This window comes from Solanum dulcamara, chromosome 11 (genome assembly GCF_947179165.1).
Source record: "Solanum dulcamara chromosome 11, daSolDulc1.2, whole genome shotgun sequence".
NCBI lineage: Eukaryota > Viridiplantae > Streptophyta > Magnoliopsida > Solanales > Solanaceae > Solanum > Solanum dulcamara.
The window spans coordinates 14,493,573-14,637,751 of NC_077247.1; the positions used below are offsets into that span (position 1 = coordinate 14,493,573).

At 37.0% G+C, this 144,179-nt stretch overlaps 1 long non-coding RNA gene and 1 pseudogene across 2 annotated transcripts; both read left to right on the forward strand.

The window, feature by feature from the left end:
* The first annotated feature begins 15,649 nt into the window (after positions 1-15,649).
* Positions 15,650-15,768, forward strand: LOC129875325 (5S ribosomal RNA; annotated as a pseudogene).
* Positions 15,769-22,905: 7,137 nt separating this feature from the next.
* On the forward strand, positions 22,906-111,263 carry LOC129875296 (uncharacterized). Of its 2 annotated transcripts, XR_008763135.1 has the most exons (5): positions 22,906-23,185; positions 23,669-23,839; positions 46,325-46,387; positions 50,647-50,710; positions 111,056-111,263. It is a non-coding gene; the product is annotated as an uncharacterized LOC129875296 (long non-coding RNA). The 2 variants fall into 2 exon arrangements; XR_008763136.1 differs by lacking the exon at positions 46,325-46,387.
* Positions 111,264-144,179: the final 32,916 nt, after the last annotated feature.

The following is a 144,179-nucleotide window of genomic DNA, read 5'->3' on the forward strand; positions in this document are numbered from 1 at the left end:
CTTGGGTTCTCATGCAAAACATGAGACAAACTCTCACCCTCTTTGGTTGCCCCTTCCTACAGATTAGTGTGGTTCTCCATTGCACTTCCTTCCAATACTCCATCAACTTCTAAGCCAGAAGAAGTAGTATTATAATAAGGGTGTTACTTGGGGAGTGGGAGCATTGAGTCAATACCTGGGGGTCTTAATTCTTTGCTAGTTTCACATCCTTTAGCTGTCACTACACCTGTGCAGTTGTTATGGGGGGATTAGGACTTGAGGAGCTTAGGGTCAATACCTGGTCCTAAAAGAGTGGTGTTGTCCTGCATTGTTGATTGCTTCCTAATGGGAGCTTGTACTTTGGTACTTTGTTTTCCTGCAACCTGGTTAGTTGGTTGATCTTGTGTAATAGGATCAACATAGTTATTTGGCTGAACATTAAAGTTAGGAGACTTACCTGGTAGTATGTGGTTGAGTTGTGGTTGTTCATTTCTGCCTTTCTCTCTAGGTGCTGAAGGTTTAGCCTCATTGGTCAGCTGCAATTTGCTTGGCCCCTTGGTGTGTTTCTTGTTTTGAGTTTACCACATTTCTTTATTTTTTCTTGTATTAATAAACTGTGGTTGTGCTTGGTTACTGGATGTATAGATATTGTTCTTCTTCTGTACCTTAGTATTTTGTGTTTCCTGTTGTTCCTTGGTCTCCCTGCCCTCATATGCTTTGTTTTTCCTAGCAGCTTCAAGTTCTTTTCTTCTTTTTTGCTCTTTATCTCTCTTCTGGATAGTACAAGCATGTATTATATGGCCCTGATGTTTGCAGTAAGTGCAACACTCAGGGACATTTTCATAATGGATGGCTTGCCATCTCCCAATTGTAGCAACTTATTTGTCATGGCCCATCCACACATGTGATGGCCTTTCCTTTATAAGATCAACTTGTATCCTTACCTTAGCTATACTCCCTCTTGTCTTTTGGATGTAGGCAGTATCCAGATATAAGATTTTACGTATGGATTCTAGCAAGGCAGTTACAACCTCTTTGTTATAGAAGTGTCAAGACAATTCAGGTAAGGCAACCCAAATTGGCACTACTAGAGTCTCTTCCTTAGGCCTAAAGGTTGGTGTCCAAGTTTGTATTCTCATCCACTGACCTTATATATTCATCCTCTGTTTGGTCCATATAGTAATGTAATCTAGTTCATTATGAAGGTCAATGTAGACATGTCTAGCATTGAAGTGTGCTATCTAGACTCTACCTGATAATTGGGTTTGTGTAATGAAACTCTTCCTCAGCAACTCAATTTTTGGTATGGTAGTGCTGAATTTTCCCAGCAGGGTATACCTGCATCTATCAGCCAACTTAACCAAGAAATCCTCCTTTTCAAAAAGGACAGCAGAAATGCCTTGCCTAGTGGTGTGAATAGGAGGTGATAATACAAAGGGGACCTCAGTCCTAGCTTAGTTGATTCTAAGTTTAGAGGCAAATGTTTGAACTACTGTGTAGGGAGCTGGTTTAGGGACCTGGTCCCTCTTGTTGGGAAATTGGTTATTCTGGGGCAGCTGGTTGGTGTGAGCACCTAGTTGTTGATGGTTGGAAACTAAGTTGTGTTCATGAGGTTGTGAATGGTTGGGCACTAACTTTGTTGCTTGGTTGTTTTGATTTGGCTTATCAAAATTACTAGAGATTTTAGGGAAATTGTGCCGGTTGGGAGTATTCTTTTTAGGAGCTGCTATAAGGTTGGAAGTGTTAGTTTCTTTGTTCAGAGTAGCGTGAGGAGCACCAATTTCTTGGTGCTTAGTTGCATTGAGTTGAGGAATATTTCCACTAGACTTAACCTTGTTGCCAACACCATTTTCAATATAACCTTCCCTTCCCTGCATAGAAGATTCTATTACAACACCATGGTACTCTTTTGCATTAGGTGGCAAAGGAGTTCCAATGGATTTCAGCATTGTGGCAGGAACATTGCTAATTTATAAATAAGGTTCAGTAGGCTTAGCAACTATTTGATCCATATTAGTAACATAGTTAATATGATGTAATGAATATTGGTTAAGAGGTTCAGAAAACTTACCTTGGAGGTCTGCAGGAACATCACTGTTGCCTTGCTGCGCAACTCTTATAGTGTTAGTATTATTTGTAGAACTATGATGCAACAACTTTGCCTTATCAATTGTGTGCATCTCATCATTTATTTTAATACATTGATCTTGTTGCTGGTCTTTATGATGAACTAAAGGATGCTCTCCAGCTTGAAACTCAGTGGAAATTTTCATATCACCATTGCGAGTGTCTTGACGACTTTTTGAATTTGAACTTATTGGCATTGATTCGAGGCTCCTACCTTGGCTAAAGAGCTTCGTAACACTCGTAGGAATGTTTTGGCATTGTGTTGCAGTGATTGGGTAATCGGAGCTCTAACTCGACCATCGGAACAGTGACTCTGTATAATTGGTATGATTGTGCGAATTAGAGAAGATTGAATGTCTTCTCTGTTGATTGGGAGATGAGGAATCATAGTTTCCATATGCATTAATCCAAAACTTATTGAATTATCAAAATTCAAAGCTTGAATTTGTTCTTTCAACTGATCTCTAATTTTCGATCCAGTATCTATTTTCTTCAAATTCAAATTATTGGGTGAATATTCGAGAGCTCTCACCTGGTGGAAGTCATTTGTATCATTAAGGCTCCCAGTTAGGCATTGGTGTTCACCTGAAAAAGTCACCGGAGCTCCAGCGACTTCATCGGTGACCTGCTCCCCAACTATGCCTCCGGCCATTTGGTCTGAAATTTTGTGAGGAGGGGTGCTATGGTGTGGGGAAGAAATCCCAGTGGTGAGCGCCACTTAAATGTCGCCAGAAGTAGCTCAAACTGGTGATCGATTTTTAGGTGACACAGTCGCATTTCTTCCAGCAGCCGCTCTTCGATTTCTCTCAATGGGATGACTCAAATGAGCTGATTTTTGGCTATGATATAGTTCATTCATTGTAGTATTATCTCCAATTTTTTGTTGAACTCGAATCAACCCAGATTTCTCCAAGTCTATTATTTGATGAACCCATGCAAGCTGCTCCTCCGATAGTACAACAGTGATTGTAGGCTAATTTTGCATATTGGAGGAGCTGTGGGTGGAATTTTCCGATGGGACAACTTGGTTGTGTTCGTCTCACCGATATCTTCGTTCCTATATTTCAAACGAAATTTGTTGATGTCCGGAGGTGGGTCCCACCCCATATTCGTTTTTATGACAATTATTCCCCTAGTAAAGAGCTTTTCTTTAGTGAAATGTTAGAGAGATAGATCTTGGTTGCAATCTAAGAATTCTTCGGCTTACCTACTTATGGGTTATAGTAGCTGTCATCATAAATTGAGGAACCTAGTTATGAGAACAGGCTAAAACATGCCCTGCTAGTCGCACTGAGATTGTAAAATAGTTTTCTAGGAAAGGATCATAGGTCATTTTAGTAATAGTCCACTCCTGCATAAATATCTACCAAACAAAAGAAATGAATCCCTTGAATCCTTTTTGAGCCTTAGACTATTCTTTGACTACCCTATTCACCTTCCTACATTGTTTTTACCACCTTGTCTTATCCTTAGATCCTCCAAGGGAACGATGTCTAACTCAGGACAAAATCCTAAGTTGATAATTACTAGAAAAGATTGGAGTTTTAAAAAGGAGTGGGAAAAGGCAGTGGAAAACTATGCGAAAGTGGAAGAACAAAGAAAATAATGTAGTGCCAAAGAGGGTTAGTCACTTATATCCCAAATATTCCATGCCCTAGCCCGAGCCTACATTATAATCTAAGAATGTTCTATAGTGATCCTAACCCAACCATTTGAATGTTAAGGTGTAGAAAATGCTTGAACTTCTTGTAGAGGGAGCACATTGGTATTAGTCCCTATTTTGATAAAATTTATGGTGAGAGGGACTTTCTTTTGGTGAGGACAATATAGTTGCACTATCTACTTGCTAAGTTGTCTGAAGGATTGTTGTTTGTGTGTGCATGATCGATTGTGAGTATTAAATTAGCCTGATGGTTTGGGTAATGCATAGCCTGTTTGATTGAATAAAAAGGGTGTTATGAATATGTATGTTGTGTGAAATCGGGATGTTGTATATCTTTAAAGATCCTGTGTACTTAGGCATTAGTTATTTTCAGTTGGTTTTCATAACTTTGGATAAACAATGATTCTATGTTAAGGGTGTTGATATGAAATGAATTTGCGTCACTTTCGACGACCAGAATAAAGGATTATTGTAGGTTTCTCGGTATGTTTATGTCGATATGATGTGTTTTTATTAAGTGTTGTAGGAAAAATAGATATGAAGGCACTTGGAACAATTGAATCTTAAAAAGGAAGTTTGAGGCAGTGTACGAGACTTTGTATGGGTAGTGGGGAGTTGTACAGATCGTGGTGAGTTGTACGACCGATCAACTAGTCTGTGAAAAGTCCACTTTTAAAGAAAAAGTTGGAATTCTTAATTTATGATGGGCAATATGGATTGTGAAAGCTATCACGGCCTGTGCTATTGTCTGTGGATGGATATTGCACAAATACCAAAGGAAGTTTGTACTAGAAACTTCACGGGCCATGTTAATTTGTACGAACTGTTAAGAAGCCCAAGGAAAGCGACGGCCAAATTGCATCTAAAGATTAAGTCAAAGTTGATAGACCGTGACCATTTTCACGTGCCATGAAACTAATCATAGAAGGGTGCCGACTTTATTTTTTCTATTTTGTTTAGGATTAGGTTTTATGTCTATAAATATTTTATGTTAGGTTTTATTCCAAGGTTACGCACTATTACCTCATTTTGACAGCATTGTGAAGACATACTTGGAGATTTTTACGTATTTTACATAATTAATTATATCTTGATCCATCATTCTTCCATTCATTCTCAATTGGTTGTCTAATTATCATAAGTCTCTGTCAAATGAATTCTACATCAATTCTTAGTATAATTATTATGATCATGAGAAGCTAAGCACTACAACTAGAGTTGTTGGAACCAAGACAACGTAACCAAGTATGTTAAGTACGAAGTAATTCTTGATCAATATACATGCATGTATTTTTGTTATCTTCTCTATTGCTTTCCAATGAGTGCAGGCATTGAAACTATCCTATTTTCGGTACTATCTCGAGAGAGAGTTAGTGATTCGGAAAATATAACAATGACATAAATTTGAATCCTTTTACCTTTGTCTAATGGTTTAAGCCCAATAGAGGATAGTCTTCTGGGGTCAAAAATAAGGGCTGATAAATAATACACTCTGAGATCGAAAGGTGATGAGAGAAGTTGATCTAATAAGGTTGAGAGCTGTTTAGGTGTCCTAAATTATTATATTTTACATGCTACGCATTGAGAGACAATTACTAGTATGTAACATGAATGATTTTGCATGTTGTGCATTGAGATACCATTAATAGTTTAAAACAGCTACTGAGTTACGACATCATGGAGGACACAATCCTAGCATCTTCCATCTATTGATCACAACTCTCAATCTATCTTACTTTTCTACTATTACTAGTGTTACTAATTGCTAAGTTGAAACTAAAACCACTCATTGATTTTATGCATTTTTACTTTCTGGAAATATTGACTATTACTGAATATAGTGGCTACTAAACGTATTTTCTTTGAAATTTATGTGGGATCAATCAACCTAGTTAGGTTCTATATTTGATAGCGATAACTTTAAGTTGTTTTAAGGAGGTGTAATTTGGGCGTATCAAATTTGGCTCTTATAACACCCTTAGTCTTTGGAGGATAAGAACCAACTATGTAGTATCTATATTGAGAATTGAAGAATTGTATACGTCATTAGTCCAACCCTTTGTAGGAACTATCCATAATAACGAACTTACAAAATAAATTTGTTTATCATAAATAGATTTATCATTCCTAACCCTGCTTCACCTTAATTGTTATTTGAACAAGTTAAAATGTTGTCGAGGAATATGTTTTAAAATATTCTATTAATATTTATTTTAGTTTATAGTTCCATTTCCTAATTTTACTTTTTGTTTCTTTTTTTTCTGAAGGGTAATGGTTAATGCATGTCAAGTACTCGAAGTAAAGGTGAGCTGTTAATTACTTATGATCTTCATCTTAAAAAGTCCAATCACAGAAAAATAAATGCACAAGAGCATGAAACACTAAGGTTGAGAAAAATTGCTAAGGCTTGGGCTAGGGAAAATGTTTCCCTTGGTAACAACAAAAATATGGGGGATTAACGTGATGATGATTACTTAAATGTGGTTCCTATAAATCAACATCAATCCCCGAGAGGCAGAAGGCCACAACTTGTTGAGTTTTGGTTGGATGAGGATGACATCGATAGGAATAGAGCTAGACCCACTTAGGCTATAGGCCTCCCACAGTTACCACTAGGATTAAAGTTCACCATCACAAGTACTTTGATTTAAACTTTGAAATTAAAAGGACTATACAGATGAGTAGAAGGATATAATCCAAATCATCATCCGATGAACTTTGTTAGTACTTGCAAATCTATTGAGATCCCTTGAGTTAGCCAGACGTTAATTCGATTTAGATTGTTTCCATTGTCTATGTCTGAGGAGGCAATTATATGGTTAAATGAGTTGCCATATGATTCAATCACCACTTGGAGAGACTTGAGAAAAGCTTTCTCGAGAGGTTCATCCTACCTTCAAAGAAGTTGTAGTTGAAGGATGAGATTAGAAATTAAATGCAACTATCCACTGAGGCATTGCACGAAACTTGGTTGAGATTTAATTAGAAGTTAAGGAAGATCCCAAACCATGAGTTGACTAACAACCACTTGATAAAGGTTTTCTTTAGATTGGTAAATTCAATAACCAAACTTGTTGTTGATGCAGTAGATAAAGGATCATGACCTGTCTATGTTGGACAAATTTTCAAATTATCTGGCTCGATTTCTTAGGATCTGATGGAACCTACTATAAACCACCAGTAGGTAAGGCAATGTTCAATACAAAGTAGCTAGCAATGGGTTTAAGGATAAAAACAAAATAGGAATAAACATTTCTAACATAAATAGCATAAATAAGCGGAAGACAAACCAAACTGAATATATACAACTGATTTCTTCCTGAAACTGAAAATCACTAGTGTAGAGATGGCTAAACAAAGGAGTACAAATCTCAAAAGTGGATCACTAAAATAAGGCCTTTCTCAAAGAGCAAACGACTAGTCTATATATACATAAATAGACACTAGAATAGTATAAAATGCCAAGTGCTCACCCGATCTCTAGGTCAGACTATTCTAAGTTTGAATATTTGTTGGCTGTTGGTGCTCGGACATACAGTATGAAAATAGATGTATAATGTAGTATGAGTATCAAGACAACATATACCTAGTAGAAATCATAGGCCAATTGATCTTGAAAAGAAAAGGAGATGTGAAAAGAGAGAATAGAGAAGAACAAAGGTCAAGAGCGATAGTCTAAATTAAAGTAGATAAATGCACATGATTGTAAAAAGACGTAACTAAGTAATCTACAACTAAACTAAACCTAACTGGACCCCCATAAGCCCATAAGGTACACTCGTGTACAAGTTTAAATAAAAATCCAACCGGAACCCATAACTTGATGAGTACACAAAATATCTATAACTACTAAGGACTGAAACAGAGAACCCAAGAACGAAGAATATAGAACAGAACCTCAACCCAACCCTGTAGAATCTGATAATACAAAGGCTGGACTTCTAACCTAATTCTCAACTGATGTATCCAAGAACTAATCATGTATCAAGTAATTGAGGTCGGACCTCTAATCGGATGCTCTTTATAAAGACTCGAATGTCCAATGTTGGACCTCCAACCAGATGCTTGTCAAAATGCCAATATGATCGAGGCCGGAGCTAGAATCTAGATGCCTGACAAAGGTGTCCAATAAGCTACTGTAATTTCTCCCAACTATAGATAGATGCCAAACTCTGTGGATCGCAGTCCACAGTTAATCAATAAACCCATCGCCAAAACTTATAAAGCTGCAAAGTTAGGGAAGTAGAAAAAAGGTCCTTAGAGAATGTGTATTTCCTATCTAAGGCCCAAACTATCAGACTTAAGTCTACTATACTAGTCTATAAGGATCTAAGCCGGCTGAACGATATCGAGGAAAAACTAAGGCTTATCAGGTCAAAATCATGCATTTCTAAGGCAAGCTCTAGCCAAACCTAGACTAAGGTCAAACATGTTTCAAATAGATGATAACATGAGAATACAAGGTCAATTAGCATGTTAGCAAGAACCAGACCCAAAAAATGCCTAAAACATGATTTTGAAACATCTAAGCAAGTATTGTAATGACCTCCAAGGATATTTTTCATGCTTTTGTTTGTTTTTACCATTTTACCCATCCTCGTATCTTCTTTATAATTCATATGTGATGTTGGAATGGGTGGAAAACTCCACAAAAAAGGTTTAATTGAGTTTTTAGAAGGTTTTGCCATTCTTGAAGCTTAAGTCTTGAAAAAGTTGACTTGAGTCAACCCTCGAAGATTCTGATATCGGATGACGATTCCATAAGTTCCATCAGCTACAGAACCATCATTTTGGTCTAAAAGGAAGGTTATTTTTGGTTTTGGACTCTTACTTTTGAATTTGTATGATTAGGTATTTTAACTTTGAAATTTTGGCCAAGTTGACTTCAGCCAACATTTTTAGCTAACATGCTCAGATGAAAAATTTGTTAGAGCGGTTAGCTATGAAATGCCAATTTTGGTTTAGAATGTCCTTTGGTTTGATTCTGGAGGTGCTCAAAATGGTGTAAGGATCGTTTCTCTGTTTTGCAACCTTTATAAGTTGAAAAGATGACTTTGATTATAGCTTATGGTAAATAACCTCATAACCAAATTCTAATAGTTCCATCATCTTTGGGATGGTCAAATCATGCCATTAGCATGGTCAACACTAGTATTGAGGCAATTGGTACGAGTTTGGAGCCATTTGGCACTTTTGACTTTGAAAATTAGCCTATAGTTGACGTTGATCAACATTTTTGGAAATCTTACCTGGATAGAAATTCTGCGGAGCTATTAGTTCTGAAATATCAAGTTTGGTAGAAAGACCCATTATTTGCTTTCCAAGGTTTCCGATCTAATCCCAAGACCCATTGTGGAAAATCATACTTGTGTGTGGGACCCACTTTTCTATTAAAAGACCTCGTATGGGAATTTCGAATACATTGTTGACTCCGAAACACCAAATTTGGTGGAGTGACATATCTCATTTGCGCGCATGGAGTTTTGAATGAATTTGGAATACCTCATCCGAGAATTTGGCATGCCAAGCCAATTTTTGCACTAGCAGGCATTCAGTGCCGTCGCTAAAGCGATTACTGCTAAAGCGGCCAGGAGGCCGCTAAAGGTAGCATCGGGGGGATGTGTCTCTAAAGCAACCTGGCATCACTGAAGCAACCAGTCACTTAAGAGACCTGGTGTCACTAAAGAGACGCCCACCTCTTTGAGGTGGCCGCTTAAGTGAACATCGGGGATTCGCTTAAGCAACATCAGAGGCCTATTTTGGTCTCTTTTTTAGATTTGAGCCGTAACTTTCAAACTTAATTTTTCTCTCTATATTTAGGCAATTTTGGTGATCCAAAAGGCTAAATTGTGTGGATTTTCAAGAAAACTTCATTGGTACATTCATAATTAGGAGTAAAGGCTTATTTTGAGGTAAATCGCCCTTTTTTCGTGCATTTTGTTCCCTATTCAAGGGCTTGTAAGGGGTGGGATTGTTTGAGCTCCTCCACTGCTTGGAATGTGACTATTTTTAGGGTACAAGTTCCTTGGGTTATTTGGGACCTTATGAGAGAGTTTTTTTTATTTTGTGTACGAGTCCCAATGTCGAATTTTTACCTAATTTTGGTCTAGTTTTAATTAAAGTAATATGGGTATCGTGGGCTTTGTTTTGAAGTGTTCTTGGATGACTTGATAGAGTGGCATCATTCATAGGCGGTCTGAAAGGGAAAATCTCAAGTTTAGTGGTTTGTATGCGGTTTCGGCTATGAGATATGTTATCACTTCCTTTTGTTAGACTTAGCTTGGTTAGAATTGATGTGTTTTAGGTGGTAATGTGTGATTAGGTTGGTGATGTGAGTGATGATATTCCTTTTGATCAAATTTTTAGTCGATGATTATTGTTAGTGACTAGTTCGGTGTTTTAGTCATTGGATCTTTAGTCTAGGCGTAATCTTGACTCTTTATGTTGATTAGAATCCTTAGAAATTACTCCTAGGTGATTTGACCTTAGCGTGCCGCTTGCTTGACTTATTTAGTTTTGGTTAGTCACTTGTTATGATTTCTAACTTATTCTTGGGCCTTGCTTTCTCATGACATTGAAAATGTTGGGCTCAAGGCCGTGCTTTAGGAATAATGGGGTCTTAGGTGAGTGATATATAATTTTGGACTGCTTCTTACCTTATTTACCCCATCGATGTTAAAAAAAATTATTTTAAATGAAACAATAACTGATGAGATCCAGACATTTGACTGATAAATAAATATGAGGAATTTAGGGAATGTGGTGATATCTCATTTTTGGCCTTTCATAGTGATGAGCTCAACGCAAAGTTCTGGGCCGCCCTTTTATTGACTTTGGGCTACACTATATTTCATTCGATAAGCTCGAGATGTGAACTCTGAGCGGCCCATTGATACATATTTTGAGTTATTATTACACTATTGATGAGCTCGAAGTATGATTCCGGGCGACCCTTTTATTGATGAGATCGAGGGTTATTCCGGGTGCTTCTTGATGTTTTTAAATGATAATGAGCCTAATTATGAATTTAGTGTCATGGCCCAACCCCGTAGGCCATAACGGGTGCTCGAACTGGGCACTTGCGTATATTCCTGCTATTTATAAGTAAATTTATCCCTTGTTTAAGTTATACCACATCAAGCAGCAAGATAACATATAAGCCGGCGAGGCTTATCATAGGCACCACTGTACATACATGCATATACAACCCATACACAACCCACAGACATGTCTACAAACCTCTAAGAGTAAGAACAGTAACATAAGGTGGGACAGGTCCCCCACTGTACCCGTGAACAAATAGATATATACATCGACGGTTAATACCAAAACTAGGCTCCAACACAATGGAGCCCTTCTGAACTGCTGAGTGGAACTCTACACTAACGGATAACTTCTCTGTGACCTGGATACCCTCTACGGGATATACCCGGGTTGGATTACCAACATACTTGTAAAGTATTGATAGATGGAAGACTGGATGTACCACTTCAAGATTCGCTGGTAAGTCCAGCTCATAGGCAACCTTGCCTATTCGGTGGAGGATCTAATAAGTTCAATGTTTCTGGGACTAAGGTCTCCTTTCTTTCTAGATCTCATTACTTTCTCTATGGGGGGTACCTTTGGAAATGCCCAATCATTAACTTGAAACTCTAGAAGTCGATGTTGATTACCTACGTATGACTTTTGTTGACTCTGAGCTGCTAACACTCTCTCCTGAATAAGCTTCACCTTCTCGATGGCTTATTGAACCACGCCTGGGCCCATTAGTTGTATTTTACCAACATTAACCCACTAATTGATGACCTACTCTTTTTGCCATACCAAGTCTCTTCTGGGGCCATCTGGAGACAAGAATGATAGTTGATGTAGTAAATACTCTTGACAGGTAGTAGGCAATTATCCAAGCTACCTTTGGAGTCAACCGTATAGGCTTTCAACACCTCTTCTAGCATTTAGCTAGTAAGCTTAAGTCTTGAAAAAGTTGACTTGAGTCAACCCTCGAAGATTCTGATATCGGATGACGATTCCATAAGTTCCATCAGCTACAGAACCATCATTTTGGTCTAAAAGGAAGGTTATTTTTGGTTTTGGACTCTTCCTTTTGAATTTGTACGATTAGGTATTTTAACTTTGAAATTTTGGCCAAGTTGACTTCAGCCAACATTTTTAGCTAACATGCTCAGATGAAAAATTTGTTAGAGCGGTTAGCTATGAAATGCCAATTTTGGTTTAGAATGTCCTTTGGTTTGATTCCGGAGGTGCTCAAAATGGTGTAAGGATCGTTTCTCTGTTTTGCAACCTTTATAAGTTGAAAAGATGACTTTGATTATAGCTTATGGTAAATAACCTCATAACCAAATTCTAATAGTTCCATCATCTTTGGGATGGTCAAATCATGCCATTAGCATGGTCAACACTAGTATTGAGGCAATTGGTACGAGTTTGAAGCCATTTGGCACTTTTGACTTTGAAAATTAGCCTATAGTTGACGTTGATCAACATTTTTGGAAATCTTACCTGGATAGAAATTCTGCGGAGCTATTAGTTCTGAAATATCAAGTTTGGTAGAAAGACCCACTATTTGCTTTCCAAGGTTTCCGATCTAATCCCAAGACCCATTGTGGAAAATCATACTTGTGTGTGGGACCCACTTTTCTATTAAAAGACCTCGTATGGGAATTTCGAATACATTGTTGACTCCGAAACACCAAATTTGGTGGAGTGACATATCTCATTTGCGCGCATGGAGTTTTGAATGAATTTGGAATACCTAATCCTAGAATTTGGCATGCCAAGCCAATTTTTGCACTAGCAAGCATTCAGTGCCGTCGCTAAAGCGATTACTGCTAAAGCGGCCAGGAGGCCGCTAAAGGTAGCATCGGGGGGATGTGTCTCTAAAGAAACCTGGCATCACTGAAGCAACCAGTCACTTAAGAGACCTGATGTCACTAAAGAGACGCCCACCTCTTTGAGGTGGCCTCTTAAGTGAACATCGGGGATTCGCTTAAGCAACATCAGAGGCCTATTTTGGTCTCTTTTTTAGATTTGAGCCGTAACTTTCAAACTTAATTTTTCTCTCTATATTTAGGCAATTTTGGTGATCCAAAAGGCTAAATTATGTGGATTTTCAAGAAAACTTCATTGGTACGTTCATAATTAGGAGTAAAGGCTTATTTTGAGGTAAATCGCCCTTTTTTCGTGCATTTTGTTCCCTATTCAAGGGCTTGTAAGGGGTGGGATTGTTTGAGCTCCTCCACTGCTTGGAATGTGACTATTTTTAGGGTACAAGTTCCTTGGGTTATTTGGGACCTTATGAGAGAGTTTTTTTTTATTTTGTGTACGAGTCCCAATGTCGAATTTTTACCTAATTTTGGTCTAGTTTTAATTAAAGTAATATGGGTATCGTGGGATTTGTTTTGAAGTTTTCTTGGATGACTTGATAGAGTGGCATCATTCATAGGCGGTCTGAAAGGGAAAATCTCAAGTTTAGTGGTTTGTATGCGGTTTCGGCTATGAGATATGTTATCACTTCCTTTTGTTAGACTTAGCTTGGTTAGAATTGATGTGTTTTAGGTGGTAACGTGTGATTAGGTTGGTGATGTGAGTGATGATATTCCTTTTGATCAAATTTTTAGTCGATGATTATTGTTAGTGACTAGTTCGGTGTTTTAGTCATTGGATCTTTAGTCTAGGTGTAATCTTGACTCTTTATGTTGATTAGAATCCTTAGAAATTACTCCTAGGTGATTTGACCTTAGGGTGCCGCTTGCTTGACTTATTTAGTTTTGGTTAGTTACTTGTTATGATTTCTAACTTATTCTTGGGCCTTGCTTTCTCATGACATTGAAAATGTTGGGCTCAAGGCCGTGCTTTAGGCATAATGGGGTCTTAGGTGAGTGATATATAATTTTGGACTGCTTCTTACCTTATTTACCCCATCGATGTTAAAAAAAATTATTTTAAATGAAACAATAACTGATGAGATCCAGACATTTGACGGATAAATAAATATGAGGAATTTAGGGAATGTGGTGATATCTCATTTTTGGCCTTTCATAGTGATGAGCTCAACGCAAAGTTCTGGGCCGCCCTTTTATTGACTTTGGGCTACACTATATTTCATTCGATAAGCTCGAGATGTGAACTCTGAGCGGCCCATTGATACATATTTTGAGTTATTATTACACTATTGATGAGCTCGAAGTATGATTCCGGGCGACCCTTTTATTGATGAGCTCGAGGGTTATTCCGGGTGCTTCTTGATGTTTTTAAATGATAATGAGCCTAATTATGAATTTAGTGTCATGACCCAACCCTGTAGGCCATAACGGGTGCTCAAACTGGGCACTTGCGTATATTCCTGCTATTTATAAGTAAATTTATCCCCTGTTTAAGTTATACCACATCAAGCAGCAAGATAACATATAAGCCGGCGAGGCTTATCATAGGCACCACTGTACATACATGCATATACAACCCATACACAACCCACAGACATGTCTACAGACCTCTAAGAGTAAGAACAGTAACATAAGGTGGGACAGGTCCCCCACTGTACCCGTGAACAAATAGATATATACATCGACGGTTAATACCAAAACTAGGCTCCAACACAATGGAGCCCTTCTGAACTGCTGAGTGGAACTCTACACTAACGGCTAACTTCTCTGTGACCTGGATACCCTCTACGGGATATACCCGGGTTGGATTACCAACATACTTGCAAAGTATTGATAGATGGAAGACTGGATGTACCACTTCAAGATTCGCTGGTAAGTCCAGCTCATAGGCAACCTTGCCTATTCGGTGGAGGATCTAATAAGTTCAATGTTTCTGGGACTAAGGTCTCCTTTCTTTCTAGATCTCATTACTTTCTCTGTGGGAGGTACCTTCGGAAATGCCCAATCATTAACTTGAAACTCTAGAAGTCGATGTTGATTACCTATGTATGACTTTTGTTGACTCTGAGCTGCTAACACTCTCTCCTGAATAAGCTTCACCTTCTCGATGGCTTATTGAACCACGCCTGGGCCCATTAGTTGTATTTTACCAACATTAACCCACTAATTGATGACCTACTCTTTTTGCCATACCAAGTCTCTTCTGGGGCCATCTGGAGACAAGAATGATAGTTGATGTAGTAAATACTCTTGACAGGTAGTAGGCAATTATCCAAGCTACCTTTGGAGTCAACCGTATAGGCTTTCAACACCTCTTCTAGCATTTAGCTAGTAAGCTTAGTCTGTCCTTCAGTTTGAGGGTACAATGGTGTACAAAGACCTATATGTCTTCCCAATCTCTTCTTGGACTGATCTTCAGTAGTTAACTATAACTCGGGCTCTTTCGTCTGACAAAATAGCTATGGGAACTCCGTAAAGTCTTACCACCCTCTTGACCTATAATTTTACACAATCTCGATTGGACAGGTAGTCCTTGATTGAAGGAACATGGGCTGATATTGTTAATCTGTGGATAACATTCCATATATAATTATTTGTCTATGGAGTGGAAAGTGAGTCTTATAGACAAGGTCGTATTGTGGAATCTTCAACCTCATATATTACTTCTTGCCTTTTTTAGATGACATCAATAGGTACCCTCGCCTTTTGGGTTTTTCTTTTTTGCCCATTAGAGTTGGCTACCAGGTTATGCTGAAGTCCTCTCATACAATGACCTGTATAGCCATTTTGTGGTTTGCCTTATCATTAACTGGTATTATGTTGAAGAACTGTGGCATACAAGTGCGCCATCCGTTAGTAATCGGCTAATCCTTCTTATTTTACTTAAGCTCTTTTACAATTCCCTTATCATAACTTATAAAACTCTAGGTACATAATCTCGTGTGGTTGCTTCGCCGCTAGTTCCAATTCTCCCATCACGTGCAATCATAACAGCACTAATGCACCGTATCCCACCAGAATTCCGAAGTTAAACGTGCTTGGGTGAGAGTAGTACTAGGGTGGATTACCCCCTGGCAAGTCCTCATGTCACATTCCATTGCCATCTTTGCAATAATGTGTAATGTCACTCATCGTAGCCCAAGATTTACCTTAGCATCTTCCCGCTAGTCTTCATATTTCTCCTTGCCCTATCTTCTTCTCTCTTACAACCGGTGTCGGGGTAGATCTTCAATTCAACCATGACTGTGTCCCTTTTGGCTATTTGATTTAACTTCTCTTCGTATTCCTTTGTAATGTCTCCAAAATATCATAACTCATTTTCATCATATACTCTTCCACTTCATCTTATGCTATATATAATTATTCATAGGTTGCACAACTACTCTTATACCAGTGGTATGAGGTAAACACAGTCTTTTCATCTTCTGGACCATCTTGCTTTACATATCGACTTCACACTAGGACTTTCTCGTGCTAACGCTATTTTTTCCTACTTCTTTCTTTTTTTCCTTTATGTACTCCTTGGTCTCCTCATTTCCTACCGTAGGGGATTTTCTATTCTCCTTGCTACTTGTACATCCCGATAACAGTGACCAATAATGTTGTTGCCATATCTTAATCTTTACTCAAACACGACCCTACTACCCTTTTCGTAGCCCTTAGTTTGCTTAGTCCTACTCTTTTATCGTATTCACCCCTTTTTGTATGCACCCATGATTCTTCGCACGGTCTCAGATACTTTGTCCTCTACCTATTTATTGTTGGCCTTGAGATCTTGCTAACTCCTGCCAGTATGGGATCTCACTTAAAATTTAAGCGGTCCTGTCTACATGTGACGGTGTCAGTTGACTTCCTCTCACGCTTGTATTTCTCTTGTCCACTTCCCCCCTTTAGGGTGTACCCATGTCACCTCTATTTATTTTCAACTTTTCATATGCATATGATTCTGTTCTAACACATTTGACATACTGCACCATGTCTACACCTTCTGTTAACTCATCTATACTTTAGGTTGCCCCTGTAAGAAACCTTAATATACCATGGGGTGCTCAGAATTCTCAATAACTAGTACCCAATCTATTCCAATTACTGGTACTCGAGTCATATAACTAGTGTAGTAGTTTAGCCGAAGCCACATTTCATTCATCCCAATCAGTACATCACTAGTGCTTATAATCGTGTACGATTCTCCATTCGGGGCACTTATACTCTGATGATACATCTCTCACTTTTTGTTTATCATATTTTTTTCCCAATAGATACCACTTGTTCCTTTGATAATTTCACAATACCTCAGTTGTTTTACAATTTCTATTCCCTATCTTCGAGGGATCCCACTATTTTCTAATATGGAGGTACATATACATAATACCCTTCTCTACTTCATAAGCTTTCATCCTTATCGTTACCATGGATACGACCTCTTAAGATATGTTACAACCGTATATCTCATTCTCTTTCTATTTCCAAAAAAATAAAATCATCAGAGTTTCCTCTATATTCCTTACTATCCCAAACTAGCACTCAAGAAATACCAAAAATGCCTCACAGGGCCAACATATACTTATTTATATCACAGCCACACGGGGCTTTCAATATCAATAACCATATGAAAATAATGGGCTTACCTCATGTGTCCAACTAAAACCGCATTTGTTACACTTTCCTGTCTACTTTCCTTTCAATTCTTAATTTTACATCTCAAGCTCACTACCTTACTCAACATATCTCTTTCATACCTTTGCTTACCTGCATGCTTTGCCACTCCCAACATCGTCAGTTACTTTTTTTTGTTGATGCCGCCCTTCTATTCAAATCCAAGGTTAGTTTAAGGAGTTTTTCCTATGACTTGGATCTATCGCACGATCTTAGATGTAAAAGAAAGGTAACATCCTAAATGTCCTGTAGCCTCTTGTTTATAGATGTCGTGCACAACACACCGATAAACAAGATTCTACTAGACACAGTCTGTAGATATTCTGAGGTCCAAACTGCTCTGATACTACTTTTATCAAGACCTAACTCCATAGGCCGTGAAGGGTGCCCGAACTGGGCACTCGCATATATCTTTGCTATCTGTAAGTAAATCTGTCCGCTGTTTAAGTTATAGTACATCAACAGGCAAGATAACATATAAGCCGACGAGGCTTATCATAGGCACCACTGTATATATATGTATATACAACCCATACACAACACACATACATATCCACATACCTTTAAGAGTAAGAACAGTAACATAAGGCGGGACAGGTCCCTCGTCGTACCCATGAACAAATAAATATATATATCGACGATTAATACCAAAACTAGTCTCTGGCATAACGGAGCACTTCTGAACTGCTGAGTTGAACTCCTATATTGATGGATCCCCAAAGTGTGTATCTGTACTTGCGGCATGAATGCACCCCCCCTCTCGAAAAATGAGGGGGTCAATATGACATATGTACTGAGTATGTAAAACATAGACATCATAAGAAAATTACAGTTGGCGTAGGGATGCAGGGGCAAGTATGACATCTAATCATTTATTGTACCTGTAGCTTATAACATAAAGTCGTACATACTATCATCACGTACCGTACCCGGCCCATTCGGGGACTTGTTGTAAAAACTACATCACTGTGTTATCATAAGCATCTATATACTATTAGTGCTGTCTCATATAATAATGCCGAGGAACGTGCGGCCCGATTTATTTATCATATAGTAATACCAAGGAACATTTGTCCCGATCTAGATATCATATAATAATATTGAGGAACATTTAGCCCGATCCATATATTATATAGTAATACCGAGAAAGTTCAGCCTAATCCATATATCATATAGTAATGCCGAGGAACGTTCGGTCTAATCCACATCATCATATTATATCATTGCACACATATACCATACCCGACCCTTCATGGGACTCTATGTCATAATTATCATATATCGTACCCAGCTCTTTATGGGACACGGTGTCATCATATCATCATATACTATACCCATCTTTTTATGGGACTCGATGTAATTATATCATCATATACCATACCCATCCTTTTATGGAACTCGGTGTCATAATCATCATATACCGTACCCGGCCCTTTATGGGACTTGGTGTAATCATATCATCATATACCATACCAGACCCTTTATGGGAATCGATGTTAAATGTATTACAATATACACAAATCAAGTAGTGAGTAACCATATACAATCTAAATTATTATCAGCGATTCGACAATGTAAGAAGATTAAGCTATCGTCTGAGGACTAGAATAGTAGTGTAGCCATCTCGAGTGCCTTTTAAATGCCATTGAGGCCTATATCACTTAGGATCTCGGGGACCCTAGACATGTACTAAAGTAATACTAACAGTTCATAGAATGAGGGATACCCATCGTCACATAGTCCTTAGGACTAGGAGCTTATGCATCTAGTACTTCTCTACCTATGGAGTTCAAGGAAAGTAGTTCAACTTACTACAAGAGTTTGACATTCAGAAGTGAATAAGACATATGGATTACATTTAGGACTTAAAAGTGGAGTTACCCCAGAGCTCATATCATATTTTACTTACAATTAGGACATGCCAAAGGAAGAGAAAGATTAAGATTTACCTAGTCTCTACCTTTCCTTAAGGAGTCATCATTACATTTATCGTACCCAGCCCGTCATGGGCTCGGTATCATAACCTTATTATTGCATTACCTTACCATCATAGCACCATACTTATGTCAAATACATATCAAGAGGAAAGAAGGGTAGCTCTACGTACTTATGCCAAAATATGCCAAGAAAAAGGAGATAACTTCACATACTTACTACTCTCCATCATATAGAAGCCTTGAGAGGCAATAACTCAACTAGTATAGGAATTCTACCATCGAGAAGTGAATAAGGCTTATGAGTCATACTTGGGGTTATATGAATGGAATTATCCCCACATTTCCTATATCAATCACTTAAGGCTAATACATGCCAAAAGAAAGAAAGGGTAAGCTTCACATACTTATGTCAAAGACATGCCAAGAGAAAGCTTCACATACCTTTTTCGGGATTAATTGAAATCCGACTTGCCTTGATACCTCCTTAACATATTTGACATGAAAGTAATACTAAGATTAATAACCATTAAATTTACAATTTCCAACTCTACACCCAAGTAGTCATAGGAACCATTTCCATATCTATTTCCCTCGACTAGCTTATTACTAGTTCTGAAGTTGCCAAAAATTGGGCAGCATCTCTCCTATAACTTGCCCTGTCCAACTGCTAATATTAGAAGCCATATTACCAACAAAAACCACCAGTTATGTATATAATCAAATCACCTCAACATTACTCAATATAATTCCAACAACTAGCTCAAAACTACGATACCAAAATAGAATTTTTAGCCTTTATTTTGTAAAACCTTTAACAATATGGAACGGAGGGTCATGTGGCTGCAACCAAAAGTATCACACCCCTTTTAGAATACTTTCCATCCCACAATATTCCATCCAACCAGCTACACCCACAGCACCACAATTACAACACACTACTCGACTTCGATTTAATGCTAGCGACTTCAATTTAGTTTATTTCTAACGTCAAACATCCTTATGTAATTTTTAATCTTACATCCTCATTTATGACATGTAATATACTTCATAATGACATCATACCCTCTAATTTGAAAGGCAAACCCTTACCTTTCCTAAAACTCATCAAACTCGTTGAAACTTACCTCAGAAGTTCCTTTAGCGCGCCTAAAACTTCGTGGTTGTTTGATAAAATTTTGGGCTGATCCAAATCATAAATTTTCATTACTAACACCTTCATAAAATCATGTTTAACCCTAGATAATTAATTTACCAAACTAAATCGGAGACTTACCTTTTCTTTCTCCTTGGTCGAACCTACTGTCTCTCTAGTTCTAGAGTTTCTTCTCTTTAAGGTTCTTGATAGAAATGACTTTAAGGAGATGAGAATGACTTCTCCAATATATATATATAGTCCATCTAAGGGGGTGACATGTGTCAATCCCTAAGTGGTGACATATGTCACGCCCTCATTGGGACAACACACTCCTTTCATCCAATCATACGCTGCCATATAGCATATGGGTCCACCATACTTTCTCTAGTTGCTTCCATGTGGCCCTCTCTTTTCCCCCTCATGGGTTCATAATTTCGTCTTACTTTGAGAACCTATGTGATCCTTACTACGTAAGATATGTATGTACTCCAGTAGCTTAAGTATGTAAAATTTCCAAGTTGGTAGCTTACGTAAATAAGTCGTGTCCTACGACTCATCATTCGATCTCCAACTTCTTTCGGATTCTTATAAATCTATTTCCAATCTTCTCTACTATGGAATATCGCATTATCCTTTCCTTAGATTTGTTTGATAGCGTTATAGTATATCCAGTTCACATGGCAACTCTTAAGAAGCTTAAGAGTTCTTAAGAATTCTTAAGAAGCTTTTAAAAGCTTTAAGAAACTTTAGAATCCTTAAGAAACTTAAGAGTCTTACGATCCTCTCATGAAACTTAAGAGCCTTTCAAGAGACTTAAGAACGCGTTACAAGGTACAAAAGTATGGGGTGTAATATTTAGATTTGGGCTTTCTTCTAGTATTTTATGAGTCGAGATTATTGGTGTGATTACATGATTTATTGGATTTACTTGATTATTGTATGGTCTTTCTGTGCCTTTTCCCCCGATAATCATAGATTTTATGCTTCTTCCCTGTGATTATTATTACCATCATGCTTCTTATTATATATTTATTCTTTCTAAGCTCGGTCAGCCTATGATGCCTACACAGTACTCCATTTTTGGTACTCATACTACACTTCTGCATATTTTTGATGCAGCTCCCACTTCGAGCCACTCTTAGATCATCCATAGTTGTTCCAGGTCTAGATTGCGGTGAGCTCCCAGTGTTCAGAGACTTAATACATTCCATCTTTTGATCTGACATGTATTTGTAGTTTGGGGAATCAGTTTTTCATTGTATATTTGTATATATTATTTGCATTTATACTTAGTAGCTCCTGTATAGGTGACACCATGTCTGAGATTTGGTTTAGTATTAGTTTATCATTTTTGGTCACTATTGGGCCTTTTGTATATTTTGTATCATATTTATATATCTATACCCTGGTCTGACTTTTCTTTGGATATATTCTATTTGCTTCTCCCTTATTATATTAATTATTATTTATTTAAAATGAGGTTTGACTTTTTCTTAGTTGGGTTTGGCTTGCCTACTCGGGGGTTATAGTAGGCATCATCATGGCCCGAATTTGGGTCGTGATAGCAATATTTTCTCTCTCCAAAAATTCTCTCCCTAATCACATGCCTTCACAGTAACACAAGCCACTAGAATGGCTACCACGCCTCTAGTGGGGCTCTTTAAACCGCCAGACAACCTCCATTGATGCGCAAGGATGATAGGAGCAAACCCTAACAAGAATCATCAACTAATTCTTACTACAACACTTCGTAATTAAAAAATGAACCTGCGATCAATCTAGTGATTTCACAGAAAGAGTTGAACAAGGCTTGACAAATTATGTTCCTAGAAAAATCAGGAATGATTCAAGTTAGTATGGATGAAGGATATTGTAACACCCCATGTCTTCCATCATGTGTAGACTAAGTTCACATCAACAAACCTATTATGATTTTGAAGAATGAGGTCATAATCAAGCCTAAAGATCAAGGGTCCAAGTATATATACATAATGTGTTAAGATAAGGTTAAAGTGATTATATTTGGATAGAAATAAGGAATTGAATTAAGTAACCTACTATCTTGACCTATGTGCTTCCCCTACTAGTTTGACCTATGTTCTTTACCTATGTGCTTTCACCTACTTGCTTACACATTCTACTTGCTTAAACATGCTATGTTCTTACACATCCTATGTGCTTAAACATCCTACTTGCTTAAGTAGGTGACACACTATTTAAAAAGAAAATTTACGTCCTACTTTCTTAAAATCCACCTACTGCTTAGGGAAATACTTCTAGAAGTTGGCCATAACAAGATTGGATAAAACTCCTACATTAAAATCCATAGGCATTGGTATATTTTTACATAACATGTGTGTGTGACCATGTGAAGGGGTACCACATTAAGCACTTGCTTAAAGGTAAATCTTTGCTTTGAAGTAATTGTATGGAGGTGTAGGTGAATATAGCTAAAAATCAGAATTTCTTTATTCTCCTATTCTTTTATCCTCTCTGTCTCTCTCTTAAAGCAAATTGTCTCTACCAAACTAATACTAGCCAAGAACGTCTCTCACTCTCTCCCCTTAGTTTTAAGAAATCTGAAGGTTTACTACAAAGAGATTAAAGAGGAGAAATTGAGAGCTTTGCAGCCAATGTAATTCCATATTCTCTCCTAGATCGTAAGTGATTTTATCTTTATTTGAAGAGTGAAAAATTTAAGGACAATCCTATTCTTGGATGTTAGAGACAAGTTCTCTTCTTGGAAATTGAAGAAAAGGGGGCTGAAAATTTCTCTCTAATTAAGGTAATAATTCTTTCTCCTCCTATTATGGTATATGAGATCATAAGGGTGTTCAAAGTATGTTTAATGGGTAGGACTCATGGTACAATGATTGAAAGTCATGAGTCTAAGTTTTATCGATTATTATAAAAAGGTTTGGGGCTGTCAACATATGGTGAAGTTTGGAGCAATGTTGGGTGCATGGTTGGAGTCATTGGTGTTAAAGGACATTATTTTATACCTATATATGCTGGTAAAAGTATTGTTTATAAGTATAGGACAGTTGGGTGTTGAAAGACTATTTTTGATAATTGTGGAGCTTTATGCCCACTAGGTGTTTGACATAATGTCATACTAATCTATTGACCCTATTGTGATATAATCTATTTGTATCATGTATATTATCATTTATAGTGTTGGATGACCTCAATAGAAATTTGTGTGAAGTGTTTTTAAGGTAGAAATGAAGGGTGTAGTGATACATCATTTAACTTGAGGGTTGTGCAGGCTTGCTGCTCGTTATGTATCTATCTCCTTTTTGGTTGTTGTAAAGACCGATGATTGATAGGAGACCTCATGAGAAGGTCATATGTTATGTACACATGGCGAGAAGGGAATGTATGAAAAGGTCACCCTTTAATATTGGGGTTATGAGTTTGCTGCCCGGCTACTATTCTGGTAAGTTGACGTGATCCAAGCTTGTTAGTAAGCTAGTTATTGTACTATTATGTATTACTTGATGTTATTGTAGATTAACACCTTAAAGGAAAGACCGAATCATGGTACTACATATTATTAGTCAGGAGATAAGGTATGTAAGACTAAGATCTCTTTCGTGGTTAAGGAATGAACCCTTGTCACATGTATCTCTTATGTGATTCAATAAGATCCTAGATTACACATGTTAAGAGTGTTTATATGTTGGATACAGATTCTATCCATGTACTACCAATTTGCTTCAATTGTCTATTTGTCATATACTTCATTTGCTCAAATGTTCACACGCCCTTTTCATTAGATATCACTCCCATTGTGATAGTCTATAATGCTACCTTACAAAAACCTTAATATCTCCGTTATACAATTTCTATGTCCTTATTTGGAAAACATTGTCCCTAATTTGTGTCTACTTAATTGCTTCAGTAGTTCACATATTTATGTACCCTTTCATTTGACTTCATCTACTAAGTTTTGTCGTATAATCTTATATAGTCCTTACCTCTCCATTTGAGGTGTTACACATTTCCATTTGAAATGCATGTATGCCCCATTGAAAATGTCCAAATGTGTTTTGAATGAACCATGCGCTAAGTAGAATCATTTTCTTACTTGTTATACACCTTAATGACTTATTTGCTACATGTCCTAATGTCCTTACTTGACACACACCTTCATAGATCATCTGTATATGTTCTTTATCAGAAAAGGAACACTTTAAGGTCCTAACACAATCTCAATAGAAGGGACAAGGATCAAGCCAAGACAACAAGAGCTCTAGACAAAGCTCACTATAGAAATAGGTAGAGAAAAACAAACAAGATCACAAATCCATGCATATGGATATGACTTCTTAAAATAGCAACAATTACAAGGTCAAGAATTATGTTGATCTTATGAAACTAGATCAACCAACTGATTAGCAGAATAAAGAAATCATCAACAAGGAAACAACATCTCTGGTAAAGGTACAAACAATCCATGAAAAAGCCACCAACAAAAGCTCCGGTATTGAATTATCTCTCCCACAATCCCCTATCCCCAATAATATGGATAATAGTACAAGAAATATATACATGCCTAAAAGGATTTCAAGTATTGAATCAATGCTCCCAAACCCCCATTCCCTATATTATAAGGTTGGGTTGGCTGTTAAAAAATTTGAGGGAGGTTTGGAAGGAATGAAAGTGGAGAACCATATCAACCTGCAGGATGGAGATCCAAAGGGTGGGATATGCCTCATGATATACATAATGACTAAACTGACCCTAGGAAAGACCATTGAGCCCCTGCAACCACTTACATAGTTAACTCTACAAGATACAACAATCAAAATACAGCTGATACCCACAATCTGGAAAAAAGATATAGAAATAGTATTTGCAAATATGGACTATGATCACAATGTAGAAAATTTGGGGTCATCTCAGGTTGTGGATGTGTCTATTTAACAAGATCATGATAATAATAATGTAACTCCTAATTAGAGCGGATACTATCAGAGGATCAAGAATACTACAAAAGGGAAATGAAATGGGGATAGTCAAGTTAAAACTCTTAATAAAAAATATTAGGAAAAAATAATCAAAAAAGAGATGCTATTAAGAGGAGACAACAACAATAAATAAACCAATAATATGATAAATTTGGTCATTTTCAAGTTCACCAATAACAAATAGGTGGCTGTATTGAGATGTCTATTCTTAATACTAAAAATAGAGCCCCTCCAGATGAGTATGGGGTAATTCATTCAGAAGATGAACTTGATCGGGATTGCCAGTCTATTAATAAAGAGGAGGAAGAAGATGAGGAGACTAGGAAACATTTGATTGAAGCTTTTAGCTCCACAGATAACAATGAGATCAACATAAAATTAGTGAGATCACCAATACTCAAGGACTGTCACCAAGGGGAAGAAAAAAATCAGAAACATGACAGTAAGTAAGCCAGAGCAAGTATATCTGCTACCTCTAGTAGATCAAAGACTAGGTTAAGAATTAGATGTTTCTAATGACTAGTACCATATGTTGGAATGTCAGGAGTATCAACGCCCATGGAGCTCTTGAAAGACTCTAGCAACTCAAGAAAATTCATAATATTTCCCTTATTTCTATTCTTGAACCATTGTTAGACAACTCTCAATATGGATCGTGCTACTTGCAACCCCAATAGTAAGATCTTGATCTTTTGGGCCAATGATTTGGACAGCAATGTTATGGATAAAGATGAACAACAGATCACTTGTGAGCTTAAACATGTAGAGCATACTGACAAATTCATCCTCACTGTTGTGTATGGGAAATGTAGGGACTATCTTAGAAGACTTCGTTGGGATAAACTCCTGAACTTCTCCAATCACAATAACCCTTGGTGTACGATTGGGGACATTAATATTAACACATCAGTTGAAGAAAAATTGGGAAGACAGATGTACAATATGAATAAGAGTTTTGATTTCATTAATGTCATAGAATTATGTAGACTAATGGATTTACGCTATAATGGCCAAAGTTTCACATGGTCTAATCAAAGATCTGGGAAAAATAGGATTATGGAAAATATTGGACAAAGCTATGGTCATTGACAACTGGTTAGAAGTCATGCCTCAAACCACTATTTCACATCTTCCTTCTGTAAGATCTGCTCATTGTCCTTTATTAATGTACATGAGTGTGAGACAGGAAAACACTATTAAGTACTTTAATTTTTGCACTTTTGGGTGGAGAATTAGAGCTTTATGAATACTGTACGAACATAATGGAATAGAGACATCACAGGCAGTTCTATGTGTGTGTTTCATATGAAATTAAAAAGGTTTGGTTCTACATTTAGCAACTTGTCAAGAAATGACTATGGAGACATTTTTTCTAAGGTAAAGGATTTTGAGGAGAAAGTCAGAAATCCTAAAGAAATGATCATAAACAATAATGCTGAAGAGAATAGAGCTTAGTTATATTGAATTAATGTTGAATATATAAGATACTTGAAACTTGAGGATTCTATTCTTAAACAAAAAACACATCTACAATAGTTCAAGGAAGAAGACAATAATTGCAGATATTTTCATGCCTTTATAAGGGGAAGAAGAAGAAGATTGCTTATTCACAAGATTTGTATTGGTGATGATGAATGGATTCAAGGTGATGAGAACATTGTTATGGATGTATGTGAACACTTTAAAAATATCTTTAATGGTCATGAGCAAAGAATTAATGAAGAATCTCTTAACTGTATTCATAGACTGGTTACTCCAGAACAAAATTAGATTTTACAGAACATGCCTACTATGGAAGAGTTGAAGCACGTTGTATTTTCAATGAACCCCAATTTTGCAGCTGGTTCTGATGGTGTGAATGGAAAATTCTTTCAATACTTTTGGGATATCATCATGATAGACTTCCTTGGAGTGGTTCAATCCTTCTTCTATGGTCACATAATACCCAAATACTTTTCCCATGACTGTTTGGTCCTACTCCCAAAAATGGACCATCCTAATAATTTCTCTGAATATATAGACGTATAAGTCTCAGTAACTTCACCAACCAAATTATCTCAAAACTCTCATGTCTCAGACTTTCTTCCATACAACCTACCCTTATATCTGAAAACCAATCAGGCTTTGTAAAATATAGGAGTATAACTGAAAATATCATGCTTGCACAGGAGATTACTCATGGGATTAAGAAGCCTAAGGAAGGGAATAATATTTTTATTAAACTAGACATGAAAAAGGCATACGATAGAGTGTCATGGTCTTCACTTGTCTTGTTATGAGAAGGATGGGCTTTGGTGATGTGTTTATTGATATGGTTTGGAGAATAGTGAGCAATAATTGGTATTCCATTATTATCAATAGTGTGAGGCATGGTTTCTTCCAATCATCTAGAGGACTTATGCAAAGGGACCTATGTCCCCAGCATTGTTTATCATTGGTGTAGAAGATCTTTCCAGATTATTGAATCAGTTTCATCAACACCAAATATATCAGGGATTTTAAATGGCTATCAGGGGCCCTTAAATTAATTATTTATGTTTTGCAAGTTATGTCATTATATTCACTTTTGGAAATAGAAGCTCCTTTTAGTTGATCGTGAAGACTTTATCTACCTATGAACAAGTGTCTGATCAGTTGATTAACATAGATAAAAGTCATTTTATGATCCTTGATAAAATACCTCAGCAGGTTATTGATACTATTATTGAGGTCACTGGTTTTAATCAAGAGGTGAGTCTTATTACCTATCTTGGGTGTCAACTCTATATTTGGGGTCAAAGAATTATTTACTACTCTACCATGGTAACAAAAGTGCTGAAGAAAATCAGGAGATGGAAGTCTAGAATACTTAGCTATGGGGGAAGGGCTACACTTGTGAAACATGTGCTCCAATCACTTCCTATTCACATCTTATCAGCCATATCTTCTCCCAAGACTGGTTTGAAATACATTAAAAATCTGAATGCATATTTCTTTTAGGGTTTGGATAAGGAAAGAAAGAAATATCATTGGGCCTCTTAGGAGACTTTAAGCTTTCCATGTACCAAAGGAAGAGTTGGAGTGTTACAACTTAGTGACATCTCCACAACCCTCCAATATAAATAATGGTGGACTTTAAAAACAAAACACTTACTGTGGGGGAAATTCCTTAAAGTAAAATACTGTCAACGAGTCAATCTTGTGCAAAGAAGTGGCACACAGGAAAATCTGTGCTTGGAAACATATGATGAGAAAAAAGAAGGTTGCTGAAAATTCCATCCAATGAAAGCTCAAATCTGGTCCTTCGATCAGTCACAATGCCTACAATCATAGATATGATAACAATAAGGTCTCTCAATTTCCTAAAAATGGGCATTGGGCTAAAGCATTGGTGAAATTTCATGCACCTCCACTGTTAGTTCCACGAATTTTGAACTATCAGTTTCATTACCAAGAGGGTGTATCTGATGATGCTATTGGGAACCTAAATGACAGTGGAAAATTTACTTTCTCTTCAAAGTAGGAAGAGATCAGACAGAAACAACCTAAGACCATAATCAATACTCATATCTAGAACAAAAGTGTCCCTTTTAAGGAGTTATTTTTGTTATGGAGAGCAATCACAAGGAAATTACCTACTAATGAGAGGATTACAAGGTTTGGTGCTGAACTAGCTGAGTGGTCCTGTTGCATTAGATCAGGTTTGGACATAATAGAACATATATTTCTAAGTGGGAATTTTACAAATCCTATCTGGAAGAAGTTTTCAACGATCATGGGTATCAGTCACTCTCATATCCCTCTGAGTAATTTATTGTTACAATGGTGGGGTATGGAATACAAAAATGAAGTGCATAAGATTATTTTTCAGACCACACCTATTTTCATTTGTTGGAATTTATGGAAGCATAGATGTTCAACAAAGTATGAAGAAAAAAAGTCCAACATTTCCATGGTGATTTTTCAGTTTGTCAAGGACATTTATCTCCTCCTAATACTATTTTTCCATTGTCCGTATAACTAGAGGGAATTGGTCCTTATGATTGAAGGATGCAAACATGAGTTGAGATTTATCAAAGTCACTAGGAATAAACCTCCAAACACCATATAGAAACTGAATACTGATGGGAGTGCATTTCAAAATCCAGGAAGAATAGGGGGTGGTGGAATTTTGAGGTACCTAAATAGGGAAATGATCTACTCATTTGTTATACATCTTGGTCAAGGAACAAACAATCAGGTTGAAGTTACTGCAGCTCACTTTGGTGTTAACTGGTGTCTTCACGATGGTTACCATAAAATTATTTTAGAAGTTGAGTTAGAACTACTCATGAAATGGATCAATCACAATATTAATCGCCCATGGTGGATACATACACACATAGTAGAGCTTCAAAATACTATAGGCCAATTAGAATTCTTGAGATGCAATCACACCTATAGAGAGGCCAATTTTACAGCAGATGCTCCATCGAAATAAAGCCACCATTTTGACATACCCCAATAATATTATACTCAACAGCAACTATAAAGGGAGACTAGATGAAATTTCATCATGGATAAGGTGGGCATGGTTAATTTTAGAAGGAAGAAATTGAAGAAAATCAAATAAACACCTTGAGTTTTTAGGGAAGTTGGGATCACTGGTATTGAAGTCTCTATACAAATTTTGGTTGCGTCCATCCTTTTCAACATGACTATTTCTTTAATTAAGTTATAGATTTATTGAATATGACTTAGTTTAGAATTCTCCTTCTTATCTAGTAAAGGGAGAGACTCCCTCGTTTATGCATTTCCTAGATACTTTGTATTAGAGAGGAGTCCTCTCTTTTTAGGTATTTAGTATTTAGGTTTCCTTTCTAGAATTTGGGATAAGTTAACCAAGCTTAGTAGGCTAATCAAATTGTGCAACACCCTAGGATCAGAGGTAAGACTTTATGTCCCCCTCCTTGTACTTTTGTTATTTTTGTAAGACCCCGGAAGTCAGAAAGTTGAAACCTAGGAGAAAACTCTCAAAATGTTGAACTAAACCATGTGTATGAGTCACTCTATGGCTCATAAAGTTAAGTCGTAGAGTGACCCCTCAAGAAAATGAGATGTTTCCCTCAAAAGAGGTTCTACGACTCAAGAGGATGAGTCTTCTTCATGTTGATGGGTCGTAGGAACCTGTTACGACCCATGGACCGCGACTGGGGTCCGACCTGACCCCCATTTACGTAACTGTCGACTACAGTCAAATTGGACTATGTATAATGTGCTACTGCTCACAAAAACCTCAATGGATTAAAACTTTTTCATGTTCATATAGCCTCCTAGATATAGGAACCAAACACATAAACCCAGTCGGTGATAAAATATTCATACACGTGTGGCATCTTTCATTTGCATCATGTCATGAAAAGAAAAGCCAGCCGATAAGGCTGCCACCATATAATAGCTTTTATAACATATCGCATAGGCATAACCGAAATAAACTCCTAAACAACCCACACACATATGTCTACAGACCTCTAAGAATAGGAATGACAACATATGGTGGGACAGGGCCCCCGCCGTACCCCTGAATGAACGAAAACATACAGCAGAGGTTTAGTACCCAAAAGCTAGGCTCCGACATAATGGATCTTTTCTCGAACTTGCTAGGTGGAACCCTAGGCTGGTGGATCCTCAAAGCGCGCGTCTGTACCTGCGGGCATGAACGCAGCCCCCCAAGAAGAGGGGGGTCAGTACGATATGTGTACTAAGTATATAAGCACAACATAACTGAGATAAAAACTAAACCAAAGATGCAGGAAACCAAGTATAACATTTAATAGGGTACTGTACCTGCACCTCACAAAATAAAGTCATGTATACCACTATCACATACTGTATCCGGCTCGCTCGGGGACTCGGTTTTACAAACACATCATCTATCATGATAGGTATATATATTCCATTAATACTGTGAGACATACAGCCCGATCCCTATATATAGAAAGTACATGCCGAGGAACGACGTCCCGATCCATGTATCATATCATAATGCCGAGGAATGACAGCCTGATCCATATAATGCATAATAATGCCGAGGTATGACAACCCAATCCATATAATCCATAATAAGCCGAGGTATGATGGCCCGATCCGTATAATGCATAATAATGCCAAGGTACGACGGCCCGATCCGTATAATGCATAATAATGTCGAGGTACGACGTCCCGATCTGTATAATGCATAATAATGTCGAGGTACGACGGCCCCGATCCATATATAATGTAATATGTATATACGTACATGTAGGAATTAGTAGCATATCAAATATCCCTCAACCATTTTCGTAAAGTATGCCCAGGAACCCCCAGGTTTAGGACCTTACACATCCAATCACTATTCAGCCTATAGAAGGCTCAAGGGTCGTAGTTCAACTACTTCAAGGCCCTTATCATTCAAAAGTGGGTACAGGTCATGAGTTACATCCAGAATCTATAAATGGGGCTATATCCAAATCCATGTTCTATGGAACCTTTAGTCTAGTCTTTCTCGAAGCAGGAAAACACAAGTTTTACATGCACCACTTCCTATCACATGAAAGACTTGAAAAGTAATGACTCAACTTGTTACAGGAGTTCTAATCAGTAGGAAGTGAACAAGAGTCTTAACTCACCCTCAGAATTTTAAGAGTGGAATAAATTCAAACTTCATATACACAATACTTACATCTAAGTCGTGCCAAAGGAGAGGAAGAATAACTTTACATACACTACTTCTCAGTATATAGAATACTTGAGGAATGGAAGCTTAACTACTTTAAGAGTCTTAACATTCAACTGTGAACACGAATTATGAATCATGAACCATGTTCAGAGCCCATGAATAGAGTTACCCCAAGCTTCATACAAATATCACTTGTCAATTAGATATAAGACATGCCCAAAAGAAAGAACAGATAGGCTTTACATACTTATACCAAAACATGCCAAAAGAAGTAATAACTTTACATACCTCTGGTCGACTGCTTTTAGCCCGACTTGTCTTGTCGTCCTCTGAACCTATTTAACACGAAGGTAATACTAATATTAGTAACCTTCAACTTTCCAGCTTCTAAATCCACAACCAAGCACCCATAGGAACCAACTCCTTATTCTCCTTTCTCGACTAGTCTCGACTAGTTTATTAATTAATTAAGAAGTTAACGGAATTTGGGAAGCATCTCCTCTATAACTTGCCCTGTCCAAATTTCCAATTAGGTCCCTAAGACCTATAGACAACCAAAAACAACAACCTGCAGCAATTTACACCAACAATATACAACATAAACTCCAAACAACTTATTCAAAAATACGGTAGCACAATAGGGCATCTAGCCTTTATTTTGTAATGCCTTTCATTATACACAATGAGGGGTCGTGTGGATTCAACCAGCAGAACCCTAACCCACATTAGAACATATTTAGGCCCTGCAACAACACATCACACCCCTGCAACAGCACCTCACACGAACAACACTATCCTTTGACGACAATTTAACTATAGCGATTCCAATTTAGTTTATTTCGAACGTCGAGCATTTCTATGACATTCTTAAACTTCCAGCAGCATAAAAGGTGTGTAATACACCATATAAAAACACCATAAACTTTAAATTGAAAGGAAAAACCTTACCTTTCCCAAAATTGGCCAAAACTCGCCAAACCTATCAAAACGTGAATTCTGGACAGCCTACTGTCTTGTATTGTCGCTTAGTTTCGAAGGGGTAATTGAAGAAAACAAGATTTGTGTCCTCAATGAAAGTTATATATGTGTGTCTTAGGGTCGCATACAATTTCAAATTAACCCTACAGCAATTTTTTACAAAATGATATGCCCAAAATAACAACAGCAATCCGTGTAAGATTTCCAAAACCAAAACCTGGGCAGTACCTCCTCTACACTTCATCACCCTTTTTCGTGAATATAAAAGCAAAACTGGATTTGAAAGTCTACATAAAAGTTATAGAACTATGAAATAACTTTCCAAAACAGATTGAATCACCCGAAACTAATCTATACATAAGAAGTTATACCAATATTACTAACAACTGTCCCCTCCAAAAATGGGTCTGTTCCCTAGCGTTTTCTATTTAAGTTTCTCTTAGTCTTACAAGTGAAGATCTGAAAATATGGTTCTGTAGGCATCGTAATATACATATATACACCTCCACGTAATTGAGGAACACCGTAGATAATTAATTCACAGAAGAAAAGTGAAGAACTTACCTTAATTTCCTCCAATTTGTGGATGCTGTTGTGAGCTCTCTTTCTCTCACGTTTCTCTCTATAATTTGGTTGATTTTGGATAAATAATGACTTAAGGTCATTAGCATACATATATATTGTTCCTTAGGAAGTGCCACGTGTCAGCCCCTAAGGGTGACACGTGTCAAGCCCTTATTGGGCCACGAATCCATACCTAGCCTCCAAGGCTGCCATGTGGTGGTATGGGAGCCACCTCAAGTAGGTGTGTCACCTACTTGTTACAAGTAGGTGCATCACCTACTTAGTCAAAGTAGGTGCATCACCTACTTAGTTAAAGTAGGTGCATCACCTGCTTGCTTCCGAGTAGGTGCTACGCCTCCTTCCGCCTCTCCCGTTGGTTTGTAATCTCGTCTTACTTTAGGAGCCCATGTAATCCTTGCTACGTAAGCTCAACATGTACTCCAGTGGCTTAGTTATATAAGTCGTCCAAGTTGGTAGCTTACGTAAGTAAGTCGAGTCCTACGACTTATTATTTTGGCCTCCAATTTGTTCCAAATCCTTATAGATCTATTTCCAACCTGCACTCTTAAGGGGCGTCACGTCCTCCCTTCCTTAGAGTTATTTAATCATGTTATAGATAATCTGGGTCATGGGACATCTTTCAAGAAGCTTAAGAAGACGTTCCGAAGCGTAAAGGTACAGGGTATAACAGAACCTCTCGTAAACCAAACCTCAAAGGCCTTGTTCAAATATCCCTCAAGGCCAAGTCTGCATCATGTTAGGATGGGTCGTAGAAGTTGTTACGGGTTGTAACAATGACTAGTGACAAAACTTCAAAGAACCTCTAATTGTAGGTTTTTGATACCTGCAGGATGAGTCCAAAGAATGGCTTATTTCCATATTGACAGTTCGTAGACACGCCCTGTTCCCAAACTTCAAAGACTCAATTTTTGGGGTACTTTTCTCAGACCTGCAAGATAAGTCATCTTGATGACTCATCAACCCTTCGACAACCTGTAGAAGGTGATTCGTAGGGTCAAAATTCAAAATTTAATAAAGGGAAATTGTGTCTTTTTCCAAGTTTAATTCAATAAACCTAGACACATTTATGTCTAAGTTCAAAGTCTGTAATTATTCAATTCTTCAAATCCCCCTCCTATTCAATTATTTTTCCAAAATTTGACTAAGGCAAGAAGAAAAGTCTCCCAAGGTTTCTCTGCAAATTCAAGATAGGGTTTCTAGATTTTTTCAAGTTTCTTCTTATATTCTTAGTGAGTTCAAGCATGGTATGTGGGTATTCATTCATGGGTCCTTTCCATCCATGAAGTCCCAAAGTTTCTCAAAGTTTTCATTCAATTTATAATTGATTATGAACCCTTATTTTCATAATTTGCATTGGGCTGATTTAATTCTGTTTTTAGATGTTATCAATGATCATTGTATGTATGTTCTCATATGAATTGTATGATTTTAAGTTGAGTCGTAGCTTCCCATACTTAAGTTATTTTCAAGAAATGATTATGAGTTAAAGATGAGTTTATGAGTCGATCATGAGTTAAATAATTTACAATGAAATTTTTTAATGATTTAAAGTTGACATTATGATTTTAAGGTTGAAGTATTATAATGATCAAAGGTAAGATTAAATATGTTATTATAGTGTGATAAGTTCAATTCTCACGCAAGTATGTTTCAAGATGGTGATAAGGACAATTCTCACTGAAGTAATGGATTTCTATGAATCACAAAGTTAAGATGAGTTGTTCCTACTATGTGTCATGATCCAACCCCATAGGCCACGATTGGGGTCTGACCTGGACCATCGTATACATAACTGTCAAGTATAAGAGCTATACATAAGAACCTAGTGGGTAACAACATTTTCATGTACATGTAGCCTCTTTCATTCAGCCTCTTTCATTCGTATCATATCATGAAAGGGTACGCAAGCCGACAAGGCTTCCATAACATAAAAATATTTACAATTAAACAAATTCACAAACAATCCACATACTCATGTCTACAAACCTCTATGAGTATTAACTATATCATATGGCTGGATAGGTCCCCCGTTGTACCCCTGAATAAACGAATATATACATCGAATGACCAGTATCAAAAGGTAGGCCCTAGAATAGTGAAGCACTTCCAACATAGCTGAGTGGAAATCCTAAGCTGGAGGATCTCCAAAATGAACAGTTGTACCTGCGGGCATGAAACATAGCCCCCTAAAGAATGGGGGTCAGCACGATATATGCACTGAGTATATAAAGCATAACATAACATAATTGAGATAACAACTAAAATAGGGATGTAGGAAACAAGTATGATAGTTAATAATTCAATATACCTGCATCTTAGGAAAAGAGGGCATGTATATCATCCTCACATATCACCCCTGGCCCGCTGTGGGACTTAATATTTCCATCGTATACAACATTATTTCATACACTACAAGTACCTCACTATGTTTTTATATGTATGCCTATTTATCATATCCGGCCCTTTAGTGAGGGTCTCCGTGAAAGGGTAGTGTACATATCGTACCTCACCCAACCTACTATGGGACTCGGTGCCATTATCACATAGTAAAATATACCGAAGAACATTCAGCCTAATCCATAATTTAAAATAATGTCGAGGAACGTATGACCTAATCCATATTTTAAAACAATGTCAAGGAATGTACGACCCAATCCATATTTTCTATCATCTCATCATATATATATCCGGCCCGAGATTCGGTGATGAACATTATCAGATATGGCGTCATCGTATGCTTCACTTCATTGTATATGGCATTTCATCCTCGTATACTTCATACATATATATATAGCCAGCTTGGGACTCGGTTAACAAATAGTAAAGCTAGGCACGACCATGTTCCCAGCCTCCTTATGGGACCTCGAGAAAGATAGGTTACAGTGTGCATGAGTAGAGTAGTGAGAAACCATATGCAACTAAGTCATCATTTGAGACTCAATGAAACAGTCAAGTGAACCATCACCTGAAGACCCGGGGAGTAATTATCTGAGGTACACCTTTAGATGTCATTAGGCTCACAACAGCTGGGCCTCAGAGATCACAGACATGCATTAAGATAATGCCACACAATTTATGCAATCAGAAACACAACGTATTTGGTCAGAGACTCAACTTATGCAATTAGAGGCATAGTTTATGCAATCAGAGACATTGATCATTTTAGAGCCTTTAGGAAGGGGAGCTTGTGCATTTAATTATTATTCATCAAATAGGAGACTCGAAGGTAGTAGTTCAGCTACTTTAAGAACTTTAAAATCAAGAAGTGCATAAGATTTATGGTTCATGCTTCTTATGCATCTAATTACTATTTCACACATATAGAAGGCTCAAGGGTGATAACTCAACTACCTTAAGTGCCTTATCATTCAGAAGTGAACCAAAATTATGAGTCATGCATCAAGTTCAAAGCTCATAAATAGAATTACCCCAAGATTCATACGCATATCATTTGTCACTTATACCTAAGACATGCCAAAAGAGAAGAAAGGGTAGCTTCACATACCTGTTATGGACTACTTGCATACAAGCTCACTTCATTACTTCCTTAACCTATTTAACATGAAAGTAATACTAAAGTTAATAACCTTCGACCTTCCATCTTGTAATTACATCACCAACTACCCATAGGAACCAATTCCTTGTTCTCTTTTTTTGAGGAGTCTCAACTAGTCTATTAGTTAGTTAGAAATTAACGGAATTCGGGCAGCATCTCCTCTATAACTTACCCTATCCGAACTTCCAATTTAACCCCCAAACCTTAGAATACAACTAAAAAAACCATCAGCAGCATATATCCAATTAATTTACTTCAATATTACACAATACAAACTCCAAGCAATTCGCCCAAAATCACGAGATACCAAAATAAGGTTTTCAATCGTTAATCCGTAAAATCTCTAACCAAGCAGAACAGAGGGTTAGGTGGCTGCAAGAAGAAGCACCCACACCTATTTTAACCCACGTTTCATCCCTGCAACATGGCATAAAATAATCTCCAAATACAATGCCACAATCGCAACGATACTATACAACCTTAACAACTCTAACTCGGCTAGAACGACTTCAATTTAGTTTGTTTCTAACGCCAAGCATACTTATGCAATTATCTTATTTACAGCTTCTTTCAAGACATGTAATACACTCCATAACAACATTATTAACTCCACTTCTAAAGGGAATACCTCACCTTGTCAAAAACTTGCCAAAGTTTGCCTTGGAAGTCCTCTTAACATGCTGAAACGTAGTGGACTGTTTGTATCACGTTTTAGCTGCCCCAAATAGACATTTTACGCTATTAAACATCATTACATAACTGTAGGATACCTTAAATAATTAATTGATGGATTGAAAAGGGAGGAATTACCTTCCTCTAGCCAAAGTCGTAGCTCCCTCTCTATCTTTCTATGGTTTTTCTCTTTTTTTCCCAAGAAAAACATGCTGAAAATGAGATATACTCCAGAATATAACACATATATACACCTCCTTAGCAGGTGACACGTGGAATCCCCCTAGGGGTGACATCTTGCATCTCTCTAGGGTGCCATCTCATGCCATGCAGCCACCCATATGCTACCAAATGGCAGTGGGGTCTACCCCAAGCAGGTGAGTCACCTACTTGCTTCAAGTAGGTGCGTCATCTCATTATTTCTCTTCTGTGGGTTCTTAATATCATCTCACTTGAAGATCTTATGTATTACTTGCTACTTAATCTCGATGTATACTCAAGTATCTTAGTTATGTAAGACGTCCAAGTTGGTAGCTTATGAAAGTAAGTCAAGTACCACGACTCATTATTCGGCCTCCAACTCCTTCCAATCCCCTCTAGACCTATTTCCAACCTTCCCTCCTATGGTGTATCTTATTCTCCTTTCCTTAGAGTTATTTGATAGCGTCGTAGATAATCTAGATCATGTGGCACCTTTCAAGAGACATAAGACAATGTCCCAAGGTGCGAAAGTACGGGGTATAACACTATGTTTTAAAGATGGATTGATTGGCAGTTACTATATTTCTCTATTATGTTGTAATCATGTTTTTATGAGTTACAGTTGGGATATTGACTAAATATGAGGAATTCTAGGTGGGGTTCGATCCGGTAATGCAGATAGTTACCTAAGGGAATCCTAGTAGTAACATAAAGTCCCATACTACATTGCCGACATAGGTTGCCTTCATAGCCTAGCTAGTGGATTCATATAGCCCAGTTGAATAGTTACTTTTGGAGTATGCCCTGGCAAGGTAGCCTCCCCTATTTTGCTATAGGAGTCATCGGCCCGTCTAGATCCAAGAGTCATTAAATTCCTTGTAATAACTCGCATGGTCTTAGTTGTTGGTTAATGGTCCTATCCCACACAAGCTCAAGTTAAGTTATGAGATGTGAAGTTATGAGTTTACGATGAAGTTTTATGATATGCATTGACCAATAGTTTCTTATGTTTTAAATTGCTTTTAAGCTTTACTCATATTTGTTATAAATGGGTCATGCATCTTATGGCTTATTGATTACGTTTTTTTACTTTCTCATGCATACCTTAAATACTTAGTACTTTCAAATGTACTAATGCATACTTTGCCTAAATTGTCTCATAATGTATGGATGGATGACACTCGTGATCATCTAATTCATGGCTAGTGATTGCTCTAGATTTCTTAAGAATTTTGTGAGTCCTAATTCTATCGAGGACATGACTTTTATTCACGTTACTATTATTTTGATTTTTTCTATTGTTAGGGTGAGCTAAGAGCTTTTTCTAAACCTTGTTAAAGGTTAAACTAGAGGCATATTTAGACGATAATATGATATAGTCCATGCGAACATTGATTGGTTGATTTTATCCCTTAGTCCCATACCCTTTAAGATTATTACTTCTGTTTGTATTTATCATTTTCTTTACCTTATGTATGCAATGTATGATAATATGGTTTGTAGTTGGGGTCCCTTGCATCCTGATCGTTGTGTCGCGGCTTGGACTTAGTACTAGTTATGACAAACTTGGTATCAGAGCACAAGATTTAGAAAAGTTCTAGGGAGTCTAACATGCCTCATTAAGTAGAGTCTTATTCATTGGTGTGAATCACTTCTTTCATGATCTATGTCGTGTGGTAGATTGGTTAAGTCTTTTTCCTCTAATACTTGTTCTTTGCAATTTTTAGAATATGCCTCCACAAAGATACCCCATTACAAGGAACGTGGTTGAAGATGAGAAACCTAAATGACCCTATGAATGATCAAGTTTCCAATGCCGAGTTCTGAGGGGCGTTTCGAGTGCTTTCTCAAGCCATTACAACTCAAATAAACCGTGAAGTAGTAGTATCGTGAACCCAAATGTGGGTACGATAGTGAAAAGAGTTTGTGATTTCATCTGAATCAATCCTCTAGAGTTTTGGGGTTCTAAAGTTGATGAGGATCCATAAGATTTTGTTGATAGCATCCATAAAATTGTTGAGATCATGGAGATTATCCCGGTTGAGAGGGCGAAGTTGTCTACGTATCAATTAAGGGGTGTTGCTCAAATTTGGTTTGATTAATGTAAAAGTCAGAGGCCTAGAGAAGAGGGTTCCGTGACTTGGGATAAGTTCAAGGGAGTGTTTCTTGATCACTTTTTCCCATTAGAGTTGAGGGAGGCTAAAGTGCAAGATTTTATAAACATTAAGAAAGATGGCATGAGGGTGAGAGAGTATGCCCTCAAGTTTGCTCAATTGTCAAAGTATGCTCTATTCATGGATGCTGACTCAAGAGCTCGTATGAGAAGGTTTATTTTTGGGGTGTCGAATATGGTAGCGACGGAGGGAAAAATAATTATATTGATTTAGGAGATAGATAGTGACTTCTCCCATGCCAAGTCTAGAAGGGTGGGCGTATTTATTTTTGCCAAAAGTACTCTGGCCAAAGGTCTTATAATTCCACTACTCCAAGATTTAACAAAGATAGGGTGCCCAACCCTAAGCCTCAAGGAGGTTCTCCTATTGGCCAAGCTACTCCCGTATGCAAGAAGTGTGGTAGAAACTACAAGGGTGAATGTTTAACCAGATTGAATATGTGCTACCGGTGTGGTAAGCTGGGTCGTCATGATAAGGAAATAAATATCAAAGATGCTCATCCTCAAGGCCAAGTTACTCAAGATGGCCAAGTAAAACCAAAGGGTAGTCAATGCAATAATAAGGTTTACGCTCTTCACAGTAGACAAGAGGTGGAGGAGACTCCCGATGTTGTCAGTGGTGTGGTACAGGTCTTTCACTATAATGTTTATGCTTTGCTTGATCAGAGTGCAAACTTGTGATTTGTTTCCGCTTATGTGGCCATGAGATTTTATGTTAGTCTCGAGATATTGTTAGAGCCTTTCTCTATTTATACTCTGAAGGGTAGTCGGCTGTGGCTAAAAGAGTGTATAAAAGATGTCTGATTACGGGTTTCCATAAAGTTACTTTATGTGATATAGTTAAGCTTGAGATGACCGATTTTGATGTTATCCTTGGTGTGGATTGGCTATATGCATGTTATGCTTCTATTGATTATAGAGACCGAGTAGTTTAGTTCTAGTTCCTAAATGAGTCGGTCCTAGAATGGAAGGGTAGTAACTCCAAGTTTAAAGGCCATTTCAATTTGTGCCTTAAATCTCGGAAGATGATTTCCAAGGGTTGTATTTACCATCTTGTCAGGGTTAGGAATGAAAATTTCGAAGCCCCTATCTTCGGGTCAGTCCCTATTGTAAATGATTTTCCAGTTATGTTTCCCAATGATTTACCTTTTGCTCCTCCCGGAAGGAAAATAAATTTATGTATAGACCTTCATTCGGATACCCAACCTATTGCTATTCCTCCTAACAAGATGGCTTCGGTAGAGTTAAAGGAGTTGAAGGATCAATTGAGAGACTTGTTAGACAAGGGTTTTATTAGGCCAAGTATATCCCCACGGAGTTCCCCTGTATTTTTTTTTAGAAAGAAGGATGGTTCATTGCGTATGTGTATTGACTACCGGTAATTGAATAAGGTAACCATCAAGAATAAGTATCCAATTTCGAGGATAGATGACTTATTTTGATCAATTGGAAGGGGCGAGTTACTTCTCCAAAATATACCTTCATTCCGGCTATTACCAATTAAGGGTGAGGGAGTGTGACATTCCCAAAATGGCATTTCAAATGAGGTATGGCAATTTTGAGTTTTTAGTCATGTCATTTGGTTTTACCAAATCTCTCGCGGCTTTCATTGACTTAGTGAATAGGGTGTTCAAGCAATATTTTGATATATTTGTGACTGCATTCATTGACGATATTTTGGTTCACTCTCGGAGTGAAGAGGAGCATTCTAATCACTTGAGGATTATGTTGCAAAGTCTAAGAGACAAGAAACTATTTGTGAAGTTTGAAAAATGCGAGTTTTTGTTAAGGGATGTGGCTTTACTTGGTCACATTGTGTTCGGTGAAGGGATTATGGTTGATCCTAAGAAAATCTAGGCAATTAAGAATTGGCCTAGACCATTATTTCCTTTGAATATTAGGAGTTTCTTGAGCCTAGCCGGATGCTATAGGAGATTTATGGAAGGGTTTTCATTGATCTCATCACCTTTGACCAAGTTGACTCAAAAGAAGGTGAAATTTCGATGGTCGAAAGCGTATGAAAAGATTTTTCAAGAGTTGAAAGATCGTCTCACTACCTCTCCTATCTTGACCTTTCCAGAAGGGTATATGGCTTCATGGTATATTGTGATGCTTCAAGGGTTGGTATTGATTGTATATTTATGCTATATGGTAAGGTAATAGCGTATGCTTCTAGGCAACTTAAGGTACATGAATGGAATTATCCAACCCATGATCTTGAGCTAGCGGTGGTTGTGTTTGCTTTTAAAATTTGGAGACACTATCTTTATTCTGTCCATGTGGATGTGTTCACCGACCGTAAGAGTTTACAATATATATTTGAGAAAAAAGACTTGAACCTTCGATAAAGGATATGTCTTGAATTGTTGAAAGATTATAACATGAATGTGTTGTATCATCTGGTCAAGGCAAATATGGTTGCCGATGCACTAAGTAGATTGTCCATGAGTAGTGTGGCCCATGTTAAAAAAGATAAGAAAGAATTGATCAAGGATGCTCATAGATTGGCACGTTTAGGTGTGTGGTTGGTTGACTCTGATGGTGGAGGTGTTTTTGTGCATAATGGTACAGTATCGTCTCTTGTAGCAGAGGTTAAAGCCAAGCAAGATCAAGATCCAACGTTGGTTGAGTTAAAGAAGTCGGTTGCTGAAAAAGACATTGAGCTTTTCTCCCAAGGGGGAGATGGTGTGCTACATTACCAAGGTCGTTTGTATGTACCCAATGTTGATGGGTTGAGAGAGTTGATATTGAATGAGGACCATAGTTCCCAATATTTGATCCATCCTAGTTCCACCAAGATGTATCGTGACTTGAGAGAAGTGTATTGGTCGAATGGTATGAAGAAGGACATAGCGGAGTTTGTAGCTAAGTGTCCGAATTGTCAATAAGTTAAATTTGAGCTTTAGAGGCCGAGAGGTATAGCACAAGACATTGAAATTCCTACTTGGAAGTGGCAAGATGTGCATATGGACTTTGTAATGGGCTTGCCTCGTACTAAGAAGCAACATGATTCCATTTGGGTTGTTGTAGATCGTATGTCCAAGTTGGCTCATTTTTTACCGGTTAAGACTTCCTATGGTGTAGAAGATTACGCTAAGTTGTATGTTCTTGAATTGGTAAGACTTCATGATGTGCCCTTTTCCATTATATTGGATCGAGGTACACAATTCACTTCACACTTTTGGATGCCATTTCAAAAGGGTCTCGGTACAAAGGTTAAGTTAATTATTGTTCTCTATCCTCAAGCTGACAGTAAAGCCAAAAAAATGATCCAAACTTTAGAAGATATGTTAAGGGCGTGTGTTATTAATTATAAAGGAAGTTGGGCTGAATATTTGCCATTAATTGAGTTTGCCTATAATAATAGCTATCACTCTAGCATCCTAATGACTCCTTTTAAAGCATTATATGTGAGGAGATGCAGATCCCCGGTGGGATGATTTCAAGTAGGTGAGATGACTTTATTGGTCCAGATTTTTGATGGATTCTATGGAGAAGGTAAGACTCATAAGGGAGAGGTTTAAGATGGTTCAAAGTCGTCAAAAGTCCTATTCCGATGTTAGGAAATGAGAGCTTGAATTTGAGGTGGATGATTGGGTCTATTTGAAGGTTTCACCCATGTAGGGTGTAATGCATTTTGGTAAGAAATGTAAATTGAGTCCTAGATAAATTGGACCTTATAAGATATTGAGACGTGTTGGAAAACTGGTTTATAAGTTAGATTTTCCACTTGAACTAGCCATGGTTCACCCAGAGTTTCATGTGTCTATGTTGAGGAAATTCTTGTGTGATCCAAACTCCATAGTGCCATTAGAATATTTAAGTGTTGAGGAAAATTTGACTTATGATGAAGTTTCGAAGGAAATCTTAGACCGGAAAGTTAAGAAGTCAAACAATGAAGTTGTGTCCGTCAAAGTGTTATGGAGGAATCAAGAAGTAGAAAGTGCTACGTGGGAGGCGTAGGTGGATATGATGAAACGATACCCATACCTCATCCCTCTACTCAAGCCCAAAGTAGTAAGTTATTCTTATTCGAGATAAATTGAACTGTTATGTATTCAATACCTCCTATGTAATTTATATGCATGCATATTCATGAAAATTTTGATTTTAAGTCATGATTTTATGTTCAGTTGATGTTTTCATGGTCCATGCATTTTAAGATTCCATCATGTTCATGTTGGGCTGCTAGTCCTTTTTCTATATCCTTCGTATGATAAGTTAATCTTATTCAAGGATGAATTTTTCCAAGGGGGAGATATTGTAAGACCCCAGAAATCGAAAATTTGAAACCAAGGATAAAACTCTCAAAATATTGAACTGACCCATGGGAACAAGTAAATCTACGCCTCATAAAACTTTCTACAGCTCATAAACTTGGGTTGTAGAGTGACCCCTAGAGAAAAATGAGTTGTTTCCCTCAGAAGAGGTTCTACAACTCAAGAGGATGAGTCATCGTCATGTTGACAGGTCATAGGAACCTCTCGTAAACCAAACCTAGAGGCCTTGTTCAAAGATCCCTCAAGGCCAAGTGTACGGATTGTCAGGATGGGCCATAGAAGCTGTTATGGGTCATAACAATGACTCATGACAAAAATTCAGAGACTCTCCAATTGCATGGTTTTAGGACCTACAGGATGAGCCAAAAAATGGCTCCTTTCCATGTTGACGGTTGTAGACATGAAAGGTTCCCAAACTTTAGAGACTCGATTTTTGGGGTACTTTACTCAGACCTGCAAGACGAGTCATCTTTACAACTCGTTATCCCTTAGACGACCCATAGAAGGTGATCCGTAGGGTCAAAATTCAAAGTTTAATAAAGGGCAATTGTATCTTTTTTCAAGTTTGGTTAAATGAACCTAGACATATTTATGGCCAAGTTCAAAGTCTATAAATATTCAATTCTTCAAATTCCCCTCCTATTCAATTCATTCTCCCAAAATTTGACTAAGGAAAGAACAAAAGTCTCTCAAGGTTTCTTTACCAATTCAAGCTAGGGTTTCCATATTTCTTCAAGGGTCTTCTTCAATTATTAGTGAGTTCAAGAAAGGTATGTGGGTATTGATTCATGGGTCCTTTCCATCAATGAAGTCCCAAAGTTTTCATTTAATTTATAATTGATTATGAACCCTAGTTTTGATGATTTGCATTGGGCTAATTTAATTCTATTTGTAGATGTTATCAATGAACATTATATTCATGTTCTCATATGAATTGAATGATTTTAAGTTGAGTCATAGAAACCCATGGATAAAGCTATTTTCAAGCTATGATGAGTTAAATATGAGTTTACGAGTTGATCATGAGTTAAATCATTTAAAGTTGAGATTATGATTTTAAGGTTGAACTATGATGATGATCAAAGATGTTATTATAGCGTGATAAGTCCAATTCTCACACAAGAATGTTTCAAGATGGTGATAAGGACGATTCTCACTGAAGTTATGGATTTCTATGAATTACTAAGTTAAGATGAGTTGTTCCTAATATGTTTTAAAGATGGATCGATAGGCAGTTACTATATTTCCCTATTATGTTATGATCATGGTTTTATGAGTTTCCGTTGGGATATTGACTAATCACCGAGAGGCTTCTAGGTGGGGTTCGATCCGGTAATGCAGTTAGTTACCCAAGGGTACCCTAGTAGCAACCTAAAGTCCCAAACTATGTTGCCCACGTAGGTTGCCTTTACGGTCTAGCTAGTGGATCCACATAGGCAAGTTGAATAGTTACTTTTGGAGTATGACCTTGCAAGATAGCCTCCTCTGTTTTAATGCAGGAGCATCGACCTATCTCAATGCAAGAGTCATTGGATCTCATGTAATAGCTAGCATGGTATTAGTTGTCGGTTAATGGTCCTATCCCACACAAGTTGAAGTTAAGTTATGAGATGTGAAGTTATAAGTTTATGATGAAGTTTTATGATATTCATTGACCAAGAGTTTCTTATGTTTTAAATTGGTTTTAAGATTTACTCATATTCATTATAAATGGGTCATACATCTTATGACATATTGATTACCTTCCCTTACTTCCTCATGTATACCTTACATTCTTAGTACATTCAAACGTACTAACGCATATTTTGCCTACATTGTCTCATAATGTAGAGACGGACGACACTTGCAATCATCGTATTCATGGCTAGTGATTGCCCTAGATTTCTCAAGAAGGTTGTATATTGTTATTCTATTGAGGACATGACTTTTATTCACGTTACTATTATTTTGACTTTCTTCTATTGTTAGGGTGAGCTAGGAGCTTATCCTAAGCCCCCGTCAAGGATTAAACTAGAGATATGTTTAAATAATATTGTGATGTAGTCCATGCGGATGTTGATTGGTTGATTTTATCCCTAAGTCCCATACCCTTTGAGATTATTACTTCTGCTTATCTTTATCCTATTCTTTACCTTTCGTATGCAATAAATGTTAATATGGCTTATGGTTAGGGTCCCTCGCATCCTGATCGTCGTGTCACAGCTTGGCCCTGTTTGGGTCGTGACAATTTTATCTGTATATTAAGGCCTGGAGGTGTTGCTCAGCCCCTGTCCCCCTCTAGGGTCGTTAAAAACTGTCTAAGCATGATTCAATACTACCCAATCCCGAATTCTAACTAATCAACTCATAATTACATTCTCAAGCGCAATCTAAAGAGGGGGAAATTGTCGCCTACTGATAGGCCGATCACATGCGCTCCAAAATTATGGAATTAGGGATTCCTCTTTCCTAACTTCCTCTGAACACATCCATGCTATCAAAAATAGGTACATAATGTTAATATAGTTGTTTTTTACATCAAAATAATTAAATTCGGAGATGGACTAATTTTGGAGTCAAAGATAGGAATGTGGGACCCGCCCCTATAATTCCGGAATTAAATTTATGTAAAGGTTCTAAATACTACCCCAAATTTTTGTTCCAATATGGAACATAATTCAAGGATCGAATCAGTGGATAATCAAACATGCAAGAATTCACCATTTTAAAGCTAAAACTAAGCTATGGCAGCGTTTTACAAGGGATTTTACCTCAAATGAAGATTCCAAATAACTTTTTGAAGCCCCTAATGCGTTCTCCTAATAATTTCCAAGAAATTAGCCTTTGAATCACCACAATTCAACATAAAATAAGAAAGATACCAATTTTTGAACTTTTGGAAAATAATTGAAATTCAAGGCTTAAAATGCATCTCTGGTGTCGCTAAAGCGACCTCGAAGATCCTTTAAGAAACCCCCACCAAAAGGCGGGCTTTGCTTTCTCTACACAAACTCACTTAAGTGATTAGTCACTTTAACGGCGTCTTCCCATGGTATCCTGGTCTCTTTAGCGACCAGGGTTTCTTTAGGGACGGCACTAGACACAACTTGTGCAAAATGAATTTTGTCATTGTCCACGTCACAAATGGGGTACTCAGGATTCTTTTAGAACGCTGTGTGCACAAACGAGATATGTTACCATACCAAATTTGTCGTATTGGACTCAATGATGCATTTGACATTTTCATATGAGGCCATTTCAATGAAAAATGGGTCCCACAGGGCCTTTTTAGCCAAATTCTACAACGGATCTCAGGATTCAATCGGAGACCTCGAATATTGCACGAAGGGTCATTCTAGAGTAAAATCAACACTCCAAATCTAACTGCGCTGACAAAATTTTCATCTGAGTGTATTTTTCAAGAATTTTGACCAAGGTCTACCTTATGCCAAATTTCAAAGTCTAAAGCGCCAAATGGCCTCAAACTCGCATTGATTGCATTGATACTCAGGCCGACCATTCTACTTGCCTAATTTGCCATTTCAAAGCTGATAGAACACATACGAGTTCTATTTTGATGTATTTTACCTGAAGTAATGACCAAAATCGACTCCTTAAGTTATAAACAAGCTCAAAAATAGGGAAACAGGCCTAAAAGGTAAATGAATGACCCGACGACCAAACTGTAAATGCCTGGAAGTCATAAATGGCTTGGTGTTTCTAAAGGAATGCTCTAAACTATAAAAAGGAGGCATTAAGTCAAAAATGGCCTTGAGGATCATTATAACATCCACTACTAAAATGGACTTTCATCCGCGAAAGTAAGATTTAAGAAGTACCCGAAGGCTCAGATAAACTGGAAACTGCTCTTGAAGTGCCTCAAATGAACCTTAATTATAGGAATGGCTCTCGATCACCATTGTTGGACATCACTGGCTAGAATAGCAACTGGCTCCTCTACAAAGGTTAGAGATCATCCAACTTAACTAAATTATACTGGAGCACATGAGACTCATCTAGAACATACCAGCGCAGGATCGAAACATGAAAGATTGGGTGGAGATTTGATAGTGCTGGTGGTAGGGGATAACAAAACCTTGGACTGAGCTTGCCTCGCCTCCCAAATGTCATCATTCCCTTCCTTGGGGATACTCGGAGATATACCCTATCACTAAGTACAAACCTCAACGATCGACGCCTGTGATCCGCATAACTGTGATGTCTACTCTGAGCCATCCTATGCCTATCTTGAATTAAACTCACCTAATCCAAGGCCTCCTGAAACAAGTCAGTACCACATGACCTACGCTCCATAGACTCAAACCAACTGATCAGAGATAGACAACACCTATCATATAAGGCCACAAATAGCGCCATATAAATTCTAGAGTGGTAGTTGTTGTACGTAAACTCTGGCAAAGGTGATAATTGGTCCCACTGACACCAAAAGTCCATAACATAAGGCTACAACATGTAAGACCCCATAAGTCGAGAAGTCAAAATAAAGGAAAAATTTCAAGAAAATGGATTATACCTGCTTCTACAACTAACCTACGAGTCATAGAACTCACTCATGAGAGTGTTGTTGAGGTTAAAAATTGGACTAAATGAGAAAGTGAGTCTACGATCCAAGTAACAACTCGTAGAAGGATTGATAATTCATAGAAGTAACTCATAGAGAAACTTCAGAGATTTGGATTTACAGGTTTCTTAGACCCTTCATGACGAATGGGTCTTATGACCTGTAAAATCGATGTCGACTCATAGAAATGAGTCATAGAGAAAGATAACAGGCTGAGGGATTTTTTACTTTGCAAGATGATTCCTATAACTCGTCAAAAAAATTTACGACTCGTAAGGACCAATCATAGGGTATTTGTAGATTAGTTTAAAGAAGGGTATTTTGTTCTTTTTTTATGTTTTATCAGTGAAGTTTGGTAATTTGGGGGCTAAATCCTCCCTATTTAATAACCTTAAGATTCCCCAAATCCCTTTTTTCTCTCATTAACTCTTGTAAACCAAAACCCTTTTACTCTCAAGGCTCTTTTCAAGGTTTGCTTCATCTCCAAGCCAAATCTTGGGTTCCTCAAGATCAAGTTCCTCCTCCCATCCCAAGTCAAAATCTAGTAAGGTATGTGGGTCTTTATCTATGGGTTCTTCCACCTATGGATCCCAAACCCCTTTCAAACTAGCTCTTTGATTTCAAGTAAGAATTTCTTATGTGTTACTTTAATTTCTATTCACAAGCATGAATCATGATTTAACTATTGATTATTGGTCTATTTTTTATGCAATATGATTTCAAATGAATGGATTGATTGATTACAAGTCATTTCTTTACTTAGTTCCTTAAAGGTTCTTGATGATTATGGTCGATTGTTTTAAGCATGATTTTAATTGTTGACTTTCATAGTATTTTTGCATAATTTCATTTACATACATGTTTGAAGGTTTAAGTAATTTGAACCCCCCTAGTTTTACTCTATTTTTAGTTAAAGTATGATTTGAAAGTTATGGACTCTAATTAAATATTTATGAAAGTTAATGACTATAATTATCGGAGTCTTTTCAATGAAAGAATGAATGTTGATGGAATATTTTCTCACCTAAGCTAATGGATTCTCTATTCAATAAGTATAATTCTTTCATATTTGAATCACCAAAGGTTTTAAGGAGCTATTTTACCGAATGTTGATTTGATATCTAAAAATGTATGTATTTTTATGTTACTATCATATACTATTCCATGGAATTTGACTTAGCATTAAACGAGGCTTGTGATGGGGTTCGGTGAGGGAATACTAGTAGCAACCTCTTGTTTCATTAATCATATTCCAACATAGGAGCCCTCGTAGGCTAGGCTAGTGGATCCACAAATAACCATTTAATGTTAAAGTAATGAATGTTGACGGAGTTTTACCTTGGCAAGTAGTCTCTCCTTTCATTATAGAGGGTTACGTTGGATTCCATGTTATAGCTTACATGGTCTTAATGTATGTTATAGCCATCTCCCCACAAATGAATGTGAAATGCTATTTACTTGGCTAATCTTGGATGCACTTACACATGTACTTTACTTTATAATGCTTGTTTTTGATGTATTGCATGCCTACATACTTAGTACATTCAAAATACTAACGCATACTCTTTTGCCACATATTATCACCATGTAGGGACCGGTGTTCCTATTCATTCTCCTCCATGTGGCTAGTTGGGATCATTGAAGGCTACTATTTGGTGAGTTCCCATATTCCAGGATCAATAGCCTTTTTCTTTCAAGCTTATGTTATGTAGACACTTTTGGTCATCTTTCATGGTACTCTATTTTTATTTTTTATTGAGGGTGAGTTAGGGACATGTCTTAGCCCCCATCAAGTCTATTGATGTTGCTATGATGTTTTTCCCATAGTCCCACTTTGCCCTTTTACTTCCCTTTATTATTGATTGTCATTACCGATGAAAGGCTAATGGAATGCTAAGAGGCTTGGGTGAGGTATATTCAGATTTCTCATTCTTTGTGTCACATCTTGGCCCTAGGCTTGGGTCATGACACAACATGTCCTTAAGGAACTGAATAGGACACTCTAACTGGCTATCAGTCTGAGGATGAAAAGTTGTTCTAAGATGAACACGGGTGTCCAACTCCTCCTACAAAGCCCTCCAAAAACTAGAAGTGAACTGTGAACTCCAATTTGAGGCTATAGAAATAGGCACACCATGAAGAAAAATCACCTCCCAAAGTAGATACAAGCCAACCTCTCGTCACTAAAGGAAGTATGAATGGGTAAGAAGTGTGATGACTTGGTCAATTGATCCACGATGACCCAAATACTGTCAACACCTCTAGAAGTCCGAGCCATCCCAACAATGAAGTTTATGGTGATACACTCCCACTTTCACTATAGAATGGGTAATATCTGAAGCTAAATCATGGGTCTTGCTAAGTGTAAGCTGAATCAAACCCCAAACTGTAAAAACACATAATCGTCTATTGAATCTCAAAACCCCATCTGAATCTAAAGTAGCCTAGCTAGCATCACTTTCCAACACCCCATGTTTGAGTGCCACCAAAGACTCATGCTCTAACTGACGACCCTGGATTTGATCTAACAAAGATGACTAAACCTCCAAATTGGCTAATACCTATCTAGAATCTGAGATATCAAGTCGAATCATTCGGTGAGCTAAGGACTAGTTGTCCAAAGACAATAATTACTCTAAAATAGAAAAGAAGGCTAGACTGCCTATAGTTACCGCCTTTCGGCTCAAGGTGACTGGCACCACATTCGCCTTGCCTGTATGGTAAAGAATAGAGTGTTCATAGTCCTTCAGGAGATTAATCAACCGATGCTGCCTTGAATTAAGATCCCTCTAGCTCATAATGTACTGAAGCATCCTATGATCAGTGTAGATATCACAACAAACTCTATATAGGTAGTACCTCCAGATCTAAAGTGAAAAAACTACCTCTGCCAACTCTAAGTAATGAGTGGGGTAGTTGAGCTCATGCAGCTTATGATGCCTCAATGCGTAAGTAATAACCCGACTATGCTTAATCAATAGACAACCCAAACCAATAATAGATGCATCATAATATACCGTGAATCCCTTGACCTCAACTATAAGAGTCAAAACAAAAGTGATGGTGAGTATCTCTTTGAGAATCCAAAAGCCCATATTACACTCCTCCAATCAAACAAAGGGCACATCCTGGCGAGTCAACCAAATTAACGGGGCTGCAATAGTAGAAAAGCCCTCAACAAAGCATCTATAGTAACTTGCTAATCCGACAAAGCTACTAACCTCAATTTCAGAAGTGGGCCTATCCCAATATTGAATAGCCTCAATCTTCTCTAGATCAATAATAATACTATCTTTGGACACCACATGCCCCAAGAATACTAGAATCAAGCCAAAACTCACACTTTAAGAACTTGGCATAAAGTCACTAATCTCTTAAATTTTGGAATCATCAAATGATTCTCATGCTCAGTCCAGCTCAATGAGTACACCAGTATGTCATTAATGAATACAATGACAAAAGAATTAAGATATGGCTTGAGCATCCGAGTCATCAAGTCCATGAAGGCGTCAGGGGCATTAGTCAACCCAAAAGATATCACAAGAAACTTATAGTGGTCATAAAGAGTCCTAAATGCAGTCTTAGGGATGTCTGCAGCCCTAATCCTATATTGATGGTATCCTGATCTCAAGACTATCTTAGAAAACATTGCAGCACCTTAAAGCTGATCAAACAGGTCATCAATGCAAGGCATATGATAACAGTTCTTCACCATCAACTTGTTCAACTACCTGTAGTCTATGTATATCCTCGTGGTCATGTATATCTTCTTCAAAAATAGGACAAGAGCACCCCATGATGACACACTTAGATTGATGAACCCCTCAGCTAGGAGATTCTTAAGCTGAACACTACTATCCTTGAGCTCTGCAGGTTCCATCTAATAAGTCAAAATAGAAATATGTTAGGTGCCTGGATCCATGTCTATGGAAAAATCAATATCATGCTTTGTGGAAGGCCAGGTTGGTCCATAAAGAACACATCTATGAAATCTTTAACCATATGAATTAAGTCAATAAAAGGGATACCTCCACTAACATCACACATATAGGCCAACTAAGTTAGACATCTTGAAGCAACCAACCCTTGAGTCCATATAAAAGAGATGATCCCTACCAGTGTGTGGCTATAAGTACCCTACCACAATACCAAAGGAATTCCAGGTATAACTAAATTAACGGTCTTGGCATAGTAATCCAAGGCAGCGTGGTAAGAGATAATCATTCCATACCCAAAATCACAACAAAATCTAGCATATCTAGTGGAATAAGGTATACTCTTGGATCATAACCTTATATGGTCATTAAGAAGGACCGCAACACCTAATCTACTACTAAACTCACCCACCAAGGTCAAAATATGAACCGACTCTGCTAAGGAATTGGACTTCATACCCAAATAGGAGAATAATAGTTAGATACATATAAATAAGTGGATCTCTAATCAAATAAACATGTAGTAGGGTTATGTCACAATAGAAGTGTACCTATAATGACATCGTCGGATGTCTCAACCTCTGCCCTCACTAGGCTGCATATAAATAGCCCTGAGCACCTCTACCCAGTTCGTCTGGCGTAATCTTGGCCTACCTCCCCATGCTCTACCTTTAGCACCCTTTTGGCCACCCCAGCAATCCTGATCCTGAACTCAGCCTCTAACTTGAGAAGGTACCACTATCGCTGGTCTAGCTGCTAGAGGAGCTGGTACAATCATACCTCATCCTTATTAGGGGCACTCTAGGGACCAACAATCTAATATATCAATTTTATAGCAACCTTACCAAGATTAACTTATGAGAATATGGCTTTCATGGCTTGAAAAACTTATATCTGATCCCCTCGAGCATTGGCACGTGCTAGGACCACCCTGCTTATGCTGGTTTTCCTTAGAAGCAGGTAAGGACTCCTGAATATGTTGGCTGGAATTATCTTATTGAAATGTATGGAGGGATTTATCATATTAGTCCTCTATCTAATATGGGACCCACTGTAGCTTCCCTAATAGCGTGGTCTCTTATCATTGCCCCCTTGGGCCTCGCGATGAATATGCTCTATGGATATGGCATGGTTGACCACATCTAGAACTGAACATCCTGCTGAATCCATATGCTCCGTATCAACTCTTAGTCTATACCATAATCTATGCACAAAGCAACAAACTCTCTCCTCTTCCATGGGTAAAATCATGGTGGCATAGTGGGATAGATCAGGGAACCTCACCTTATACTCCGAGATGGTTAAAAAACCATTCTCCAACCTAAAAAACTTATCACAAAACCTATCCCTGACATTCATGGTATTAATGAGCTAAGAAAGCCTCTGAGAACTCATACCAAGATACAGGAGGCGACTCAGCTAACCTAGTCTACAAGTATGAGGGCCACTACTATTTGGAAAGCCCTATGGAACTGATGTGCATTGAAGTTGGCTCCTCTCAACTCTACAAGACCTAAAGACTAAAGCTGCTTCTGGGATATAGTCAAGAACTCATGGGCATCCTCCCTTATAGCTCTATTAAACATTGGTGGTGAAACCTCCAAAATACCCTAAATATCTTCTGCTCATGCTGTGGTATGACCCTGTCATCTATACCTAGTTGTGTGGCCATATGAGTTGGTAGTGGCCTGTTGACCCTGCGGTGCTTGGGCTAGAGCTGGAGTTAGTACCTGTCTAATCTCACCAATAGTTGCATTATCTAGGTGATTATGGCATAAATCTCTAGTGCTGCAGCCAGTACGGGTGGTGGCTAGGATGGTCCCAACTCCACCGGCTATAGAGTTATGTATGTTATTTGTGGCTCCTCTTCAAGCGCAGCAGCCTCCTCTCAATAATGGACTAGTTTTGCAGCTCTTAATACGACCTCTAGGTCGGCCTCTACCATAAGTTAGGGCTCTATCTACGGGCCCATATGCATCATCCCCGGGCGTTGTGCCTCGCCTGCAAGCCATCCTGCAAAAGAGTGAAATAAGTGAGATTTCAAGGAACCTATAACACACATATTGTACGAAAGTTACAAAAAAAGGGAAATTTTCCTAATGGCATCCTGTAGCCTCCAGAAGATCAGTCACAGACATTTTCATGCTGATCTATAGGACTCTACTAGACATTAGCTCTATGCAAGTTATACCAATGAACCTGGGGCGTTGATACCAACCTACCACAATCCGATTTCTCAAGCTATAATAGCATAATAGCAACTACTATAACCAACTAGTAGGTAAGTCAACCCATAACTCAAAACAACTAGTAATGGGTTTAAGGGTATAAACTATAAACGAATAAGTAATTCTAACATAAAAAGGATAAATAACTAGAAGACAAACCAAAATGAATATACACAACTGACCCTCCAAAAACCTGGAAGTCACTAGTACAGAGCTGGCTAAACTAAAGAGTACATGTCTCAAAAGTGGACCACTGAAACAAGATCTGTCTCAAAAAGCAAAAACTAGTCTATATATATATATAGATGGAGACCAGAATAGTACAAAATGCCAAATTATCACTGTTGTCTCAAGATAAGATTTCTCCATGATCAAATCAACACTGACCACTGGTGCACGGATCTGCATCACAAAAATAGATGTAGATTGAGTATGAGTACCAAGACAGTAGGTACCTAGTAGGCATCATAGGCTGACTGATCTTAAAAAGTAAAGGTGATATAAAAAGAGAGGACAAAAGTGGAAGTCTACAGTAAGGTAAACAATGCACATGACTTTAGAAAAAACTAACTATGAAATTTGTAGTTAAACTACACCTAAATGGACCTCCATAATATCATAAGGTACACTCGAGCTCAAGTTTAAGTAAAAAACCGACCAGACCCCCATAAGCCGGATGGGTACACAGAATAGATATAACTACCAAGGACTTAAATTGAGAAACCACGACCGGAGAATATAGAACAGAACCTCAACCTAACTGAGTAGAATCTGATAGTACATAGGCTAGACCTCTATCCTGATGCTCTTTATAAGGACTCAAATGTTTGAGGTTGGACCTCCAACTGGATACTCACCGAAGTGAAATATGATCAAGGTCGGAGCTTGAATTCGGACGCCGATAAAGGTGTAAAATATAGCTACTGTAAGTTCTTCCAATGATAAATAAATTCCAAACTCTGTGGATCTCCATCCGTACTTACTCATTTAATAAAACCATAATAAATAAAGCCCAAATTAATCTTGAATCACCAAACAAAAGTCGATGTCTTTGCCTAAACTCGTGAAGCTAGAGAATTAAGAAAGTAGAGTTAGAAGGTGATTAGAGCAAGCATATCGCCTAGATAAGGCCTAAACTATCAGACTAAAGTCTGCTACACTAGTCAACAAGGATCTAAATTGGCCAAATGATGTTAGGTCAAAACTAAGGCCTATCGAGTCTAAATCATTCATTTCTAAGGAAAGCTCTATTCAAACCTAAACTAAGGCCAAACATACTTTAAATAGATGATAAAATGATCCTACAAATACACCACAATGTATGGATAACATACAAGGCAAGTAGAATGTTCACAAATAACCGATAAAACCCCAAAAAGCCCTAAATCATGATTTCTCAATATCTAAGAATGATTCAATAATACCCAATCCCGAATTCCAACTAATCAATACGCAATGGCATTCTAAAGCTCAATCTAAATAGAGAGACACTATAGCCTATCTATAAGCAGTTCACACGTGCTCCAATATCACAAAATTAGGGCATTCCATTTCCTAACTGCCTCTGAATGTTGTCACACTATTAAACTTAGGTACACAATGTTAATATGGTTGTTTTTACATCATAGTAATTGAATTCTAAGATAGATCAATTTTGGAGTCAAAAATGGAAATCTAGGACCCACTTCGATAATTTTTGAATTGACTCAGTGAAAAGGTCCTAAATACTACCCCAAACTTGTGTTCCAAAATGGAACATAATTAAGGGCTCGAATCAGTGGATAATCAAACATGAAATAATTCACCCGTTTAGACCAAAAATGAAGTTATGTCAGCAGGTTAACAAGGGATTTAACCTCAAACGAAGATTTTAAATCACCCCAATGCCTTCTCCTAATAATTTCCCACAAATTACCATTTGAATCACCCAAAATCGCCTTAAAATAGAGAGATACGAGTCTACTTTTCCATGCACCAACTGTTCTTTCAATTACAATACCAAAGAGGGTTGGTGTATTTTGCCAAATATATTTGCCAAGTAATGGAAAAATGTATGGACAAACCCAAGCTCCCAAATTTTTTCATGTTTTTCCCAAAAACTACTTGGGGCCAAAAGCTCACTAAAATTCGACTCTTAAAATAATTGTCAAGTATTGCTAAAGCGACCTCAAATATCGCTTAACCAACTCCCTCCAAAAGACGGTCTTCGCTTTCATGACACCAGGTCTCTTAAGCGACGAGACGCTTTAGGGACCTCCGCCCATGGTGGTCTGGTCTCTTTAGGGATGGAACGAGACACAACTAGTGCAAAATGAGTTTTGGCATTGTCAAAATTTTTGTCGGGGTGCTCAGAATTCGTTCGGAACTCCGTTCATGCAAATAAGATATGATACCTTACTAAATTTGATGTTCCGGACTCAATGGCACATTTAAAATTTCCATATGAGGTCATTTCAATAAAAAAAGGGGGCCCACATCCAAATGTAATTTTTAGCAAAATTCCATAACGCCGCTTAGAATTAGACCGGAAGCCTCGAGAAGCACATGAAGGATCATTTTAGACCAAACTCGTTATTTCGAAGGTAACTGCATTGATGGAATTTTCATCTGAGTGCATTTTCCAAGAATGTTGATTAAGGTCAACCTTAGGCCAAATTTAAAAGACTAAAGTGCCAAATGGCCTCAAACTCGCACAAATTGTCTCTATAATCATGGAATCATATGACTATCCTAGTTTGGCCATTTTAGAGATGATTGAATCATCATAATTCAATTATGAGGTCATTTACTTGAAGTATTGAACAAAATCTAATGCTTATAAAAACTCCAATACAGGGAAACAGGACCGAAAATCCAAATGAATGACCAAGCAACCAAACACTCAGTGCCAGCAAGTCATAAATTACTTGGGATTGCTACAGAAAAACTCTAAATGAAGAAAAGAAGGCAGTAAAGAAAAAATGACTTCACGGGTCATTAAAAATAAAATAATAGATCCTATCACAATCGAGATTTTAAGGTTGCATGTAACAACTATGCAGTTGCAATATTGGATGAGAAGTGTCAACGTGAAGCAGGGAACGACCAGGATATGGCCCATATGAAGACACAAATGGATCTTCCAATAAAGCATTTATTATTGGGTGCAACTGATAAAGGTAAATGCAATTGAAATCGTAAGTAGGCATGAGGATCTAGATTTTTTACTATGATAAGAAGGCAAAGTATCTGAACAACTAGAGGGGTTTCCAAACTTATAATTTAGGAAATCAAGGTTGCAATTATTATAAGGATGGGTACTACTGCAGGGCTAAAAACCACAATCAAGGTAATTGTTGTAACAAATACAACTTCAAAAATAATCGAAGCAGAGTTTATGTTCCTCTTGAAAATAGAGACAAAGTTGTAATTAAGTAGGTAGCTCCAGAGTGGAAGACATGCTATCCAAGTTTATATAGATGGTGGAATCTATATACACTGGGTTAATGAGTTGAAACAATCTATGTTCACCATGAGTCGGTTGGTTGATTCAAACTCCAGTTCTATTAAGTAGTTGGAGCATCAGATGGGTCAACTATCAACAACTTTAAATCAGAGGAAAAATGGTACACTACCCGGTGATAGTGTATAGAACCCAAGAAAGGATGAAAAATGTATGACAATTGCTACTAGAAGTGGTAAGTAACTTCCGGGGCTAGTTCCTTCAAGAATTGAACAGGAAAGAGATGCAGAAGAAGAATGTGATATTGGTGATGAAAATATGGTTGATGAAGAGACTCTTGCTGATTTAGGTGAGCCAAAAGAGATGGAAGTTAGTCCTAAAGATGTTGAAGGGGCTAAGAACTCTTAGCGAACATTCCATTAATAGAGGTCTTGAAGCAGATGACAGTAAGTGTAGAAGTGAAACCAGAATAGGTAGAACTAGACCTGAATTTTCTTGAACATTACTGAAACTAATCTTGATGAGGAATGAATTGGACGTAACCGAGACAAAATTGGTACCGGATGTACCGATAAATTTTATAATGGTCATCCTGGTCCGGTACATATCGGGATTGGGTTGCAGTTCCAGGTTTTCCCTCCCCCCTTTTTTTTAAAAAAACTAATTAAATTAAAACTTGATTGTTTATAATTGAATTTTCAAAAAATATATAATTTATTAAATACTTTATTAAAAGTATAACTTAATAAGTTCGACCTTTCAAAACTTTAAGTTTAAATTTCAAATTTTAAGCTTTTAAAATTTAAATTTCAAACTCTCAAGTGTAAAAAGTTTAAATTAAAATTTTCAAACTATAATTAACTTATTTAAGTTTGAATCTTTTTTAACTATGTCCAACTTTCAATTTCAAACTTTTTAAATTTCAAATTGTAACTTGAGTTTGAAAGATTTGAAAATTGAAATACATAAAAAAAAAGTCTTCTATTAAATTGAAGATGATAGTTAATTAATTTAATGTGAATAGCCTATAATTTTATTCATAAAAATTTTGTAGTACAATTTGTATTACAAATATTTGAAGAGGACCTAATCTATGCAATCATCTTCTAGAAAGGAGTCTGTTTGAATTAGGCCTCGAATTATCATATTAATATTTGTATCCCTAAAAATAGTCTCATATTAGATCTTCTAACATTTCTTTGGTAACATGTTCTGGAAGTGGTTGTAGTGCTTGTTCCTCCAATGCGTCCATGTCGTCTTCACTAGAATCTCTCAAAATATTATCTATATCATATTCAAATTGGGCAGGTAAATTTGGACGTCCATAACTCTTTCATTCGGCATTTATCCAATCTCTAAACAATACCGATATCTCTATGCTGTCTGATTCTAATGAATGCCTATGCTTTCTAACTTGAAATCTTGATGCACTAAAAGAGCCCTCCAAAGCTACTAAGATGCTTTAAAAACTAACACATCTCAAACATGTGACGACCTGATATTCGGGTGTGATGTCAGTTATCCTTTCCCACCGAAACAGTCATACTAACACACTAAATACGGAAATATTAATCATTAAAAAAATTCCCATGGACTGGTTGTCACATGTACAAGCCTTCTACTATAAAAAACATAAGTAAATACAAGTCTCAAGCTTTGTATCTCAAATAGATCAAAGTAAAAGATAAAGAGGAGTAGAAAAGATGGCTGGCATCAACAACTATGTCTCAAATATCCTTAGTAAACCACAGATGGGAGGTGAGAGAACGGGATCGTTTTCTGGGTTTAGGACCTACATAAGTGTAGATAGCAAGTGTGAGTACCACCGATATGATACCTAGCAAGCGAACAACTAAGACTGAGCTAAGCTAATAAGATACACGTACTCTTGTCATACCATCCAACCCCCAGACTACAACCTGTACGAAAATCAGCCCAGTCTAACAGTTCAAGCAGCACAGTATAAGTATACATATAAGTCTCAACAATAGCACAACTCAAGTATCAAATATGATCTCGGCAGTCAACAATAGAGATCAAGGGGATAGCAGGGGTAAGACAGTCCAAAACGGCAAAGATGTATAATGCAATGAAATTTAATGCAATATCATTTATAGTGATGCATGTCTGTCCTAAATGATACACATCCGCTGATGAGCAGGCCAGAACCATTTCTCTTCAGTATATGTAATTTCTTGCCGGAACAATTTTCCTTTGGCATAATCATCGAATAAAATTCCATCTCAGAGTATCAGAATCAATGCAAGTAGGCAATGTCCATGTAAATTACAATGATGGAATGATAATATCAACAAATCACAACTCATATCACCACAATATATTCAAATATTCACGATAAATCAAGTATCAACTCATATCAGACACAACATGTATAAATCATCTAATTTGCCATCTATTATTACCCCTTATTTCTATATCAATCTGCTTAAACACAAATTGACCACAACTAATCCCCAAAATCACTCTCCATCACTTGCAAGAATGTACAAATACGAATAAATGATCCTACAATCTTAGACTTAGGTTTACAAATTCACTTTCCTTGATTTCAGTCTCGAACTACATCGGAATCAGAGCTTTACCCTTATGCTAACGTTCTGAATGAAGATAATCTATTCAAATAATAAATCCTAATAAGAATATGAGTCTAATGATATCCAATTCAATATTTTTAACACCAGGTCCAAAACTGACCCGAACAGCCAGATATACCCAATATAAAAAAGAAAATAGAAATCCAAAAGTTTTTACAAGAAAATGCTCCTTGAGGTATTTAGAAACTATTAGTGAAAATGGAATTGAATTTGGACTTAAAGCCAACCTAACATCATCAAAACATTAAAACTTGGTTTCTTGAAAACCCCTAAGGTTTGAGTTTACTAATCTTTGATTTAGATGCTAAAAATAATATATAATAGATACGTAATAACAATATTCGATAGAAATTACTTACCCACTCTATATCCCTCAAAACTCTCCCAAGAATAGTCTCTCCCGAGCTCTCCAAAGTCTAACATTGGAGGAAATGAGGTCTAATTCGCGATTTAGGGATTAAACACTCTTCAGACATATTTTTCCCTTCAAGAACGCGATGAACAATACCTCGCGATCGCAGAGGTTCAATAGGTCAACTTATTTAATCGACCCTCGTGATCGTGAAAGTGCCCACATAATCGCAAAGTTTGATCCAACTTATACTTTGCAATTGCAACTAAGCCTACGCGATCATGAAGAACAACATCACAAGCACCAAATGTCAGCAAATAGCCGTAAAATCACTAAGTCTAATTCTTGGAATCAACCTTCGGAATTTATTTGAAATCCCAAGCACACAAACCTTACATGCTATCATACTAATTTTGACGTTCCAGACTTAATGGAACCATCAGAATTTGAATTTGAGGTCTCCTTGATCCGAAACTCAAAAAGTCACAACTAAACTAACTTAGGCCTCCAAATTATTTATACGGTCTCGAAACCTCTAAAAATTATACTAACACTTCTTCTAGTCCAAAACCCATCCCCCGAATCCAACAGAGTTGTTGGAATTCCATTTCGTGCTTTGGAACTTTGAAAGTTGACCAAAGTTAAATCTTGGCCTAAAATTCATTAAATTCCCAACTCAAGACCTCAATTCTTTATTACAGCCCCAATTCTGATTTTGTAACCTATCCTAGACTAGTTTCTCCATTTCAGAGCTACTGGAATTGATGAAATTCTGTTCCGAGACTCGTAGCTCTATTTGAACTAAAATACCACTTTTAAACACTTCAAGCTTATGAGAACTCCAAATTTCCGAAACCCAACCTTTTCATAAAATTTTCCCAAAACCAGTTCTCGATACAAACTAGAAAAAACTCTGGGAAACCAGGAGGAAAGGGTAAAATGGTTATTTCGCAAAAATTCCAAAAATGACCTTCAAGGTCATTACATCATTCATCCCTAAAAATAATGTTTTTCCTCGAACATAAAGTAAAAGAAGTACTTGGAGTCTCAAAAAGTTGCGGATATTGGGCACAAATATTAGAAGAATCAAACCATATTCCTTTTGCATCACCGGAACCATTTCCCTTCAGCGTAAATCCTTTTTCGCTGGAACTATTTCCCTTCGTCATAATCATCGAATCAAATTTCATCTCAAAGTATCAAAACCAATGCAAGTAGGCAATGTCCATGTAAAATACAATTATGGAATGATAATATCAACAAATCACAACTCATATCACCATAGTATATTCAAATATTCATGATAAGTCAAGTATCAACTCATATCAGACACAACATATATAAATTGTCTCATTTGCCATCTATTATTACCCCTTATTTCAATATCCATTTGCTTAAACATCAATTGACCTCAACTAATCCCCAAAATCACATTCCATCACTTACAAACATGTACAAACACGAATACGTGATCCTACAATCTTAGACATAGGTTTAAAAATTTACTTGCCTCAATTTCAATCTCAAACTACATCGGAATCTGAGCTTTACTATTACGCTGATATTCCAAATTAAGATAGTCTATTCAAATAAACAATTCCAATAAGAATATGAGTCTAATGATACCTAATTCGATATGTTTTAACACCGGGCCTTAAAATGACCTGGGCCCGATTTAAAAAATGATCAAAAATCCAGAAATTTTTATATGAAAATGATCCTTGAGGTATTTTGATACTATTAGTGAAAACAAAGTTGAATTTGGACATAAAACAAATCAAAAATCATCAACAAATTAAAACTTGGTTTCTTGAAAACCCCTAAGGTTTGAGTTCAATAATCCATGATATGGAGGCTTAAAACAACGTATAATAGATGGGCCATAACAAAATTGTATAGAAAGTACTTACCCACTCGATATCCCTCAAACATCTCCAAATAATCGTCACTCTGGAGCTCCACAAGGTCTAATAATGGACTAAATAAGGCCTAATTCATGATTTAGGGATTAAACACTGTTCAGCCATATTTTGTCCTTCGCGATCGAGATGTACTATACCTCGCGATCACGGAGGGTCAATGGGTGAACTCATTTAATCCACCCTCGCAATCACAATAGTGCCCACACAATCGCGATGACTAATCCCGCTCAGACTTCACGATCGTGACTAAGCCTACGCGATCACAAAGAACAACATCACAGGCACCGAATGGGTGAAATAACTGTTATCTTTTCAGTAATGTTTTTCTTTGAGTGCCGATGATCCTATAGTCATTTGGCTGGCTATTGAAAGAAAAATCTTGTATCTTCTTCCCACAAACAGAAGCAAAATAACTAAGTATAAATTTTCGGAATCAACCCTCGAGATTCATTCGAAATACTAAGAACACAAACCTTTTATGCTACCATACTAATTTTGACATTCAAAATTCAATGGAACCATCAAAATTTGAATTTGAGGTCTCCTTAACTCGAAACTCAAAAAGTCACAACTAAATTAACTTAGCCCTCCAAAATATCAAAACGGGCTCGGGACCTTTAAAAATTCTGCTAACACTTCTTCTAGACCAAAACCATCCCTCAAATCCAACGAAGTCATCAAAATTACATTCAGAGCATCAAAACTCTGAAAGTTGACCAAAGTCAAACCTTGGCCTAAAATTCATAAAATTTCCAACCCAAGACCTCAATTCTTCATTATAGCACCAATTCTGATTTTGTAAATTCTCCAAGACCAATTTCCCCATTCCAAAGCTGCTGGAATCAATAGAATTCCATTCTGATACTCGTAGCTCTAGTTGACCTAAGATACCACTTTTAAACACTTCAAGCGTATGAAAACTCCAAATTTCCAAAACCCAACCTTTTCATAGAATTTTCTCAAAACCAACTCTTGATACAAACAAGAAAAGACTCAAGGCAACAAGGGGGAATGGTACAATGGTCTTGCCGCGACTCTTCCACCATTCTAAAAGTTGAGGTTTTTCTTGTGTGTGCTTAATAATTTTCATTCTTTATTAACTTATTCATGAAAATCATTCTTTCCATTAGAAGACAAGACAACTTTCTAGTATATCATTAATTTTATCTTTGTATCTACACCTAGAAGTTTCTTCATCTTCAGTATGTACTACTTCATTTATTTTACCGGAATTATACAATTCATATAATTTTTTTGCTTCAAGTTTTATGTTATTTTTATCTATTGTCAAACTAGGTATTTCGCCAGCTTGAATATCTAAATTTAAAAATGTTCTTCCAACCATTCATGATGCACCTATTTCTTTATATGTTGGGTTTAGTAAAATAGTAGTTAAATAAATTTGAGGAATAAGAAAAAAATATTTTAAAAATTTTTCAATCATTGATTTAACGGACTCTTTAAACAATTAATTATTGTTGAATTTAAAAAAACTACCAGAAATAGCACAAATATTTGGTAAAACTGAACAAATAGTTAGATAATATAGTATAAATATTTTTTTGTAGCTAAATAAAAAACTTTGAAAATTCTATAAGATCCTTTACGTCATCCCAATCACTGTCATTAACTCTACAATCCATATATGAATTTGTAAATGCTTTCTATATTCATAAGAGCCTTTAAGCATATCATATAAAGAGCTCCATCTAGTAGACCCTATTTTTAGAATTTTTCTAGGGGGGAAGATTAAATTCATGACAACTATCATACCCCGAGTCTATACCCTAAGTGTTACCGAAACTCAAAAATCATTATTGGTTTCCCAAGTACACCCTTGGCCTGGCTAACTCACTATATGGAAGGCTTAACTCATAAATAATATAACTTAGATGGGCATAAAATAGAACATAATTTTACCTTTCAAAACATAAGTCTCAAAATACTTTGTATGTAATGTAATTATGTAAAGAAGTCTTACACATGATCTCTGAAAGAACTCAAACTTTGTCTACCTAGTCTATGAAGCATCTAAAACTGACTCTAAAATATGTATCGAGATAAACCCATGGCTACATCAAAATACTAGTAATGTAAAGACCAAAATAAACAATCAAGAGTGCCTTTGAATTCAAAGAGGTATCACCAAAAGCTAGATGGAAATCTGATCTTCAACGATGTGCCTGTTGAGAATCTCTATCACCTGTGTCTACATCATAAAATGATTTTGCGCCAAATGGCGTCAGTACATGGAACGTATGGTATGTAAAATAGCTAAAAAAAATTACCCAATAATGATCAACTCAACTCAACTCAATAGACTCAACTCAAAAATAGATCAACTCAATAAATCATATTATACGCATAAATCGGAAAATACTTTTAAAACATAGATAAATAATGCAACTCGTTATAAAAATAATATTTTACTCTTGGGGAGTTTCTCTAAGTGATAACCATCACTATGAGCCTCGTGATGATACAAAAAACTATTTTTGTTTCCAAACTCGTCCAACACTTTGCCAGGGTACAACTCATCTTATGGATCCATATAAAAGACTCCAATAAGGCAATGAGGAGTCGCCCTAAATGAGTGGCACGATCCTATCCTATGCTGGCTACATTGTTTATGGGGTTCGACTTATTCTATACTCTTACCCAAATCGATGCTCATTCCTACTCCCAAAATATACTTTTTATGCTCATATCTACAATTAGTACTTAATTAACTCATTTAGTCTCATTGGACTTTACTCAATTAGCTCAATTTATCTCTTCTCTTTAAAATAGATATATTCACAAATCAATGAATGCATTTAAAATATAACTTGTATTCTCAACTAAATCTCAAAATAGATAATTATATGCATTAAAACTCAACTAATTTCAACTCAATAATGCTTATTCTCAAAATAGTAATTAAGAGACTTCTCAAACCTCAACTCATACTCAAAGATGAAAATATATCATGCTTTAAACTAAAAAGAATGTTTAAATGTAAATAATTCAAATACTCAACTAGGGATCAAGTGAATGCAACCATGAACAAAAATCTCAAGGACTCGAACTCATATGAATGGTCTCAATATGAATAAATATATGGGGAACTTAATGAAAGATACATAATTAACTAAAAACTCAATATACGGAATTGAATCTTAAACTCAAACTCAATCCTAACTAAATGATGATGTAGGGCACGGGGACGAAATCAGTTCAACATTGTGATTAGCCTTGCATACCTCAAGATCAAATATCTAAGTGAAACTAGAAGAATTTGGTTGAAATGCTTGAACCCTAGCTTTTCTTTTTCTCTCCAATACTTGCTCTCAAAATATCAAGTATTAATGAGAGAAAGGTATGTTGGGTACTGATAAGGGATTAATTTTAGTCCCAAAAAATCTTATTTTTGGTTAGGGAAAGATGAGAAAAGATTAAAATAACCTTACTTAAAAACTACATTTGTCCATTACAGGCACTTCTTCGGATCGTAGAATCTTTTACGGATCATAGAAAGCCGGTTGTAGAATCTTGGTAACAAGTTAGGAAGTCACTGGTAATTGACCATACGGGTCTACAACCACCCTTTTATGGGTCATAGACCATAATATGGGTCATAAAGACACCTCATGAAACTCCACTAGGGAAAAGGATGGGGGACTACGGGTCCTTCTCTATGGGTCGTACAAATTTGTACAGGTCATAGACTTTGTTGTGCCTAAGTTCACATTCCAATAGCTACTGGAATGTGTAACTTAGTTCTACAATCGAACCTACATGTAGTAGAACATTTGACAAACTGTAAGATTAGCTCGTAACAGTGAATTTTGCAATTTGAAAAATGACTAAGTGTTGGGGGTTCTACTAGCCCCTTCTACGGCTCATAGACTGGATCATGGACCTACTGAAAGTTCACTTTTCTCCTATTTTCTCTTGGCTCCTTGAGATTGATCTAAGTTAAAATAACATGGGCTCCTATTTCCTCTCATTAACTGGTTCTATGTTGAAGAGTCGTGGCATTTGAGTGCGTTATTAGTTAGCAGTTAGCTAATCCTTCTTGTTTTGCTTAAGTCCTTGTTATAACTGACTTAATGTATCTTATAATACTCTGGGTACATAATCTCATATGGTTTCTCCGTTGCTAGTTCAGATTCTTCCATCTCGTGTGATCATACCAGCACTAACGTATTAATTTCCATCAGAATTTCGAGGTTAAGCATGCTGGGGCGAGAGTAATACTAGGATGGGTGACCTCCTTAGGAAGTCTTCATGTTGCGTTTCATTGTAATCCTTGCCATAATATGTGGGGCACTCAATTTAGCTCCAGATTTACCTTAGCATTATCTCGTGAGTCTTTATGTTTCGCCTTATCCTTTTCTCTGTTATCTTGCAACCAGTATCAGCATAGACCTTTAGCCCCACTATCCTCTATTCACTTTGTGTTCTCCTCACTTTCTACCACAGGAGGCTTTCTATTCCTTTTTCTTTGGTTTTTTTATCTATCGCAACATCATTTGCGACTAATTCTATAACTAATGTTTGGCTTTTGGTCTAGCATGCTGTCACTATCCTTCGTAATGTCTCTTAAGTCGGTTGATATCCTTTCATAGTTACACTCTTCTATTTTTATACGTAGCCGTCTTCTAGTGTTATGTTGTTTAGGGTCTCGTCACAAACTTCTTAATGCTGCCTTATGTAGCATTCTGGCTTCTATCCAATTATTGGTAGCTTCCGGACCTTTCCAACTTGGTTCAGCAAGATATCTTATTGGAGTTTAGAAATCTATCTCAAATATATTGCCATATTAATTGGCTCCTCCAACTTTTACCAATTTCTCATTGACTTCCCCCCTTTAGAGGGTACTCGTACTTTTATCTGCTTGTACCTTGCTCTATGTCTCTTTGTCCAGTCTCAATTTCTCCCAATCTCTTCCTCCAATCTACTTGGTACTGCATCATGTCTCCGTCCATCTTCATATTTTATAATCGGACTATCCGCGTACGGAGCCTTGTCTAAATCATGAAGCGACGAGAACTTTTCCATACATAGTGCGACATCTCCTTTATTAATCTGTACTTGAGTAGTGGGGCTCATGGAACAACTCATCCAAGGCCACCTTCTACTTATCTTCATCAAAATTTAACTAGTACTTGTAGTCGTTCCAATCTCAATTAGGCGGTGCTAGTATTCCGACGATAACTGTTCAAGGTTCTTTTGAAATAGTAGCTTTACCCCAACCTATATCCTTTATTCCTTGGGGTGAATATAGGTTACACCAATTATTCCTTAATTTTATCGTCCTCGTCCCGTAAGGGTTTCACTATTTCTGGTGCGACATTGTGTACACGTGTCATTTTTTTGTATCTTAAGCCCATGCTCTTACTGTGTTCTCAGCGCAGGCCTTTCACTTAGTCAATTCATACTAAGTGCATCTTACTAGTGGTTCCACTTTATCCCTGCATACTCGTATCACCCAGTTCAATTCATACTTACATATCCCCCTTTTAATTCAGATTCGTATTCAGTCCCTGACATCTCCTTGAGATGCTTCCGTTAGGAGTTCTTTTCCTAATTAGTCGGTGGAGAACTATAAATTGTTATCATAAATCATTTTCCAACCATTGTTGGAAGAAATCAAAACCTCTTAAACATCACAGTACTTCTTTTAGTACTTGACCTACCTGGTCTCCTGCTGAGTTTATCTTCGAGTTATGAACAACTCATCTAATTTACAATAGGAGTTGAGGGCTTGGTATTTTTTTCAAAAAGAGTGAAACTCATTCGCGGGACATCTTATCCTTCATCCTGAGACCTCTATTTATATTCCTACAGTACAAATACGGATGGAGATACCGTAATCCGAACTTTCTACTTAAATAAGCTTTTGTTCCTCCGAAACAAAATTCTTCAAGTGAAAAGGGTGCCCCTTATCGACGACCTGAAGGGTACCTCTTACAACTTTAGTTAAACACAGTAGGGGTACTTGGTATCAATTTTCCAGACATCTCAAAAATCTATGTTCCATTCCCTTTTCCTTGTTCTGCGAAGATTTCGGCAGAGTTTCCTCTATACTTCTTACTATCCCACAACCTGCACGAAGAAAATACCAACAAGGCCTCACAGGGCCAACATATATATATATTCAGGTCAATTCACAGCCGCACAGAGCTTTCAATATCATCTTATATCGCAGCCATACAGGGCTTTCAATGTCAATAATAATATAAAAATACTGGACTTACCTCATACGACAAACTTCAAACTGCATTTGTTGCACTTCTTGTCTTCTTTCCTTTCAGGTCTCGACTTTACATTCCAATATTACTTCCATACCTTACTCAAACAGATAGATATCTTTCGTGCCTTTACTTTACTTACCTGCATACTTCGTGACATCCCATGTCGTCAATTACTTCCTTCTGTTGGTGTCTTCCTTCTGTTAAGATCCAAGGTTAGTATAAGGAATTTTCCTATGACTCGGATCTAAAGCACGATCTCAGATGTAGAAGAAAGGTAACATCCTAAATGTCCTATAACTTCTTGTTTATAGATGTGGCGCGCAACACATCGATAACCAAGACTCTACTAGACACGGTCTGTAGAAAATCCAAGGATGAACTGCTCTGATACCACTTCTGTCATGACCCAACCCCGTAGGTCGCGATCGGGGTCTGACCTGGACCCCCTGTACATATATCTAATTGCTGCGGTCACATTGAATCGTAAATAAGACGATATCATGTAACAGAGCCCCACTGGGCGATAATATTTTCATAAACCTGTAGCCCTTTTCATTTGTATCACAATATGATAGGGCACGTAAACCAAAAAGGCTGCCATAATATAATCGCATATATCATATATCAGGTTGACCCAACTGAATCAAACTGATATACACAACCCACATATATATGTCTGCAGACCTCTAAAAATATTAACGACAACATATGGCGGGACAGGGCCCCCGCCGTACCCCTGAATAGATAAAATAATTCTTATACATCAATGGTCAGTATCAAAAACTAGGCTCCGATATAATGGACCCTCCTCCAGCTGAACTGAGCGGAATCCTAAGCTGACGGACTCCCAAACCTGTACCTGTACCTACAGGCATGAAACGCAGCCCGCTGAAGAAAGGAGGTCAGTATGACATATGTACTGAGTATGTAAAACGTAACATAATACAACTGGAGGTATATCCGAAATAGAGAAGCAAGAGAACAATTTATCAAATTAGGAACATGTACCTGTACTCTATGAATCATAAAAACATGCATGCTCAAATTTTCAATATAGCCGACCCCGTCAGGGGTCCGGTGAATCATATATGTAGTATCAGTATCAGGCCTGTTCCATCGCCACCTTATTACAACACATCATAATTATATATATACATACGTACCTGGCTCTCTAATAAAGGGCTCGGTGGACAATGCAGTGAATTGCACGAATCTGATAACTGGCCCGGGACTCGGAGAAGAAGTGTTACAGTATACACTAGTAGAGTAGTGAGAAACAAAACACAGTTTAAATCATTATCTGAGACTCAATGAAGTCATCAAGTGAACCATCACCTGGGGACCAGGGCAGAAGGTATCTGACGTATACTCTCCAACTGTCACTAAGGACTATGTAAAAAGGAGGTTTGGGAAATCTTAGACATATTCCAATATGAAATATCTTAGAGCACTCCGAGTATTGGTTATCTCAAAGCCTTTCTTTTTTACAAACAAGAGCTTAGTCGAAATAATTGTTATACAGTCACATAGAAGACTCGAAGATAGCAGCTTACTACTTTAAAGTTTAATCATTCAAAAGTGAGTGAGGGTCCTCAAGTCATATTCAGAACCTGGAAATGGAATTACCCCCAAAGTTCATATCATATCCTGCTTACAACTAAGACATGCGAAAAGAGAAAAGATAGGCTTTACATACCTATACCAAAAACATACCAAGAGAAGCTTCACATACCTCTTATGGACTTCCCTTAGTCGTGTTTACGTCGTCTTCCTCGAAACCTATTTAACATAGAAATAAGGCGAGTATTAACAACCTTAGATTTTTCAGCAACTTAGGCTACAACCTCCTGTTTTTGACTGGACTCTATTAGATATTGTGTAGTATATTTTACATGTGACTTACGTGAGTATTTTCCTAGATTAGCGTTCTTCTCATCCTAATCCCTTTTCTTGCTCCTGAGTGAGCTTTAGGCTAGAATCATCCTGTGAAATCCTTAGATTAGGTTATGGGCCTTGGTTGTGGTGCTTACTTAGCATTATTCTCCTATTTGGGATTGCTATTGATGGCGTTAGGCTTGATTTTAGACTTAGGTCGTTTATCATGTGTTTATTTCCGTCTTATCTAGGTGTAGCTTTTGGTAGGGCATATTACGGATAGGATACCCTTTATGCTAGTGCCTGAGACCTCTGGGGCTCGTTGTAGTCGTAGGCTTGGCGTAACTATGCTATTGGGAGATGAGGTGACATTTTGAGGTAAGGCCTCGATTCTAGAGATATTTCTCCCCTTATCTGATTCAGATCCATGTCTCGATTGTTTCTCTTTTGTTTGGCAGTAGGCTTATGATGCCATCTTACCTATTATCTATTATTAGGACTGAGGCCGTATTGTAGGAGCGATTAGACCCAGGGTATTCCCTTGACTTATTGGTGTGGTGTGCTAGGACTTAGAATTTCCTTTAAGGGTAGAAATTATATAGGAATAAGTAATTCTAACATAAATAGCATAAATAATCAGAAGATAAACCAAAAAGAATATACAGACTGACCGTCCCAAAACCTGGAAATCACTAGTATAAAGTTGGCTAAACTAAAGAGTACAAGTCTCAAAAGTAGACCACTGAAACAAGACCTGTCACAAAAAGAAAAACCCTAGTCTATATATATACAGATGGAGACCAGAATAGTACAAAATTCCAATTTCTCACCGACATCTTAGGATCATGTTGCTCCAAGATCAAACCAACACTGACCGTTGTTGCTCAAACCTGCATCACTAAAATAGATATAGAGTGCAGTATGAGTACCAAGAAAGTAGGTACCCAGTAGGCATCATAGGCCGACTAAGCTTAAAATATAAAGGCGATATGAAAAGAGAGAATATAGAAGAACATAGGACTAGAGTGGAAGTCTAAAGTAATGTACATGAGTGTAGAAAGAACTAACTATGAAATCTACAGCAAAACTACACCTAACCGGACCTCCATAACCCTATAAGGTACACTTGAGCACAAGTTTAAATAAAAAACCGACCAGACCCCCAAAACCCAGACGGGTACACAAAATAGCTATAACTACTAAGGACTGAAATTGAGAACCCACAACCAAAGAATATAGAATAGAACCTCAAACGACCGATTAGAATCTGATAGTATAGAGGCCAGACCTCTATCCATACGCTATTTATAAGGACTCCAATGTTTGAGGCCGGACCTCGAACTGGATGCCCGCCGAAGTGCCAATACAATTGAGGCCGGAGCTTAAATATGGATGCCGATAAAGGAGTCAAATATAGATACTGTAAGTTCTCCCAAATATAGATAGATTCCAAACTCGGTGGATCGCCTTCAGCACTTACTCAATTAATAAAACCATTAGAAATGAGCCCAAATCAATCTTGATTTACCGAACAAACTTCAATGTCGCCGCCCAAACTTGTGAAGCTACAGAATCAGGAAAACAGAATTAGAATGTCATTGGAGAAATTATATCGCCAAGCTAAGGCCCAAACTATCAGACTCAGGTCTGCTACACCAGTCAATAAGGATCTCAGCAAGCCAAATGACATTAGGGCAAAACAAAGGCCTATCGAGTCTGAATCATGCATTTCTAAGGCAAGCTCCGGTCAAACCTAGACTAAGGCCAAAAATGCTTAAAATAGATGATAAAATGAGCTTCCAAATACACCACATGCATGGATAACATAAAAGGCAAGTAGCATGTTCACAAGTACCCGATAAAACCTCAAAAATGCCTAAATCATTAATTCTAAATGTTTAAGCATGATTCAACACTACCCAATCCCAAATTCCAACTATTCAATACGTAATGACATTCTAGAGCTCAATCTAAATAGAGGGACACTATAGCCTATCTTAGGCCGATCACGGGTGCTCCAAAATCACAAAATCGAGGCTTTCCCTTTCCTAATGGCCTCTGAATGCTGCCACACTATAAAAAGTAGGTACACAATATTAATATGGTCATTTTGAAATCATAGTAATTGAATTTTGAGATAGACTAATTTCGGTGTCAAAAATGGAAATATGGGACCCACTTCAATAGTTCTATAATTGATTCCGTGAAAAGGTCATAAACACTATCCCAAACTTGTGTTCCAAAATAGAACGCAATTTGGGGCTCGAATTAGTGGATAATCAAACATGAAAGAATTCACCATTTTAGAGCAAAAACTAAGCTATGTCAGCAGGTTTATAAGGGATTTTACCTCAAACGAAGATTTCAAATGACCCAAAGGCCTTGTCCTAATAATTGCTGAAAAAAGATGCAAATTTACTTTTCCACGCACCAAATGTTCTTTCAATTACAATACACAAAGAGGGTCGGTGGATATTTTTATTGATAAATTTTATTTAGGAGAAACAAATGGTATTGGTTGATCATATTAATGGAGTACGTTGGTAGATAAATATTTAATTGGAATTAATAAATGATTAGTATTTTTATAAAATATAAAAGTATGGTGTTATTTTTAAATTTTTAAGACTTTCCAAGTTCCCAAGTTCTAGTTTTTTTCAGAACTTGGGAACTTGGGGTTTTTGCCAAATATATTTGCCAAGTAATGACAAATTGTATGGACAAACATAAGCTCCAAAATATTTTTTAAGTTTTTCCCAAAGACCTACTGGGGGATAAACGCTGACTAAAATTTGAGTCTGAAAATGACTGTCAGGTGTCGCTAAAGAGACCTCGAATATTGCTTAAGTGACCCCTACCAAAAGGTGGGCTTCGCTTTCATGACACCAGGACTCTTAAGTGACCAGTCGCTTAATCAAGGGGCCAATTGCTTTAGCGAGGGGACAGTCTCTTTAGCGACCTCTGCCCATGGTGGCTTGGTTGCTTTAGCGATGACACTAGACACAACTGGTGCAAAATGAGTTTTGGCATTGTTAAAGTTTTTGACGGGTTCCTAGGGTTCGTTCATAACTCCGTGCATGCAAATGAGATATGCTACACTATAAAATTTGATGTTCTAGACTCAATGGCGCATTTAAAATTTTCATAGGAGGTCATTTCAATAAAAAGTGGGTCCCATAGTATTATTTTTAGCAAAATTCCATAATGCGCCTCAGAATTGGATCGGAAGCCTTGGGAAGCGCATGAAGGATCGTTGTACACCAAACTCAACATTTTGAAGCTAACTGCATTGATAAAATTTTCATCCAAGTTCATTTTTCAAGAATGTTGATTAAGGTCAACTTTAGGCCAAATTTCAAAGACTAAAGAGCCAAATGGCCTCAAACTTGCACCGATTGCCTTTATAATCATGCGGACTATGTTACTAGCTTAATTTGTCCATTTTGGAGTTGATATAACCATCAGAATTCCATTCTGAGGTCATTTACCTAAACTAATGACTAAAACCAACTCTTTAGGTTATAAAAGCTTCAATATGGGGAAATAGACCTAAAATCCAAATGAATTACCAAGCGATCGAATAGTCAGTACCAATAAGTCATAAATTACTTGGAGTCGTGACAGAAAAATTCTAAATCACGAAAATGAGGCACTAAGGAAAAAATGACTTGTAGGGTCATTAAAAATATAATAATAGATCCTATCACAACCGAGATTTTGAGGTTGCAGGTAACAACTATGCAGTTGAAATAATTGTTGATCATCGTCAGCGTGAAGAGGAGCGCGACCAGAATATGGCCCATATGAAGATACAGATGGATCTGCCAACAAAGCATTTATCAGGGGGTGCAACTAATAAAGGTAAATGCAATTGTAATCACAGGTAGGCATGAGGATCTAGATTTTGACTACGATAAGGAGGCAAAGTATCTGGACAACTAGGGAGGTTTCCAAACTTATAATTCAGGAAACCAAGGTTGCAATTATTAGAAGGATGCGTACTACTGCAGGGCTAAAAACCACAATCAAGGAAATTGTCATAAAAAAGACAACTTTAAATATGATCGAAGTGGAGTCTATGTTCCTCTTGAATATAGAGACAGAGTTGTAATAAAACAGGTAGCTCCAGAGTAGAAGGCATGTTCGCCAAGGTCCTACAGAGGGTGAAATCTATATACACTAGGTTAACAGTTGAAAGGCCATATGTTCACCATGAGTCGGTTGGTTGATCCATACTCCACTTCTATTAAGTAGTTGGAGAATCAGATGGGGCAACTCTCAGCAACTTTAAATTAGAGGAAAAATTGTACACTACCCAGTGATAGTGCTTAGAACCCAAGAAAGTATGAAAAATGTATGACAATTGCGACTAGAAGTTGTAAGTCACTTCTAGGGCTAGTGAATGCAAGAATTGAGAAGGAAATAGTGCTCATGTCCAAATATGTTCTCGTAGGGCCGAAATAAGCACATGCCAAGTTAGATAGAGCGAAGAAGGGTCCTGTTATGTAGGTCCGCTAACGCCTTATTTTCCTATTTATAAGCCACAACCTACTTCAATATTTCCAATTTGCCATAGAGGAACTATTTCCTACGTCTGTGGATGTTCAGCTAAACTAACGGAGGAAGGAGGAGGGGAAGGGTGGAAGACATGAATTTAACTCATCTTTTAAGAATTTTAATTTTTCTTTGTTGATTAATAAGCTTATCATTAAATAAAATAAAAAAATGTGCAATGGAAACACAATATTATAGAATTGTTGATCTTGTAGCATTTAATGAAAATAACATAAATTTCACACAAATCTGTGAGATGCGAACGTTGAATGTGATATTGGTGATGAAAATATGGTTGATGAAGAGACTTTTGTTGATTTTGTTGAGCCAAAGAAGATGGAAGTTATTCCAAAAGATGTTGAAGGGGCAAAGAGTGAAAAGGAGCCTAAAGCAGATATTTTGCAGCCTCTGCCACCAGTTTCAAAACCACCTCCTCCATTTCCTCAAAGATTAAAGAAGATAGTTGAAGATGGAATGTTCTTAAAATTCATAGCCATGCTGAAAGAACTCTTAGCGAATATTCCATTCCATTCCATTATTAGAGGTCTTGAAGAAGATGACAGTAGGTGTGGCAGCGTGTCACGACCCAAGCCTAGGGCCTAGATGTGATATGGCAAATGAGGAACCCAAAAGTACCTCAAATAAGCCTCTTAGAATTCTTTTAACCTTTCATAGGTAATGACAATAAATAAACAAGAGGAAATCATAATAGTAAATCTTCAACTTACATATGTCCAGTAATACCTCTAACTTTTAGATTTAGCGGGGATAAAAAAAGTCCCTAGCTCACCCTCAATCCTAATAGAATGAAATACCATTGTAAGTGTCTAAAAATATCAACATATCATAAGCTAGAAAGATAAAGAAGTATTTTTCCCGGAACATGGGAACTCACCAAAAGTAGTCTTCAAAAATAATCTCAACTAGCCTCATGGAGGAGAATGAGGAGAAGCACCGGTCCCTACATGGTGATATCATGTAGGCTAAAGAGTATGTGTTAGTACTTTGAATGCTCTAAGTATGTAGGCATGCATGAACATTAAGGAAACATTAAAATATTTATGTAATTTGAAACATATTGTAATGCATGCATAATCAATCAAATAGATATCCTTTAAAATATTCATTTAGTGGAAAGATGATCATAACCGACATTAAAGACCTATGCGATATATTAAATGGAATACAACATAACCCCTTACGTTGGTCGGGGAGACTATTTGCCGGGTAGAACTCTGTCAACTTCATTTATTTCTTTAACTTTAACTTTAAGGGATATTTATGAATCCATTAGCCTAAGCCTACAAGTGCTTCTATGTTGGCATATAGTTAATGAGATAGGGGGTTGCTATTAGGATTCCCTTATCTAATCCAACCTCAATGCCCCATTTGGTGCTAAGTCAATCCCACAGAATAGTTTAATACTTTAAAATAGTCACAATATATAGCTTGAGAATTCAAAACAGCACATTCGGTGGAATAGCTCATTAAAATCTTTAGTGATTCAAATATGCAAGAATTATCCTTATAGCATAAAGAATCCATCTTGCTTTCATAAGCATGTATTTGGAGTCAAAGCTTTCAAGTCAAACTTCATTGAAAATATAGTAAAACTAGATGGGTTTAAGTCACTTCAACTTTCAAACATGTATGTAAATTAAATTATGCATATATACTTTGAAATCTATTAATTAAAAAATCATGCTTTAAATAATCCACCATGAATTTCAAGAACCTTTACAGAGATAAATAGAGCAATTACTTGCAAATGGTTTATTCATACATATAAAATTATTTTGCATCAAAATAGACCAATAATCATTAGTTTAATCATGATTCATGCTATTAAGTAGAAATAAGAATTACCCATAAGAAAATCTTACTTGAAATCAAAAGATTTAGTTGAAAGAGTTTTGAACTACATGGGTGGAAGAATCCATGGATAAACACCCACATCCCTTACAGTAAAGCTTAAAGAAAATAAATATAATTTATCATATAATCAAAATACTTTAATCATGAGAGTAGAATGAATTCTCTCATTGAAACCTTACATACCTAGAATCCAAAGCATTATTTAGAATCGAAGGACTTAATGAACACTCTTGAATTCTAGGAATTTCTCCTTACAGGAGCATTTTGTGTACTACCCAGAGTATATGAATCACCGAAATAGTATTTCTATACTATTAAGAACTAAACCTATATTTTGGGAATGGGTAAGAGGTGTATAGAAAGAAGAATTATTTGAGAAAGCTTGATGAACAAAATGATGAAATAAGGTGGTATTTATAGATGTGAAGGAGGGACCTAACAATAATTAAAATAATTATAAAAAAATTGAAAATTTAATAGAGGATTGTGATGCCATGGTTGATGTCAAATGGAGAACTATTGATGTCATGAGTAATGTCAAATGGATCTAGATCTTCAATGGTTGGTGAGATAAACCTTCTTTTTATGAAATACCCTTTTTCGGAGCGATGTTTGAACAAGATAACTTCCTAATTAGGATTTCATATCTGCAAATGAATTGTAGCTATAGAAGTCTTCTTTCATGGTGTTTAAGAATTAACTAATTTGGAGCATGCTACATTGAGATATGATTTTTCTTTTACAAGTACTCCATTTCATCACAAAACCAGGTCTTTCAAAGATTAATTTTTTTGACCGACTTAGCCTCTGAATCTTAAGATAAGGTCTTATGAAAGTTGTAGGTAATGATGTTGGGGTTATTCAGAAATTTGAATCACCTAATTTGGACTATTCTATCAAAAGTTATGCCCAAAAGACATAAATGATATCATTTTGTTTTTAGGGTGTGTTACATTATCTCCCCTTTGGGAGCATTCGTGCTCGAATGAGACAAGACTTAGCTTGAGTAGAGTATAGTGTAAACCAACAACCCATCATTAATGCGATAGAGCAATTTAAAACATCATTCCAAACATATTTCATAATTTTGCATGGATATGACAAGAAAAGTTGGAATGCAAGGATTTCAAGTAATTAAGCAAGGACAATTTAATACCTTAGGCTTGAGTAGAGGGGAAAAGGTGAGGGTATCACTTAATCATATCCGCTTCTGCTTTCCATGTATCCCTTTCTACTTTTTTATTCCTCCAAAGGACTTTAACAGATGCAACTTCTTTATTCCTTAATTTCTTAACTTGCCAGTACAAAATTTCAACTGGGACTTTTTCATAGGTCATATTTTCTTCAACATTCACTACACCCAAAGGAACAATGGAAAAAGGATCACCCACATATTTTCTCAACATAGACACATGGAACACCGGATGAACCATGGCCATTTCCAATGGTAACTCCAAATCATATGCAACCTTGCCAACACGTCTCACGATTCAATAAGTCCCTACATACCTAGGACTCAATTTCCCTTTCTTACCAAAACGAACCACACCCTTCATAGGTGAAACTTTCTGATTCAACCAATCATCCAAATCCTACTCAATATCCCTTGTTTTGTTTTTTTTTTTTTTTTTTTTGGGAACAGACCCTACACGAGGCTCCCACCTCTCGTGCACAGTTAGGGGTTGAGCAACACCCCCAGGCCTTAACATAAATAACAAAAGTAAAAAAATACAAGGAGGGGGACATAAACCTTACCTCCGATCCTATGGTGGTTCATAAGTCACCTAACCTATTAAGGTCGGCTAACTCATCCCCGAAACAAAAAAAGGGCTAACTATAACTAGAAAGCAGTAAACCTATGAGAGGACTTCTCCCGGTACAATTCGACTAATAAAGTATAAATGAGGGAGACTCTCCCCTTCCATTAGAAAACAAGAAAGTAATCTACACTAGTCCTATTCAACTATGCTACGTACCATACATAGCTAAATTGAAAGAAGAACAAGTATATGAACCTTCTATCTCGCATGGGGTGGGAAAATTCTTTTCATCTTTGCCCTTTTTAGTCTTGTCATAACAGGTAAGTCCCAATGGAAGGTTGCATCCACTTCAGGATTGAGCATATATCAGCTAAGGAGGATGAAGGTAGCGTAAGTATATTGAGTTGTAGCAACCAGCATCCTTGGAGTTGTTGAGGAAGGCCTTGAAAAAGCTTATTGCTTGCTGCAAATTGAAGCTGTAGTAGCTTTGCTTGTGGCTATTGTTATGGAGTAGAAATGCTGCTGCCTTGTACCTAGGCCATTGATGCTGTGGTTGTTCAGCCCAGCTAGTAGATGATCTTCTTTTGTGCCTATATTCACAATCAAGCACCTACAAGGGGATCCAAATAATTTGGTATGGTTGCTGCAGGTAGTGGAGGATGTTAGAGGGTGTTGGAGAGCTCCTGGTATGTGGATCTGCACATACAGATAGCCAAGGAAGCAAGCAGTGAAGCTTGATGCAGTCCTGTAACCAGTTTGTTGTTGCCTCTGTAGCTGAATTGGTAATATGCTTGTTATAGATCCCTCTTTTGGATTTGGGATACCTGCATAGACAACCAACAACAGAAAAATACACAAACAAGCAAATGTGCATCTCCTTGTTGCTTCCTTTGTGATTAGGTTGCTTGTTGGTGTCAGTTACACAAGAAGGGAGGTTCTTTGTTGTGATCAGGTTCAGCTTCTTGGAGTACCTGCACAGCCAAACAAAACCAACAAAACATACAACCAAAGAAGTGTGCAAGCTGCTGTAACCAGTACTATTAGCTTGTATTTGTTCCTTGTCTGCTGGAAGTTGGTGGAGCTGTTGCAGATGTTGATGGAATGCATCTGGTATGCATGGAGAGGTGATTGGAGTAGGTGAGGCCCTTGCATGTGTGGCTGTTGTCTCCCTTTTTCTGAGACTTTGTGTACCTTATGTGCCAACCAGGATGGGCTTTGAGTACAAGGTTGTCTCCCTCTGTTTGACTCTTTGTGGAACTGTACACAGCTTCTTGTTGCCTCCAAAGAGAGAGTGATCAGCTCCTTTGAAGTGTTCAGCTCATTAAAGTACCTGCACATGTCCACAAAAACAAGACAACATGCTAACAAGAATTGTAGATGGTCCTTCTGAGTTGCAGGGTGAAGTTGTTGAAGTTGTTTAATGCTGCTGCTGGGGCTGTTGTTATGGAAGAAAAAGGACTGAATCATAATGCTGGTGATGCATCCCTGGCTTAAAAGTTTGACTGAAGGTGGCTTGCACTTTGGAAGGATCCAGTGTTGCTGTTTGATGTGCCTGTATACAACTTCTTCTTTCCTTCTTAGCTGATGTGTTCGACTGCTTGTTGTTGCATGTTTCTGTTCCTGCACATAACAAGTGGACATAGCAAGGAGCTCCAGGAATCTTGAGGTGTAAGAGAGCTGTTGCAGGTGCTGCATCAAGGAATTTGGCATGAGAGTAGTGTTTGTGTGTTGGTGAATTCCTAAGCTACCAGGTTGTTGTCTCCTCAGTTCAGAATATGAAATGGGGAATAAGTTGGTGGGATTATATGTTGATGAATCAATTCAGCTACCTACAACAATACAACAAACAACCAAAAGCAAAAAAGAATTTGCACCAGCTAGCAAAAAAGAAAGTTCTTCCAGGAGTGCTTTGGAGTCTGTCAGAATTTTCAACGACGCTCGACTAACGTCTCCAATTATCCGATTGAGTTGAAACTTCTTGAGATATATCCAAACAGCCCTTTCTTTAGTTCTGCAAGGTTTGGATATTTTTTTTTCCTGCTTTACTTCTAGCATTGTGTTTTTATTTCTACTGAAGCAATAAACAAGGGAGACTCTCCCCTTACAATAGGAAATAACTAGGTGGAATAAGAAGAAGTAAAACAAATTACAGGTAAGTAGTCTATTATACATTGGGAATGAGATCAGTCAAGAGGGTAGTTTGATTCTTTTCAGAGTTTTCCTTCTGAAACTTGCCATTCCTAGCTTGTCCATCTTGATGTAACCTTTTGTTTCCTGTGGTAGCTGTTGGATGTTATAGAAGTGTTGTGTATCATTGAACCTGTGGCTGCATTTTGATAAGGTATCTGCAGGATGGTTTGCTTCTCTGAATATATATATCCCTTGTTTTAGTATCAGAATAGGACTTTTCACGACTTTGAGCCATCTTCAACCTTTCTATAATGATCTTGACCTTATCTAAAGAATCAAGTACTAAATCGGGGCCCAACAAGGTCATCTTACCTACTTCTAATCATCAAACTGAGGATCTACATCATCTTCCATACAAAGCCTCAAACGGCGCCATCTCAATACTTGAGTGGTAACTATTATTATAGGCAAACTCGATAAGTGGTAGATGATCATCCTAATTTCCTATAAACACCATCACACAAGCCCTTAACATATCTTCTAGTGTTTGAATCTTCCTTTCACCTTGCCCATCTTTTTGAGGATGGAATGCGGTGCTCAATTTTACCTTAGTACCGAGGCCCTTTTAAAATGATCTCCAAAAGTGAGAAGTGAATTGGGTACCACGATCTGAAATAATGGATAACGGTACACCATTCAACCTCACCAACTCTCGAATATACAACGTGGCATAGTCTTCGGCACTATAGGAAGTCTTAACCGATAGAAAGTGAGCTGACTTAGTCATTCTATCAAAAATTACCTAAATCGAATCATGACGCTTCCGGGTATGAGGAAAACCCACTAAAAAAATCATATTCACGTCTTTCTACTTCCAAGTAGGTATTTCAATGCCTTGGTCTAGGCCACTCGTCCTTAGATGTTTGGCCTTCACTTGTTGGCAATTCGGACATTTAGACACGAACCTTAATATGTCCTTCTTCATGCCACCCAACCAATAGTACTATTTTAAGTGTTGGTACATTTTCATCGAATAGGGATGAATGGAGTATGTATTATTATGAGCCTCCATCAAGATCAAACTCCTTAGACCATCAACATCTGGAACACATAGCAGACTTTGATAGTATAGCACCCCATCTCCCTCTTGGGAAAAGACCTCTATCTTCTTTTCCTTTACCAACTTCTTTAACTCAATAAATATCGGGTCAAGATCTTGGTTTTACTTAACATCCACCACTAAAGAGGATTCAGATCCATTTTGAACAACCATGCCACCATCATCGGTACCACACAACTTTACTCTTAATCTAGCCAACCGGTGAACATCTTTCACCAACTCCCTCTTCCCTTCATCAACATGGGCCACACTCCTCATAGACACTCTACAAAGTGCATCGGCAACCACATTGTCTTTACCCAAATAATAATGCACACTCATGCAATAGTCCCTAGGGAGTTCTAGCCACCTTCTTAGCCTTAGATTAAGGTCCTTTTGGGTGAACACATATTGAAGATTTTTATGATTAGTATACACATCCACATGCACCCCATAGAGGTAATACCGCCAAATTTTTAGAGCAAAAACAATGGCCGCCAATTCAAGGTTATGGGTAGGGTAGTTACGCTCATGTACCTTTAATTGCTTAGAAGCATAGGTTATGACATTGCCGTTTTGCATTAAGAAACAACCTAAACCAATCTTTGAAGTATAAAAATAAACCACAAACCCTTCTAATCCTTCTGGTAGAGTCAAAATAGGAGCGGAGGTAAGTCAATCTTTCAAGGTCTGGAAATTCTTCTCACACTCATCCGTCCATATGAATTTGGCTTTTTTGGGTTAATTTGTTCATACGATATGAGATGGAAGAAAACCCTTCGACGAACCTTTTATAGTATCCGGTTAGACCTAAGAAGATCCTAATGTCTGAAAGAAACAACGGTCTAGGACAATTCTTAACTGCCTCCATTGTCTTAGGATCAATACCATCACCGGACACTACATGACAAAGAAATGCCACCTCCTCTAACAAAAATTTACACTTACTAAATTTGGCAAATAATTGTCTATCACTCAACAATTGAAGCATAACTCTAAAGTGATTCTTATGTTCTTCCTCGCCCTGAGAGTAAATCAAAATATCATCAATGAAGAGCACCACAAAAGTATAAAGGTAAGGTTTGAACACCCTATTCATCAAGTCCATGAACAACGTCGGCACATTCCTCAAACCAAAACTCATCACCACAAACTCGAAGTGACCATACCTTGTTTGGAAAGTCATTTTGGGAATGTCACACTCCCTCACCCGTAGATGGTGATAGCCAGACCAAATGTTGATCTTTGAGAAGTGACTTTCCCCTTGCAATTGATCAAATAAGTCATCTATTCTAGGGATTGGGTACGTGTTCTTATTAGTCATCTTATTTAATTTCCAATAGTCTATGCACATTCGAAGTGACCCATCCTTCTTTCTCAAAAATAACATGGAAGCACCCCATGGCAAAATACTTGGTCTTATGAACCTCTTTTGTAACAAGTCCTTTAATTGTTACTTCAACTCTTACAATTTCATCGGGTTATTCGGTATGGAGGAATAAAGATAGGCTGGGTATTTAGGAGGAGATCGATACCAAAATAAACTTTCCTTTTGGGAGGGATACCAAGAAGGTCATCGGGAAAGACATCAAGGAACTTTAAGAGTCGACATCCCTAACCCTCATAATACGGTAAATACAACCCTTAGCAATCAATTTTTGGGCCTTAAGATAAGAAATGAACTTATACTTCACTACTGAATCACAACCCTCCCATTTAATAGAGGACTTATTTGGAAATTTAAACTTGACTCGATGAGTCCTACAATCTATGGAAGCATAAGATGCATGTAACTAACCCATCCCAAGAATGACATCAAAATATACTATGTCAAGCTCAATGAGATCACAAGGAATAACTTTATGCAAGATAGACACGAGACAACCCCTATAGACCTTTCTAGCAATAACTGACTCACCAATGGGGGTAGACACTAAATAAGGCTCTAATAATATTTTGGTGACACATCAAACCTATTAACAAGTAATGGAGTAACAAACGATAAATTTGCACCAATATCTAATAATGCATACATATCAAAAGAAAAGATCTTTAACATACCGTTAATGACATTAGGTGCATCCTCAACCTCTTATCTCACATCTAAGGCATAAAAGTCGTTGGTGTGTTGGCCACCTCCTTGGGCTTGTTGATCTTAAGGAATTTGGCCTTGAGGCCTATAGTCCCTAGCATGTTTGCCCGACATTCCATACTTAAAGCATGCATTGGAGCCGGCTAAGCATTTCCCTTTGTAAGTTCTTCCATATTTATTGTAAATGGGGAAAGTTTGAGCACCAATAATCTCTCTTTGAACCATTGAGATAGCACCCTTATCCTTGTTGAACCATAGAGGAGGAGTATTAGTGGAACCTTATCCCACAAACTGTTGCCCACCTTGGCCTTTTCCATTATTAACATAACTGGACCTTTGAGGGTTAAACCCTCCACCATCCACTCTAGCCTCTTAGAACCCCCTTGATCTCTCTCTCAACTTCTCTTCTTCAATTTGTTCTCCGAGAGACCTTCGGCTCAATAGAAATATAAAAAGAGGTTAGATACTGCTAAGAAGTACAAGAATTTCAAAACATTATGTGAAAGCAAATAATGAAAGTGACACAGATAAAATAGAGTAATCAAAGTATAGAGAGTAAGGTCTGCGTACACTTTATCCTCCTCAGGCCCAATATTGTGGGATTTCACTATTTTGTTGTTCTTGTTGTTGTTATAAGTCATTAACTGAGAGATATCCATATCCTTGACTAACATGGGCTCTTTGCACTCCTTGGACCCTAAGCTTGATATACAAAAAATAAACTTGCTCATCCTAGCTCTTTGGTAGAAGACCATGAAGGGAGCATACTTTGACAACTTAGTGAATTTGAGAGCATACTCACTCATTCCCATACTCCCTTGATGAAGGTTGATAAACTCTTGGATTTTGTCCTTCCTTAGCTCTAATGGGAAGAAAAATTCTAGGAAGGAACCTTTGAACTCTTCCTATCCTATCAGCTCCATTTCTTAATCCCTCTCAAGAACCCATTGTTCGGACCACACTCGAGCCACAACTTTGAGTTGTTAGGTCACTAACTCAGCCTTCTAATTCGGTGTCACACCCATGATAGCCATAATCTTTTACACCTCATCATTGAACTCCATAGGGTCCTCATCTAGTTTAGAACCATCAAACTTGGGTGGATTCATCCTTTGGAAATCCCGAATCCTAAATGTCAGATTTTTCATTTAGGGAGGAGGATCACCTTGATGCCCTTGATTGTCTACAACTTGAGCCAACAATATAATGATTTTTCAAAACTCGGCATGTGTTACCCCTTCTTCATGATATGGGGCATTGGGAACTAGACGAGCTTGGTCCTTATCGTCAACCCTTGCTCTTAGAGGTTCTTTTCCACGAGTAATTATCTAAAGAACACGAAATGGGCCATTATTTAGAGAAAAGCTTAGGAGACTCCAAGGAACGACATAAATTTGAAAGAAATGAAAACTTTACTAAATGTCCCATAGTCTCATATTCATAGTTATGGCGCGCTTCACAACCATCAACAAGAGCCTATTTGATGCGGTATGTTGTACTTCAAGGACCATTCAAAACCTCAGGTTTTGATACCAAGTTTGTCAAGATCCAAGCCTAGGGTCTAGATGTGACAAGGTAAATAAGGAACCTAAAAGTACCTCAAATAAGCCTCTTAATATTCTTTTAGCCTTGCATAGGTAATGTCAATAAATAAACAAGCGGATATTATAATAGTAAATCTTCAACTTACATATGTCCAACAATACCTCTAACTTTTAGATTTAATGGGGCTAAGACAAGTCTCTAGCTCACCCTCAATCATAATAGAATGAAATGTCATAGTAAGTGTCTAAAGATCTCAACATATCATAAGCTAGAAAGATAGACGAGTATTATTCCCAAAATGTGGGAACTCACCAAAACTAGTATTCAAACGAAATCTTAACTAGCCATGTGGAGGAGAACAAGGAGGAGCATCGGTCCCTACATGGTGATATCATTTAGGAAAAAAATTATGTGTTAGTACTTTTAATGTACTAAGTATGTAGGCATGCATGAACATTGAGAAACCATTAAAACATTTATGTAATTTGAAACATACTGCAATGCCTGCATAATCAATCATATAGATATCCTTTAAAAGATTCATTTTGTTAGAAGATGACCATAAGTGACATTTAAGATCATGTGATCTATTACATGGAATCCAACATAACCCCCTACGTTGGACGAGAAGACTACTTGCAGAGTAGAACTCCGTCAACTTTATTCATTTCTTTAACTTTAACTCTAAGGGCTATTTGTGGATCCATTAGCCTAAGCCTACAAGGTATCCTATGTTGATACATATTTAATGAGACAAGGGGTTTCTACTAGGATTTCCTTACCGAATCCCACCTCAATGCCCAATTTGTTGCTAAGTTAATCCCACTAAATAGTTTAATACTATAGCTTGAGAATTCAAAACATCGCATTCGGTGGAATAGCTCATTAAAATCTTTAGTAATTCAAATATGCAATAATTATCCTTATAGCATAAAGAATCCTCCATTCATAGAATTTTATCATTCTTTTATTTTATAAGACTCCCTTTTTATCATAGACATTGCTTTCATAAATATTTATTTGGAATCAAAACTTTTAAGTCAAACTTCATTTAAAATATAGTAAAACTAGGTGGGTTTAAGTCAATTCAACTTTCAAACATGTATATAAGTTAAATTATGCATAAATACTTTGAAATCCATTAATGAAAATTATTATTTAAACAACCCACCATGAATTTAAAGAACCTTTAAAGAAATAAATAGAGAAATTACTTGCAAACCATATATTCATACATATAAAATTATTTTGCATCAAAATAGACCAATAGTCATTAGTTTAATCATTATTCATACTATTAAGTAGAAATAAGAATTACCCATAAGAAAATCTTGCTTGAAATCAAGAGGTTTAGTTGAAAGAATTTTGAACTACATGGGTAGAAGAATCCATCAAGAAACACCCACATACCTTAGAGTAAAGCTTAAAGAAAATAAATATAATTTATCATATAATCAAAATACTTTCATGAGAGTTGAAGGAATACTCTCATTGAAGTCCTACATACCTGGAATCCAAAGCGTTACTCAGAATCGAAGGACTTAATAAACACTCTTGAATCCGAGCTTTTTCTCCTCGCCGGAGCATTCTGTATACTACCCGGAGTATGTGAATCACCAGAATAGTATTTCTATACTACTAGAAACTAAAACTATATTTTGAGAATGCGTAAATAAGTGTATAGAGAGAAGAGTTGTTTGATATACAAAATAATGAAATAATGTGGGTATTTATAAGTGTGAAGGAGGGACCTAACAATAATTAAAATAATTATAAAAAAATTGAAAAATTTAATAGAGGATTATGATGTCATGGGTGATATTAAATGGAGAACTATTGATGTCATGGGTGATGTCAAATGGATCTAGATCTTCTATGGTTTGTGAGATGAATCTTTTTTTTACGAAATACCCTTTTTCGGAGCTTTGTTTGAATAAGATAACTTCCTAATTAGGATTTGATGTCTTCATATAAATTGTAGCTCTAGACGTATTCTTTCATATTGTTCAAGAATAAACTAATTTGGAGCACCTTAAAGTCAGATATGATTTTTCTTCTACAATTACTCCATTTCATTACAACACTTGGTCTTGCAAAGATTAATTTATTTGACCTAATTAGTGTTCAAATCTTAAGCTATGGTCTTATAAAAGTTGTAGGTAATAATATTCAAGTTATTCAAAAATTTGAATCACCTAATTTGGACCATACTATAAAAAGTTATACCCAAAAGATCGAAGCAATATCATTTTTTCGAGAATTGAAACACTATATACAACATTTTCAAGGGCTTTACACAATGGTAATGGAATAGGTACAACTAGACCTGAATTTTCTAGAACTTGACCGAAACAAATCTCATTGAGGAATGAACAGGATGGAACTGAGACGAAACTGGTATCGGATGTACCGACAAATTTTGTAATGGTTGTCCCGGTCCGGTATGTACTGGGTTCAGATTAAAATTCCAGGTTTTCCCTCCACTTTTTTTTAAAAAAATTAATTAAACTAAAACTTCATTGTTTATAATTGAATTATTTTTAAAATATATAACTTATTAAATATTTGTTTAAAAATATAACTTAATAAGTTTGACTTTTTAAAACATAAAGTTTAAATTTCAAATTTTAAACTCTTAAATTTAAATTTCAAACTCTCAAGTGTTAAAAGTTTAAATTAAAATTTTTAAACTATAATTCACTTACTTAAGTTTGAATCTTTTTAAACTATATCAAATTTTCAATTTCAAACTTTTTAAATTTCAAAGTGTAACTTCAGTTTGAAACATTTGAAAATTGAAATACATAAAAAAGACTTGTATTAAATTGAAGATGATAGTTAAATTAATTTAATGTGAATAGCCGATAATTTTATTTATAATTATTAAGTAGTACAATTTGTATCACAAATATTTGAAGAGGACCTAATCTATGTTGTTCTCTTATAGAAAGGGGTCTATTTGAATTAGGCTTCTAATTATCATATCAATATTTGTAGCCTTGAAAATAGTCTCGTATTAGATCTTCTAATATTTCTTTAGTAACATGTTCTGGAAGTAGTTGTAGTGTTTGCTCCTCCAATGCATCCATGTCGTCTTCATTAGAATCTATCAAAATATTTTCTACATAATATTCAAATTGGGCAGGTAAATTTGGACGCCCATAACTCTTTCACTCAGTATTAATCCAATCTCTAAACAATACCAATATCTCCACGTTGTATGATGCTAATGAATGCCTATGCTCTACAACTTAAAATCTTGATACACTAAAAGCGCCCTCTGAAGCTACTGAAGATGTGTGAATAACTAACACATCTCAAACCACTCCTTGAAGTTTTGGAAATGTGTTGCCACGACTCTTCCACCATTCTAAAAGTTGAGGTGTTTCTTGTGCATCCTTAATACTTTTTATTCCTTATTAACTAATTCATCAAAATCATTCTTTTCATTAGAAGATCAAGATAACTTTCTAGCATATCATCAATATTATCTTCGTATCTACACATAGAAGTTTCAAGTTCTTCATTATGTACTACTTCCTTTAATTTACCAGAATTATACAATTCATATAATTTTCTAGCTTTAATTTTTATGTTATTTTTACCTATTGTCAAATTAGGTATTTCGCCAGCTTGAATATCTAAATTTAAACATATTTTTCAACCATTCATCATGCATCTATTTCTTTATATGTTGGGTTTTAAATATTTTCAAACATTGACTTAACGGACTCTTTAAACAATGGATTATTGTTGAATTGAAAAATATTATCAGAAATAGAACAAAAAATTGGTAAAACTGAACAAATAGTTAGATGCTAAAGTCGAGATATTTGTTTTGTAGCTAAATAAAAACTTTTAAAATTCTATAAGATCCTTTACATCATCCCAGTCACTTCCATTATGTCTATAATCCATATATGAATTATGAGCATTCCAAACTATCTGTAAGGGATTTCTATATTCGTAAGAACCTTTAAGAATATCATATAAAGAGTTCCATCTAATAGACCCTGTTTTTAGAACTTTTCAAGTAGGAGATTAAATTCATAACAACTATCACGCCCCGAGTTTATAACCTAAGTGTAGACAGCACTCGAAAACCACTGTTAGTTTTCCAAGCAGACCCTTAGCCTGGCTAACTCACTATATGGAAGGCTTAACTAATAAATGATATAACTTAGATGGGAATAAACAAGAACATAAGTTTAACTCTCAAAACATAAGTGTCAAAATACTCTGTATGCAATGTAATTATGTAAAGAAGTCTTAGACATAATCTCTGAAATAGTTGAAAGAACTTAAACTTTGTATGTCTAGTCTATCAGGCATCTAAAATTGACTCTAAGAATAGGTACTGGGATAGGCCCATGGCTACCTCAAAATACCAGTGATGTAAAGACCGATATAAAAGACACTAGACTGTCTCTAAATGCAAAGAGGTATCACCAAAAGCTTGATGGAAATCTGATCTTCAACGATGCACCTGTTGAGAATCTCTATCACCTGTGTCTACATAATAAAATAATTTAGCACTAAATGGCGTCAGTACATGGAACATACGGTATGTAAAATAGCTAAAGAGAAACTTACCCAAGAATGTTCAGCTCAACTCAACTCAATGGACTCAACTTAAAAATAGATCAACTCAATAAAGCATCTTATACGTATAAATAAGACAATACTTTTAAAACATAGATAAATAATGCAACTTAGTATAAAAATAATATTTTACTCCTGGATAGTTTCTCTAACTGACAACCATCACTATGAGTCTCGTGATGATACAACAAACTATTTTTGTTGCGACAGACGTTCAATACTTTGCCAGGGTAAGAGACGCAACTCATCTTACTGATCCACATAAAAGTCCTCAATGAGGCAATGAGGAGTCATCCTGAATGAACGACATGATCCTATCCTACGCTGGCTACATTATTTATGGGGTTCAAGTTATTCTATTCTCTTACCCAAATCGGTGCTCAATACTACTCCCAAAATATATTTATTATGCTCATATCAATAGTGAGTACTCAATTAACTCATTTAGTCTCATTGGACTTTACTCAATTTGCTCAATTCATCTCTTCTCTTTAAAATAGATATATTCTCAAGTAAATGAATGCATTTAAAACATAGCTTGTCTTCTCAATTAAATCTCAAAATAGATATTTAAATGCGTTAAAACTCAACTAATTTAAACTCAATAATGTTTATTCTCAAAATAAAAATTAAGAGCCTTCTCAAAAATCAACTCATGCGTAAACTCTTTCTTAATTAAAGATGAAATTATGTCATGCTTTAAACTCAAAACAATGCTTAAATGTAAATACTTCAAATACTTAACTAGGGCTCAAGTGAATGCAAACATGAACGATAATCTTAAGAACTCGAACTCATATGAATGTTCTTAATATTACTAACTATATGGGAAACTTAATGAAAGATTCATAATTAACTAAAAACTAAATATACAAAATTGAAACTCAAACTCAAAGTCCACTTGGAAAAGGATGGAGGACTACTGGTCCTTCTATATGGGTCGTACAAATTTGTACATGTCGTAGACTTTATTGTGCCTAAGTGCACATTCCAATAGTACTGGAATGTGTCACTTAGTTGTACAATCGACCCTACGGGTAGTAGAACATTTGTCAGGCCGTAAGGTTAGCTCGTAACAGGGAATTTGGCAATTTGAAAAATGGCTCTAAGTTTTGGGGGTTCTACTAGACCCTCATACGGCTCATAAAGTGGATCGTGGACCAACTAACAAGTCACTTTTCTCTTACTTTCTCTTGGCTCCTCGAGATCAATCTAAGTGAAAATAGAATGGGGTGTTACAATATCTCCCCTTGGGATCATTCGTCCTTGAATGATGACCAAGATAACAATTTATTCAAAGCATGAATACAATGTAGTGACTCAAAGACGCAAACTCAAGAATAACTATACAAATAATCAAAACTCAAGAAGGGACTAAACTCTGAGATAGGAATAGAAATATTACCTTCAACATAGACACTAGGAGGAACGAATAGATGGGGGTACTTGACATTCATATCCTCCTCGGCTTCCCATGTAGCCTCCTTAATAAATTGATTTCTCCAAGAAACTTTGACTAAAGTGACCTCGTTGGTCCTCAATTTAAGAACTTGACGATCAAGAAAGTGGACAGGAATATCCTCATAGGACAAACGATCTTTCACGCTTACGTTTTTTGTAGGAACAATTAGTGAGGGTTCTCCTAAGCATTTCTTAAGCATGGAAATATGGAACCTTGGATGAACGACCACTAACTTAGGTAAAAGCTCTAACTCATAAAAGATGTTGCCCACTATCATTATAATCTGGTAAGGACCAATATATCGCTGAATTCTCTTTCCTTTCTTCCCAAATCTCATAACACCCTTCATAGGTGAAACTTTCTAATACACCCAATCATTTACCTAAAACTCCAACTGTCTTTACCAAAGATTAGTGTAGCACTTTTGACCACTCTGCGCAGTTTTCAACCTCTCTTGAATATATTTACCTTTTCCATGACTTGTTGAACCAAGTCTGGACGTATTAACTCAGATTTACCAACTTTGAACCAACTAATTGGCGATCTACATCTCCTTCTATAAAGAGCTCCATAAAGGCCATCTGAATGCTTGAATGAAATTTGTTGTTGTAAGAAAAATGAATAGGAGGAATGTGACCATACCAAGTACCTTTAAAATCAATGACACAAGCTCTCAATATATCCATAAGAGTCTAAATTCTACACTCTGCTTGGCAATCTATCTGCGGATGGAAAGTGATATTAAGATTCACCTTTGAACCCAAACCTCTCAAAAATTAATTTCAAAATTATGTTGTGAATTGAGTACCTCTGTCTGAGATGATTAACAAAAGAATTCCATGAAGTCAAACTATCTCTCGAATGTATAACCTTGCACGATCCTCTGCTAAATTGTAGTCTTAACAGGCAAGAAGTGGGCTGATTTGGTCATCCTATCCTCAATCACCCAAATCAAATTATGATGTTTGCGAGATCGTAGTAAACTTGTAATGAAATCCATATTGATCATTTCCCACCTTCACTTTTGAAAATCTATATTCTAATCTAAACCACAAGGCCTTTGATGCTCAACCTTGACTTATTGGTAATTTAGGGACTTAGACGCAAAATTTAGTGTCTCTTTTTATACCATTAAACCAATTGACTTCCCTCAAGTCATGGTACATTTTAGTAGAACCTGGGTGGATTGAATATCAGAAGATATGGACATCTTCCATTATTCTACCTCAAAGACCATCAACACTCAGAATACACAATCTACCTTGATACTTCAACACTCCATCTCTCCCTTTGAAAAAAGCCGTCACTTTTTGTTTATGAACATCTTTCTTCAACTACAGTAGAGTAGGATGTTGGTCTTGCTTTTCTTTCACCTCAACAACTAGTAAAGACTCAGGCCCATTATGAAAAACAATACCTCCCTCATAAGATTCTACAAGAGGGACACCAAAATGTACAAGTATATGCATTTCTTTTGGATCTTTCTTCTCTTCCTCAACAGGACAAGTACTCCCCATGGATAACCTGCTAAGAGCATCAATAACACTATTAGCTTTATCTGGATGGTAGAGAATAGTTATGTCATAATCATTAAGCAGTTCTGTAATAATCCTGAAGGTTATTTTTGAAATCTTTTCATAAAATAACTATTTTACCCCTCCCTCTAGTTGCCTCAATTTATTTTTTGATTGGTACTAGGTGTTGGGTTTAAGAAAATCCTATGAAAAGTTGAGTATTTGGAAATTTTGAGTTTTCATAATCTTTAAGTGTTCAAAAGAGATATTTGGAGTCAACCATAGCTATGGTTCTCAGAATGAAATTCCTTTGATTCTAGTAGCTCCGAAATGTCAAAATTGGTATAGTGGAGTTATGGAATCCGTTTTGGAGTTGTAACAAAGATTTGAGGTCTTGAGTTGGGAATTTGAGGAATTTTATACCAAGGTTTGACTTTAGTCACTTTTTAGAATTCCGATGCTCAGAATGGAATTTGATGACTTCGTTAAATTTGGGAATGGTTTTTGGTCAAGAAGAAGTGTTGGCTGAATTTTTAGAGACCTCAAATTAAAATTATGATGAGTTTATTAGCTTGTAAATAGACAAATTAGGCTAGTAGGATTATTGGTATGAGTATCGAGGCAATCGATATGAGTTTGGGCCCATTTGGCATTTTTAACTTTCAAAAGTTAGCCTATGATTGACTTTGGTCAACATTCTTGAATATGCACTCGGATAAAAATTTTGATAGTATGGTTAGTGCCGAAATGTCAGTTTTGCTCTAGAATAACCCTTCGTTTATTTCACGAGTCTTCCAGTCTAATCCTGAGGCCCATTATAGAATATGGCTTAAAATAGTACTTGGGTGTGGTACCTATTTTTTATTAAAATGACCTCATAACGAAATTTCAAATGTACCATTGAGTTTGGAATATCAAATTTGGTGGGTTAGCATATATCATTAGTGCAAACAGGGTTCAAAACGAATCCCCATCACTCCATCGGAGATTTTGGACTGTGCCAAAAGGAGGGTACATCAGTGAACTATTGGTGCAAGTTAAAAAAAATTAGATTTTTTTTCAACTTTAAAACACCATAACTTGAGTTCTAGAACACCAAATTGGGTGGTTAAAAGGCACACTTGTGAGATTTTTCGAGGAGCATGCGTTGGCGAGATTAGAAACTGATTTAGACCATTTGATTAAGGTGAAATATTGATTTTATATGATGTATTATGTTTTTTCAAAGTAAAATCTTTAAGAACATTGAGAATTAATTTCTTGGTCTATATAAATCCGAATTAGTGATTCATGAGGCTATCTTCAAGGAAAATTCATGAAGAATCTATTGGTGAGCTTGCAATCTTAAGGGGAGGTTGTGTATGAGGTATAATTTTGAATTTAGTTATTGTTCTTAACATTTTTGGGTTAAGATTCTTATGAAATTTGGAGTTCGATTTTGTGATCATTTAACTCCATTTTCAATGATTCATGAGGCTAATTTGTGGGGTTTTATACAAGAAACATTGTGGTGTGATTAGTTTCGTTTGTTGAAGCGTCGTTTGAAGTAAATTTCGTCCCTAAGGGACTGCCCTCCTTCTTGAATTATTATTTAATGGTGAAATTATGCATGGGATGATTTTTATGCTTTTCGAGCATTGAATTGTGCTATAAGTTGGAACACAAGTTCTCTAAGCTCATATGTACCTCTTTACATAGTCAAATTTGGGATTTCCAGTGTGGATCCCATAATACCATTTTACACCCAATTTTGTGTCTATCTCCGAAAAATGTAAAATTCATATGGAAAACGTCTTTATTGATGAGGTGATTACTACTTTGTTAGCGTGGAGACGATTGTAGGTGGTTTGAAAGTATAGAGCTTCATTTCTATTGATTCGGAGCGAACATGTTCAGCTTCAATATAGGCCACGGTCTCCCTTTTTTGACTGGACTCTATTAGATATCGTGTAGTATATTTTACATGTGACTTAGTTGAGTATTTGTCGAGATTAGCATTCTTCTCATCCTAATCTATATTCTTTCTCCCGGGTTAGCTTTAGGCTAGAATAGTCTGGTAAAATCATTAGATTAGCCTGTGGGCCTTGGTTGTAGTGTTGACTTAGCATTATTATCCTATCTATGATTGCTACTAATAGCCTTAGGCTATATTTGAGCCATAGGTTCTTTATTAGGTATTTATTGCCCTCTTAGCTAGGCATAGCTTTTGATAGGGCTTATTATGGATAGGACACCCTTTATGTTAGTGCCAAGAACCTCTGAGCTCACAGCCGTAGGTTTGGCGTAGCTGTGCTCACTGAGAGATGAGATTTCATATTGTCACAACCCAACCCCGTAGGACATGACGGGTGCCCGAACTGGACATACGCATTCACCCCTGCCAATTATAAGTAAACCCATTTCCTGTTCGACTCTTAGTGTACCAACAGATAAGAAAACATACAAGCCGACAAGGCTGCCATAATGTAATAATGTTACAACATGCCTTATAGGCACAACAAGAATAACTTACACACAACCCACATACATATGTCTACAGACCTCTAAGAATAGCAACCATATCCTATGGCAGGACAGGGCCCCTGCCGTACCCCTGAATAAGAAAATATATATATATCTAATACTAAGTACCAAAATTTGGCTCCTGTATAATGGAGCTTCTTCCAAAATGGATGAGCGGAATCCTAAGCTGGCGGACTCCTAAAACCTGTATCTGCACCTGCAGGCATGAACGTAACCCCTGAAGAAAGGGAGGTCAGTACGACATATGTACTGAGTATATAAAGTACAAAACATCAGAAGGAAATTATAATTACCATAAGGTTGCAGGGGACAAGTATAAAATATAACAAAGTATTATACCTGCACCTTACAAAATAAGGTCATGTTTGTATCCAGCCTGCTCGAGGACTCGGTGTAACAAATGCATCATTTTATCATCGTAGGCATATGCATACTATTAGCACTGTGGAACGTACAGCCCGATCCATATATATATTAGGTTAGTGCCGAGGAGTATTCGGCCCGATCCATACATATAATACGTTAGTGCCGAGGAACGTACGGCCCGATCCCTATACATATAATACGTTAGTGCCGAGGAATGTACGGCCCGATCCCTATACATATAATATGTTAGTGCCGAGGAATGTACGGCCCGATCCCTATACATATACCATGTTAGTGCCGAGGAACGTTCGGCCCGATCCCTATATAATATAATAATGCATATACATGAACGTAAAACTTGGTAACATATCAAACATCCCTCAACATATTATCATAAAGTATGTCTAAGAGCCTATAGGTCTAGGAACTTACACATCCAATCATTATTTAGTATGTGGAAGGCTCGAGGGTCATAGTTCAACTACTTTAAGACCCTTACCATTCAAAGGTGAGTACAAGTCATGAGTTATGCCCGGAAACCTACAAAGGGAATTACCTCTAGCTCCTATCATTTATCGCTTCACTTACATTAAACTATTTCAAGAGAGGAAAGGGATAGGCTTCACGTGTACTACTTTTCATCATGTCGAGGACTTAAAAGGCCATAACTCAACTATCACAGAAGCTCAAACATCGAGAAGTGAATAAGATTTACAAACCATACTCGGGGTTCTATGAATGAAATTATTCCCACATTACATATACAATCTACTTAACACTAAGACATGCCAAAAGAAAGAAGAGATAGGCTTCACATACCTCTTATGGATTCTTCTTAACCATGCTTGTCTCATCGTTCCTTGAACCTATTTAACAGGAAAGTAATACTGATATTAATAACTTTCAACTCTCCAGCCCCTTAATCCAAAATCAAGCATCCATAGGAATCATTTCCTTATTTACTCTTCTTGACTAGTCTATTCATTAGTTACGGGGTTAACATAAATCGGGTAGCATCTCCCTTATAACTTGCCCTATACGAACTTCAAATTACACTCTACATTACTATAGACAACCAAAAAAAACAATCAGCAGCTCATATATAATTAAAACATGGAAACATTACACAATACAACCTCCAACCAACTCGCTTAAAACTACGATATCAAAATAGGGTTTTTAGTCGTCATTTCGTAAAACCTTTAACCGTACGGAACGGAGGGTCATGTGGCTGAAACAAGAAGCTAAAAAACACCTTTTGGAACGTTTTACATCCCTTCAGCACACAATAAAAGCACCTGCAAGCCCAGCACAACAGCCACAACACCCTACTCGACATTCGATTTAACTATGACGGCCTTAGTTAAGTATATTTACAACGTCAAGCATCCTTGTGTAATTTTTATAGTTACAGCCACATATAAGATGTGTAATACACTCTATAACCACACAATAAACTCCAAATTGAAAGGAAAACCCTTACCTTACCCGAAATTGGCCAAAGCTTGCCAAATTCGCCTCGGAAGTTCTCTAGTTGCGGCTGAAATTTCATGGCTGCTTCTTACCCTTTTGATGCTGCTCAAAACATAAAAATTACATTATTAAAACCTTCATATCATGTCCAAACCCTTACCAAAATGTGGGAGAAGAGAACCAAGCCATATCTTGCTAAAACTTTCCAAAACTTGTCTCGGAAGTTCTCTTAATATGCTGAAAATTAGTGGACTGTTTGTATATCTTCCTTGCTGCCCCAAAATAAGATTTTACGTTATTAAACACCGATATATCACCTTAGGATACCTTAAATAATTTTTTCACGGAACAAAAGTCTGAGGCTTACCTTTAATTAACCAAACCCGTGGCTGCCTTTCTTCCAACTCTCACGTTTTCTCTCAACTTTCTTAAGCCAAGGATGAATAATTGAAGTACAAACTGAAGTTTATCCATCTTTACATGTGTATATACACTACCTTAGTAGGTGACACATGTCATCCCTTAAGGGTGACACATGTCCAGCCCCTATTGGGCCATGTATCCATGCCATGTCTCCTAGGCAGCCATGTGTCCTTGGTGGGGCCCACCCCTAAGAAGGTGGGTCACCTACTTGACCCCAAGGAGGTGGGTCACCTTCTTTCATATGTCACTTTCCCAAGCTGCCATGTGGCACCTCCTTTTGCTTCCACATGGCGCTCTTTCCCTCTTCGTAGGTTCGTAATCTGGTCTTACTTTAAGAACCCGTGTACTCCTTGCTACGCAAGCTTGGTATATACTCGAGTAGATCAAGTGTGTAAAACTTCTAAGTTGGTAGCTTACGTAGGTAAGTCGAGTCCCATGATTCATTACTTTTCCTCCCAGTCCTTCCGACTTCTCATGACCCTACTTCCAACCTTCCCTACTAGAGGGTATCACATACTCCCTTCCTTAGAGTTGTTTGATAGTGTTGTAGATTATCCGGATCACATGATAACTTCTAAGAAGCTTAAGAGACATTCCGAGCTCAAGAGTGTGGGGTGTAATATCCTTCCCCCCTTTAGAACATTTGTCCTCGAATGTTAATTAACCTTATGAGGTCTTACCAGAACTTTGAGAATTCTCTATACCAGTTGTCATCCATATGCCTCCTACTCATCAACCTCATTAATTTAGGAGTTTAGATTACCTGTAGATGTAGGGTTCCATATGAATATTTCTTCTCTATCTTTGTCTCATCACACGTTTTGATGTGAGCCACATCCTTAGTTTGCAACCTTCTAATTTGATGACTCAAGATGGCGATAGGTCGCTCCTCGTAGGGTAACTTCTCTATTATGTGGACCTCATCGACCAAGAATATTTTGGGAGGGTCGCTTATATATTTGAAGAGCATTGAGCCATACAAATTGAATGTATTACTTCCAATCAGATGGTAGGTCCAACTCGTAGGCAACTTTGCCTATTCTACGAATGATCCGATAAGGACCACTGTATCCCCTTCTTGATGAATTTTAATAAACCTTTTCTTAGTGATATTTTCACAAATACTCATTAATCTACTTCAACTTGAAAGGTTGACGTGGACTATCTGCGTATAAATTTTGTTAACTCTGGGCTGTTAATAATTATTCCTGGATAAGCTTTACTTCATTACTAACTTGCTGGATCTCCTCCGAACCTATCCATTAATTGAAGGGAAAAATGTCGTACCAAGATTTACATGTGCCCCCAATCCCTTCTAGAATGATCTCCAGTGGTTAACTGTAAATTGAACTTCCCTGTCTGAGATAATAGGTATGGGAATTCTGTGAAATCTTATTGTTTCATTGCTATGTCATCTCACATAACCCTTAGCTGAATATGCCTTCCTAACTAGAAGAAAATGGGTTGATTCTGTCTTCTTATCTACCATAACCCGTATGAATTCATAGCTCCTTAGGATGCAAGGAACCTGTACTATAATCCATATTAACTGCTTTCAATTTCTGAGTCGGGGTTTCCATTTCCTGTGATAGGCTATCAAGCTTCTGATGCTCTATTTTGTTTAAGCTATTGTACAATTCCTCTTTATCCAACTTGTAACACTTTAGGCATGCTATTCTGCGCTTTTACTCTGATCTTCTCTCCTGTTCTCTTACCAAGCATCATATTCTCATCCTTACACAAACGTGTGTAGTTACTTAAAGCAGTCCAGAAAATGCCTTAGCATCGCTTTACTAGTGTATTACTCCCTTCAGTCGAGGTCAAGGCTCCACAATGATTTTTGTCCTTAATACTGATTATATCTTAATAGTTCTGCCTCGAACCATCTTATACTTTTCTTTAATAGATTCTAAATATGGAAATCATATTTCTATTACCGACTTCTTTTTATCAAGTAAACATGTAATTTTACTCTTAGTATACCAATGCTCGTAGGCGGTACAACTATTCTTGTACAATTTGCACAAATTGGGTTCAATTTTTGTCATAGCCTTTATTTCTCTTGGCTTACTCTGCTTTACATGTGTCATTGTACTAACACACGCTTATAGTCTCTTTTGTTATACTTGTTTTGCTTCCTTCACTTTCTATTAAGTTTTCTCATATTCCAATATAGGAGAGATTTTGTTATCCTCTTGCGTTTGTTGCCTATATGTAGTCTACCTCAGTAGCCAATAACTTGGTTGACAACACCTTAACCTTTAGTCGAGTGTAGCCCGGTTATCCCTTACAATTTAAGTTACTCGTTATCATTCCTTTGTCGTATCCATCCTTTTTTGTCGTATCCATCACACTATTCAAGGTCCTTCCCAATAATCCTCCGTACTGTCTCAGATATCATCTTGGCTTTTATCCATTCATTGCTAGCTTTTAGATCTTGTTAACTCTGCCAGTATGGGATCTCACTTGAAGCCACTTCCCCTTTTTAGGGTGTACCCATGTCACTATCTGTTTGTTTCTACCTTATGCCCTTATTTCAAATTTTCAAATGTGTATGATTCTTTTCCAATATATTTGGTATACTGCACCATATCTATGCCTTCCTTTACATCCTCCATACCTTTGGTTGCCCATGGATGACATCTTAACCTAATCGTGAGGTGCTTGTCTAGTCTAATTATTGGTACTCGAGTCACGTATACACAATACTTCTTTATGCCTTATGGGATTCATCCTTGCCGTGCGCTTGATGCTCACTTTCTTAACAACATCTCGAGCTTGGCTTAATAATAGGTCTACCTTAAAACCATGTTGTTGTACTATCCCTTTAAACTTATTACGATACATTCTCTTTTCGCTCCATCCTCGTATTCAGTTACTTATGTCAATCTTGGGTGCATCTGTTAGAACTTTCTTATTATTCCTCCATGTCATGTCTATTTTTGGTAGCAAGGAATTCCATATTACCCTTTATTCCCTTGCACCAGCTATCCTTTCCGTCGTTATATAACCTTTATTCAAAACTTTCCATATAGACTTGATAAGTCTTTCTTATTTGTTCCCTAGCTTGCTTTTCCAATTATCACCTATCTTTATATTCTAATCACATGGACCACGCCATACCTTTTAGTTATTTCCTTACTAAGCTTTCCTTATTCTCATAACGATCTTCATTATATTCACATGGTATCCTGTGTGCATTCAATCCCATAGTATAGCACTGCTTAACCTTCTTCACGATTCTTACTATGGGTTACTTAACCTTCTTAGTTAGTCTTATCCTTATTATGGGCAAGACGTACTACAACCTTCTATCTCTTTCTCCTTTTATTTCTAGGAAAATTTGGGCAGAGTTTCCTCTATATTTCTTACTATCTGAACAACTACACGCAAAAAATGCCAATAGTGCCTCACAGGGCACACATGTATATATTCAGATCATATCATATAGAAGCCACACAGGGCGCCCACAATTGACAGTATGAACATGGACTTACCTCGTATGTCCACTCAAACTCCACCTATTGCGCTTTCCTATATACTTTTCCTTTCACCTTTTAGCTTTATATGTCAATCGTATTTCAACACCTTATGTGACATATGTCTTCCGTGCCTTTGCTTACTTGCGTGCTTTGTAACTTCCAATATCGTCAGTTACTTTCTTCTATCAATGTTTTCCTCCTAGTACAATCATAGGTTAGTATGAGGAATTTCACTCCCTATGACTCGGCTCTATCACACGATCTTAGATCTGAAAGAAAGTAACATCCTAAATGTCCTATAGCCTTTTGTTTATAGATGTGGTGCATAACACATCGATAAACAAGACTCTACTAGACACCGTCTATAGACATTCTAAGGATGAACTACTCTGATACCACTTCTGTCACAACCCAACCTCGTAGGCCGTGACGGGTGCCCGAACTAGATACACACATGTACCCCTGCCAATTATAAGTAAACTTGTTTCCTGTTCGACTCTTAGTGTACCAACAGATAAGAAAACATACAAGCCGACAAGGCTGCCATAGTGTAATAATGTTACAACATACCGTATAGGCACAACTGGAACAACTTACACATAAACCACATACATATGTCCACAGACCTCTAAAAATAGCAACCATATCCTATGGTGGGACAGGGACCCTGTCGTACCCCTGAATAAGCAAATATATACATCTAATACTAAGTACAGAAACTCGGCTCCAGTATAATAGAGCTTCTTCCAAACTGGCTGAGCAGAATCCTAAGCTGACGGACTCCCAAAACCTTTGTCTGTACCTGTGGGCATGAATGCATCCCCCAAAGAAAGGGGGGTCAGTACAATATATGTACTGAGTATGTAAAGTAAAAAACATCATAAGGAAATTATAGTTACATAGGGGTGTAGGGGACAAGTATGAAATTTAACAGAGTACTGTACCTGCACCTTACAAAATAAGGTCATGTATACCAGTATCATATTCCGTATCCGGCCTTCTCGGGGACTCGGTGTAACAAATGCATCATTTTATCATCGTAGGCATATGTATACTATTAGCACTATGGAACATACAGCCCGATCCATATATATATTAGGTTAGTGCCGAGGAGCGTTCAGCCTAATCCATACATATAATACATTAGTGCCGAGGAACGTACAACTCGATCCCTATACATATAATACGTTAGTGCCGAGGAACGTACGGACCAATTCCTATACATATAATATGTTAGTGCCGAGGAACATATGACCCAATCCCTATACATATACCATGTTAGTGCCAAGGAACATCCAGCTTGATTCCTATATAATATAATAATGCATATACGTGCAAGTAAAACTTGGTAACATAACAAACATCCCTCAACATATTATCATAAAGTATGTCCAAGAGCCTCTAGGTCTAGGAGCTTACACATCCAATCATTGTTTAGTATGTGGAAGGCTCGAGGGTCGTAGTTCAACTACTTTAAGACCCTTACCATTCAAAGGTGAGTACAAGTCATAAGTTATGCCCGGAACCTACAAAGGGAATTACCTCTAACTCATATCATATATCATTTCATTTACATTAAACTATTTCAAGAGAGGAAAAGGATAAGCTTCACTTGTACTACTTTTCATCATGTCAATGACTTACAAGGCCATAACTCAACTATCGCAGGAGATCGAACATCGAGAAGTGAATAAGATTTACGAACCATACTCGGGGTTGTATGAATGGAATTATTCCCACATTACATATACAATCCACTTAAGACTAAGACATGCCAATAGAAAGAAGAGATAGGCTTCACATACCTCTTATGGATTCTTCTTAACCATGCTTGTCTCGTCGTTTCTTGAACCTATTTAACAGGAAAGTAATACTGATATTAATAACTTTCAACTCTCCAGCCCCTTAATCCAAAATCAATCATCCATAGGAATCATTTCCTTATTTACTCTTCTTGACTAGTCTATTCATTAGTTATGGGGTTAACATAAATCGGGCAGCATCTCCCCTATAACTTGCCCTATCCAAACTTCCAATTACACTCTACATTACTACAGACAACCAACAACAACAATCAGCAGCTCATATACAATTAAAATATGGCAACATTACACAATACAACCTCCAACTAACTCGCTTAAAACTACGATACCAAAATAGGGTTTTTAGTCATTATTTTATAAAACCTTTAACCGTATAGAACGGAGGGTCGTGTGGCTGAAACCAGAAGCTCCCACACACCTTTTAGAACGTTTTACAGCTGCAACACACAATAAAATCACCTGCAATCCCAGCACAACAGCCACAACACCCTACTCGCCATTCGATTTAACTATGATGGCCTTAGTTTAGTTTGTTTCCGACTTCAAGCATCCTTGTGCAATTTTTATAGTTACAACCACATATAAGATGTGTAATACACTCTATAACCACACAATAAACTCAAAATTGAAAGGAAAACCCTTACCTTACCCAAAATTGGCCAAAGCTTGCCAAATTTGCCTCGGAAGTTCTCTAGTTGCGGCTGAAATTTTGTGGCTGCTTGTTACCCTTTTTATGCTGATCCAAACAGAAAATTTACATCATTAACACCTTCATATAATTTCCAAACCCTTACCAAAATGTGGGAGAAGAGAACCAAGCCATACCTTGCTAAAACTTTCCAAAACTTGTCTCAAAAGTTCTCTTAATATGCTGAAAATTAGCGGACTGTTTGTATCTCTTCCTTGATGCCCCAAAATGAGATTTTACATTATTAAACACCGCTATATAACTGTAGGATACCTTAAATAATTTATTCATAGAACAAAACTTGAAGGCTTACCTTTAATTAACCAAACCCGTGGCTACCTTTCTTCCAACTCTCACATTTTCTCTCAACTTTCTTAAGCCAAGGATGAATAATTGAAGTAAAAACTGAAGTTTATCCATCTTTACATGTGTATATACACTCCCTTAGGAGGTGACACGTGTCCAGCCCCTATTGGGACACGTATCCATGCCATGTCTCCTAGGCATCCATGTGTCCTTAGTGGGGCCCACCCCCAAGAAGGTGGGTCACCTACTTGACCCCAAGTAGGTGGGTCACCTTCTTCCATGTGTCACTTTCCCAAGTTTCCATGTAGCGCCTCCTCTTGCTGCCACGTGGTGCTCTTATCTCTCTTCGTAGGTCCGTAATCTCATTTTATTTTAAGAACCCGTGAACTCCTTGCTATGCAAGCTTGGTATATACTCAAGTATCTCAAGTGTGTGAAACTTCTAAGTTGGTAGATTACGTAGGTAAGTCGAGTCCCATGAGTCATTACTTGGCCTCCTAGTCCTTCCGACTTCTCATGACCCTACTTCCAACCTTCCCTACTAGGGGTTATCACATACTCCTTTCCTTAGAGTTGTTTGATAGTGTCGTAGATTATCCGTCTCACATGATAACTTCTAAGAAGCTTAAGATATATTCTGAGCTCAAGAGTGTGGGGTGTAACACATATTTTGGGGTAAGGCATAAATTCTAGAGATATTTCTCCCCCTATATGATTCAGAGCCATGTCTCAATTATTTCATTTTTATTTTGTGTTAGGCTTATGATGCCATCTTACCTGTTATCTATTGTTAGTCCTGACGCTGTATTCGAGGAGCGATTAGATCCTAGGTTAGTCTCTTGACTTGTTAGTGTGCTAGGACTTGGTATTTTCTTTATGGATGCGTGTATCTATTTTCGATGCTGGTGATGGCATTATTGCATTTGATTGAGCTTATTCACTGGTTTTGTGGTACAATCCTGATATTGATATTCAAATTTAACTACTATTTTTGAGAAGGCTTTCCCATATTTTTACTATTTTTGAACTGGTTTTAACAGGATTCATACCACCAGAATACTTGGTCACTGGTTTTGAAACTAGTGAGGCATCATAGATGTGCTCCTCTTTCTACCTGAGGAATTAGAGGCATCTAGGATATGCTTAGTTTTACTTGGCTATTCGGTGCGTCGATGCCCTTTATTGACTCACTGATGCCCCTGAGTTACTCTTGCTAGCTAGGCCATATCTTTGGGAGTGTACTATCTTGCTGGGTGGCCCTTTTGATTTATGGATATCTGGCGTAGCGTTATCCCTTCTACATCAGCTTGGATGCTCACTCTTTGGTACTACTACGGGTATATTATATGTCTATGTAAGACCTTTTTCGGACCCAGGCAATATATACAGATATTCCACGTCCCCTATGGGATCCTCTGGCTAGTGCACCACCGAATTGGATGAGGGAGCTATCTGGGTCCCACATGGTAGGCTGGGGGCCAGGGTAGGTCTATACATTCTTTGCTGATTTTTCAGAGCCATCGATGATGTTGCTAGATTTTACTACAAACTTGCATTCATTAGCATCACCTATCACCAGTATGCTTTTATGGTGTGGTCCCTAATTTTATTGGTGTTGGGGGTATATTTGTTATTGTTTGTACCTTCTTGGGGTATGGGCATCTGATTAATTATTGTCTGATTTTACTTGTTCGTATCTCTTGTTATACTTGTAGTTGGGTTGCAGGGTATCTTAGTCTGGGTTGTTGTTGTTGGGGTTTTCCTATATGACTTAGTTGGTATGGTTCTTTATTGATATGTGATTAGCTATGATAGACAGTGTTTCTGTCCTTGATTAGTTGGCTCCTTTGGTGTTTTTTTCTGTAAATAGGTTGTGGCTTGCATGTGCAGGTTCATTCTTTTACTTTATCTTCTATAGTTATATATATCCTACCTTTTTACTCTCATTTTCTATGACACGACCCAACCCCGTAGGCCGCGACTGGGGTCCGACCTGGACCCCCCGTACACATATCTATTAGCTGAGGTCACATTGAATCGTAAACAAGACAATATCATGTAACAGAGCCCCACTGGGCGATAACATTTTCATAAACTGTAGCCCTTTTCGTTTGTATCACAACATGACAGGGCACACAAGCCGACAAGGCTGCCATAACATAATAACATATATCATATATCATGTAGACCCAGCTGAATCAAACTGACATACACAACCCACATATACATGTCTGCAGACCTCTAAACATATAAATGACAACATATGGCAGGACAGGGCCCCCGCCGTACCCCTGAATGGATAAAACAATTTCTATACATCCGTGGACAGTATCAAAAATTAGGCTCCGATACAATGAAGCCTCTTCCAGCTGAGCTGCATGGAATCCTAAGCTGACGGACTCCCAAAATCTGTATTTGTACCTGCGGGCATGAACGCAGCCCCCCGAGAAAGAGGGTCAGTACGATATGTGTACTGAGTATGTAAAACATAATATAATACAATTGGAAACATATCTGAGATAGAGAATCAGGGGATAAGATATCAATTCAGAAACCTGTACCTGTACTTTATGAATTACAAAAACATGCATGTTCGAGTCATATCATATAGCCGGCCCTTTCGGGGGTCCGGTGAATCATCTCTGTAAAATCATCTTTGTAAAACCATCATGGCCCCAGTGCCATCACTACCTTATTACAACACATCATCATATATTTATACACGTATCCTGGCCCTCTATTGAGGGACTCAGTGAATAATGCAATGAACTGTGCACGAGAACATATCCTGGCCCGGGACTCAGGGAAAGAAGTGTTACAATATACACGAGTAGAGTAGTGAGTAACTATATGCAATTTAAATCATTATTAGAGACTTGACCGTATAAGAAGATTAAAATTTTGTCGGAGGACTCGAGTAGTAGTGTAGTCATCTCGAGTGACTTCTAAATGCCATTATGGGCAATATCAATTATAATCTCGGGGCTCCTAGACATGTACTAAAGTAAAGCCAAATCGCTTATGGAACCAGAAACATTTGTTAACAAAAAGTCTGTAAGACTTGGAGCCTGTATATTTGTTATCTCTTTAGCATATAACAGTTTCCAGGGAAATAGTTCGGCTACTATAGGAGTTCAATATTCAGAAGTAAGTAAGAGATGTTCGAGAATAAAGTTACCCTAGAGCTCATATCATATTCAACTTACAACTAAGACAAAGGCATGCCCAAAAGAAGAAAGAGAATAAGCTTTATATAGTCTGTACTTTCCTTCAGGGGATCTGCATACACATATTTCGTACCCGGCCCATCATGGGGCTCGGTGAATCATTATGGCATCATAATCTCATTTTTGTACCAAATACGTGTCAAGGAAAATGAGAGATAGCTTTTCACACACTACTATTTAACATGTAGAAGCCTTACTAGGCAATACTCAATCCTTACAGAAATTCCAAAACTAAGCAGTGGATAGGGGTTATGAGGCGTACTTGGAGTTTTGGGAATGGAATTATCCCCACATTCCACACATAATTCACTTAAGGCTAAAACTTGCCAAAAGGAAAGAAAGATAGTTGTACGAGCATATACCAAAACATGCCAAGAGAAAGCTTTACATACCTCTTGGGAGTTACCCTTTATCCTGCTCGCCTCGTCGTCTTCTGAACCTATTCAATATAAAGTAATACGAATATCAACTACTCTTAACTTTTCAGTATCTGAGGTTACGCCTTAATGTTAATGGAATCTATTCCCTTAGTCGTTTCCTCGACTAGTTCTTTAGTTTGTTAAGGCGTTAACAAAAATTGGGCAGCACCTCCCCTATAATGTGCCCTATCCAAATTTCCAATTAGGTCCCTAAGACCTACAGCCAACCAACAACAACAACCTACAGCAATTCATACTAACAATATACAACATAAACTCCAAACGACTTATTCAAAAAGATGATATCAAATAGGGTGTCTAGTCTTTATTTTACAACGCCTTTAATTATACGCAACGGGGGGTCATGTGGACTCAACCAGAAGCACCCTAATCCACATTAGAACATATTTAGTCCCTGCAACAAGACACAACACCCCTGCAGAAGCAACTCACAAGAACAACGCCTTACCTTGACGACAATTCGACTATAACGACTACACTTTAGTTTATTCCGAATGCCAAGTATTCCAATGATATTTGCACACTTCCAGCCACCTATAGGGCGTGTAACATTCTCCATCAGAACACATAAAGCTCAAATTTAAAGAAGAAACCTTACCTTACGTTAAACTTGTCAAACTCGCCAAAACTATCCAAAATGTGAAATCTGGACAGCTTACTGTTTTACCTTGTCGCTTCGTTTCGAAGGGGTAATGGAGGGAAACAGGATTTATGTCCTTCATGAAAGTTATATACATGTGTCTTAGGGTCGCAAACAATTTCGAATCATCCCTACATAAATTTTGTACAAAACGATATGACCAAAATACTCACAGCTGTCCGTGTAGGATTTCCAAAACCAAATTTGAGCAGTACCTCCTCTACACTTCATCACCACTTTTCAAGCTGATACAAGTAGAACTGGATTTTTTAGTCTGAATGAAAGTTATAGAACCACGAAATACCTTTCCAAAACATATTAAATCACTCGAAACGAATCTTTACACAAGAAGTTATACCAATATTACTAACCACTGTCCCTTCCAAAAACGGGTTTATTAATTAACGTTTTCTCTTATTTTCTCTTCCAAATTCCAATTGCAAAGCTGGAGTTTTACTTCCATGAAGGTCTTAAAATACATATATACGTATCCACGTACTTAAGGTACACCGTATATAATTAATTCACGGAAGAAAATTGGAAAACTAACCTTAAATCTTCAACAATGATGGCTGCCTCTTTATTTCCCTCTTTCACGTTTTTTTTTTCTCCAAGGCTGCTGCTATTTTTGGATAATGAACAACTAAGGAGTCATATACACATATATATATATATAAGGTGACATGTGTCATCCCCTAAGAGTGACACGTGTCAAGCCCTTATTGGGCCATCTCAACACACGGCCAATGGGGTGCTGCCACGTGGCAGTGGGGTCCACCTCCCCAAGCAGGTGGGTCACCTACTTGACCCCAAGCAGGTGGGTCACCTGCCTGCTTGAGGTGCTGCCACGTGTCGCTTCATCATTGGCTACCACGTGTCGTCTTTTTTTCCCTTCCTCGCGGGCTCGTAATCTCGTCTTATTTTGTGTACCTATGTAATCCGTTCTACGTAAGTTTGATATATGCTTAAGTAGCTCAAGTGCATATGACTTTTAACTTAGTAGCTTACATAGGTAAATCGAGTCCTACGACTCATTACTTGGCCTCCAATTCCTTCCGGACTCTTATGATTTCATCTCCAACCTTCTCTAGTATGGGGTATCACATTCTCCCTTCCATAGAGCCGTTTGATAGTGTCGTAGCATATCCGGTTCATATGGTAATGTCCAAGGAACTTATGAAACATTCTGAGTTTAAAAGGGTGAGGTGTAACATTCTACTTCACTTTGTGTTATATCATATTTGTTTACTTGTGCTATATTTGCCTGATTACCTCAGAATTATACTTGCTTTATCTGTAGAGATCAGTCGGCCTATGCCTACTGAGTACTATTTATTTGGTGCTCCAACTACACTTCTACCCCCTGCAGATCATAGTACGGGTTCTGGCCATTGATTTGGATTGATGTAGAGCAGCTTCTGATTCGGAGATTTGGTGAGTTCCTGGCGGTGTCGGAGTTGCCGATTTCCATCCATGTTGGAATAGGACTAGTCTTTACTTTTTTTTGAAGATTTTCTGTACTCATATTGTACTTGTAAAAGCCTTGTATTTGTATTTATTTTAGATGCTCGATTACTGAGTGATGCCAGGTCATGGGGGTTTCTTGTATTGTTTCAATTGTTCTCTTTCTTCTCATTATTACTTACTTTTCACTTTATTTATTCATCTTCCGCTTGATGGCCCATTGCCTATGGTTCCAAGCTAAGGATTAAGGGTTAGGCTTACCTTCTTGTGGGTGTTAACAGGTGCCATCATAACCTAAGAAATTGGGTAGTGACAAACTCCAGTCATATCCACTATATTAGGTTCAACTCTTTTTGTTTAAACACATACTGTAAGCTCTTGTAATTAGTAAGAACGTCCACATGTACACCCTAAATATAGTGATGCCAAATCTTGATACCAAATACTACCGCTGCCATATCTAGATCATGAGTAGGATAATTCCTCTCATGGATCTTTAGATTTCTTAAATCTGCATCAAAATAAGACCTGGTCCAACTCTTGATGCATCACAATAAATGACAAAACCATTTGTTCTCTCGGACAGGGTCAAAGCTGGAGCAGTAGCCATCTCATTTTCAACTCTTGAAAACTTTTTTCACATGCATTTGACCATAGAAACTTGGTCTTCTTCTAAGTTATCTTAGTCAATAGAGATGATATCGGTGAAAATCCATCAACAAACCTCCTATAGTAATCGACGTGTAAGGATCCTCTAGATAATTTTTTCATGATGCCTTCTTTTAATTGTTTAGAGCATTCTTATAGTGACTCCAAGTTAATTATGACCTGCTGGCACTAATCGTTTGGTTGCCTGGTTGTTCATTTGGGGTTTAGGCCTGTTTCTCTACTTTGGAGCTTTTGAAATTTGGAAAGTTGATTTGGTCATAACATCAAGTAAACGACCTTAGAATGGAATTCTAATAGTTTCATCAACTCCAAAATGGAAAAATTAGGCCAGTATCATAGTGTCATGTGTATCGAGGCATTCGGTGCGAGTTTGGGGCCATTGGGCACTTTAACCTTTGAAATTTGGCCTAAGGTTGGCCTTTGTCAATATTCTAGGAAAATGCGCTCGAATGAAAATTATGTAAGTGCAGTTACTTCTTAAATGCAAAGTTTGATCTAAAATGACCTTTTGTTTGCTTCTCAAGGCTACTAGTCTAATCCTGAGGTCTGTTGTAGAATTTTACTAAAAATGGAATTTGGGTGTGGGACCTACTTTTCATTAAAAAGAACTCATATAGAAATTTCAAATGTGCTATTGAGTCCAGGACAACAATTTTTTTGGGGGTAGCATATCTCTTTTGCATGCACGGGATTCTGAAAGAATCTAGAGCACCCCACTGAAGAATTGGACAAAGCCAAATATCATGTTGCAGTAGTTGCTGGTGCAAGAGTATTTTGTTCACTGCATCTGTGGGCCCCTTGGTCGCATTTAGGGAGAAGAGCTCTTTGTTCTCTATGTTCACGGAGGTCTTATGGTTTTTTCTCTGCGTTTGTGGGTCAGTGTCTGCATTGGGAGATATTTGCCTTTTCCTGCTCAACATTCGTGTGGAGGACTCCATGATAGAAGAGTTCTAGCTTCTTCTTCTCCATATTCATAGGATACTATATCCGAGTTCGTGGATATTAAATCCTTGGTCTTTTAATTAAAAAGACCAAGGACGAACTCAGCTCATTTAAGCAATTTCAAAATTCATTTATGGGAGCTATACAAGTCAAAATTAGGTCATTTTAAGTCATGTAGGTTCATTATTATTGTGGTTACATGGGATATTGATCAAAAAGTGTTAGGGAGTCTTCATTATAGGTAAATGCTTGTTTTTACTTGTTCCATAGCTTTAATTGGGATTAATTGTTGAATTTCTTGTATGTTCGTGTTTGGGCTATTCCGAGCCCTAAATTGTGTTCCATTTTGCAACGTAAGTTCGGGGAGGAATTTAGACCTTTTCATGTAGTCGGTTTTGGAATTACCAGAGCAAGTCCCACATTTCCATTTTTGAGTCATTTTTAGAATTACAAGAGCGGGTCCTACATTTCCATTTTTGCTTCAAAATTCGCCTATCTCCAATTTTAGTAATTTTACTATTGAAAGGAATGGATTAACATTGTGTACTTATTTTTGATAGTGTGACAGCATTCGGAGATCATTCAGAAGGGGAAAGTATGGTTATTTGATTGTGGATTGCTCGTGATCGTTCTTCAAGTAGGCTATGCCTACCCTCTCTTTAGATTGATCTTGCGAATGTGAATGCTTGTTTATTAGTTAGAATTGGGGTTGGGTAGATATTGAATCATTCTTAGACGTTTAGAAATAATATTTTAGGCCAATTTCGGGAATTGTTTTGGTACCATTGAGCATGTTACTTGCCTTTATTGATCATCCATGCATTGTGTTATATTTTAATACTAGGTTTCCTTTTCATTTGGAGAATATTTAGACTTGGTCTAGGTTTGATTATTGCTTTCCTTAGAAATGCATTATTCAGACCCCGATAGGCCTTAAGTTTTCCTTAACGTCTCTTTGACCGGATTAGATCCCTGTAGACTAGTGTAGTAGAACAAAGTCTGTTAGTTTGAGCCTTAGCTATGCGGTACGCTTGCTCAGATGATACACTATCCTTACTTCACCAATGTTGCAGCTTTATGAGTTTTAACAGCGACACCAAGTTTCGTTCTACAATTCAAAAATGGTTTTGGGTTTAGTTTAAATGGGTTAATTTCTTTGCTAGGTGTGGATGGCATTCCACAGATATTCATGACTATAGACAGTTGGGAGCACTTGAAGTAGTAGTATTGGCACTTTTAGCGAACATTCGGATTCAAGCTTCTGCCTCGACCACATTGACACCTTCAAAGAGAATTTGATTAAAGGTCTGGCGTCAATCATTTGAATCCTTATAAAGAGCATCCGGTTAGAGATTCGGCCTCAGTTACTCGACACTTATGATTAATTAATTTGATACTTCTGGTGAGAATCTCATTAGAGGCCTAACCTCTTATCTGCCAGATTCTGCTGGTTCAGTTTAACGTTATGGTATTGCATTCTCTGGTCTTAGGCTCTCTAATTCAGTTGCTGGTAGTTATAGCTATTTTGTGTACTCTTTGGGCTTATATGGGTGCATTCAGATTTTTATTTAAACTTATGCATGAGTGTACCTTCTAGGCTCATGAGGGGTCCAGTTAGGTGTAGCTAGCTTGTAGATTACTTTAGTTAGGATCTTTTCTACACTCATACGCATTTCATTACCTTAGACTTCTATTTGTGACCTCTATTCTGTTTTATTCTTTCTTTTCATATTGCTTTTACTTTTCAAGTACTATCGGTCTATGATGCCTACTGGGTACCCATTATCTTGGTGCTCATTCTACACTCTACATCTATTTTTGTGATGTATATTTGAGCACCAATGGATAGGGTTGATTCAAGCTTGCAGCAGTCTGATTAGGAGATGAGGGTGAGCACATGGTATTTTTTGTACTGTTTTGGTCTCCATCTGTATATATATTTGACTAGTCTTTTGTTTTTGAGAAAAGTCTTGTTTCTGTGGTCCATTTTTGGGACTTGTACTCTTTTATTTAGGCAGCTCTATACTTGTGACTTCCAGGTTTTGGGAGAGATCATTTGTATATATATATATTTTGGCTTTTTCCACGTATCTATTTTGTTTATATTTAAATTGCTTATACTTGTTTAGTTTCTAGTCTTAAACACATTAAATGTTGTTCTAGGTTATGGTTTGCCTTACCTACTGGTGGATTATATAGTAGGTGACATCATAACTCGAGAAATCGGGTTGTGACATAGTCAAACCCAAGAAATTTCTTATATCAGTTAGGGAAATGGGGTTGGGCCAGTTCTTTACTACCTCAATTTTCTATGAATCCACTTGGATACCATCACCAGAAATAATGTGGCCTAGGAATGCCATAGATGCATGCCAGAACTTGTACTTCAAAAAATCACCATATAACACTCGTTCCTTAAGAGCTTGGAGAACAAATCTAAGATGGTTGGCATGCTCCTCCTTGTTTCTCGTATAGATCCGAATGTCATGGATAAATACGATAACAAATATGTCTAGATACTACTTGAACACTCTATTCATAAGTTCAATGAATTTTGCAGGAGCATTAGTCAAACCAATGGACATAACTAGGAACTCAAAGTGACCATATATGGTTTTAAAAGTTGTCTTCAGAATTTCACTTTCTCTCACTTTCTATAGATAGTATCCTATTATGAGGTCTATCATAGAGAAACAAGTCACACCCTGAAGTTGGTCGAATAGGTCATCGATTCTCGGAAGATGATATTTATTCTTTATGGTGACCTTATTCAATTGAAGATATTAATACACAATCTAAGGGAACCATCTTTATTTTACATGAATACGATAGGAGCGCTCCAAGGTGAGACACTCAGCCTAATAAATCCCTTATCTAAAAGACATATCACTACTCTTTCAACTCTTTTAACTAGGCTGGAGCTATTCTATATGGTGGAATAGAAATAGGTTGACTATCGGGAAGAACATCTATTTTGAAGTCTATCTCTCTATCAGGAGGGACTCCAAGTAAATCTTTAGGAAAGACTTCAGGAAACTTACTCATAATAGGAACTGACTAAAGGGATGGTGTCTCCATACTATTATCTCTAGCTCGAACAATATGGTAGATACACCTTTTAGAAACTAACTTTCTATCAAGGTATTAAATTAATTTAACCTTAGGCAATGCTGGACTACCTTTCCACTCAATAATTTGCTCATTCAGACACTAAACCTTGATGACTCGGGTTTTACAATCAACTGAGGAATAACAAGCATAAGCTAGTCCATGCAAAACTCTCTTAGCTAGAATAGACTCACCAAAAGGAGTAGAAACACTAAAAGGCTCTAAAATATGCTCAGAAAGGATCCCAAACTTAACAACTAAATAAGAGGTGACGAAAGACAAAGTGTCACAACCCTACCTAGGTCCTAGTCGTCACATGATGATCAAAACCCCAAGGTATCCAACTAAACCTTTTGTTCATATCATAATCATGCATTAGGTAAAGCAAATATAGAAATAGCATAGAAAAGAGTATAACATAAAACGTAAGGGAAACATAATTCGACTACATAAGACTCTACATAATTGTCCAACAATGACTCTAATCAAGAACCTGTACAGGGGCTAAGACATGTCCCTTGCTCACCCTAAAAATAATACATTACAAGATTCTTTGAAAAGAACAACAACAAATCATAACTTATTCCCGATATAGGAGGACTCACCAAGACTTCGCCAATAGAAAGCTCACTAGCCACGCGTGGGAAAGTGATCCTCAACCTCAACCCCTACATTATAAGACAATGTAGGCAACAATATGTGTTAGTACTTTGAATAGACTAAGTATGAGGGCATGACATGCAATGTAAATAATGGGATGCAATGATCAAGTAAATACATAAAAGATGAGATAAGTAAAGATGTGACAGAATGATAATGATCAAAGCATTTGAAAAGCACGGTTGAAATCGTGAAAATACATAAGAGATCATATATGTGTGGGATAGGAACCATAAACGACAATAATACCATGCAAGCTTTAATATGGAATCTTGATGTTACCCCTACACCAAAAAAGGGGTATCTACTTGCTAAGGTAGACTCTACCCTATTTAGCGGGTCACAAACATACGCTATATGTAGATCTACTAGCTAAGACATAAGGCAACCTACGATGGCAAGTAGTTATGAGACAAGAGACTTTATATAAGGACCCTGTAGGTTGAGCCCCCACCTTAAGTCATTATTAGATGCTAAGTCAAATCCCACAGAGTACATAACACAGTAATCATACTTACCATATATCATAAACTTATTCATCAACTTCACAGTTCATAGAGTAGCTTATTTCATAACATACTTGTAATATGAAAATTTTCCTTTCATCATTACAATCATATTTGCATAATTCAAACAGTTAGGTTCTAGGTCACCACATAGGGTCCTAAGTCACCTTACTTTATAACTTGCATGCAATTCATATCTTGAATGTACTTGTGATTCATGATCACAATTCGTACTTGAATTTAGAGTAAAACTCTTATGTTTAATCAATTTGAATGATAATGATGACAACACCTTGCAAACATTAGATTCATAATCATACTTCATAATTTATCATAGCAAATAGGCTTTATGCATGGGCAATCGTAATTGAACTTAAAATCATGTAATTCATATAGAAACATACTTATAATGATCAAATATGATGATTAAAAAAATATAATTTAAACATCTCAATGCAATTCATAAGATTAGGGCTACAAACTCAATTGAAATTTATAAAACTTTAAGTAGAAACCTTGGGACTCGATACGTGAAAGGGACCCTAGATCAATCCATACATACCTTAATTTAATTTGACCTTGAAATTGAAAAAGTAGACTTGTTCTTGAATAAACCCTAGCCAAAAACTTGATAAAGAAGATGAATTTTGGAGGAACCTTGACAGAGAAGTCTTTTAGTTAATTGTGAGTAATGAGGGAAAAGAATAGATTAAAGAGTATTTGGGATATTTTTGTACTGAATCTAGTCCCAAAAATGTCCACATAGATTAATAAAATAATATAGAATGACTAAAATACCCCTCATTTAACTGAAGCTGGGACTCACCACGGAGGACCCATCACAGCCTGTGATGCATCATCACGGTCCGTGGTGGTCTTCATGATGTTTGACTTGATCTTGAATTTTTGAGAGTTGCAGGGAAAGTTATAGAACTTTCTTCACAGGACCCTTCATGGTCCGTAAAGTACACCATGGGACGTGAAGAGTGGGAGTGGTGCATGCCCCACAAAACTCACCACGGTCCGTGAAATATTTCACGATTTATCGTGCCCTATCGTGGACCTCATCCTGCAAGGGTGAACCTCAGGGGCACCACCATGGTGGCTTATCACGGGTCGTGATGCCCACCACGGACCGTGATGGCCTTCGTGGTCATCACCTAGTGCAAAAATTTACAGCTTTTCCAGATTTTCATGTTTTGATCCTTATTTTCTGACTTTTTCAGATTCTGGGGTCTTACAATATCTTTCTCTTGGAAAAATTCTTCCTCGAATAGGACTTAGGCTAGCATGGATGAAAACGGTAAGGAACATGACAGAGCAACATGAATGCAAAATATTTCGAAAATGCAAAAAATTATGTAATCTTTAATATTAAGCAAAAATATAACTTTAAAACTCATTTCGTGAACATGAATGCATATGTAACCATGAGAATAACCGAAATGCATGATTTGGGCCAATTGGTTCATGAAGGGGATAAATACCTCAATTAGAAATGGAAGGAAAGATATGAGGATATCGGGACATCATATCTGCCTCGGCCTCGCATGTTGCACCCTCAACCTTTTGATTCCTCCATAACACCTTAACTCAACTGGAACCTCTTCATAATAAAGACCCTCATTAACCTCAACACTGTCTAATGGTACAATGGAGCTAGGATCATCAACAAACTTCCTCAATAATGACACATGAAACACTGGATGCACATGGTAAATCCAATTCATAAGCTACTTTCCCGATTCGCCTTTAAATCTGGTATGGGCCAACTAGCGGGGACTTAGCTTCCCTTTCTTACCAAAATGCATCACACCCTTCATGGGTGAAATTTTTAGGTAGACCCAATCGTTAGCTTCAAATTCAAGTTCTCTTCTCCTCATATCTAAATAGGACTTTTTTGAGTTTTGGCTATTTTTAATCTTTCTCTAATGAGTCTAACTTTTCTCCATAGCTTCAAATACCAACTTAGGTCCTATTAAAGCAACTTCACTTACTTCAAATCATCCGATAGAGGATATATACTACCTACCGTATAAAGCCTGAAATGGAGCCATTTCAATGCTTGAGTGATGACTGTTATTATAAGCAAACTCTATCAATGGCGATTGTCATCCCAGTTCCCTTTAAAATTGATCACACATACTCTAAACATATCTTCTAAAGTCTAAATGGTGTGTTCATCCTGACCACCCGTCTGTGGATGAAAAGTTGTGCTAAGCTTTAGTTGGGTACCTAGGCCCTTTTGGAAAGATCTCTAAAACTAAGATGTGAACTGAGTAACTCGATCAAAAATGATAGACAGTGGGACACTATGACGCTTCACCAATTCTCGAATATACAATCTAGCATAGTCCTCAATTGAGTATGAAGTCTTAACGGGGAGAAAATGAGCCGACTTAGTCATTCGATCAATAATCACACAAATAGAATCATGTTGCCTACGAGTACGAGGCAAACCAGTAACAAAATCCATATTCAAGGCTTCCCATTTCTAAAAAGGAATCTCAATGTCTTGAGCCAAACCTCTTGGTTTTTTATGCTCAACTTTGACTTTTTCACAATTGGGACATTTAGACACAAATTCAGTTATAACCCATTTCATGACATTCAACCAATACACTTCCCTCAAATCTCGATACATCTTTGTGGAATCCAGATGAATAGAATACCGCCAAGGATGAGCTTCAGGCAATATCATATATTTCAAACCATTTACATTAGGCACACACAATCGGCCTTGATATCTCAAAACACCATATCCCCCTTAGGAGAAAGTCTCAATAGCTTTTTTAGTAACCGATTTTTTGAATCAGCCAAAGCGGGGTCATTATCTTTTTTTTCTTTAAATCTACCACAAGAGACGATTCAAAACTATTTTGCACCATAACTCCTCCCACTTCTGAATCAACCAATCGCACACCCAAACGGGCTAACATGTGCACATTCCGTACTAGCTCTTTCTTCTCATTATCAACATGGGAAACATTGTTCATAGACAATCTACTAATAGAGTCAGTGACCACATTCGCCTTACCCGGATGGTAAAGAACACTCATGTCATAATCCTTCAATAGTTCAAGCAATCTTCTTTGATAAAGGTTAAAGTCCTTTTGAGTGAATACATATTGTAAACTCTTATGATCGATGAAAACATCTACATGGACACCATAGAAATAGTTTCTCCACAATTTCAAAGAAAATACCACTACAGCCAATTCCAATTCATGAGTTGGGTTATTCTTCTCTGTATCTTGAGTTGCCTTGAAGAGTGAGCTATCACTTTGCCAATTTTTATTAAGACACAACCAGGACCAACTTGTGAAGCATCAAAATATACAATAAAACCATCGGAACCTTCTGTCAAAGTCAACACCAAAGAGGAGATAAGTCTATCCTTCAACTCTTAGAAGTTTTTCTCACATGCCTTGGACAATTGGAATTTTACCTTCTTTTTAGTCAAAGAAGTCAAAGGCGATACAATGGAAGAGAAACCTTCCGCAAACCATCTGGCTAAGACTAGAAAACTCTGAATATCAGAAGGATTCATGGTTTAGGCAAATTCTTGACAGCTTCTGTCTTTTTCAGATCAACCATAATTCCTTCTTCGTAAAACATATGACCAAGGAAATCAACTGACCTTAGCCAAAAGTCATATTTCCTAAACCTTTCATACAATCGTCGGTCTTTGAAAATTTACAACACAATCCTCAAATAATTGGCATGTTCTTCTTCACTGCACAAGTAGATCAGAATATCATCAATATGGACGATCAGAACCATATCCAAATATTACCTAGATACCTTATTTATCAAATCCATAAAAGCTATAGGGGCATTCGTTAGTTTGAAAGACATAACCAAAAATTCAAAATGACCATACCGAGTTCTAAAGGCTATCTTTGGAATGTCACACTCCCACACTCGGAGTTGGTGATAACCCGATTGAAGGTCAATCTTTTAAAAGTAACTTTCTTCTTGAAGCTGATTGAATAAGTCATCAATACTTGGGATAGGATATTTATTCTTGATTGTGACCTTGTGCAGTTGGTGATAATCTATACACATTCAGAATGGCCCATCCTTCTTCCTCACAAATAACACGGGACCACCCCAAGTAGAAATGCTCGACCTTATAAAACCCTTATCCAACAAATTCTTCAATTGTTCCTTCAACTCTCTAAGTTCTGCCAGAGCCATATGATAAGGAGGAATAAATATAGGATACATTATCAAAGTTTATTTCCTTTTTGAGAGGAATACCTAGGAGATATTTGGGAAACACTTGTGGAAACTCATTAACCTCTGAAACTGACTCAAGAGTAGGAGATTTGGAATCAACATCCCTAACCCACACTAAGTGATAAATTCACCCTTTTTAAATCATTTTTGGGCCATAAAATGTGAATTGAATTGACCCTTAACCACTAAATCGTTACCCTTCAACTCAAGAATAGGCTCATTAGGAAACTGAAATTTTACCACTCAGGTTGTACAATGTATGGATACATAGGAGGCATGTAACCAATCCATATTGAGAATAATGTCAAAATCGGTCATGTCAAGTTCAATAAAATCACAAGGGATATATTTATGCAAAACTAACAGGGGACAGTTCCTATAGACTCTCTTAGCCATAACTGACTCACCAATGGGAGTATAAGCAGACAAGGCTCCATCAATATTTTAGGGCTAACATCAAACCTTGTATCCACATAAAGAGTAACAAAAGACAAAACCCAAATCAAGCAAGGAATAAACATCAAAGTGAAAGACCCATAACATATCGATAATAATATTAGGAATCTTTTCCACCTCCTGCCTACCATGAAAAGCGTAGAACCGATTATTGTGTTGACCACCCTTAGGTTGAGCTTGGACACCTTGTGGAGCTTTTCCACCTTAAGTAACTTGGCCTTGAGGATGTCCTTCTCTACCCTTATTGGTAGCTTGGGGGCACTCGGATTGCCTATTCTCCATTTTTCCATATCAAAAGTAAGCAATCATTCTTATCAAAAATCGCCCTCCATGATTATTTCCATACCTACCACATTTGGGAAATGAAGGGCTAGTGGCATTTTCATTTCCTCTTTGAGTTTAAGGGTATGTCACCCTATCAATCACAAACTTCTTCTTTAAACTTTGTCCTTGTTGAGAACGGCCAATACCACTACCGAACTTAGCATGTGAGAATTGACCTTCATACAGGGCTCTCTTAGACTCTCTCATCCTCATCTCCTTGAGTTTGTCTCCCTTAATTTGTGCAGTGAAAGTCATAAGCTGAGATATATCTATCTCCTTGATAAGCATGTCGGTACAACACTCCTTATCATCTAAATCAGATACCCCTAATATTAATTGACTCATTCGGGCACGTGGGTCGGCAACCAATGAAGGAGCATACTTGGAGAGCTAGGTGAACTTGAGGGCATAGTCCCTCATTCCCATGTTGCCTTGTCGAATATTTATGAACTCCAACACCTTAGCTTCCCTTAGCTCAAAAGGGAAAAAATGATCAAGTAAAGCAAGTTTGAAGGTTTCCCATCTAATATGTCCTTCATCCATTCTCTCAATCCTTTATTGAGTATATCGTACTTGAGCCACATCTTTGAGTTGGTAATCCGCCAACTCTGCCTTCTCCTCTGATGATACCCCCATTATGCTCAATATTTTGTAGATCTAATCAATAAATTCTTGAGGATCCTCATCTACCCTTGAGCCATAAAACTCCATAGGGTTCATTCTTACAAAAACTCTTACCCTCGAAGTCGGATTAGAAACATTAAGAGGAGCTGTAACCCCTTGATTTGCCACAACTTGGGCTAGTATAGAAATAGCGGTCTAGAACTCCGCATTGGTCACTTAGTCTAGTAGGGGAATATTGCCTTAAGAATCCAGGGGAGCTTGGGTCTCATTAACATTGTTTCCCCTTATCAATGATGGTCTTCTTAGAGTCATGTTTCTAAAAATTGCAAAGGAAGATCGTTAGGGAAATGAAGTCTTAGGGTAAACTCTATAGCATGGCATAGATCATGAAAGAAGTCAGAATACCCTAAAATGACTTATAGCCTCTTATTTATAGATGTGGAATGCTTCACAACTATGAATAAGACTCTACTTGATGCGGCATGTTTGACATACTAGGAAATCTTAAACCTTGTGCTCTCATACCAAGTTTGTCATGACCCGACCTAGGACCTAGTCATAACATGGTGATAGAATATATGTTAGTACTTTGAATGTACTAAGTATGAGGGAATGACATGGAATGTAAAGAATGGGATGCAATTATCAAGTAAATACATAATAAGATGAGATAAGTAAACACGTGAGAGAATCATGATGATCAAAGCATTTGAAAAGCACAGTTGAAATCATGAAAGTACATAAGAGATCATACAAATTTGGGATAGGAACCATAACTAACAATAAGACCATGCAAGCTATAACATGGAATCCTGATGTTACCACTACACCGAAAAAAGGGAATCTACTTGCCTCGGTAGACTCTATCCCGCTTGGCGGGTCACAACGTACGCTATATGTGGATCCACTAGCTAAGCCATAAGGAAACCTATGGTGGAAGGTACTTATGAGGCAAGAGACTTTATATAAGGAACCAGTAGGTTGAGCCCCCACCTCAAGTCATCATTCGGTGCTAATTCAAATCTCACTGAATACATAAAGTAGTAATCATACTTAATATATATCATAAACTTATTCATAATCTTCATAATTCATAAAGTAGCTTATTTTGTAATGTACTTGTAATGGAGAATAGTCCTTTCATCATTATAATCATATTTGCATAATTCATATAGTTAGGTTCTAGGTCACTACATAGGTTCCTAAGTCACCTTACTTCATAACTTAAATGTAATTCATACCTTGAACGTACTTGTGATTCATGATCATAATTCATACTTGAACTTAGAGTAAAACTCATAAGCATAATCAATTTGAATGAAAATCATGATAATTCCTTGAAATCATTGGATTCATAATCATACTTCATAATTTATCATAGAAAATAGGTTTCATGCATGGGCAATCATAATTGAACTTAAAATCATAAAATTCATATATAAATATACTTATAATGATCAAATATGATGATAAAAAACATAATTTAAATAGACCAATGCAATTCATAAGATTAGGGTTATAATCTATTGAAATTCATAAACCTTAAGTAGAAACCTTGGGACTCGATGCGTGAAGGGGACTCTGGATCAATCCCTACATACATTGATTGAAGTTAATGATGGTATTGAAAAAGGATACTTATTCTTGAAGAAACCCTAGCCAAAATCTTGATGAAAAAAATGAACTTTGGAGGAGTCTTGAGAGAGAAGTCTTTTAGTTGATTGGGAGTTAATAATGGAAAAGATTAGATTAAAGAGTATTTAGGATATTTTTGTACTAAATCAAGTTCCAAAAACATCCATATACATTAATAAAAGAATATAGAATGCCTAAAATACCCCTTATTTAACAGAAGTTGGGACTCGGAGGACCCATCACAGCCCGTGATGTTCATCACAATTTGTGGTTGTGTCCATGATCTTTGACTTGATCTTGAATTTTTGAGAGTTGCAGGAAAAGTTTTAGAAATTTCTTCATAGGTCTCTTCACGGTCCATGAAGTACACCACGAGACGTGAAGAGTGGGTATGGTGCAGGGTCTGCAGGGTGACCTGCAGGGGTGACTATCATGGAACTCACCACGGTCTGTGAAATATTTCATGGTCTATGGTGCCCTATCGTAGAGGTCATCCTATAAGGGTGAACCTTAGGGTCACCACTACGGTGGCTCACCATGAGGCGCGATGCCCACCACAGCCCGTGACGTTCTCCATGGTCATCACCTGGTGCCAAAATTTGCAGTTTTTCCAGATTTTTATGTTTTTATCCTCATTTTCTGACTTTCTAGATTTAGTGTCTTTCACAAAATAGTGCCTAGATCAAGTCATATACATCATGAGAAAAGACTAGAAGCATACCGGTGAAAATATCTAGTTAGATCTCTTGATCTTGATGACTAGCCATAGCATACAGAAGGTTTGGATCTTCATTTGCCTCCGAATTAGAACTTCTCTGATTACCTCTACCAGGTGGTGTCGCTGAAGAAGATTGAGCTCTATTTATCCTATTACTCTACATGTCTCATGGAAAATCTCTCATAAAGTGAAACATCTCGCTATACTTGTAACAACCATTAGTGCCATCACGACACTATCCCAAATAAAGTCTCACACACTTCCCATAAGGTAGCTTGCATGAAGAACTCTAGACCAGACTTCTTTACGACTAAGATCTTTGAGCTTTGAAGTTCTGATTACCTTGAGGTCCCTGGTCATTCTAGTTGTTTACTGCAGGTGCGCTAGCTGATGATGGAATAGCCAAGGACTCAAATAAGGGCTGAGGATAATCATGGACTTGCACCAAGTCTATAGATGGCTAAGGACTTAAACCAAGGCTGAAGATAGAAATGGACTTGAACCAAAGATTCAGATAGCGTTGGACTCTAAGCATGAATGCAAGTGGCGGTGGACTGAACCCACAACCAAAGAAGGCAGAGGACTCGAACTAAGGAAAATACTCTAAGCTCGAACCAAGTCTAATTAGAATCGATGAGCGGATTTCGAATCAAGAACCAAGTACATGAGAACCAATGGAAATAAGGGAATTATAGATATAAGGTTCCAAAAGCTGAGTTACCACCTAGCTAAATTCGAGACTATTAGAATCAAGTTTTTTGTATCAATCTACAAGGAGCTAAGCCGTCCAAAGCGACGTTGGAGAAGTTCTAAGGCCTAATAGATTAAAAAGTATGTGAGTCAGTGGAAATCAATTGTATAATCCTATGCTAAAGCCAACAATGATTTCAACAATATACACAAGCCATAATAAAGGCACACCACAAGGTATGGATGATCAATCAACACAACCGACATGCTTCATAGACCAAAATACCTAAAAATAGCCTAACACATGGATTTTATGAACTAAACATGATCAACTACCAAAGCACCCCCAAATTCACCTAAAACTAAACACAATTATGCAATCATACTTAGTCTAAGGAAAGGGAAGCCGTATCTTACCTGTAGTTTGACCACTCACGTTCCAAATCAAATTGCTAGAACATATCCCTTCTATACGTCCTCAGAACACTACGCTATCAAAAATAGTTTCACAATGTTAGAACCATCGTTTAGACCCTAACCTTACTAAAAATGAAAATGGACCAATTTCATAATATAAAATGGGAATGTGAGACCCAAGATGCTATTTCTGGAATGGACTCCCCAGAAAGGTCCTAATTAGCTTCCTGAATTTGTGTCCCAAAAAACCACAATTTGATGCTCTAAATAGCCCGAAACTACCCATATGCATAAGGATCGCCATTGAAGCTAAAAAGGTACTATGACAACAGTTAAAAAACTTAAATCACCTCAAGTGAAGGTCTTCCAAAAGCTCCTGAACACTCCAACAGGTTCCCACAATAATGCACAATAATCCTACCTTTGAATCACTAAATTCAGTCTTAAAAAGAGAGGGGAAATAGGTTTTATAGTAGGGAGGATAACTGGAATATAGTTCTTAAAGAACCTCCAGGCATCACAAAAGTGACCAAAAATATTGCTAGAGTTGTCATCACCCAAGAGCCGGTCCTCACTAAAGTGAGGTCGTTGTTGCTAAACCGAGGGATGCTTTAGCAATGGACAGGCCACTTTAATGACTAGTGCCTAAAAGGCGGGCCTTACTTAAGTGATTCCCTGGTCGCTTAAGCAAGGGTCGCTAAAAAGATGCCAAGGCTGCAATGGGGTGCTCATGATTTGTTCAGAACTCTATATGTGCAATACAACTATCATACCCCACAAAATTCAACATTCTAAACTCAACGGTGTAGTTGAAATTTGAATTTGAGGTCATGTCGACTAAAAGTGAATTCCACACCCAAGTGTTATTTTTAACTAATTCCACAAAGTGTCTTGGAATTAGATCGAAAGCCTCGAGAAGCCTACGAATTGTCCTTTTAGACCAAAATCAATATTTCAAAACTAACCACAAAGATGGAATTTTTATCCGAGCTCATTTTCCAATAATGTTGACCAAACTCATAGTTAGGCCAAATTTTAAAGACTAAAATGCCTATTGGTCAAAACTCCCACCAAAAGCTCAAGACTCGTGCAACCCATGCTACTAGATCAAAATGACCATTCTAAAGTTGATGGAACCATTAAATTCCATTCTGAGGTCATTTACCTGATATTTTGACTGAAATCAACTTAGTTTTAAAAGCTCCAAAATAGGAAAACAGGCATAAATCCTAAATAAATGATCAAGAAACCAAACAGTCAGTGCAAGAAAGTAATAAATAAATTAGGGTCACTATAGGAGTACTCTAAAATATGAAAAGAATGTATTTACTCAAAATTGACTTGGAGGGTCACTATAGAGATACGCTTCCAAGAGTTGAAACACCGACTTAGTTCCACTCTAGTGTTGACTTTACCTAAAGGATCCGATGGGTTTGTTGTTTATTATAATAATTTAAGGATTGGTGTTGTTTGTGCTTTGTTACAAGATGGTACGTTGATAGTCTATGCTTTTAGGTAACTAAAGGTGCATGAAAAGAATAATCTAACCCATGAAATAGAGTTAGCGGCGGCTGTATTAGCTTTGAATATTTGGAGATACTACCGATATGGTGTTCATGTTAATATGTTTACCGATCACAAGAGTTTGCAATATGTGTTCAACCAAAATGACTCTAACCTTCAACAAAAATGATGGCTTGAGTTATTGAAAGACTATGATATGAATGTGTTGTACCATCTGGGCAACGCAAATATTGTTGCCGATGCATTTAGTATGTTGTCCATGAACAGTGTATCCCATATTTTTCATGAATAGAAGAAATTAGTTTGTGATGTTCATAGACTAGTTGTAACACCCTATACTACTCTAGCCTAGACTAAGTCTGAGAACCAAGAGACAAACTTGCGAGAGAGGAAGGATAGTAGACTGCCTAGTGCCTAGGGTTGCACCTATGGTTTGTAGGGGTACCTATGGGGCGTAGGTGGCCATTAGTAGGCTACCCCAACAATTAGAAATATTTTGATTTTCTTTAACCCTCTCTATGAGTGGTTTATATGGCCCGTAGGAGTTCATACAGACCATAGAAGAGGCTCATGGGTGATTCTTAGAGACAAAGCATCTCTTGAGTTGTAGGACCATCCCTACGAGTAATAAATATGGTCCGTAGAAAGTCCTACAACCTGTAAGAGGTGTTCCATAGTTCCAACTTCAAAAACCCTAGCAAGTTCTACACTTCCAATGAGCCCTATCCTTATGACCTATCCCTGGGCCTACAATGCATATAAGGGTGGTTATAGACCCCTTAGGCAATTTCTAGTGAGTTATTATTTCAAACCCAGGTCCTACGAAGAGGACCCTGCAGTCCTTAGGAGCTCTTACGGTCCATAGGAAGGGGCGGTAGACAGCCCAGTCCATTTTATTGAGGGTTATTCCGATCCTTTCCTCACCTTTCCCAAACTTAACCCAAGACATTTAGACTAAATTTAGTCACTTATCAGTACCCAATGTGTATTTCCTCTTATTAACACTACGAAATTTTGAGAGCACACATTAGAGAAACGGAGAAGAGCTAGGGTTTAAGAGTTTCAAGCCAAGTCTTCGATTTTTGCTCAGTTAATCTTCATTTCTGCATGTAAGGGTATTAGAACATTGGACTAAGTTCTTCCTCATTCTCTACATGTTTCTACAGTCAAGTTAGGCCATGAGTTTGAATCACAAGTTCCATAAAGTAAACTCTTGAATTATTTACATAAACTTCTTGTTGAATTATGGGGTATATATTCGATTATACTTTATTTCGTTGAGTTTCAATATTATGATTTCCTTTTTGCATTCACATAAAACCTATTTTAGTCTTGCATTTCATTCTTTATGCATTACCTTGAGTTAAAAATAATTATTTTCATCAATTACTTAAAAAAGAGTTTGAGCATGAGTTGAGTTGAGTTGAGAATTCCTGTAGTCATATTTTGAGCATGAGTATAGATACATTTAAACATATATTTTTGAGATAAAATTACGAAATAAATCCATTCTTTAAAGTCATTGTTTGAGTTGAGATCATATCCTTTAAAGAGAAAAGATAAGCTGAGAAGAGTTGAGTTTGAGCTTAGTCCAAGAGAGACTAAATAAGTTAACATTACTAAAATACTCGCTTGAGTTATGATCATAATAAATTATATTTAGAGACTAGTATTGTACTAATTTGGATACGAGTATAGAATAGCTCGAAACCCATAAAATGCGTAGCCAGCGTAGGATAGGATCGTACCATTCACTCAAAAAACTCCTCATTGTCCAAAACGACAACTTCTATTGGATCCTGAGATGAGTTGCATCCATTACCCAAGAAAGGTATTGGATGGATGTGGCAGTGACAATAGTTTGTTGTATCATTATGTAGCTCATGAGTGATGGTTGTCGGTTAGAGAAACTCTCCATTAAATAAAGTATTCTATTTTTCATATACTGAGTTACATTTACCATTTTATGTCTTTTAAAGCATTATCATTCATTTTATTTCATGCTTTGTTGAGTTGAGTTACTTTCAGAGTTGAGCATATTCAGTAAGTGTCCTCCTTTCTATTTTAGATACTCATACATTCCATTTACTGATGTCATTTCACCTACATTGTTCTATGATGCGTATACATGTGATAGAGATCTTCAACAAGTGCACCATTAAAGATTAGCTTCCACTCAGCTGTGGTGAGACCTCTTAGTATTCAGAGGGCTCTTGAGTTATTTATTTCCAGTCTATTACTTATCTATTTGTGGTAGCTATGGGCTTATCCCGTTAGAGTCAATACTTTTTAGAGACCTTATAGACTAGTCAGACAGTGTTTAGTTTATTCCTTTGAGTATGTTTTCAAAATATTAAGTTATGTCTATATTATTTAATTAAGTTTTACAATTTATACCAAGAATATTGAGTTGCATGTGTTTAGTGTGATTATCTTTGTACATTTATGAGATAATACCCTTCTACTTAGTGAGCTAGCTAGGCCAAGGGTTCACTTGGAAACCAACAATAGGTTATGAGTGTCGTCCACGCCTAGGGTGTAGACTTGGAGTATGACTAACTTGGTATCAGAGCAAAAGATTCAAGATTCCTAGGGTGTCTATGAAGTTGAGTCTAGTAGAGTCCTTCTTATTGGTATGTTATACCATCTATGGAAAGAAAATATGGTTGCCGATACTCTTAGTAGGTTGTCCATGCATAGTGTTGCCCATATTAATGATGAAACGAAGGAGTTAGTTCATGATTTTCGTAAACTAGCTTATTTTGGTATTCCCTTGGTTGATTCTGAGTATGGTAGAGTTGTTGTGCAAAATTGTTTTGAATCATCTCTTGTGTCAAATGTGAAGGCAAAGCAAGATAATGATCCGACTTTGTTTGAGTTGAAGAAAACAATTTTTGAAAAAATCCATTGATGCTTTTTTCCAAGGGGAAGATGGTGTACTTAGATATCAAGGTCTATTATGTGTACCTAATGTTGATAGCTTGAGGAAAATCATATTGTTTGAAGCTCATAGTTCGCGTTACTCTCATCTGGGATCTACAAAGATATATCATAATTTAGGGAGGTGTATTAGTGGAATGGCATGAAGAAGAATATTCCAGAGTTTGTGTTTAAGTGTCCTAATTGTAAACAAGTTAAGATTGAATATCAAAATCAGGAGGTTTAGCTCAAGACATTGAGATTCCAATTTGGAAGTAGGAAGACTTAAATATGGACTTCATTAAAGGTTTTTATTATACTCGTAGGCATCGTGATTTTATTTGAGTTGCTATTTACCAAATAACTAAGTCGGAGCATTTTCTTCCCTTTAAGACTTCTTATTCAATAGAGGATTATGCTAGACTTTATATTTGAGAGTTGGTTAAGGTTCATGTTATTTCATTATCTATCATCTCGGACCAAGGTACTCAATTTACATCATAGTTTTGGAGGTATTTCCAAAAGGGTCTCGGTAATCAAGTCAAGCTTAGTATAGATTTTCACCCACAGACTGATGGTCACATCGTGCATAATGTTTATACTTTGAAGAATATGTTGATAGCTTGTGTGATCGACTTCAATGTTAATTGGAATGATTATTTGTGATTGATTGGGTTTGCTTATAACAACAATTATCATTCGAGTATCCAAATAGATTCATTTCAGGCACTTTATGGTAGGAGGTATAGGTCTCTTATTGGGTGATTCAAGGTTGGTGAGGTTTCTTTCATAGGGCCTGAGTTGGTTTGTGAGTCTATGGATAAAGATAGACTTATTTATGGAAAGTTTAAATACTTCCCAAAGTCGACAACAGTCATATTCGAATGTAAGGAGAAGGGAACTTCCATGTTTCATTGTGGAAAAAGTGTGTTGGTGATCCTAGCTCTATTGTCCCTTTGGATAGCATTGTTGTGAAAAAGGACTTGTCTTGAAGAGGTTTTGTTGATATTTTAGATCATAATGTCCGAACATTAAGAAATAAAGAAGTTGCATCCGTGAAGGTTCTTTGGAGGAACCAACTAGTTGAGGGCGCTATATGGGAGGCCAAAGCCGATATCATATCTCGATATCCTCATTAGTTTTCGCATGCATGCATGTTCATGAAATAAGGTTTAAAGAAATTTTTAGCTTGGGGTTAATTACTCCTTAGTTTTATGCATTTTGATGTGTTTTGCATTCATGTTCAGCTGTTATCTCTCTTTTCCTACTCTATTCATGCTACCTTGAGGCCCATTCGAGGACTATCTCGGGAGAAGGGTAGGGATTAGGAATAGACAACTACAACGGAGATTCGAAGCTACAAACCTTCATCTAAGAACTTGAGCTGGGAAGCGGATAGTTTTCTGAGGTCAAAAATAAGGGTTATATTGATATTCATTTGATGACCGGGAGGTAAATAATGAAATTCATCTAATAGGTCTTAAAGGTTTTTAAATATCCATAACTTACTAGATTTTGCATGCAAAACATTCAAACCATATCACCAATACAAAACGTTTACTAAGTTACATGTAATGGGAAACACGGTTCTAGCTACATTCTCATACTGTTCAAAAATCTAAGTCTATTTTACTTTGTTACTTAGAACATCGTTACTCATTATTAAACCAAAAAAAAACCCGAATTTACTTTATGCATTTTACTTTTGGAAAATCGTGACTACAACTAAATATAAGTGCTAGTAGACTTATTTTCTCTGCATTCCCTGTGGGTTCAAACTCAATATAGGTAGGTTCTATATTTGACGACACTCCCTTTATACTTCTTAATTGGAGTGTAAGTTTGGGCATATAAATTTTTCACTCTACTGCTAGGGAATACTTTTTTGAAATACTTTATTAGTAGTTATTTTGGTTTGTAGTCTTATTTCCTAATTTTATGTAATACTCCAAAAAAATTTAAGCTAAGGCCCGAACCATTCTTCATATGCGTATAAACCCAAACACAATAATTTTAACTCTATATATTTGTTAGGATCAATTCCTAAGTTTCTGAAGTGTATTTGATGTAAATTAGGGTTATAAGAATCTTGTAGCGCAAAGTTGAGTTGTAAGTTGTCCTACCGTTTGAGTTTCGATATAGAATTATAAATAGGTCAACTTCAAATGAACATTTATCCTAGAATATAAAGAGTTAGATAGATAATAACCTATCATATTAAAGTACTATGAATCCCTTTGTCAACTCTATTAAGTTTGCCTCATTAGGAGTTCGAAGTAAAATCTTATGCCCATTTTAGTGAAGCCCTGTCAGATAGTTAAATTCTTATGGATAGGTTATATGACCAGTGGTTTTGACAGATGCTGAAATCATCCTGAAAGCTTGCTGCTTTTTTTTTTCAAAAACTTCTTCCTCGTCTTCCAAGATTATTTTTGTCCTTTTCCAAGCTTTTTCATCCTATTCTAAGTTATTTTTGGGTTTTTCAAAGGAGTATATCATTTAAATAACTAGTTTCCTCTCATAATCATCGATCTAAATATCCTAGTCTCAAGAAACTACTTTAAAACAAACCTAGGGTTCCTCTTCTCCTTCACGAACCCTAAAGCTTTCAAGTCAAAAAATTCAATAATCAAGAGAAGACTTCCAACCAAGGTTTTTCCAAGTTCTTCCACTATAAAAATTCCTAAAAAGAGTTGATTTTCTCAAGATCAAGCACCAAGAATTTATTTTTCATGCATACATTCACATGAACCCTTATTGAATCGATGTTCATTACTTTTAATATGCATTATTCTGAGTTAAAGATGATAAATTTCATGAATTGAGTAAAATATGAGGTTTTAGGGAACATGAGCATCCCAAATATATATATATATATATATATATATATTATATTTGCATCATAAATATTGATATTTCTGAGTTTAAGCATGATTTTACTAAACTTGATTAGTTAGTATTTTTACGAATAATCATATTTGAGAAAGGATTTTTGAGCATGATTTATCACTTTAGTTTTGAGGTCTCTTACTACTAATTTTGAACATGAGCTTTTGGCACGCCCTGAGCCTACACCCTGGACGTGGCCAACACTCGAATACCATTGTTAGTGCCAAGAGAACCCTTTGCTTGGCTTACTACTAAAATGAAGACTCAACATATATGCGGAAGCTTTAAATAAGTGAACCTTTAATTAAAATATTTCCGTCAAAACTCAAAACAACTCAATCTCAATTTATGTAATATGTTAAAATCGCTCTTAATATAAATGTGATAATGTTTAAAACATCAGAATAAGTAACCTAAACTGAATCACTAATTTTGACTGTCTAATCTATGAAACCTCTAAATGTTGACTCTGAATAGGTATTGAGACAGCCCATCACTACCTTAAAATACCAAAAGTAAAACTGAAAGAAAAGACTAAGATCTCCTCAGAATGCAAAGAGGTCTCACAAAACTGGATGGGAACTGATCTTCAATGATGCGCCTATTGAGGATCTCTATCACTTGTATCTGCATCATAAAATGATGCAGGCCAAATAGTATCAGTACATGGAATGTACGAGTAGGTAAAATTGTTGAAAAGAAACTTAGTCAAAGATATTCGACTCAACTCAACTCAAAGGACTTAACTCTAAAAATAGCTCAACTAAATAAAGCATTTAATATAGTAAAATGATGCTTTAAAAGATAGGCAATAGTAAATGAAACCCAATATGTTAAATATAATACTTTATATCTTAGGAAGTTTCTCTAACCGAAAACCATCACTATGAGCCTTGTGATGATACAACTCCCCCTCTAATAGATTCATTTTTTTGCTTCCAAAGGAATATTGTTATGTTGTTTCGAAGGGTGCACTAATCCCTTGAATCCGGTGCCAACGGGTATCACACATGTGCTAGTAAAGATTTGTCGATTGCCAAATGTATCGAAACCTTGGGTAGTAAACAAAAATGGGATGTTGTATTTCAAAGATTAGGCACATGTTGTCAGAGTCATCCTATACCTTGCTAGAGTATTGGACAATAGTTGAACTATGGATCCATCTGAAAAGTCTTCTTTTGGTACTATGAGAAGTCTCTCAAACAAACGTTTCAGTGCTAAATGCAAGTATTCTAATATCCCTAGACTACACAACAATGATTTTTCTGTGGTTATTTGCATTGTCTCTATATAGGGAGTCAATCAAGTGGCTAAATAAGCTCTCGCATTATTCTATTAGCAACTGGAGGGAACTGAAGGAAGCATTTATGGAGCAAAATCTCAAACTTTCAAAGAAGCTATAAATCAAAGATGAGATCAATGGACACAAGCAACTGCATCATAAAGCAGTATATGACTCATGGTTGAGATTCAATCAAAAGTTGAATGAATGTCGGAATCATAATCTCACTAATGAGCACTTGATGGATCTTGCACTTTGTGACTAAGTTGGTTGTTGATCAAGCTAATGGTAGATCGTTCATGTCTAAAACTTTTGGTGAAGCATCATCTATCTTGGACCAGGTTTCAAAGACCAACAAGGCATGGCACACAAGACATTCTGAGATAGTAGCCTTGGGCTATTCATTCGACATATCGACTAAGTAGAGAAAAAAAGAACAAGAGTGAGACCAGGAAATGGCTCACATTAAAACCTAAATGGATTTACTAACCAAGCACTTACTATTTGGAGGTGCTGAAAAAGTAAATGCAGTTATGGGTGCAAACAGATATGACAAGCCGCAGATAGAATTTGATGAGGAAACTATGTATCTGAACAACCAGGGGGTTTTCAAAATTAAAACTCTGGAAACCAAGGTCAGAAATTTAAGATGAATCTCTACTATGATTGGGTTGGAAACCATGATCAAGGAAGCTAGCAAAAAATATAACTTTAAGAACAATTGAAGTAGTGTGTATGTTCCTCTTGGGAACATGGATCGACTTGGGAATGGTTTTGGAAATTGGAGAATAGAAGATATGCTAGCCAAGGTTCTATAAAAGGTAGAGTCAATTGATGCTGGTGTCAAAGATTTGAAAGGTGATATATCCAATATGGGTCAGTTGGTGGGTTCACACTCCACTGCTATTAAACAGTTAGAGCATCATATGGGATAGTTATCAGTAACATTAAATTAGAGAAATAATAGCACACTTCCTAGTGACACTGGAAAAACTTAAAGAAATATGGGTAATGTATGGTAATGAAGACTAGGAGTGGTAAGATGATTTAGAAACCAACATCTACAGGTATTGAGCAAGAAAAGGATGTTGCATTCGCCACTTATGAGTAGGAAAAGAGTGGTACAAATGATATTATTGTAGGTGATAATGATGAGGCTAAGGAGTTGGCACTAGAGCTGAAGCTTATTGACAAGACAAAAGGAAAAGAGAAATTTGATATAGAGGTAGTGCACCCATTGACACTATTTTAACCACCTCTTCTATTTCCACAGAGATTGAAGAAGAAGGATGAGGATGGAAAGTTCCTAAAATTTATTACCATAATAAATGAACTGTTTGGGAATATTCCATTGTTGGAAGCATTGGAGAAAATGTCGAGTTATAAAAAATTCATGAAGGACCTGGTTACTAAGAATAGGATAGTCACTTTCGAGCCAGTCAATAACCTACACCATTTTAATGTTATTTCTATGAGGTCATTGGTTTAAAAGAATGAGGATCCAGGTACATTCACCATTCATATTTGTAAGGGCTTTGTGTGACTTGGAAGCAAGTATAAATCTCATGACACTAGCAATCTACAGGTACTTAGGCTTGGGAGCCACCAAATCAACTACAATGAGGTTGTTGATGGTTGACAAATAAGACTATGGGAATTTTATGTGATGTACTAGTGAGATTTGACTAGTTTATATTCCCTTCCGATTTTGTCATCTAAGATTGAGAGGTGGACTTTGAAGTTCCCATAATCTTGGGAAGGCCATTTTTGTCCATAAGTAGAGCTTTGGTAGATATGGAAAGTAGTGCGCTCACCTTCAAGCTGAATAATTAGGAAGTCAATATCAATGTGTTCAAATCGATGAAGCAACCTAAGACGTGACTATGATGTATGTGATTGATGTAGCTTATGATGAAGTTAGTGGGTATTTATTGAGAAAAGTTTCACTATAGAGACTTTTGCTGCCGTGATAATGAATTTTTAAGGTTATGGCTTAGAGGAGTACAATGAGACAGTAAAAGCTTTGCAGGGCATGGGATCACAATTTTATGCACCTAAAAAGCTAGATCTTGATCTGAAGAGTAGACCAACTCCTCCTGCCAAATCATCCATTGAGGATCCACCTATACTTGAGCTGAAAGAGTTTCCATGTCATCTAAAGTGTGTATTTTTGGGTGAAAATAATAATTTGTTGCTCATTGTTGCTGTAGATTGAAAATAGAAGTAGGTTAGAGAACTTGTCAAGATCTTGTGGAGATATAATAAAGTAATTGGTTAGACCATTATTGACAACGTAGGTATACCCCAGGGCATTTTCACTAATAAAATTCAGTTGCAAAATGATTGCCTCCATATAATTGAGCATCGGTAAAGACTAAACCCATATATGCAAGAGGTGGTGAAGAAGGAGATTATACAGTGGCTTGATGCAGGCATGATATATCTGATTTCTGATACCAAATGGGTCAGCCTTATGCAGTATGTCACCAAAAAAAGAGGTATAAAAATCATTGCCAATGACCAAAATGAGTTGGTTACACTAAGGCCAATCACAGGATGGTGAGTCTGTATGGACTACAAAAAGCTTAGCAAGTGGACCCTGGAAAAGCCAATTCATTTTGTGGACCAGATGCTAGATAAGCTAGCAAGTAGAGGTTGGTATTGCTTCCTAGATAGGTACTCTAGCTAAAATCAGATTTCTATAGGACTGGAGGATCAAGACAAGACCACCTTTACATGTCTATATGGCACCTTTGTGTTCAATTGCATACCTATTGGACTATCTAATGCAGCCTCCATATTCCAGAGGTGTATGATGTATATCTTCTCAAATATGGTGAAGGATACTCTAGAGGTGTTCATGGATGACTTTTCTGTGGTAGGAGATATTTTTGATGATTGTTTGTTTAATCTTAGTAGGGCATTGTAGAGATGTGAAGAGGCTAACCTGGTTCTTAACTTGGAAAAGTGTTATTTCATGGTCAAAGAAGGTAAAGTCCTACGCCACAAGATTTCTGAGAAAGGCCTGGAGATGGTTAAAAAGAAGATTGAGGTTACTGAGAAGCTTCCCCCTCCCATCTTTATGAAGGATATTCAAAGCTTCTTGGGATATATAGGTTTCTACATGCGATTCATCAAGGAATTCTCTAAAACTGCACACCCCTTGTGCAAGTTGTTGGAGAAGGAGGTGAAGTTTTACTTTGATGAGGCATGCATGAAGGCGTTTGAGTGTCTGAAAGAGAAACTAATTTCAGCTCTAGTAATTATTGCTTAAGACTAGTTGGCACCATTTGAAATCATATGTGATGCTAATAGTGTTGCTTTAGGGGTTATGCTAGGGTAAAAGTGTGAGAAGAATTTTCACCCTATATACTATACAAGAAAGGCACTAAATACATGGAATACAATGGTCAAGTAAATCACGTGATAAGATGAGGCAAGTAAAGTCATGAGAAAATCATTTTTGACCAAAGCATTGAAAAAGCATAATTTAAAATCATAGCATATATAAGGGATCATACATATGTGGGATAGAAACCATAACTGACAATAACACCATGTGAACTAAAAATGCAATCCTGTTGTCTCCCCATACAATAAAGAAAAAGGGGAATCTACTTGCCAAGGTAGACTCTACCTCACTGGGCGGGTCATACATACGCTATATGTAGATCCAATAGCTAGGCTATGAAGGCAACCTACAGTGACATGTAATTTATGGGACATAAGGCTGCTACTAAGGCTTTTGGTAGGGCCTCCACCTCAAGTCCACTCGGTGCTAAGTCAAATCCCATAGAATACATGCATAGCATAGAAATCATAATTATATATACCATAGTCATGCTCATAGGTTTGAAATCATACAGTAGCTTATTTTCTTCACATACTTGTAATGTGATAATTTTCCTTTCATCATTATAATGATATTTTCATAATTCATATCGTTAGGCCTTAGGTCACCACATAGGGCCCTAATTCACCTTACTTTACAACTTGTATAAAATTCATACCTTCAACTTAGAATAGAACTCAATTACATAATCAATTGACTTTAAAAATCATGTAATTGAATTGAAAATTTACGTGATCATAAACTTTATATCAGCCCATACATAATTCATATAGATAATATACCTTGGAAGTATAATTCAAATTACTCGTAATTTATATCATGAACCCTAAAGATCGAAATAGGAAAATTCATGGGAAAACTCTTCAATTTAATGCAATAACCATTAATTTATATCAAAATAGATTCATGATCATACTTTGAATCATAATTCATGCAATAGGAATAGAGATCATAAAACGCATAAAATATCATGCTTTAATTTGGTAGAAAACCTTGAGAAAGTGATTGGGCTTCATGTATGAAAGGATCCATGAATTAATACCCACATACCTTAAGTAAGAACACCAAATAATTTGGAAGAACTTGAGAGTTTTGATTAAGAGCTTGAGTGAATTTACTTGAAATCTTCAATGGAGCCCTTGAGAGTCTTTTATATAGAGAGAAATATTTGAGTAGGTGAATTGTAGAAGAATGAATAGAATTAGAGGTTTAGGTAAATTTATAAAGCTGAATTAGGTCCTAAAAATGTGTAGGTTTATTAACTATCAATTAGAGAAAAATCTAAAGTACCCTTGCTAAAAACTAAATTTGACCAGAAAACCATGGCCAGGTTCATGACGCAGACTTGCCACGCTCCTTACATGTTTGCGCAGTTCCTTTGAGAAATAGATCTTCCGATCTACGGGTCCTAAAAATCCACCGAGACTATTTTCCATAGGTTTTGACACCCTAATCAATATCCTGAACTCAAATTTTCCAAAATGATTAAGTATAATGCATTACATGAATGGCCTATTTTCAAGGCATTCTTAAGGAACTTATGAGCATTTTTAGGGATATTAAAATACCTTACTTTCTTGTAGTGCTTGGGTGTTGGGGTCTTCGTACCCATCGTTGATTATTTGGTTTGTTAAATTTATCTTATGAATCTGGTAGTTACTTTACTTGTACTTATGTGAGCATGCTTATTTAGCCTGATTACTTGTCTATTATTACTATGATAGCTTTATTTGAAATTATGTATATGTGTTTATCTTCCCTAGGTGATTTCTTTTAGTAGTGGATCATATTGATGTTACTGTGATATGGGAGTAGTGATAGAATTATACCTTGTGGATGTTGAGCTTAGTTGATTGCTCTAGTGGGATTTGTTCATGTATTTAAGAGTTTCTGGGCTTAGTTTTATCCCCTTCCTAGTTTGCCCCTAGTGTGCTTAGCTAGTGTGAGGTTGCTTTCAAGAGAAGGGTCTATTAGTAGGTATGGCCCTTGTGGTCTATTATAGATCCCGTTCATCAATTCTTCTTTGTTTGACATCCTATTCTTAGTTCCTTGGGTAGATGAGTTAAGGTTTACTTTTCGAATTGGCTGGGTTATCTCTTTGTGGTGAGTTTAATAGTAAAGTCACTGGTTCAACTGGTTGTGTGATGTAGTGTCAGATGGCTATGTTGGTGTTGGAAAGGGCTGGAAATATAATTGGTTTATTTATTCTAAGTATGGAAATATTTTAACTTGAAGCATCCTGTAAATAGGATTCTACAAGGTTCATGGAAGTTGTGGTCTTCTTATGCTTGTGACCGACCAACAAATGGAGGAAAGGGTTGATTGTGGAGCGAGAGCATTCATGTTGATGAGTCTTGATTTATAAGAATTACCTTGGTGTGCTATTGTGACTTATGAACTTTGAGGTGGTTAGTTAATGCATTTTTGAAATTTCAAACACCAATTTATTTTACCTTACAATCAGGACTACCTTTAATCTCGGTGATTCTATGTTGTGCCTTGGTACTACGAGTAAACTACAGCGGCTTCATTGGGGTCTTCAGTAGTGGTGTGGTTTGGATAATTCAAACTTTGGCTCCCATGAGCAAATGGAATTTCTCTTAGAAAGCTCAGCCTCAAGATGGAGTCAAAGTAATTCGTGGGATCATCTTTTAGTTTTTTGTTCAGGGTGCAAGGTTCGTGTGTTATTGTGATTGGCTAGATGGCAGTGTACCTTGTGGTGGTTCATCTTCATTTGGGTTGATTTTGATGGGTTGATCTAGTTAATCACTACTTGTCCATTTAGCTTTTCTTGAATTTAGGTGGCTAGTTCAGACTTGCACTAACGGGTTGGCATATGGTGTTTGCTGCGGCAGTTTGGTTCTATTGGGTCACTTTTGACAGGTTTAATTTGCTAACAAACTGCTTATTGGGCTAGTTTTTCTCCTGGATTAGTGGTTTACTCAGATTTTCACTTATGGAGGGGAACATGGACTCATGGCATTAATTTCCATTAATCTTTAGTTTGATTCTCATGTTGGTTTGGTTTTCATGAAGTTTTGTTGGTAGTAGAGTGATATTAGAGATGATCTCAATGTGGTGTCCTCCTGTTGATTTGGTTTCCCCTTTAAGCGCCCGTTTTGGTTTTGAAAGATAGGTTTCAGACTCAATTTATTTGTTTTGGGAGTCATTGGGTTAGAACCTTGGGCTTGTGCCTAGGAAGAGATTGTTGATGATGAATTCTTGCTGCTCTTTGATATTTAGGTGGTGCTTACATATCCTTCATGGTTATTAGGAAAATTTCTAGATGCCTTTTGGAGTTGTTACGGTGGTTTAGATGGTTAAGATACCCATAATGATAAAAGAGTCATGAGTTTGGAGCATAAAGGAAAGAATACGACTTGGGAGTTATTTAGCATCTCCTCTTGTCTGATTGGTTGACTAATTCTCAGAAATCTGTGTGGTTTTGGCTTATATCAGATGAGTCTATTGCGTTTAGTTGAATTTAGTATCAAAAGAGAGAAATTGGAAGTTGGTTTGAGTTATGCAAGAGAAAAGGTAAATTTGGGGAACTTCCTCTTAGCTTGAGTCTTGGTTTGGTGTTGCCCGACCCGAGAAGGTACCTGTAGGTCTGGCGGAGCTTGCGGCCTAGCATTCTAATATTTTTGTACACGTGGGTTCTTTTTTATCCTTTGACTTTTGAGGATGAAAGTCTCTTTGATAGTGGATGTTGTAATGACCATCAAGGTTATTTTTGAATTTTTTTGATCTTTTCAATGTTTAGATATTTTCTGTAGCGAACCCAAGCCATTTATCACTTGCTGGCACTGATAGTTTGGTTGCCTAGTCCTTTATTTGGTCTTTATGCCCGTTTCTCTATTTTGGAACTCTTAGAGTTTAAATAGTTGACTTTGGTCAAAACTTTATGAAAAAGACCTCAGAATAGAATTTTGATAGTTTCACCTACTCCGGAATGGCCAAATTAGGCTAGTAGCATGTTTGGCATGAGTATCAAGGTAATTAATGCAAGTTTTGAGCCATTTGGCACTTTAGTCTTCGAAATTTTACCTAAGGTTGACTTTGGTCAACATTTTTGGTAAACATGCTTAGACTAAAATTTTGTCAGCATGGTTTGCTCCGGAATATTGAGTTTAGTTTAGAACAACCCTTCGTGTAGTTTTCGAGGCTTCCAATCTCATTTTGAGCCTCCTTGAAGAATTGGACAAAATGGTGCATGGTTGTGGGACTCACTTTTTGTTGAGATGACCTCAGATGGAAATTTTGACCTCTTCATTGTGTACAAAATTAGTTAGGGCTTTAGTGGTGAAATTTATTGTTGGGCTTAATTAGGTTGTATTGGGCATCGGTTTGTGCCCCATTTTGGGGTACAAGCTCAATAATGCATTCAGAATATTTTCACGGACTCATTTTTGGGATTACCATTGTAGGTCCCATAATCCCATTTTTGACCCAATTTTGGGTCCGTCTCTAAAAAATACATTTTTGGTGTCAAAACATTTGTATTGATGAGGTGATCAATATTTTGATAGCGTAGAGGAATTGGGATTCATTTTTGGAGCAAAAAGCTACTGGGAAGAGCACTTGGAGCGTGCATGTTCGACTTCGAGGTAGGCTATGGTCTTGTTTCTTTTGATTGAGCTTTATAAGGTATTGTGTAGTATAATTTACTTGTGGTTTGAAGTGTATGTGATGGGATAGGCTTGATTCCTAGATTTTTGGTTCTTTGTCTTGGTGTGATCCTTAGGCTAGTTTGCCTTTGTGAGATTTCCTGTCTAGTTGGTAAGCTTATTAGTTATGCCTTAGTTTGGCATTATTTAGCCTATTGTAGGTGACTTGATTGATGTTACAATAGTTTGCGGAATTGTTATCCTTAGAATTGATCTTAAGATGAAACTTAGTTGTTGTTGGCCAGAAATTATGAGACTTAGTATCCTTCGCTATTATAGCACCTCTCTTCAAGCTTTAGTGTAGAGATTTCCATCCGGTTAGGCTTGTGAATTACTGTTGGCCCTCATTTCTGAACTTAGAGTTAGAATCATCTATGCTTTCTTATTACCCAGTTAGGGTTGAGTTCCCTATTTCCTCTTTTCCTCCTCTTTGTTACCCAGTTAAGGTTGAGTTCCCTATTGGGCCTTGTGTTTGAGTTAGAGGAGTAGAGTTGAGCTTTAGGCCTTGATTTGAGGTCGGTTGTATTTATGAGCCCTATTGTATGCTCTAGAGGGTAGGATGCTTGTGGATTCATTATTGTATGTGATTGTGTGTGTTGTTTGGATGCTAGTGATGACATGCATTGCATTGGATCATTATTTTCTTACGGATGTAGTCGACCCCGGTGCATACATTGGTTCTAGCATTGATTTGACAAAATTGGGTTATAACCTAAACTATTTTATACTAATTTTCAAATAGGGGGTCATACTACCTTTTTACTACGATTTTAGTGAACTAGAGGCATTCAGGATGCACTTATTTTATCATACTGATTCGAGGCATTGAGGTTGTGCTCATTTTTATATTGATTCGAGGCATTGAGGATGAGCTTATTTTATACTTATTCGAGGCATCAAGGATATGCTTATTTTATGATATTTATTTGAGGCATCGAGGATGCGTTCATGTTAGAGATTAAGATAAGACCTGGATCAGAACCAGGCGGTATATATGGGCCTTCCCGAGCACCCTATGGCGATCCCATATAGGTGCATAAGTCCTACTTCCTGTCCAGGACTAGAAGTAGGTGTATATATCTTGGTATAAGGTGTTTGGCATCAATTGTACTACTGGTTTTGCTGCATTACTTTCATGCATATATGCATTGTCTATCACTAGCATAGTTGTTTGTACCTATCGGTAGCATGGGATTTCGTATGTATTTACCTATTTGTGAGTGAACTTATTGGGTACATAGGGGATTGGGAGATATTGTCTTATTATTTGCGAACTTGTGGCGGTATCAAGGGTGGTCTCTTGTTTGAAGGTAGTTACTTCCCTTGTTCTTACTTATCTATCTTCTTTGCAAGGATTTAGTTGATACGATCATTTGGGTCTTTATGTGATATTTGTGCTTACTTC